This window comes from Micromys minutus (genome assembly GCF_963924665.1).
Source record: "Micromys minutus genome assembly, chromosome: 2".
In the NCBI taxonomy this organism is placed as follows: Eukaryota; Metazoa; Chordata; class Mammalia; order Rodentia; family Muridae; genus Micromys; species Micromys minutus.
Window position 1 is genome coordinate 55,731,963 of NC_137971.1, and position 143,252 is coordinate 55,875,214.

The following is a 143,252-nucleotide window of genomic DNA, read 5'->3' on the forward strand; positions in this document are numbered from 1 at the left end:
CCACCAGGCACAGGGAGGCTTGCAAAGTCTCAGCTCAACATTCAAATTGTGACAACAGAACATGTTCCTACGTATTGCCATAGACAGAAAGGGAAGGATTCACCATCATCAACCTTGGCTAAAAGCTGTGATTGATCATTCAAAATCTTCAGGGACCTGATGAAGACTTGGTATACATTCCAGAACCTTCTGAGCCTGAGACCTTATGGTAGCTTATTTAATTGTCAACTTGAAGGATCTAGAATCACCTAGGAGATAAGCCTCCTGGTATTCCAGTAAGCATTATCTGGATTAAGTTAACCGAGGTAGAAAAACCCTCCCTGAGTGAGGGGGGAACCATCCCATGAGTTGGGATCCTGGGCTAAATAAAGAAGGAGAAAGTGGGATCTGGAAAGATGGCCCAGCAGTTAAGAGCACTGGCTGCTCTTCCAGAGGTCCCAGGTGCAATTCCCAGAACCCACATGGCAGCTCATACTGTCTGTAACTCCTGGTCCAGGGGATTCAACACCCTCACACATGCAGGTAAAACACCAATGTACATAAAATTAAAAAATAAACCATTATTAAAAAGAAAAAGAAAGTGAGCTGAGTACCAGGATTTATGTCCTGCTTCCTGGGGATGCCATGTGACCTCATAACCGTTACCTCTATGATGGATTGTACCTTCAAACAAATGAGCCAAAACAAACCCTTTGAAGTGGAAACTTCTGGTTTCCTTGCAAAGTCAGTTATGTCAAATGATGCTTTGCTAGGTTGAGAAAATGCCTACAACCCTTCCCTTCCTTCAATTGCTTTCCTCGGGTGTTTTGTCACAGCAACAAGACAGATCAAAGAAATAAATACAGGTTGCCTGATAAGGCCATGCATACGTGAAAAATGTGCTGGAATGGCACAGTGTACACAGAGACCATAACCAATCGTGGGTACTCCAAAGATGGACTCCCAGTACTGTTCTTAGGCTTAGAAGTCAGGTGTGCATGTGTCGCTTCTGTGTGCCCTGTGACTACACAGTGCCTGGCCCACAGAGGCCACAGGTGGGTGAACATGCTCCAAGAACATGACCCTCCTTATAGTTCAGGTCTGCCATGAAGCCACCCATTCTGTCCTGGGAAGGCCTAGCCCCTTCTTCCAGGCTTTGGGACTTGGATCCATGTCTCCACATTTAAGAGGCTTAAAAAAGAAATAGACACATCCCACCCAGCCCCTAGGCTCCCAGGTTTCCTACTGTCATTGTACATTTGAGCGGCTGCATCTGGAATGTTTTGGGCTGGCAGGAGCCATCCTCCCACTCTGAGAAATGGACAACACTCCAACATGAGTAAAGGGTCATAACTAACCATTCAAAATGAAACTTTAACTGTCTATATTTTAGGATTTGTAAGTTCTTTGAGTGTAGTTTAAAAAGAATCATATTAATTTGTCATAAAATACCATGTGTAAGACAGAAAACGTTATGTGCCCAGTGGGCTTACCTTCGAGTACCATGTGTCTTTTTGCCATGTTGGCCAACATACTGGGTTCCCATTAGAATAACAATGTGACTTACTACCATCTTTGCAGCCAGATGACTCAGCCACCATTTCCCCTAAATCTAAAGAAAGAACTTCACTGCCCTGTTGGTTAAGGTGACCACATGGTATAAATCAGCTGAGAGAGCACTCGTAAAACAACTAAAGCCACTGAGCTGCAGAGGGCTCCTACAGAAGTCCAAATAGATTGGACCAGAAAAGAAATTCCTCCCATCATATAATAGTCAAAACACCAAATGCACAAAACAAAGAAAGAATACTAAAAGTAGTTAGGGGAAAAGGTCAAGTAACATATAAAGGCAGACCACCAGAATTACACCAAACTTCTCAACAGGGACTATAAAAGCTAGAAGAACCTGGGCAGATGTCATACAGAGAACACAAATGCCAGCCCAGGCTACTATACCCAACAAAACTCTCAATTGCCATAGATAGAGAAACCAAGACATTTCATAACAAAACCAAATTTATACAATATCTTTCTACAAATTCAGCCCTACAAAGGATAATAGATTATGCATGTACGTAAAAAAAGGATAATAGATGAAAAACTCTAATACAGGAAGGAAACTACACCCTAGGAACAGCAAGAAAGCTGTCCACTCTCTCCCTACCTACTCAATATAGTACTGGAAGTATTAGCCAGAGCAATAAGACAAAAAGACATCAAAGAGATAAAAATTGAAAAGAAAGAAGTCAAAATATCACTGTTTGCAGATGACATGATAGTATACTTAAGTAACCCCAAAAATGCCACAAGAGAACTCCTAAACCTGATAAACAACTTCAGTAAAGTAGCTGGATATAAAATTAACTGAAACAAACCAGTAACATTTTCTACTCAAAAGTTAAACAGGCTAAGAAAGAAAATAGTGACTTGACACCCTTCAAAATAGTCACAAATAATATAAAATACTTCAGTGTGATCCTAACCAAGCAAGTGAAAGGTCTGTATGATAAGAACTTCAAGTCTCTGAAGAAAAAAATTGAAGGTCTTAGAAGATGGAAAGATCTCCCCAGCTCATGGATTGGCAGGATTAATATAGTAAAAATGGACATCTTGCCAAAAGGACTCTATAGATTCAATGCAATCTCCATCAAAATTCCAACTCAATTCTTAATAGAGTTAGAAAGAGCAATTTGCAAATTTATTTGGAAAAACAAAACTCAGGGTAATAAAAACTATGCTCAACAATAAAAGAACTTCTGGGGGAATCAACATCCCTGACCTCAAGCTGTATTACAGACCAATTGTAATAAAAACTGCATGGTATTGGTACAAGAATATGCAGGTAGATCAATGGAATAGGATTGAAGGCCCAGAAATGAACCCACACACATATGGTCACTTGATCTTTGACAAAGGAACTAAAAACATTCAATGAAAAAAGAACAGCATTTTCAACAAATGGTGCTGGTTCAACTGGTAGTCAGCATGAAGAAGAATGCAAATCAATTCATTCTTATCTCCTTGTACAAAACTCAAGTTTAAGAGAATCAAAGACCTCTACATAAAACCAGGTACACTGAAACTAATAGAAGAGAAATTGGGGAAGAGTTCAGAACACATAGGCACAGGAGAAATTTTCCTGAACAGAACACCAATGGCTTATGCTCTAAGATCAAGAATTGACAGATGGGACCTCATAAAATTGCAAAGTTTCTGTAAGGCAAAGGACACTGTCAATAGGACAAAACAGCAGCCAACAGATTGGGAAAAGATCTTTACCAATCCTACATCTAATATTCAATATGTACAAAAAAAACCTCAAGTAGTTAGACTTCAAATAATTTATTAATCCTATTAAAATATGGGGTATAGAGCTAAACAAAGAATTCTCAACTGAGGAATACCAAATGGTTGAGAAGCACCTAAAGGAATGTTTAACATCCTTAGTCATGAGGGAAATGCAAATCAAAACAACCCTGAGTTTCCACCTCACACCAGTCAGAATGGCTAAGATCAAAAACTCAGGTGACAGAAGATGCTGGCAAGATGTGGAGAAAGAAGAACACTCCTCCATTGTTGGTGGGATTGCAAGCTGGTACAACCACTCTAGAAATCAGTCTGGCAGTTCCTCAGAAAATTGGACATAGTACTATCTGAGGACCCAGCTATACTACTCCTGGGCATATACTCAAAAGATGCTTCAACATGTAACAAGGACACATGCTCCACAATGTTTATAGCAGCCTTATTTATAATAGCCAGAAGCTGAAAAAAACCCATATGTCCTTCAGAGGAATGGATACAGAAAATGTGGTTACATTTATACAATGGAGTACTATTTAGCTATTAAAAACAATTACTTCATGAAACTTAGACAAATGGATGGAACTCGAAAAGATTATACTGAGTGAGGTAGCCCAATCACAAAAGAACATACATGGTATGCACTCACTGATAAGGGGATATTAACCCAAAATCTGGGAATACCCAAGATACAATTCACAGATCATATGGAGCTCAAGAAGAAGAAAGACCAAAGTGTGGAAGCTTCAGTCCTTCTTAGAAAGGGGAACAAAATACTCACAGGTGGAAATACATGGACAAATAGTGGAGCAGGGACTGAAGAAAAGATCATCCAGAGACTGCCTCACCTGGGATCCATCCCATATGCGCTCACTAAACCCAGTCACTATTGATGATGCCAAGATGTGCTTACTGACAGAAGCCTAATATGGATGCCTCCTCAGAAGCTCTGCCAGAGCCATACTGATACAGAAGAGGATGCTTGAAGGTAACTGTCAGACTAAGCATGGGGACACCAATGGAGGAGCTAGATAAAGGACTCAAGGAGCTGAAGGGGTTTGCAATCCCATGGGAAGAACAACAATATAAACTAACCAAATCCTCCAGAGCTCCCATGGACTAAAACACCAGCCAATGAGTACACATGGAGAGACCCATGACTCCAGTTGTGTATGTAGCGGAGGATGGTATTGTCTGGCATCAGTGTGAGGAGAGGCCTTTGGTCCAGTGAAGGCTCATTTTCCCAATGTGGTGGAATGCCAAGGCACTGAGGTGGGAGTGGGTGGTTGGAAGTGGGAGCATCTTCATGGAAGCAAGGGGATGGGGAAGAAGTATGGGGAGGGGGAAAGGGGATAACATTAGAAATGTAAATACAGATAATATCCAATAAAAATGATAAAAATAATATTCAAATCAGGTATATATTTTTAAAGTGGTTATAAAAGATTAAATACTTGAGTAAAATTGATTACGTTTTCAGTACACCTGCTTGGCAGGAAACCCCCAGGCTCAAGTTGTTCCCTTGAATGAGCACCATTTCACCAGAGTAATCCACATGCTAGCCTCATTATAGGACAAGGATGCATGGGAAATAAGACTCACCTGTCTGTTGCTTCTGACAATCTCCAGACAAGTAAGCCAAACCAGAAAAGAAGGAAGGAAGGAAGGAAGGAAGGAAGGAAGGAAGGAAGGAAGGAAGGAAGGAAGGATAGAAGGATAGAAGGAAAGAAAAAATAAAGGAAGAAAGGACGAAAGGAAGGAAGGAAGAAAGGAAGAATAAAGGAAGGAAAGAAGGAAGGAAGAAAAGAAGGAAGGAAGTAAGGAAGGAAGGAAGGAAGGAAGAAAGGAATAGAACCCTCTTATCTACACAAAAGATGGATTACTCCTCATGTCTCACGTGACAATGACATGAATTCTCTTGTCTACTAGGGTGGAGTCTTGGAGTCTGTACCCACGTCCTAAACTTAGATTGTTCTAGAGTTCTCTAGAGTGTTATGGAGAAGTGTCTGTTAGGGAGAAAGCAGGCCAGTCACTGACTCTGGGAATATTTTTAAATTGGAAATTAAAATTGTTTTGGGGGAGAGGAAGTACAAATTAGAATTAAATTGTTTCTTTATATAGCCCAACAATATAAAATATATTTACTGTATAATCTTGGAATATGAGTATAATAATTTGATGTTAACAAAAAATATGTGTTGTAATGTTTTCAAATACTAGATATAGCCACTTAAGGTAATATTCTCAATTTTTAAAAAGTTTTTACTTTTTTATTTTGGTTTATTGAGTCAGGGTTTCTCTATGTAGCCCTGGCTGTCTTGGAATTTACTCTGTAGACCAGGTTGGCCTCAAACTCAAAGATTCACCTGTCCCTGCCTCCTGGGTTCTGGGATTAAAGGCATTCACCACAACTGCCCAGTATAATCTCAATTTTTAAAATTTCACCTTATCAAATCATTTCTAAGCAGACATTTTATATTACCTGAGATACTCTGGTTTTTGTTCATTAAATGATAGCTGGTATTGTTAATATTAGAAACAAACATACAAAGTACATGGTATGTGAAAGTAAGAAATGTCACTTAGACACTTTCTATTCTGATCTGCTCCTTGGATACTGACTTTAACTGACTTATAGAGCTTCTAGGTGCAAGTTCCTTATCCAGGAGCCTGCTGCCAATGAACAGCTAATACAGTTACCGTATCCTGATACAGAACTCTGCTCCATGGTCCAGCTGGTTGTACAGCTGCATTTAACTCATGTTAACCTTGATGTAAAATGTTTTATCCTGTAACTTTGTCCCTTGATGTTTCCCACAAAGCTGTACAGTTGTTACCTCCTGACTGATGTCCATGGCCCCTCTAAGTGGACTCTCTCTCTGAGGCACTCTACCTGGTCTCCCTCATCAACCATTCGTCTGTCTGATCAAAGTAGTTGTGGAGAGAGCAGCACCCCCAAACCCCAAAAGCAGTTTGGGTGACTTTTGAAAAGGGACTAATGGTCACTGGGCACCCAACTCATCCCTCTTTTGCCACTGTGGACATTGTTCTTGGGACTCAGATCTAAGACAGCTGTGCCAAAGCCTCCTTTGTCACAATTAACCTGTGTGTCTCACCAGCTCAGATCAGCTGGGTGTCCTTCAGAGCCAGCTCAACTCCTTGGCAGCTGCAATACTCTAAGATTAAAAAGGACTCGATGGGGTTGCTGCTAAGGATGGGATTTGTGCCCTCTGTGGACAGCACTGCTTCCAGGCCAACAAATCCTAACTGGTTTGAATTGAGCCCTAAAGACACAGGAACCAGACAAACTTTCCTTCTGGTTCCCTCCCACTCTGGCTCCTCTCCTTGGTCATTTCCCTCATTATCCTCATACCAGTGTTTTGCTCTGTCTCCTACCTGTTTTACTTACTGAACTTCACCCTGTACACCCCCTCAAAAACAAAATGTATCATGAAAGCTTTCCAAATAGCTCTCACCCTACAGCAGCTCCATTTGTTCCAGAGGCTTCTACACAAAGACCTTTCAGATGCTGTGAAAACCTCCAGCTATAAAAGACCTTCATCCATTTCACCTCAGGCCAGATACACTTCTTTACATTAGTTCTCTGTTTCCCCCTGTTCCTCCCTTTGATGCTCTGTAGTGTCTTGATACTTGTGCAAGCTCATTTTGGTGCAGCAGTCCTGCCAATGGGACCAGGGACTGTCACCCTTAATCAGCTCTCTACCACTTCCTCTCACCAGCTCGCTTTGCTTCCCCCACAGCTGCACCTCCCTATCTCTCAACATTCCCAGGAAATCTGTTTTACTCTGTAACCAAATCATCAGCTTTCAGCCCTCTAATAATTAATTTCCAAGTCTCTTCAGGAGTACAGGACCATAATGGCCTGATCCATCATAGCTGATCAAGACTACATGACCAAAACCCACCCCTGCGTCAATGGACACAGGTAGATAGATAGATAGACAGACAGACAGACAGACAGACAGACAGACAGACAGACAGATAGATAGACAGTTGGTTAGATAGACCTGATACACACACACACACACACACACACACACATATTGGAGTTAGGAATGATAGTTTCCTGTTAGAAGACTGGAAGGCTACATATCACATATCCCAGCTTTTCTCTTGGACTACATAAGTCCTTTCAGTCTTTAATAAGAGCTACACCCCATTTTCTTCTGTGACCTCTTGGCCATCACTACAAAAATGCTCCTTGCCATGAATAAACACAGTCCTGCCTAAGGTCAGACTAAGCCTCTTTTTCTGCCTCTGTCTCTCTATAGCTGCTCTTTGATAATCTAACAGCACCCATGGTGTTTCGCCGAGGCAATCGAAACCTTAACTAAAATAGTTCCATATAAATTATTAAAATAATTTGGGCTCAGAATTAGATTAGAATTTCTATCAATTTTTAAAAATATTTCTGCAAGGTTTTTTTTTTTTACACTATGTATTTATTTGAAGTAAAGTTCTCAGGCCTGGCAAGTATAGAATGAAAATATGGACCAACTCTTAAAATAACACTGATGTCCCTGTGTCCAGCAGTATCAAACTTTCTCCAAGACTTAATTATTTATGCAAATATAACCAAGCCCATTTATCTCATTAGTATGCAAATTTGTTTTTTATCTTCAACAAATACTAAACTATATGCATATCAAAGAATGGTCTTAAAATCAATTTCTATGAGATTTTATCATCTGTAAATATTCAATTCACATACACATTTTATAAACCTAAATACAGGAATTCTGCACAAATTATTGGGTAAAAATTAAACCATGAATGGAAGCTCTGTTCTTTGTGATGGACAATGTTAATATCTGCCCCCTGCCCCATATTCTTCCAGGAGGCAGAGGCTCTCCAGTGTCTCTTGCTTAAAGATAGACCCAGACAAGACAGCTGGCTGTCATCACTCACACACACACAGTCAATGTGATGACCCTGGAGAACTGACTACGGGTGCACTGGGAGGCATAGGACATCTTGTTCTCCCAGGAGACTGAAGTGTTGGTTGCAAGGAACATGGTCCCTGAGGTCAGAATCCATATCTTTCTGCCTGACCTAAGAAGGTTATTTGTTCTCTCTGCCTCAGTTTCTCCCATCCCACCCCTGCCACTTCCTGCAGAGACTACACTGGATTCTAGTGATGGACATGATGAACAGGGCTGTGTAGAATGTCTGGTACTCTTCTGAACCAACACCTGGGGCTCAGTGCCTTTAAGAGTCAGAGCTAACACTGGGCCAGCGAGGTCACAAGAGTCTAAGTGACCCTCCCTAGATCATGCAGGGTGACACAGGGAGGCGGGTCAGGACATCTTGCCACTCTTTACATTGATGATTCCTGGGATGCCTTTGGCCCCAGTACCTCCCAGAAGGTAGTTCCCCCTTCTCATCTGCACAGCTCTGGACAAAAAAAAAAAAAAAAAAAATCACAAGTCTAATATGCAAACTCACCATGGAGACAGGGTGGCAACAATTGGTGCCCTGGAGGTGACTGGATTTTAATTGGCTTTCGTGCAAGAGCAGCACAGATTGGATGTGTCTGATGTGGGTGACTTCCGTACAATTAGGCAAATGGTGCTGGACGATGCATTTGACTCCGAGTTTAATTAGCTCTTTTGTGCAATGTGGATAGCTTCATCAGCCTGCAAGGAATATTTCCAGGCAGAAAAAGGCAGCCACCAGTGGGTCATGGGTCTCTTTTCTTCCACTTCCCTAACACCCTCTTCTGACATACAGCTGGACACTCAGAGAGCTCCAATAGCAGGCTGGAGGTCCAAGTCTCAACTGAGGAAAGATACCTATCCCCAGTTCTCCTGTACAACTCTTCTTGGTGCCAGGACCATCCAAACTCAATATGTCAATTAGTTTTTGTCAACCTGACACAAAACAGAACTTGGGAAAATGGAACATCAACTGGGCAACTAATTGCTAATTGATGGAGGGGGACTTTGATGGCATTGGTGGTTTTATAAGACAAGGAAGAGAGACTGAGCTAATGTACTTGCCATGTCCTGCCACACAATGCCCCGTGTCCTGCTACGACATGTCATGTGATCAAAAGGGAGGAAGCAGATGTCAGTTTCACACTTGTCGGGCTCCCCAGCCCCCAGACCATTGAACTGATTATCCTTCTATTCTTGATGAGTCACTCTGTCTTGGCTATTATTCTGTTTCAGCAACAGAGACTAGGACAAGTGCAAGAATGTGCCGTCCACATAAAAAGACCTTGATGGGAAGAAGAAGAGGACAACAATGACGATAAGATGAGGAGGAAAAAAGGTAGGAGGAAAAAGGAAGACTGAGAAAGGGAAGGATGACAATGAGGAAGATAGGAAGGAATAAGGAGATGTGAACAGGAAAAAGAGAAGGAAGAAGAAGAAAAGAGGCAGGGAAGAAGAAAGAATTGAGAGAAGAAGAGAAAAAAGAAAAAATGAAGAGGAGATGAAGGAGGGGAAGAAGGGAGTGAGGGGGAGCAGAGCCTCCAAGGAGGAACCTGTGACAATGGGGCTGGGTGGTGGTTTGAATGGGAATGACCCCATAGAGTCATGTGTTTGAATGCCTGGCCATAGGGAGTGGCACTATTAGGAGGTGTGGCCTTGTGGAGGTGGTTGTGGCCTTGTGGGAGTAAGCCTTGAGATCTCCTAGGCTCAAGCTATGCCCAGTGTAACACACAGTCTCTTTCTAATGTATGTGGTTCGAGATGCAGAATTCTCAGTTCCTTCTCCAGCACTATGTCTGCCTGGATGCTGCTGAGCTCCCTACCATGATGATAATGGACTAAACTTCTAAAACTGTAAGGCAGCCCCAGTTGAATGTTTTCCTTTATGAGAGTTGCCATGGTCATGGTGTCTCTTCACAGCAATACAACAGTGACTAAGACAGGCCTCCTACCCATTAGCACACTGTACTTTGCACACACTTGATTTCATAATGAAGTGGTTTTTAAGCCCTGGGAACACACTAATGAGAAATCTAACTTCAAATCAGCCAGAGATGACCAAAGGAACATTGCATCTGCAAATAACATGAAATCTGTGGCAAAGCATTTACAGACTGAACACACAGTGAACAGGTACACGTTTCTCAGAAAACCTGAGTTCTAGGTATTTTGTTGAAGCTGTGGTGAGTAGGGGGTCTTAGAACTCACTACACAATAGAAAATGGGCTTCTGAAACTTTCCCGGGGTGCCTACTCCCCCCCTCGTGAGGGAGGTGTCTCTCCTGGTGAGTGGCAGGTGGAATTCCCACCTGTGCTGGGAAGCTGGCCTTGAGATGGACGGATGACTACTCCAGGGCCTCCATCTGAAGATCTCTCTTCCCAGTGCCACTTCTTTCTGGCCCCAGCATCTTTTTTTTTAATTGAATATTTTCTTTATTTACATTTCAAATATTATCTCCTTTCCAAGTTCCCCCTCTGGAATCCCCCTATTCCCTCCCCTCTACCCCTGCCTCAGTGAGGGTGCTCCCCCACCCACCCACTCCCTCCCAACTCCCTGCCTTGGCATTCCCCTATATTAGGGCATTAAGCCTTCACAGGACCAAGGGACTCTTCTCCCATTGATGCCCAATAAGGCCATCCTCTGCTACATATGTGGCTGGCCACTCCATATGTACTCTTTGATTGGTGGTTTAGTCCCTGGAGCTCGGGGTGGGGGTGTCTGATTGGTTGAATTATTGTTCTTCCTATGGGGTTGCAAACCCCTTCAGCTCCTTCAGTTCTTTCTCTAACTCCTCCATTGGGGATCCTGTTCTAGGTGCAATGGTTGGCTGCAAGCATCTGCCTCTATGTTTTTCAGGCTCTGGTAGAGCCTCTTAAGAGATAGCTTTATCAGCCTCTTATAAGCATGCATTTCTTGGAGTCTGCAATACTGTCTGGGTTTGGTGACTGTATATGGGATAGATCCCCAGGTGGGGCAGTCTCAGGATGGCCTTTCCTTCAGTCTCCACACACTTTGCCTGCATATTTCTTTTTGTGAGTATTTTGTTCCCCCTTTAAGAAGGACTGAAGCATCCACTCTTTGGTCTTCCTTCTTCTTAATCTTCATGCGGTCTGTGAATTGTATCTTGGGTATTCCCAGCTTTTGGGCTAATATTCACTTATCAGTAAGTGCATACCATGTGTGTTCTCTTATGATTGGGTTACCTCACTCAGTATAACATTTTCGAGTTCCATCTATTTGCCTAAGAGTTTCATGAAGTCATTGTTTTTAATAGCTGAATAGTACTCCATTGTATAAATGTACCACATTTTCTGTATTCATTTCTCTGTTGAAGGACATCTGGATTTTTCCCAGCTTCTGGCTATTATAATTAAGGCTGCTATGAACATAGTGGAACATGTATCCTTGTTATATATTGAAGCATCTTTTGGGTATATTCCCAGGAGTGGTATAGCTGGGTCCTCAGGTAGCACTATGTCCACTTTTCTGAGGAACCACCAGACTATTTTCCAGAGTGGTTGTACCAGCTTGCAATGGAGGAGTTTTCCTCTTTTTTCACATCCTTGCCAGTATCTGCTGTCACCTGAGTTTTTGATCTTAGCCATTCTGACTGGTAGAGTCATAAACACAAGTAGAAGGCATCCTGGCTGGGAGGCACAACATCCTTTTACTCCTTGAACTAACTGTCCATCCTAACAGCTGGGAGTTGAATGACAGCCTAATATCAATTTCTGTTTATTTCTTCTGACTCCCTGGAATTTTCATAATCCTGAAGAGCTCAAGCCATTGAGGTGGGTTTTAAGACAGGTGATCCTAGAATACCCTGCAGATGTCAGAATCCAGAAGCACTTGGAGTATTTTGCATAAGATGACCTGATATTAACATAGACACGTCCTCCTGTTTGCTAAGTCCTCCCTAAGATGATCACTCTATTAAACAGCTGCTGGTCTGTCCAGGGCTATGGCCATTAAGAGTCTACAGTGTTCAGAACTATTTCTTTCCATCTGTGACTACCTGGAGGAACAGGGGAAGGGGCAGTTCTTTTGTCTTATTGTGTAGGATGCAACAGTGTTAAAGGTGGGAAAATCGCAGCCTAGAGTTGCCCATTGACCAGTCTCTGAAGGACATAGTGAAAGATGAGACAGTTCCATGTTGGGGCATGTGGGGCAGAGATGTGTGCTCTCCCATAGCTCTGACCAGAGCCACTAGTCACGTCAGTTAATGCAGAACAGTCATTTCTGCTGTACAGTGCCTGGTACTCCGCAGCAGCATAGTGTTGAGAACAAGCTGAGAGCATTGCCCATTGCCTCCTGGAACGGAGTGAGGCTGAATGGATAGAAACTGTACCCCAGCGGTTGCTGAAAAACTACCCAGGCCTTCCCCTCTCAGCTGTATACCTGCATCCTCTAGGAATCTCCCAGAAACCTCACTGACAGGAAGGAGTGTGTCCTAAGCCCCTGAACATCCCTCAGGCTTCATGGATCAGACGAGAGAGTGGGGGGAGGACTCCTTAGCAACCTAGTTGAGACTAACTTGAGGCCACCACAAGAAGGCTGTGTGTGGCTAATGAAATTCTTTTTGGTGTCTTAAGCTACAAATCCTGCTAATCACAACAGTTCTGCCCTGGGGGTCCTGGACTCATTCTTGATGTGGCATTTGAATAAACATCCCCATAGACTCTTCTTGACCACTTGGTCCTCAGCTGGTGGCCTTGTTTGGGAAGGTTATGGAACCTTTAGGAAGTGAAGCCTTCCTAGAGGAAGTATGTTATTGTGTGTGTTTGGGGAGGGGGATGAGTTGAAGGTTTATAGCTTCACACACAGCCCTCCCCTTCTCTCTCCTTCCTGTCTGTGGATGAAAATGTACCAGCTCCCTGTTCCTACTGCTCTAGAACCAGAAGTCAAAAAAAAAATTTTTTTAAACCTAGGGTTGCTTTTGGTCCTGGTGTTTTATCTCAGCAACAAGAGGGTAACACTTGGGAGTGAGTGCCGTACTTCCTGAGTCTCAGAGGCAGCCTGTTCCATGTCCCAGTACCTCTCCTAGTCCTCATGCTGAGGCCTATATTAAAATAGCCTTAATAAAGCCAACTTTGTTTCATAGTGGCTAGTCATGAAATTCTTTTTGGTGTCTTAAGCTGCAAATCCTGCTTTGACCGGAGTTGAGGTCCTTACCTAGGGGTTCTGTAGGCTGCTGAGGGTGACCACATGAAACTGTTTCTGTCCCTTCAATGCTGATATACTTTGGGAACTTGGTGCCCGCGCCTGGAGTCTGGCACTGTTCTCTGGTTCACCTTAGTCAAATTCGGACTTAAGAGGGCTTGGCGAAGACTTGGGAGTGATTCTCTTGTCTGCTTCGGTCACCTTCAGGGTATAGCATGACACCTCATGGTCCTTCTATCCTGGTGGAAGGGATTAAGGCCACAGAGTGGAGCTCAAGATGGAGCTTAGTTCACAATGTGCTGGCTTAACCTGCACAAAACCTGGGCTCCATGCATAAGCCACCACCGCATAAGCCAGGTATGCTGATACTAACAAAGGTAGAGACAGGAGGATGAGAAGTTCAAAGCCCTCCTGGGATATGTTAGAGTTAGAGATTAGTCTGTGAGAATGGTCTTAAAAGAAAAAAACAATAAAGGTTATGAGGCATTTAGCCTCTAACCCAATGGCTGGATACAATATGCCATGGCTCCAAAGGAACTAGGGACAAGGGTGGGGGCATGGTGGCACTGGACACAGGGCTGGGAATGGTGTCAGACCTGGAGTTAGGACTGTGTCCTGAAGGAGTCGCCTCATTTCCCCCCATTTGTGAAATAACCCTCCCCTGGTGTCTGCTGAAAGCCTTCCCAGCAGGATGGATTCCGATTCCTGGCAGGGTAGACAGAGAGGAATGGTGCTGTATGCTGAGCCCAGGAACTGAACCCGGACACCACAGGGATCCTCTTCTGCTCCCTGCACCTCCTGCCCATTAGCCAGCTTGCTGCAGCATCCCAGGCTCCCCAGGTCCTGTCACCTGCTCCTCTGCTCCACTAGCAGAGAAAGGCATCAGGTCAGACACTGTTGTCCCCCACACCAGGGACAAGAAGCCTAGATGCCTCTTAGAAAGTGGCTCTGGCCCTTTCAGGGTACACTAGCCCGTCCCTGCCCCTTCAGCAGGGACCCACTGTTTCTTTTCCAAGATAACTCGACCTATGGCCAGCATAAATCAAAGTTATCAGGAAAAACAAGAAGTGGCAGGTGACCTAAAGATTCTAGAGGCCCAATGACTGAAGCTCATGATAAGATGTTGCAGACCAGAGCCAAATTATCTTCATCTATTTCCAGTTCCTTCAGAAGCCACCCAATACCCACAATGTCCAACCTTGTGATATTAAACCTTTCAAATGTCCCTCTAGTCAACCCTACACTTCCACCAACCCCGAAGCTAAGAATGCTGTCAGGTAGCATCAGAGCCCCCTAGCAGAGAGTGCCCCATTTTGTTGTAACCCCATTTTGTTGCTACTGTGCAACATCTGCTCTTTCTCCTGAGGTCCTAATGACAAACTGAGACACAATTCTGCCTAAGTTCAATTGGATGTCCTTACAGAGCATACGTAAATGGTTATGTACAGGAGTGTGGGTGCTCCCCTAATGACAGGCCACACCTAGAAAGCTTTTACCCAGCAGGGATAACGGTTTCCCCATACCTGCATAAGTGGAGCACTACCACCTCTAGTCCTCTCCAGCTTATATACTCTGGCAATTGGAGCAGAATCGCATATAAAAGGTGGTAGGAACAGCTGGCTACTCAGATAAGGGTCTCTTGACCCTCTCCACACATCTATGAGGGAGCAAGCAGTCAACCTTCCCAGATGGGATGATCAGATTGGACTCTGGATTCCCTCTGGAGTGTGATCTGTTTGGCTGTTACCTCCAGTCTGAACGCTAAGGTTGGGACAGGAAGGGCTTGTCTCCCAGGCCACCCTCTCTGATCACTTCACCCAGGGACTATGACACTATCAGCTCTTGTGAGTGAACACTACAGAACATTGGACTGTGAGGCAAGTGGCTTCCCTGTGGCTGCTCCTAGACATAGTCCCTGTGTCCATTCCTCAGGCCCTGCCTCCATTTGGGGTCTGGTGCTAGGGGGAAAAGTTGAGGTTGTAAGCTCAGATTCCGGCTAGGTTCTCTATTGTTCCTGCTAATGCAGCCTCAGATGGGGGCTGGCCTGGTCTGTGATTGCTGGCACAGAGCCTAAAGTTCACCATTTCCAGACATAGAATAGCCAGCCTGCATTGTGGACAGATGTTGGGAGGCTGTGCTGGGCAGGACTTCAGCCAGTTATCTTCTGGGTGTGAAGCTATGTTGCCACCCTGAAAGTCCTTCTGAGCCATGGCCTCAGGCTTGAGGTACCTGGCCCTCCTACATGGCCTAGGCACAGCTCTAGCTGAGCCCTGGCTCTGGTCTGGTAGAGAGCATAGACCTGAGGCAGGAGAGGGACAAACACACTTTGCAATTGACCTCTGAGAACAGCATAGTGAACAAAGCAACCTTGGATCACCCCCAGAGCAGCCACCAAGGCCTCAGGGTAGGAAATTGATTTCAACCAAGAAGATAAGGCAATCTCAACAGCCTGAAGCTTGGAGAAGTGTTCTAGAAACCTCTGGGATCCTGTGTGGCTGTTCCTTTCCCATTTGCAGCCGACGGAGGTCAGCTTTGGGTTGATGATGAGATTAGCCATTCTACTGATCTAGAGGACTTGGTCAGAAAGCAGAGAGCAGGGCTGTGTGGGAAACCCCACCAAACAGTTTTTTCCAATCTAGGCAGATTTGAATCTAGGCAGAAGACAATTTGGAGCATGGGATGGTGGGAGCCTCAGGCTGGGGTAGTTCTCAAGATTATCAACAAAGGAAGTAATGGTATGTATGAGCAGGTGAGAACATTCTGAGAAAAGCCATGTCTAGGTGCATGGTGCAGAAATAGCCCTGTCTGACAAAAGCTCTTTAATTGGCCACCGTCTCCTCTATGGTATAGCCATTTTTCACATGGTTTTGGGAGCAAGGGTGAACCTGTCAGTAATTTCGGCTGAATCTAGGGCTGCTCCCATCCAGCTTGTGTGAGGCCCCGAGTGTCAAGTCATCCCACAGCACTGCACATAAATAAATAAGAATGCCACCCAAGCAACAGGTGTAAGGCGGGGTAGTCCTAGCAGGTGGGGACATATGGCTGCTGACTTATCTGTGCCATCAACAGAGTTCTGGGAGTCTCTGACATGAGAGCAGTCCTGTTACCAGGAGCAGCCCTGTGCCAGACTTCGGAATTTGTCATCACAGACGTCGGAGGCTGCCTTCTGTAATGGATTCTCTCCACAGTCATGATCTCTGCCATTGCACTCTGGCCCTCTACAGAGGAAGAAGCTGGCCTGCGGCCCATCATGGGACTAGTTTACAGAGAGGGAACATCTGGGGAAAGACAAGTGGAGCTTTAGGTTGGGGCCCCATTTGGGGTTTTACTGAGAATTTTTCTTTCACCTGATAGCCTAGACTAGTCTGGAACACACTCTGTTGCTCAACTGGCCTGAACATTCAGCAATCCTCCTACCTCAGCCTCCTGTAGCCTTGATCACCACACAGGGCTGTAGGTAGTGAAACAGGTTTCTGTTTTGCTCACATGTACTCAGTTTCTTGTTTTGTTTTGTTGGGTTTTGTGTTTTGTTTTTGTTTGTTTGTTTTGCCTGAGTTTGTCCTATGCAGTACTGGGGTGTGCTTGCACTAGGTACTACTGGGTCCCTGGCCTCATCCAGCCTCCTGGCCCCAGGTTTGCTTGGGAGGTAACTATTGAATTGTTGTTTCTGGGAGGTGAGAAATGTCTAGACAGGGATGCGTGACAGACCAAAGAAAGGAGTCCACCATTTCTAGTTTGGTGAGCTAGCAGGTTGCTTGGATTTACAGGGTCACATGTGAGAGTATACAGGAGTGTCCGTGGCTCAAAGGCACCACCAAAAACCACAGCCCTGGGTGACGACTGGAGCTCTTTGTACACTTTGCAGGCAGCTCCTCCAGAGTGCCCTCTCCCAGAAGTTCTTACTGCTTTTAAAATCTGTGCGAGGCCTGTGGGTCTGGAACATTCTGGGGTCGTGAACCTCACTTCTTCTGTCCAGGAGAAAAGGCTTCAGTCAAGAGCAGCTACCTCCTGGCTGGGTTTGATTCTCTTTGGGAGCTCTGCTGGCTCTGAGTGCGTTCTCAGCCGGCATCTGTGAGAGGCTATTTGCACCTGCCTCAGGGTTTCTAGATGGACCGTTTCTACAGCTGTCGAAAGCAATCGCACAGCCGTGATCCAGAACAGCTCAGTGTCTCAATGGTAAAATCAGAAGTGTCCTCACGTACTCAGTCACCCAGATCCTGGCAGGCAAGAAGTGCAAACACCTACCTGGATCATTATGGGTCATTCCCTTGTTCTGAAGAGTAGAGTAGGTTCACTGTCTCTACCTTAGCCTAGCCCATTATGTACTCTACTGCAGTCAAAGTCATTTTCCAAAAGAAAAGGCATTCACTTAACAAGCTTACTACCACTCTAGCCCCACCCAGAAAATACTGGAGCTTCTGATTGGTCCTAATGCATTGACAGCTTTTCTCATCCTGCCATCAGAACACTGTGACCTGGGAAGCAGTAGGAGAGCCAGACCAGTGAACATAAGGATAGTTTAGGAACCTGAGAGTCCACTTGGCTTGCAGTGTGCATCCACCCCTCTCCTAACTATGCGCCTGGCAACCTGTTAGCAACCCAGGACTCCCACCTGCATCATGCCACGTGTCTACTCACCATAGCAACACCTTAAGGCTTTCTTCTATGTGTGTACCACTGAGAACCTGGAAATGCCTGGCTCAGAGACCTCGACCATAGAGGGCAGATGCCAAGAGGAGTTTTATAGCTATGAGGAAAACTGCATGTAGACCATACACTGCACACAAGGGCTGCCTGCCTTCCAGGCTGGTGACTGACAGAGACTCGGACCATGACCTTCTCATGCACAAACTTTCCTCACGCTCCTTAGAAGCCTCACAGTCTCTGAGCTGCTGTAAATAAAATGCCTCACTGGGTAGTTGTGCCCCAGGGTATTAGGTTAATTGTGGTCATTGTTCACAGCCTCTGCTCCATTTAGGATTTCATAAAATATGTAAACGTTTATTCCAAAAATGGCCTCCTGCTAAGGCTGATCACAGTGTCCAGGGACCAGGTTGCTGAGAAAGCCGTGAGCCGTCTGCTGCTGGCTAAACTGGAGTGGTCTTCTGAGGTGGAGGCCTTCAGTCTTCAGGTGGTTCAAGAGGTGTTTGCAACACACAGCCAGATGCTGGGGCTTCCACAGTGACAGGGAAGCCCTCCAGGGGCCCTTGCTGGGCCAGTCATAGTTTTTTTTAAGGGGTGCATAGCAGGTGGGAAATCTGTCCAGAGAGTAAAATGTTACAGGGGCTGTGAGGAAGCCTCACCCCTATCTGGCCACTAGCAGATGTAGAGATCCCACATTGCCTCACAGCTGCTATCCCAATCTCCCCACTACCTCCTCCCTCCTCCCCAAACCCCCCCATCCCCCCACCCCCACCCCCAGCCTGCTCATGGGCTCCCTTCCTCTGGTTAGTCAGCTCACCCTACCCACAGCAAAGACACAGGAAACAGCCAGGTTCTCCCCTCACAGGGCTTCTCTGAACCCTTTTCCAGAACCCCCACCCACAAAGGAAAACATCTAACTTTTTCTCATCCAGGAAACAGAGATGAGCTGTCCAGTTCACTGATAAACAAGCTTCATCCCTCACTTGGGGCATCCAGGGAGTGCACGGGAAGCTGTGAGGAACAGGTAGCCTGCTAATAACTGAGAGACTTCCAGAAATATCTGAGTCACTAGCACCAGGGACAGAGACTGTGTGTTGGGAAAGGTAGGGAGTTCTTAGCCTGGGAAGGGAGGATGGGATACAGGGGAAGAAGACTGAAGGTCTGGGGAGGAAGGACTAAAAATGTGGGGAGAGAGAACAGAGTACCAGTGAGGGGTCTGGGTGTGGGACCAGGGACTCGGAGGGGATCTGGGTTTGTACAAGGTTCTTAGTAAGTCCCACCGACTCAACCCTGGATCATGCTCATTCAGAGCAAAGAGCTGGGAGCTGTCAGGAATAGTACAGCAGAGGCTCAGAATGTGGTCCCCACATTTGACAGTTAGAAACAATCCCCAGAGCTTCAGTGGGAAGAGTACAAGAGAACAGCAGAGGTCATGAAGCCACCGATCACAGGAGAGGATTCCCTGCCTCCAGGGAGGACCTCCTGCAAATCCACTCCTGCTTCTTCATTTGCACCTCTGACCCAGTCCCAGATGGCTATTTATTTGAGGATTTTTGTTTGCTTTTGCTTTGCTTTGAGATGGGGTCTAACGTATCCCAGGCTGGCCTCAAACTCATTATGTGGCAGGGATGACCTTGACGTTCTGATCCCTCTACTTCTACCTGCTGGATTGCAGGTGTGGGCTACCATACATGGGGTCCTTGGGACTCAGGCTCTCCCCAGATTTCCTGAGGGCTGGTCACTTCTAGAGTGGACACAGCTGCAGGAAGAAGGAAGGCAGACTGACTGGCTCAGACCATCCTTTGCAGCCATTTTCCCAGATGCTCCACCCAGTAGCATCCCTTTGTCAAGGGCTTATCTTGCTGTTCATAGCGGTGCAAGGGGCTATGCACTGCAGAGGCAGTTACTGAGAAATGCAGACTTTTAGCTGAGCTGCAGGCCATCTAAGCCCCAGTGGTCTTTTATTATGGGTAGAAGTGTGTGTGTGTGTGTGTGTGTGTGTGTGTGTGTGTGTGTGTATACCTGTATTAGTCAGGGTTTCTATTCCTTGGAACTTGAGCAAGTCAGGAAGCAGGAGCTGATGCAGAGGCCATGGAGGGATGTTATTTACTGGCTTGCTCCCCTGGCTTGCTCAGCTTTCTTTCTTATAGAACCAGGTCTACCAGCCCAGGGATGGCACCACCCACAATGGGCTGGACCCTACCCCCTTGATCACTAGTTGAGAAGATGCCTTACAGCTGGATCTCATGGAGGCATTTCCTCAACAGAGGCTCCTTTCTCTGTGATAACTCTAGTTTGTGTCAGGTTGACACAAAACCAGCCAGTACAGTACCTATACTTATATTATATTATATTATATTATATTATATTATATTATATTATATTATATTATTTATATTATATTATATTAATCATATCATATCATATTATATTAATTATATTATATTATATTATATGTGTATTTTTTTTCCTGAACCCAGGATATGGTGCCAACCCCCAAACAGTTGCAGCAATTTCTGGGCCCTGGCTAAGTTTCCCCTGCCTTCATGCCCTGTGCCTCTATCTCCCAGACCCCACACCCTGTGCTGCCCTGTGCATACCTTCTGGGAGTTTGCTTGCTCAGTGCTGGCCACTGAGGCTGACAGCTATTAGGAGGCACAGCAGGGCTTACCTCAATCTGAGATTCTAATGCCAGGCTCTTGAGCTTTCCTTTAGGAGGGAAAGGAAGAGCACTGCCCTGCATAAGGCTGAGTTCATGCAGGTGCAATGTTTGTCCATACACTCCCCTTCGAGAATTAACTAGAACTTGCTCCATGGGAATGGAGAAAGCTGAGAGAAAAATGTGCTAAGAAGAGTGTTAGGTCTCACACCAGGACGAATGGCTAACTGAAGTGCCCAGTAACATTTCCATGTGGATGCTGACGGCCAAGTTCTCCCAGCATCCCCCAGTCTCCCCCTATTTAAGGGCCCATCTGGCTGGCACATCCCACCCCTTATTACCCTTAACTCTCTGGCCCAGGTACTAGGCTGAGCTACCTTCTTTCCAGCTTGTCTGGCTCCTATATAATCCAGCCATTTTGGCTGTGCTGGTCTCTTGGCCTAGGCCACCCATCTTGGTCAGTGGCTCCTCCCCCTTCCCCCTTCTTCTCATATGGCCCAGCTAAGGTCATGGGTCACTCTGGACTCTCCCAGATGTCCCTACCTCTGCCTATGCTCTCCTTTTTCTCTGCAATAAACTTTCTTCTCCACCAGACCTAGAAACTGCAATGTCTTTTCCTTTTTCCATTCAAAGAGCAAATGAGAAGGTGGTAGGTGTGGAGGGTTCATTTAGGTTCTAGACTTTTCCATAATGACCTCTCAACCCTCTCTACCAGCACACACCCAAGAGCTGCCCCCAGTAAACCTGCCTTTATACTTTTAATTTGGCTTGAATTGGCTTATTTCACTGGTGGAGAAAAATCTATTAAATTTCCCTTATTTCTGTTTTTAAATAATATATTTTCACTGGGATCTAACTCCTACAGAATGCCAACTGTTCACCTCATTATGAATCAATGTCTTCTCCCCAATCCTCTCAAAACAGTGGCTCTTTTGTTGTCTTTGTTTTGGAATTTGTTTTAACCTTTGGATTTTTAATCCATATAATTCTTGATAGTTTATTGAGAGAAACTACTCCTTGGCCCACATATTCTTGTTTTGTAGTTCAGGAACATGGGCCAATGACTTCTATGGAGCTCAATCAAAACAATTCTTTACATTCTGAAGTCACTTTACATTCTAAAAGGTACCAACCAGCCTTCAAAATCTTTTGTGGAATCATAATTTCTGCAAAACTCTGAACGCACCTCTCTCTTGGTTCTGTCACACAAAACTAATAGGAAGCTCCAGTTCTTAAGGCACAGTGGATGCACCAGCTATAGGAGCACACAGACACTGGCCCAGAAGTCCAAGTGTCTGAGATTTTGGCAACATACTGGAAGTCAAGGTAGTATTCCTCCACACCAACGTCCTCCCAGTTCCAGGAGAAACAGCCCCTTGACTTTGTTTTTCTAAGAGCTGAGGATATAGCTCAATAGGTAGAGTGCTTACCTGGGATGCCATGAACTATCCAAGATGGCACATACCTGTATCCCAACACTTGGGGAGCCGAGGCAAGAGGATTGAGAGCTCAAAGTTATTCCTGGTACTTAGCCTGGGATACGCCAGACCCTGTCTCAACAAGCAAACAATAGGGGCTGGTTTGTGATTCTTTGTAACTATACAGCCTTCCTTACACTCTGTAATTCTCCCCAGAGCCAGACCATCAGGTCTGCCTTCTCTGTTTTCCTTGTACCCTTTCTCCTGGGACTCTCCTTCCCCATGCCCCACCCCACCCCACCCCACCCAACTCCACCCCACCCATAGCTATTTGCTTCGACTGGTTCTTTCTAAGCCTGAGAACTAGGCTGTGTACCCGTTAGAGGAACAAGACCCTGCATGGGACGGTCCCTATTCAGTGTGCAGCCCCTTCAGCTGCCATCAGAGTATCAATTCACCCCTGCCACAACCTTTCCAGTTTACACAGTTTCCATGGGCCCAGCTTTGGCCCAAATAAACATGCTTCTGAATCTCTTCAGAGAGTACTAAGCATCTTGCAACCATCGTTTCCAACCTCCCCCAACCTTGCTGCATACCTGCCACCTGCCTGTGTGTCCCCACTCCACCTTTGCCCAAGTCCCTGCTGCTTTCCCAGGTCTTACTTGGCCCTGCGTTTGGAGTGGTTCCTCCCACCTCTTTCACCCCACCCCCAAGTGGTTTTCCCCATTTCTGCACACTTCCATATGAGTTTAAATTCTTCTCCCTCTGTCAGAATAAGACCCGCCAGAATCCAAATAGCTCCCTCTCAGTTGTCCACCCAAAGCCAGTATTTGATACGTATGGCACACGGGAAGATGGGCATCCTCCTGGGGTGTCCTGGTACATGAGCTTAAGAACCAACCTCCCTTTTCGTGGCTTTATTTGGCTGGTGTTAACTCTATAAACATTCCCAAATAAAGCCAGGTCTCATGGCAAGGAGAAACAGACTTGAGTGACAAACCTGGGGAACCTCCTGGTTCTCAGACATTTATTGCTTGTCTTCAGCAAAAGACTTGCACTTTGTTCTGCGGTGTTATTGAGTAAGTGGTCATAAAGACATTTAATTTCACTTGTTCCGAGCAGAATTTCCCCCTCAAACAGCTCTCTTTCCTTCTCAGTTTTATGGACCTTTGTGTCAAACCAGGACACAACCTTTCCTCCCTCTCTCCGTCCTCCCCATCCCCCCCCCCCCCCCCCCCGCTGAAAGCTAAGTACCTACTATACCAAACAGAGCCAGTCTTCAGGCCTGTACCATCATCCCACCCTGAGCCACGGACAACTACTGCTCTGTCTTTAAAGACAATTTAGCCAGTTCTCTCTCTCTCTCTCTTTCTCTCCAATGAGTTTGAACTACTTAGGAGAAGATCCCAGGCTGGGAATTATTGTCTTAGCTCATGACTTTAAGGGTTTAAAGCTGCATAATCAGCCAGGGACCTTTCTTTATGGCCTACTTCTCAAAGCAGGTGAGAGCTGAGTCCCCAGCCCAGATCACCCATCCAGGGCCAGGGCCTCTGGTATGAGACAGCACACACTTCTACATGCACCGAGTCCAACCATTTCACCTCCATCTGCTCCCCCATATCCTGTGGATCAAGACACTTCAGCAGTCAGTAGAGTCCACAGGCCCAGACTCAGGTAAAGGACACAGGCAGAGACTCAGAAGAAAGGCACTTAATCAACTTAAAAAAAAATCCTTGAATAGGGACTAGAGAGATGGTTTTGTGGTTAAAGAACTGAACAGGTTCAGTTTCTAATACCCACATGGTGACTCCCAACCATCCAGGACTCCACTTCCAAGTGACTTAATGCCTTCTCTGGCATCCGTGGACACCAGATGAGTATATGGTGCACATATATACGTGTAGCAAAACACCTGTACATAGAAAATAAACATGAATCATTTTTAGAAAGAAGGAGGGGGGAAGGAGGGAGGGAAAGGAGGGGAAGAAGGAGAAAAAGAAGGAAGAAAGGAAATGAAGGAAGATTGTTGAATAAAATACAAATAGAGAATTTTATTTTGAACTTACAGGCATGTTGTAAGAACGTGAAATCTCTTATCGCTGTACCATGAAGTTTCTCTCTTGGCCCTAAAATGTCTCATCTCTGTCTTCTGAGGGCTCCCAAGTAATCACCCCAAGATGTTATTTCATAACCAAACAGCAGCCAGTTACTGTGGGCAGCAAATGGTGCTTAGGTAGTCACTGGAGATGTGGCAGGGGGTTAAGGGCTCAGATAGTTTGGCCTGTGTTAGACAGGTTTCTCTGAAGAGCAGAACCAGTAGAATGCACACGTTATAAAGGTTTACTTAGATTGGCTTACATGATCTGCACTGAGGAGTCCGGCAGTGGCCGTCTGTATTAGGGTGTCCGAGAACCTGGTAGCTTTCCAGTCCATGAAGCTGGACTCCTCAAGAGTCTGGTGCTGGTAGCCCAGATCCTCCAAAGAAAGGCAGCATTGTGTTAGTGCTGAAAGACTGAGGAAGCTGGAGGCTATGATTCAGATGATAGCAGCAGGAGAGAAAGATACACTTGCTCAGGAGTACATGATGGTGGCTTAATATCCTGACCTAATATCTCTACTGCTTGTTGGAAGGCATCTGCTCCAAAAGTATGTCTTCTCCATGGTTAAACCTGTCTAAAAACATTCTCATAGATCCACCCAGAGGTGTGTCACCTAGGTGATTCCAGATCCACACCCACCCCACCATGTTGACAGTCAAGTTTCACCACAGCAGTTGCTGCAAGGATGTATGTAGTTCTGGAGGCCTTGGCTGTACTGAGGAATCAAGGGAGCTTGAACAAGGGGGTGATCAGTCCAACCACTGCCCACCACAAGCCTAGGCACATGGATCCCAGCAACAGGGCATTGAGGCTAGACACTCTGTCCTGACACCTGACTCCATGTGACCAGGACCTGGGGACCAGTAGTTTTGCTCCCTGTAGTCAGAGTGCAGTTACCCAGAAAAAGTGGGACAGATGGGGGGGGCTTCCAGGGAGACTCAGACCAAGTCAAGCACACAAGGGAGCTGAGAGACCTCTGTATAGGTTTCAAACCTTATGTCACCTAAAGTTCTGGAGTGCTGACATATGAGAAAGCTTTCTGTATACCAGACATGACTAAAAATTAGGTCCTGAAGGGACCAAGGCAATTATTTCATTGAAGGTCTCTTTCCATAGGTTACATCAAGTTGGCAATACAAACAAATCAGGACTGCCCTCCATGAGGATGCAGCCCAGGTTACCTACTTATGCACCCTCCTAGCCCTGCCTCTTAATGTCTCACAGTGGGAATTTAACCTTCTCTCTGAGTTTCAGAGGGGCCAAGAGATCACAGCCCATATCTGTGTGGACTAAAGATGGATATCAGAGATTCAGGGTTACCCAGAGAGACTCAGGGTTACCCAGCATCTAACCAGTTGCAGCAACAGATCTCAGAATGTACTGAGCTCTACCAGATATCCACTTGCAAGAACTAGAATGCACCTCACCACACATGACATCTTACCCCCAAAATTAATTAAACACAGACTACGGTCCTAAATATGCAAGCTTGACCTGCCAATCTTCTCAGAGCCATGACAAACAGGATGTTTCTTGGACAGAACATACAAAAAGCAAACAGAATTTGGGTTTATTAAAAAATTTTAAATGTCCACTATCCAAAGAATACAAATGGACAGACCCATGGCTCTCACTGCATATGTAGCAGAGGATGGCATTGGGCATCAAAGGGAGGAGAAGCCCTTGGTCCTGACAAGGCTTGATGCCCCAGTATAGGGGAATGTCAAGATGGGGAGGTGGAAGGGGTGGGTGGGTAGAGATGCATCCCTATAGAAGCAGGAGGATGGGAGATGGGATGGGGGATAACATTTGAAATGTAAATAAAATATATCCAATAAATAATTACTAATGACAATTTTTAATGTGAATCTAATGGAAAGGCATCATTAAAGTAAGAAAAGGGGCAGGAGAGATAGTTCAGCAAGTGAGCACTGGCTACTCTTCCAGAGTACTTGAGCTCAGTTCCTAGCATTCACATGGCAGCTCAAAATTATCTATAATTCCAATTTCAGAAGGTCTGACACTCTCTTCTGGCCTCTGTGGGCACTGCACACATCTGGCACATAAACATACATGCAGGCAAACACACAAAGGCATAAAATAAAATATTTTTATTATTAAAGAAAATCAGGCAAGTCACAGACTCAGAGAAAATAGTCATAGGATATGTACCTGACAAGAACCCTCTGTCAGCCCCTATGAAGATCTTCATGACTCTGCATTACAAAGAACCAAGCTGTGATTAATCTTAACTGTTAGCTTGAGAGAGAGAATCTAAGATGAGCTAAAAGACATGTCTCTGGGCAAGTCTGGGAGAGCAGGTCCAGGAAGGATTAACTGAGAAGGAAAGACCCCTGCCCCAGAATGGTTGGCAGTTTCCTGCCTTATCCCAGATAGCTTAGAGATCCCAAAAATTAGGCTTGCTGGCCTTGCATCTCTGCAGGGAGTGTGTTTTCTCACTGACACTGACACTGTCCTCATTAGCATCTAGATTCACTATGAGTTAAAGAACAGTGGCTTCCAGAAATCCTCCATGCCTTCAGCACCAGACTAGGACTGCAGAGGTGTCCAGCCTCCTGACTGAGCAGGTACCAGGTTCTCAGCCTCTTCAGCATGCAGGCAGCCATTGCTGGACTACTTGACCCTGTTGTGTAAATCAGTTTAGGGCACCCTCTTTTATAGCATGTATCTGTTCTATCTGTTCCATTCCTCGAGAGAATCCTGGTACAGGACCCAAGTAATGGTAGGAGGGACACAAGAAAGCACTTTCAAACAACCATGGGCAGCAGGTGACACTTGTTACTACCTCTGAGCATCTTCTGGCTTCTGGTTGGCACCTGCCTTGCTTAGTCAACCTATACCCCCACTCATCCTTTGTCCACGGAATGCCTGGGGCCCTCTCTCTTTTCTGTGCCCCAAGGGTCATCAAGAGCTCTGCCTTCCACCAATAGTGAGACCTTTGGACCATTGTGTACCTGTAACTCAGTCAGTTTGACAATGGGGGAAGAGCCAACTGGAGTCAGTCAGGAACAATTCAGGGGCTTCCTTAAAAACAGAAATGAGAGATAAACTTTCAACCCCCTGCACATGATCTGGGTGGCCAGAGTCCCTGAGCCACCGGTGAGTAGCTTGCTGTGCCCCAGAGTGAGCTATCTGAGAATGAAGGGGACAAAGACAGAAGCAGAGTCAAGAGGGCAGTGAGACAAAGTCCCTAAGATGTTGCTGAGTCTCTGGGTCCAGCCTGAAGTCTGGTGCTAGGTGGTAAAAGGGGCCATCTCTGTGTGTATCTGCCACTTTCTAGAGCCACTCCAAGTAGGGAGGGCACCAACAGATGAAGAAAGGGACCCCATCCAAGTTTATCTTGGTGAGCCAATGAGTTTGAGAGTTATGTAGAATGGTAATGGCAAATCTAAGCAGACACACCAGTGGGGAGTCCCAATAGGAGACTTATGAGCTGCTATGCCATACCACCTACACCCATCAGCAACTTAACATCAGATCATCAAGGGAGGAAGGGGCCTGGTGAGGCTCTCAAGTTGTTCCGAATATTTGTGAGCGCCCTGCACCCATACCCATAAAGGAAATGTAAACACACTCATCTCATGAGAGTCTAGTGTGGGGTGTCACAGCTACTGAGACTCAAGATGGCTGTAGTCACATTCAACCAGAGGAATAGCAACATAACCATGTGCTTTGACTGTGGTTTCGCAGACCTTCCTATTGAGGGACCAAGTTTGTCTTGCATGTACCTTAACCTATTATTTTATCTTTCATCTGTCTGTCAGTTTTCTATCCACCCATCATCTATGTGTCTGCCTTGCTATGCATCTTTATATAAACTTAAGTAACTTATTCAAGGTCAGTGTCCCTGGGAACATATCAAACAAGCAAGGATGCCTTAACTCTGCCAAGGGTGCCATCCCTCCTGGTGCCTGACATATTTTGTCTTCTACCACAAACTTGGATGTTAGACTGACTCTCACTCTGTTTTCCTTCCCAGTGTCTTCTGGAAGCTTCTCCCCATTGGCTGGTGACACATGAGAGTGGACCTCCAAGAGTGACCTACTTTTGCTCTAATTTCGGAACAAGCCATGTTCACCAATTAATCTTGGTGATTGCTGGTGCCTCACCCTCCTCTGCCCTGATGAAGAAGGGCAGCCTGCCCAGCTGGGCATCTTCCAGCCTTACAATCTGCAGCCCTTGCAAAGTGGTGGGGGAAGCAGCATCCTTTATGCTGAAGTACCATAGAAAGACCTGGGACTGAGGTGCTTGAGGCCAGGCCTTTGCCTCCCTCTCAGAGGCAGCCCCCTCATCTTGAACTGGGACAGAAGATTGTTCCCAGGATCCATAGTAGCTAAGAAGCAAGTGAAAGCCATCCCCTTTGAATCTGGAGATGAGGAGAGCCAGAGGTGAATGTCTCCAGGATCAGGGCTGGGCTGTCCAGAGATGCCCATCTATAGAGGCACAGCCTGGGAAGAGCTAACTGGAGGTTCCCAGAGTCACCATGACCACCACCTGTTCTGTGCACATCTTCCAGAATCCCATCTTTCTGGGCCAAACATTCCTTTGGGTCTGGTCCCCAGTGTGCAAACTCTTCAGACTCTTCAAGCACCTGTGTGGCTGGTCAGGGTACTAATGATCCCTGGCTATCTGGGGAAAGCAGGGGCTCTAGGCAGCTTTTCTGTGTGAGGCTCCAAAAATGACTGGCTCACCAGAAAAGCTTCCTTTGGGCACCCAAAAGGTCAACATAGAGGCTACAAAAGTCACTTGGCTATTGTGGATCAGAGCCACATTCTGTAGAAATGCTGGGACAGATGATTAGTGCTGGGTCCTTCTTGCCCCACTTGCTCTCAGAGCCCAGTTGTCCTCCACAGACTCTCCATGCCCTCACCATTACTGCTCTCCTCCCAACCCATAGGGATGTCTGATCTGAAGTGCTACAGTATACTTGGATGGGACCATTTATCTCCAAGTTGGTACCTAGTCTTCATCCACAGAGTAGAGCAAGCCCTCTCTCAAAGAGCCCTGGATAGGGACCCAAAGGTAGTGCTGGGACCTCAACTCACCACTCTTGAGCTTTTGGAAGGAAAACCCCTGTGCCAAACCTAAGGGTCACCCTTCTGCATTGGGCTTATTGGGGAGAAACAGCTATCCCAGTAGTGATCAGAAAGCACAGCTTTCCAGGGTACCTTCCCTGGAGCTGAAAATCCTACACTACCCTTGGGATGTCCTGGGAACTTGAGATCAGGGGTCGTGGAGGAAGAGTGGGGCCTACAGACCATCAGGGAGCCTGCTTGCCCAAGTCTATCTGCAATGATAATGACTGTGGCCCTTTGGGTGTGGTGGGATAAGGTGAAGCTTTGAATACAGCATGTTCTGCCTAGTGTCCCAGTATCATGGCACATTCATTCATCAAGCAGGAATTGACACTGCAGATGTCATCTACATCAGTTTTTCACCATACTAACAATCTTCATAACTTATCCCAAGAGGAGAGGCCATCACTAAAGAGGGGACAGAGTGATAAAATCTTCCATTTTTCCAAATACCATACAATGTCCGGAGCATGTGGATCTTTTTGCTCTTGATGTGATACACACACGCACACACGTGTATACACACACACACACACACACACACACACACACACACACACCTAGTGTAGTGATGAAGCCCAGCATTTGGTAGATAGCTGGCATTCAGAGAAGTCAGACCCTTGGCCCCAGATCATAGAGTCAGAACTAGAGCAAACTGCAGCTGCCGTACCTACGTGACTGGCTATAGCCCCAGCCCTGGTTAGCTTAGACTTTGTAAGGCAGAGGACTTCTCAGGTGTAAGACCTGTTTGCTCAGTTCCTGATGTGGATTAAGAAAGTGGGTTCCCAGTGAGCTATTACTTTGTTGTTAGCATTATGAGGCAACCAAGGTAGTCCATTATCATATCCACGACCGAAGTCATGCACTGGGGGAAAACAGAAGAGCAGCCTGAGTTTGCAGGCAGGGCTAGACCTCCCTTATCAGCTCTAAATGCTGAGTGCATGCCTGATGCCATGCTTATCTATCTGTCTGTCTGTCTGTCTATCCATCCATCCATCCATCCAATCATCTTCTAACAGCTACCATCTATCAATAACTTATTTATCTATCATCTATTATCTACCTGTTCATGTACTATTCATATTCATCTGTCTATTCAGCAATATATCTGTGCTAGTTAGTTTTTGCATACCTGACATAAACGAGAGTCACCTAGGAAGAGGATGTTTGAGTTGAGAAATTGCCTCTATTAGATAAGTCTTTAGGCAAGAACAGGGCCATTTCATTGATTAATGATTGATGTGGGCCCAACTCACTGTGGACAGTTCCATCCCCAGACAGGTGGTCCTGGGATGTTCAAAAAAAGCAGTCTGAGCTAGCCAGTAAGCCACATCCCTCAATGGCCTCTGCTTCAATTCCTGCCTCCAGGTTTCTATCTTGAGTCCCTGCCCTGACTTTTCTTTGTGACAGACTGTGATTGGGATGTATAAGCTACTTAGATCCTTTCCTCTCCATGTTGTCATTAGTCATGGTCTATATCACAGCAATAGAAAGCAAACTAGGACAGCATGTGTCTCAGTCAGGGTTTCTATTCTTGCACAAACATCATGACCAAGAAGAAAGTTGGGGAGGAAAGGGTTTATTCAGCTTACACTTCCACATTGCTGTTCATCACCAGAAGAAGTCAGGATTGAAACCCAAGCAGGTCAGGAAGCAGGAGCTGATGCAGAGGCCATGGAGGAATGTTATTTACTGGCTTGTTCCGCATGCCTTCTTATAGAACCCAGGTCTACCAGCTCAGGGATGCCACCACCCACAATGTGCTAGGCCCTCTCCCTTTGACCACTAGTTGAGAAAATGCCTTACAATTGGATCTCATTTCTCTAACTGAGGCTCCTTTCTCTGTGATAACTCCAGCTTGTGTCAAGTTGACACAATACAGCATATATCCATCTATTTACCTACACATCCATTTCATCATCTACCCATTAATTCATCCATCAATTAGGTCTACTCATCCATCCATCCACCCATCTCTCTATCCACCTACACTATCCATTTATGCATCCATCCATTCATTCATCCATTCATTTATCCATCCATCCATCTACCCATCCACCCATCCATTCATCCATACATCCATTCATCCATACATCCATTCATTCACCTACCACCAATCTATCTTTCTATCCAACCTGTTGGTTCTCAGTTCTATTGAACGCTGTGCCTGTCGATCATTCACCCCTTATGCCTACCCTCAGCTTCTCTGTGTTCTAAGAGGCTTTAAAACAACTGGGCCCTGTTAACAGACCTCCTACAGACAGCCTGGCCTCTACCATACACTCAGCAGCAGTCCCTGCCCTTCTTCTTGGACAAAGTGCAAACATACCACTGCACACACTCTGTTGTATAACTCCAGTCCTGAGCCTTGGAAATAGGTCCTAACTGTTTTCTGCCTGACTGCAAGGGCCTCTCTCACATTCTGGCCTAGACAACATTTCTGCTCCTAGTTTTTTTCTGTGGATAATAGACTAGCTTCCCCCAGCCCCAGAGAACCATAGACCCAAGGCTAGCCAGTCTACCACTGACTGCAACTGGTATTTCCCAGAAAAGGCTTCTATGGTAACTGAAATATATTCACCCTTTGTTAGCAGGTTTAGTTAGGGTTGATGGCTACCAGGAAGAGACATTCTGATATTCTGCTAATGAGAGCTCATACTCACATTGCTGCCTGCAGATTTCCAGTCTCTCTTCCTGTGGGGATGTCTGCAGTTGGTTTTTCTTGTTGGAGGCAGGCTAACGGAAACCAATGTACTGAGGTGAGGTTAGCCTGGGTTGCTAAAGAGATGCTACCAGGCACCCAGCCCCGGAGCTGAGCTGGTAGGCATCAGACATAAAGGACAGATGTATCCAGAGTTTGGGATCCCTTTTTGTAGGCACTTGGGATATTGTGCATTGCAAACAGTAAGGTAAGGACTCAGGCACATTGGAGAGTAAAAGGCAGAAGGAAACGTGCCTTCAGAGATAGCTATTTTCATATGTGTTCTCCTAAAAAGTCCTTTTGTCGGCTGAGCACGGGGCACACAGTTTGATCCCACCACTCCTGTGGCAAAGGTGGGCAGAGGTCTATGATTTCAAAGCCAGCCTCCACTACATAGCAAAGTCAAAACCAGTTTGGAATACATGATACCTTTACTCAAAAAAAAAAAAAAAAAAAAAAAAAAAAAAAGAATAAAAATAAGAACAACAAAACTGTCTTAGTAAGGGTTTTATTACTTTGAAGAGACATCATGACCATGGCAAGTCTTATAAAGGCAAACATTTACTTGGGGCTGGCTTAAAGGTTCAGAGGTTCAGTCTATTATCAGCATGGTAAGAAGCATGGCAGTGTGCAGGGAGACAAGTGCTGGAGAAGCTGAGAGTTCTACAACCTGATCCATAGGCAGCAAAAGGAGACTATGTCACTGGATGTAGTTTGAACATAGAAGACCTAAAGCCTGCCCCCACAGTGACACACTTCCTTCAAGGCCACACCCACTTCAACAAAGCCACACCTATTCCAACAAGGCCACACCTCTGAATAGTGCCATTCCCTGTGGGCCAAGCATTTAAGTACATGAGTCTATATGGCCATACCTATGAGAGAGAGAGAGAGAGAGAGAGAGAGAGAGAGAGAGAGAGAGAGAGTTTCCAAGATGAAAGCAGGAAGACTTCCAGCTTCTAAGAGGCCTGGGTTGGTGTCATGGTAAAACCCTAGACCCTACATCTGTGTGATCCTGAGTGAGTTCCTTACAGTCTCTGGGACTCAGTAGAGATGAGGTATTTACATTATATGTTATAAAAATATTGACATAGATTTTTCTTTTGGAGATAAGGTTTCTCTATGTAGAACTCACCTTTTAGATCAGGCTGGCCTCCAACTCAAGAGATCCATTTGACTCTGCCTCCCAAGAGCTGGGATTAAAGGCATGCACCACCACTGCCTGGCATGACACAGATTTTCAAAGATTTTCATAGATTTCCCACAAGTCCTCAGAACAGCGCCTGGCACAAAAGTGGCTATCACGGAGTGCTGGCTGCTACTTCATATAGGATAAGCTTTTACTTCACAAATAATTGTTAAATAGCTGTCATACGCCATGCACGGTTTTACTTCTCTCTCGTGAAAAGGAACTCAGCACATAGCCCTTCAGATTACACTGCCGTCTCTCTCACCTGGACCCAGCTCACTCGCCTTGGGTCCCGGCATTGGCTTACACATTGTTGCTGATGCACCAGCCATCTCATCTCATCCTAGTCAGAGACTAAAGATAGGGCGAAGGACTAGCAGGGTCCATCTTTCAGGTGAGGCCCTCGGCTTTTTAAATCGAGTTGTCAGGATGGAATTAACATCAAATAAGACACAGACCCATGTGGCTATGATTAGTATAGTCAGGTCCTCCCTCCCTTCTTCCCTCTTTCCTTCCCTTTCTTCCCTCCCTTCTCTCCCTTCTTCCTTTTCTCCCTCCCTCCCTCTCTCCCTCCCACCCCTCCCCTCAGCAAACTCATCTGATTTCTAACTTCATACTCCATACATCCTATTGCTGGTATGCCTAACTCAGGCAGCCTTGTGATTAAGCCCTTGTCTTACTGCTCTGGCGGCTCTGTTCCCCGGGCTCTGAAGCCTTACCCCATCCTTCTGCTTACAACTTCCTGGGCAGAAGCCGCTCAAGCATGTGTTCCTTGCAGCAAGGATTTTTAGGTCATTTTCTCGGTTGAGTTCATTGCCACCCCGGTCATTAGCCAGGCTGGCTCACCAAAGATGATGTATGGGGGTGAAGGCAGAATCCCAGCCATGTGGATTTGGAGTGAATTCGAGCCCCCTCTATACCCTGACCCAGGCAATCTCTACTTTCCCTATACTCAGGCTTTTGAGCCTGCTCCCTGGCTCCTGGCTAGTAGATGAGACCAGTAGAGGCTATGCCTTTCCACCTTCAGGAGCCAGGCTGGTCCGCAGCCCACTCTGTGGGGATGAACCTTCCTATGGCAAAGGACTGAGTGCACTTGATTGGCTGTGTCCCTGGTGATCTTACCCCACTAGATATGAGGCTGGCCTACTTCCTCCCCTAGTCATGACAACCAAGATTATCTGCAGGCACTTCCCACTATTGCCTGGATGGGGGGGCAAAGCCACCTTGGGGAAACAGCTGCTATAAGCTAGTTCAACCTGCATCTCACACTTGAGCACTTGAGAGTTTCTTCCTTACATTGGGCTACCCATCTCCCTCTATCCACAGAAGAAAAAAATAAGAGCTGCCAGCCAAGTGGCTCCCTGGAAACTGCTGACCAGGGCCAGTAGTTGGAAGGATGCCAGAACAACACAAAGGCCAAGCATTGCTGGGGTGGCTGAGAAACCTTGGACAGGGAAGGCTGACCTCACTACAGCCCAGTAAGGGTCCACCAGGAGGAGCCATTGCATGAGTTCTAGCCCTGAGGGGAAAGGTATCCTGGCAATTTGGAGCCAAGGAATGCCAAGAACCTCACACACTGAGAGAAACGGGTACCTCTGCTGCAGGGAATTGGTCAGAAGGCAGGGTTTATAAAGGGTTTCTGGGGGGTGGGGAGTGAAGCTTTCCAGAGTGGCCTGGATTGAAGCGATTATTGTGGCCTGATGTTGGAGCAAATTCAGAGCATGGAGCTGTTCTGATGTTTTTGGAGACCCGTCTGGAGTTGTTGGGTCTTATTTTTTACTATACCAAACTGGTTGACATGAAAGCAACATTCCTTCCTAAGACAAAGACCACCTCTCTACTGTTAGTGAATCTGGTCCTTGCCAATTTTGTAGCATTCTGACGGCCAGTGAGTCTATTTGGATCCACGGGGTAAGGATGGTCTGAGCCACCTGTTCGAGATCCTGGATGAACTTGGAGGAAAACTGATATAGAGCCAGTGAAGTGGTTGGTCCTCTTCTCCAGCGTCTATTCCCAGAGCTTCAAGAAAGGATCAGTCATGGCCCTCTTGTTTGTCATGCTGTGCCACTATAAACTGTGTGACAGAAACCAGCAAGGGTTCTTTTACCAAGTACCACTTCTAATTTTGGGAAAAGAAACACCAGAATACAAGTCCTAGACCATCCAGAGGGTAGGCAGTAGTACACTTGAGCACATAGAGGATTGAGGTATTGTAAACATTCAGACATGAGGGCTGGGTGGTAGTACTCAGGGTCAAGGTCTTATTACAGTCTTTGGAATTCAGTGGCCTGAAAAGTATGTCCCTGAGGAGTTAAGCAGTCTTGGACACCAAAGAGAGGGATGTGGGAGAGATAAGGGGTGGGAGTGATCATCAGCTCAGGACAGTTAATGAGTGGCTAGGTGAGAGTCTAATAGTCCAATGGGCAAGGCAACAGATGGGGCTCATGAGTTTCATCCTGGAGGGACACACAACTAGCATCCTCCAAATTGGCCAGGTAGAGTGATATTCAGTCTCTGATCTGTAATTAGGGCGGCCCAGATTTGTTCCATGTATTTGCAGGACCAATATGGGTAACCTCTTTAAGTTTCCGGCCACTTTTAACATCAATCTTCCTTTTGGACATAGAGAAAACAGGCCCTGGGTAAGCTGTGATGGATAAGAGGGATGAATAAGAGAATTGTAAGATTGGAACTTGCCTTTGGCAGTCTGCTACAATCTCCTGACCCTGTTAGAACAGGCTGTTGGTCAGAGGTGGGGTCTCTTGGATGTTAAACATTAGTATGTAAGAGCTAACCTGGACAGGTGAAGATAGCAAGAAATAGAAAAGAGTAAGTTTAGATAGAAAGATTTCCAGATCATTTGTTAGTACAGTGGCAGAAGTTGCCACCACTGAAACTTGAGCATGCCAGTCTTAGCCACTGAACTTTACAGACCTCAAGCTGTTTGTGGTAACAGAGTGAGGCTTTAGTAAAATCTGAGTCTGTGGAAGAGAAGTGTCACAAAAATGGAGTTTCGATAGCTCCAAGTGGGAGCTGAGAGGCAACAGAAAAGCCCAGGGGGGCATGGAGAAGCTGCGAGATTTCTAAGATGAAATGCAGGGGTACAAGGGACAAGGTCGCAGAGGCCTGGGAGAGCTTAGGGGAGCTACAAGACTTATCAGGCAGCTCCTAAGGGCAGGAGGCAAGGAAACAGGGGGGTTTCATTAGAAGGAGAGGAGCAAATGTCTTAGTAACTGGACACATGGTGGAGGGTTTGGCATTGGCAGCCAAGCCTCTCCTTTGATGCATTCTGTCAGTCCCACCAACTGACTGGCCTGCCAGCCTGAAGGAGGAGCCTCCTGGTCCTGAGCTAAGCCCCTTCCAGTTGGTGAGCTGTGCATTATACTGGGGCCACGGGGGATGTGTACCCTGCCCCAGACCCTCCTTAGCTATCATTCAGCCTGAAGCTACTCTAGAGCATGGTGCTGCCAACGGAGGCAAGCTGGAAGGAGGAAGGGTATATATTCCCTTTCTCCATGATCAGCATGTTTACCTTCTATAGTAAAGATCAGCCAGAAGCCTACAGGTCCCTGAAGGCCCTATCACAGCTGTGGACTCAAGCTCTACAGACTATGCTGGACTCTCTCCCGAGAGGGGAACAACTGGACATTCTGGCCTCGATGGCAGCTTTGAAGCTTCCCCATGGACAGAGAGGGACAGATGGTAAACCTCTGCTCATCCCTCTCCCAGCTCCCAAAGTCACTTAGCTGTGCAGATGCACATGAATACAGATAGCCATGGCAGGAGGTGCTTTGCCTGCCTCCGAAGCCTAAGTGGCTGCAGTTCTGGGAACCCTGCGCCCAAACTCATGGAGGAGTGTGATCCAGGTATATGAACAGCTTTGTCTCTACTTCCAGCACTGTAGAATTGAGTGGACTCCCATTGAGTTCTGGCCCTGAGTGGGAGTGGGTCAGGACTCGGAGAGTGGACTGCAACCCATAAGCTTTAGAATGAGCTGGGCTGTAGTTGGGTGGGAGCCGGACTCCTCTAACAGCAGTAAGACATCAAAAGCTATGGTACAATTCTGGTGTGTCCCTCATTCTCTGTGGGATAATCTCACCATCCTCCCACTCACCAGTGAGGCCACAGGTGAAGTTTAGCTCAGGGCCATGCATGAACCATTACAGCCTGGCTCCACTAGAGCAATCGGCCCTGGGTGCCCTGGCTATGGTACCTGGACTTTTACCTGCAAGTCTTCAGCAAAGAGGAGATGGTCAAGAAAAATCTGTTACATGGGATCTCCGGTGTCTGTGTTGGCTTGTCTTGGAACTGTAATTAGCAATGTTGGGTCTTTGTCATAGTTTGGCATCTGTTGTGATAAAACACCATCATCAAAAGCAACTTTGGGAGAAGAGGCTTACAGGTTATGCTCCATCATTAGGGGAAGTTGAGGCAGGAACCTGGAAGCAGGAACTAAAGCAGGGGACATGGAGAAATGTTGCTTACTTACTCAATCCAAGGTTCACATTAAGCCACTTTTCTCAAATAGCCCAGACCCACCACCCAATCAGGCAGGACACCACTCACTGTGGACCTTTCCATATCAGAAAAAAAAAAAAAAAAAGTTCCATATGTTCCCACAAGCCGAAGTGATGGAGGTAATTCCTCAACTGAAGTGGTGCCAAGTTTAACTACCATAGTTGCCATCCTCAGATCTGCACTCATAGATACCCTTCATGAAGTGAAGGGGCTCTCAACTGACCTCTAACACTGTGGAGGTCACAAAACAGCACCTGTACTGTGAAAATGGTACTTGCTCATCTCCCACTGGCCCCTTACCCCGCCAAATACAAGAGCTGACATCTGGACATGGTTGCTGGTAGTTAAATGTCACAGGAACAGGAACATTATTGACAGTAGGACACTGGCTTTGAAGTCAAGTCTATTACCCTCACTTGTACAGAGAAGCTCAAGGATCAGAAGGCTAATGCCCACTTAGGTTCCTGAAACTGGTGTCATTTGTTGTTTGTTTGTTTGTTTGGTGTGCATGTGTAGGGGGGGAGGGAGGGAGGGAGAGAGAAAGGGACCCAGTTCTTATTTTTTAAGAAAGTGGCTGAGGTAGGCACTTAACACCAACTCTATCCTATTCACGTGCACACTCATCCACATGTATACACATGCATGTGTACACACAAAGCATTTCAAGACAAGAGGGTTGGAGAGATGGCTCAGGGGTTAAGAACACCAGCTGTTCTTCCTGAGGACCCAGGTTCAGTACCCAGCAAGGTGACTCACAACCATCTGTAACTCCAGTTGCAGGGATTTATCACATAATTTTCTGGCCTCAATGGCACTGTACCTCTATGGTGTATAGATATACATCCAGGCAAACACCTGCCAGCTTCCCAGTATCCAGTTCCCAAAGGGAGGCAGCAGAAGCAGGGTATGGAGTCGGTTGCATGGCTAAAATCTGCTTACATCTGGCAATTTAACTTTCTTTAACTTCTTGTTATTCTGTGGCCAAATGCCACTTGCTTCTGGGAATTAAGAAAAAAAGCTTACTTACCTGGGCTCTATTTCTGGCTCAAGGGCCCCTGGCTAGCCAGGCAAGAGGCTCAGAGTTTGTTAACTCTTACTGAGCCAGAGAGGAAATAAAAGGAAGAAAAGGAGGTCAGGCATACAGCTATACACAAACTCTGAATGGGCCGGACCAGCTGTTTCATCAATTTTTACAAGTGCACATGCATATTTATATACATATGCCTACATACATATAGACAGACAGACATATATACATACACATTGGGTGGATGTAGCAGAGCCCCAAAAGCCACACTTTATTCTTCCTGACTTTTTATACCTTCTTAGACAAAAGTTTTTTATGAATTACCTCATAGATAAATGTTACACAAAAGGGGAGTTACAGAAGGATGCTGATATTAAAAATATTGTCTCAGTCTATAAGCTCATTATAAATTCAAAGCAACAGTTTCACATAGCCCTGCTCTAACCTGGTGGACAATTGTGACTCTATTCTTGGACCTGACCTAGAATGAATGTCTTTTTCTTTCACAAATTTGTCCCAAGTGTAATTCTCGGTGCAGTTTATGAAAGCTCCCTATACTCATTGTATAGCCTTTACTTTCTATTCTGTGAGGAGGGGGCACATCCTATTCTTGATTCTAACTTTATTACTACATCCTTCTGGCAAAACAACTAAAACTGTCTCCTTAAACGTTTCCTTAATTTTTATCAAATCAGAAATTCTACCAAGTCATTAATTCATCCAAACGGCATTAATTCATGAATGCTCATCTTCACGTTGCCCTGCAGGTCACCAGTAGGGTGGGCTGATGCCCGGGCATCATTGGGCTATGCATTAATAGTAAGAAAGGCATATCAGCAGTGAGAAGCAGTCCTGGGATGAAGTCTCTGGGCTGTGACTTTCCAGAGTGCACCCATCACAGCCATGCAGAATGGTGAGCCATCTCCAGGAATCTCACTGTCTGCCATAGCCTTTCCTAGATGGCTTCTGTCAACATGCAGGCTTAGAAAATAAAAATAAATAAGTATTTGAAAATAATGTCTGGATGAGTCATAGTAAGGTCAAGTTAATGAATTTATTAAATGTCTAGACAGGTATACAGGAAAAGGATACTGCACACACCCACATGGGTACAGGCTTCTTAAGAGAACGCTGCTTAGGTTTGTTTTTTAAAAAGGCTATTTTATATGCTTCTGAATCTTTCTGAGTTATATTTTTATAAGGATGCAATTTACAAGGTTTAAAGACTAAGCCAAGTTTAATATTTAAGTAAAATTTAAGTTAAGTAAAAATATAAGCACTGACTTTCTTATTTTCCCTGCAGATCCATACATGAGATTGTAAGCATCGAGCTCACGGTCAGAAGTGTTCTGGCTGGAGGCAAGCACGATTCATCTGTTGTTTTGAGCATTCTTGTCTGTTAGCTTGAGGAAAAGGCACATTGTTTTGCAGGCAGTTTTGGCTTGATCAGCTGAGTTCAGTCAGCAGGAAAGGTGGGCCAGATCCCAGCTCGAGGGGCTTCCTCCTTCCTGTATCTATATTACTACCCTGCATCAGCTGGAGGAAAGCAGCTAGCCACCCCGATACCTCCGTGGCAGGCAATGGAACCCACTGCAGGGCTAAAGACAGGGTCACGTGAGAGGTCTCCCTGGTGAGGGTCCCTGGAGTCCCTAGCTGACCTGTGACTTTTCACTATGTCTGCATTTCATAGACCTCTGCTGAGACAAGCTGCTGTCTTCAGAGAAAGGCACAAGATACCAAAGTTGCTGAATTCAACTGTGTTCTTCAAACGCTTAGCTGACCCAAAGAGTTCGAAGAAGGCACTGAATGGCCCAGACACCGCCCTGCTGCCACTATACTCAGGGTCTTGCCGGTCCTCCTGCCTTACCCTTGTTTCCCACCCTCCATCTTACCTCAACCCACCTCCAGGCTGTTGGTGGTATGAAGGCCGCTGAAAGTACAGAGTGCTAGTTAATATTATCAAATTAAGAAGGTCCGGAATACCATAAAGACAAACCTCTAGGCATGTCTGTAGGAAATCTTCTGGATTAGGTTAATTATGTAGAAAGGCCACACTAAATGTGAGCAGCTGGTGTGCTAGACTGAATAGAAAGGAGAAAAATGGGGCTGGAGAGATGGCTCAGTAGTTAAGACTGTTCTTCCGAAGGACCCTGGTTCAATTCCCACTATCCAAATGGAAGCTCACAACTGTTACTCTAAGTCCATGGGATCCAAAGTTCTCTTCCAGCCTCCTCAGGCACAACATGCTCAAACGGTACTTGGCACACATGATGGAACACACCCATTCACATAAAGAATGGTTTTGTCTGTGCCGTGTCATGTGTGTGAACAGACGTGTTTGTTCTTATCTTCCTGGGAAGAATCACACCCCAGATGACTGGACCCATCTCAGTCCTTTCAGGAAACAGGATCTGCAATCTAAAATGGCTCCGTGGAGATGCCATGAAAGGACTTTCTATAAATGTCTGAGCAGCACCTGGGGAAGAAACCAGCACCCGTGCCATAACCATGTTAGCCAGCAGTGGCTGGAGAGCTGGGTCCTCAGACCAACACTTCCTTTACTAAGCTGCATTTTGTCAGGGTGTTTGTTATCTATCAACAGCAGAAACTAGACCACCCAGGGCCCAAAAACAGTGCTGGAGAGCAAGCTGGGGCTGGGATGGGATGGGGCTCAGGTCCAGTCAACTCCTAGCACAGATTCCTTCTTGGAGGCTCTAACCTTGAACATTATCAAGGACAGGCTCTCTCCCAGCCTTGATCCCTCCTCAAATGCCAAACATGAGCTGTGCACTCCTTACTTCCCTCCATCCACCACCAACCACAGACCCCCATTCCAGGCAGGCTAACCACCCAAGGACATGGACAGGCAAGCTGAGAGGTGATCCTTAGTATCCCTGCTATCCCCACCAAAAAGCCTCTGAAACCTCCAACCTTCCAGTCAGGACAGGATGAGATCTAGCAACTAGTATTAGGGTGACATCTACTGGTCAGCTCTAAAATTCAGGGATCTCAGCCCAAACTGGCCACTTGGTTTTATAATCTAGGTTTCTCAAGGGGCAGAACCACTGGGAAGTAAGCTCTTAGGTCCTGGATCCTCCCCTAGAAGCCCTGAATGATGGTTTGGGCCTGGGTGTTTCTACAAGCCCGTAGGAGAGCTGATGCTGCAGGTCTGAGAACCCCAGTGGCACAGAGCCCACTGCTGCAGATATGCAAGTATTTATGGGGAGAACAGCACCAGGCATGGATCAGAACACTTAGAGTTACAGGGTCCTGCGGCTGGGATGTGCTTCTGGGATATGGGGTTCAGTGGGAAGGATGGCTGGTGTATGGTGGCAGTGGCTTTGCCCTGGGGTTGACATCATGGCTATGTCAGACAGATCCCACCAGAGAGGTTTTGGGGGCTTTGGTCTTGAGCTCCATAAAAAGAGGAAGTTTGGAGCACAACCATGGACTCTGTGGACCTGGAACCAGGCAGAACTACTGTGGGGTAGGACTTCTTAAGGGTGGCTCTCACTGGCTGCAATCCCCTCATGGTTTACAGACATGACTTGTGAAGGAGCCAACAGCAAGTGGCTTCCTAACATGAACAATCAAAGTTAAAGGGACCTCTGTGAAGGTCAAAAGGGTGTGTGGTTGTCAAGGTTATAGGACACCTGCCTATCAAGGTTAAGGAGTACCTTGATGTCAAGGTTAAAGGGTGTCTGATGAGCACGCTTTGTTAGTCAGTAGGTATCTGCTTTGTTTATTGTTCAGCCCAGGAGTTCCTTCAATCCCATGGTACATATAGAACAGTGGCCACAATCTCGTCACACATATTTGATTCTCCAAGCCATCAGACTGGCTGGCTTCTGAGTCTGCCTTAGAAGATCCACTAGTCTGATACAGCATCCCCCACCATCCAGAAGCTGCAGGGGTGCCCAGTCTTTTTGCCTGGCCTTCATGACACAGCACAGGGGGACTTAGGCAGACTCAGCCATGCACTGGTCACTGGCACCTAATTTAGAGATGTTCCCCTGTCATAGCAAGCACCTTGTGCTCCCTGCCTTCAGATCCCATGTTGGGTCACTTCACTGTAAGAGTCCCAGGGACTCAGAGAATAAAAATGGAGCGGTTTATTATTTTAACCTTGCAGAGTTGGGTGTCAGTGTGGAATAAAAGTAAGAATGGCTGGCACATTGCTGTTGGCACAAAATGCATGCTTTTAAATTCCTAATTGCACTTCTCTGCCCCTGATCCCTCACTGGCTGAGTTCGTCACAGAGGCACCATCTTTTCACTGTCTAGTCCTGCCCCTTTCCCCAGAGCTCCACCCTGTCCGCTCAAGACACAAGGTTCCCTCCTTTTTGATCTGTGGATTCAGTCTCCTAGCAGACAGCCTGTGACTTTTCAAACCTAGGATGAACTGAGAGCCTAAACAAGCAGCTGCCAGCCAGAGATAACAGGGCCTGCTGGCTATCTGTGGACCTCGGGTAAGCTCTAAACACACCTCGGTTGGAAACTGGACCAAAGGATTCTTTCTTAAGACCCAGGGTTGTCTTCCTGACTATGTGTTAGTCTACATTTCCTGTTTTCAGTCATCAGTGCTCCCACCCACTTATTTGCAGATTTCAGGTCCTTGTGTGGAGCTTTAAATTGACCTTTACAGCCTTGATCCTGTCTACCTTGGCTGTAGTTCCTGCATCTACAGTCAGACCTGATGAAGTTGGCCTCACAGAAAAACCAAATCCCCTGGAAGACTAAGACCCCTTGCGCAAAATGAGATATTAGCACCCTCTCAGCCCCTGGGCCATCTAACTCCCTTCCTTCCTATCCTCTTGGGGTAGGAGTGGAGATTTGTGTGACTTGTGTCTATTAACTGTGATAACCCCCCATGTCCCTGATTGACAGTGAGACCCAGCAGATGATTTCTAAGTTCAGCCATTGGTGTTAGGATGTCTTAGGGTTGTATTGTTGTGAAGAGACACCATGATCAATGCAACTCATAAAGGTAAACATTTAGTTGGGACTGGCTCACAGTTTCAAAGGTTTAGTCCATTGTCATCATGGCAGGAAGCATGGCAGCATCCAGGAAGATATGGTGCTGGAGAAGGAGCTAAGAGTTCTACATCTTTATCCAAAGACAGCCAGGAGGAGACTGTCTTCTGCAGGCACCAGGAGAAGGGTATCATTTGTACTAGGCACAGCCTGAACTAGGAGGAGATATCAAAGCCCACTCCCATAGTGACACACTTCCTTCAATGAGGCCACACCTACTACAAGGCCATACTTCCTAATATTGTCACTCCCCATGGAACATTCAAACACATGAATCTATGGGGGACCAAACCTATTCAAACTGCCATAGAAACCAAGTACAAACAAATCTATATATTAATGCTATTTGGATACTTTAGAAGGAGACTAGGGTTAAATGAGCTTTTAAGGGCGGGACCCCTTGATGGCTTTATAATAGAGGAATTCCTTCCCCACCCCCACACCCTCCACACACAAATAATAGCCTAACAGGAAGCTATCAAGGAACACTCTTAAAATTGTGATAAGGATGCTGATGTCCATCTTTACACTTGCCAGTTTCTGGCAGGGGTGCAGGTAGAGAAGGACTCAATTGTCTGTAATGGGCTGGCCACTGGGAGTTTGACCATGCTCTAGTAACTGTGTGAGTACCCCATGTTTTTCTTTCTTTCTTCTTTTGTGGGGGTAGGGAAGTCACAAAGGTGGAGGAAGGTTGGACATGAGAGGACTGGGAAAGTGAGTGTGATCAAAGTACATGATATAAAATCCCCAAATAATCAATGGCTCCTAATAACAAAAAAGGTCAAGAAAGGAGAGGAGAAAGGAGACTCAACTTCACTGTTACTGTCTCAGCCAGCAACACTCTGCACCATGTTTTAATAAGGTAACATGACCTTCACAGAAGACAGTGTTGTGTTCCTGAATCTGTGAGCTAAATACATTCTTGTACTTTATAAATTACCAAGTATCAGGTATTTTGTTATAGCAACAAAAAATGGTACTAAGAAACTCATAACGAGTGACAATGCTGCACATGATGTTTGCACATGGTCCCAAGTGAGAGTAATGGCTCCTAATTCAGGGCGCAGGCAGCATGGTGACTGGCAAACCACACTTCGTGGTACTGGGTTATTTGTTATGCAGCACAACTGACTTATACCAGTTGTCCAACTATCCAATACACCAGAAGAATCAGTACCTGCTGCACTGGGAAGCTACAGGGAACACAGACACCCGGCAGTCAGCCCTTGTCACACACTTTTACTGTCCTTCAGGAGAAAGGGGGCTTTGCTGTGAGCTTGTTTTGATTATGCCCTGCTCTGGATGGCTGAGGCTCAGCCTGGGCATGGTGATGGGACCTGCAAGCCACCAGTCAGAAGCTTCTTCTACATATGACAGAAGGGCCAATTTCCAAATACTCATGGTTTGTGATCCACATGTCCTTGAACATAGGGAGAGAACACAAGATGGAGGCACCTACCCAGGCACCATACTTGGCATATGGACAAGTAGCCACCTGGAGGGAGGAAAAGACCCACATCAAGAACTACTCTAGGCTAATCAGAAAGCTATTCAGGAAATATGCCTGACAGAATTTGACAATTTCAGTTCATTCCTAGGACCCACATGGTAGAAAATTAACTTTTTAAATTAAAAGGTGTGGGAGCCTTGGTGGTACATGCCTGTGGTTCTAACACTCAGGAGGTAGAGGCTGGATGATCTAGAACAGGCTGGTTACCATACAAGTTCTAGGACAGCCAGAGCTACATAATGAGATCTGTTTCAGAAGACTAGAGAGCTAGGCTCTGGTGTGAGAACCTGAGTTTAGATCTTTAGAACCCATGTATAAAGCTAGACATGCCATTTGTGTTCACACATACACACACATGTTCATGTAAAATACAAAAGGAGCCTACATGCTTGGCTTGACCCCCATAGCTCACCATCCCGATGCTACCTTCTGATCACATGTTCAGTACCCCAGATCTGCCACTGCCCACCCTGCAGGCTGCAGCCCCTTCCCATTCACCAGTCCTCCTGCACCAGATTCTCTCTCTCTCTCTCTCTCTCTCTCTCTCTCTCTCTCTCTCTCTCTCTCTCTCTCCTTCTCCCTCCCTCCCCTTTCTCCCCACCCTTCTGTCACTTTTGCTTATTGGTGAAATTCCTAGACCTTAGCCACTCTAGAACTACTCATGGGTCAACCCCTGAAGGCCCCTGGTTTGGGCCAATACCTTCACACAGAATTCTGGAGAGACCACCTTTACTATCTCGTTCTGTAGCCGGAATCGTAGGCCTGAAAAGGCACCGGTGCCACCAGACAATATGATATAACTGAAAAGAGTCCTCCAGTAGGATTTCTCACAGGACAAGATGCTCTCCTGGGTGAGCATGTGGATCCCTGGGCTGCTTCTCTCTGAGGGAAATGCACAAGAGTGTTTCAGGATCAGTATTTTAGGGAGGCATGCCTCCCAGATTCTGTATAGACCAAAGTGGTACCAGGAATCTTGAGGCCCAGTGAGCTTCAAGTTGGTCACAAGCTTGGCCCACCAGCACCATCACTGACAAGAGTTGACCATGGTGTCTCAAACAAGGTTGGCATCACCTGTTTTGTGAGTGTTTGTAGGGTAATGTCCCAACTCAACCTTGGAAAGCGCCACTAAGTCCCTGCTTTCCCTTGTCAGGTGTTCCATAAGCAAGCAACAGACACCAGCCTTGAATGGTTGGCAGATCATTTAGCTATAGCTCATGTGTCTGGGGGACAATGTATGTAATCAGCACCCCTCACTCCTTGCACAGGGTGACCCTAGGATGGAGAACTAATACAATGGAGTGCCTTGGGTGTGCCTGGCAGAGGGTTCTGCTGACATCAGGAACCTGAGGCTTCCTTCCTCCCTGGGAGCCACCTGGCCTCTGAGGAGTACTTTAATGACTTCTCCACACTAGCATGTGTTCTACCTTCTAAAGCTGCATGGTCTACCATGCTCATAATGCCACATCTTGAAAAACTGAGGCAGGCAGGTTGCCACAGTTTAAGATAAGTCTAGGCTATATAATGAGCTGCAGACTAGCCTGGGCTACAGAGCAAGAACCTATCTCAAAAAACCAAAAGTGGAGAAAGACTTCCTGCTCTGTACTGGACAGCACAGAATAGAGACCTAAGCCCACCAGCCACAGAGAATGTCCACATATGGCACAGATGGCTGGAAGACTTAGATGGCAGGAAATGTTGGCTTTATGTGATTTTCCCTTCCCATGGAGATTTCCCAGTCCACCATGTCCTCTTTGGTGAAACAATGGCTCACTGTGGAGCCCAGACTAACTCTGGCCTCATGGTCATCCTCTTGCTTCTGCATCCCAGCACAGACCACTGTCTGTCTGATCTATTGCTCACTGGTCCAGAGAGAGGGTGACTCTGAGAGCTAGTACTTTCTGCATGAAAGACCTAGAGTCACCATGGAAATAAGCCCTAGGCATGGCTGAGTTTCTAGATTGAGTTAATTCAGAAGGGAAGACCCACCCTGAATAAGGGCAACCCCACGAACTGGGATCCTGGACATGGTATAGAGGAGAAGGAACTGAGCACAAGTGTTCTTCCTGCCTTCAGGTGTGGCCAAGTACCTCGAATTCCTGATAGACAATAACCTTGAACTATCGGTCAAACTTCTTTTTTTAAAGTTTCTTTTGCCAGGATTTTTTTTTCACAGCAATGAGAATTCCAACTAACCCAGGAGTCAACCCAACAGTTATTAAAAACCCTCTGGAGCAGGGCAGTGGTAGCCCACGCCTTTAATCTCAACAGTCAGGAGGCAGAGGCCTGTGGATCTCTGAATTTGAGACCAGCCTGGTCTAAAGATCTAAAGAGTGAGTTGCAGGAAGCCAGGGCTACACAAAGAAACCCTGCCTCAAAAAAACAAAAACCCACAAGAAACAAACAAACAAAAAAACAAAACAACTAACAAACAAAAACAAAAGAAGTAAAAATGATAATGATGATGATAATATAAAAGCTCATTGTTCCATTCAGATGCTTAAAGCTTTCAAAACTGTCTGTGCCTTGTGCTTCTGCCTTAAATGGCCTCATTGTTTCATTCTAAAGTATCCTGTACTGTGGCAGATTTCTAAACAAGGCCCTCCATCCCATCTGTAATTGGACTAAGACTTCCAGGGAGGAGTCAAGGGTCAGCAAAGTAACAGGAGTGTAGGAGGCATCTCAGTGAGCAGCAGCCAGTACCAGGGAAACTTTAGAGCAGGAGAATCCTGGAGCAGAATGCCCCCCCCACAACACTACCACACCTTCCTTCTGACTGTCCTATGCTGAGTGTCCATTGGACCACTGCCTCCTGATGCTGGACTCACCCAGGAGGCTGGTGTTGAAGAGTGCCTCTGAGCACATGAAAGCCTCCTGCCCTAGGATGATTTTCTTGCCATCTGGCAACGTGAATTTCTTCTGGAAGGAGGGTGCTGAAGTTTTTGACATCTCCATGTTGTAGTCCAGGGCCACATAGCAGCATTTGTCCTTCAGGTCTCGGATGTACTCGAGGTCAGCTGCAGGGCAAGGAAGACCAAGAAGCAGGGGTGTGTAGTGAGCAACTCGGTGGAGTGGGCATAGGGAGATAGTCACCATGTCCGTGTAACCCCTTTAGCAGGGTCTTGACCAGGCTACGGCCAGGCTTTAAAAGGACAGGGAGCATGGGGAAGTAACTGCCCTCCACAAGAGGCACAGAGCTGGGTCTCCTCAGCATACCCTAAGATGCAATCCTGCTGTGTATGGTGTTTGTGGGGCCAGGATAATCCAGTTCATGTTTATTACCTGGGTATTCTGGAATGTCCCACGCCTGCGGGTTCTCAGGAGGACTGGCCACAACTGCTGAAGACCCTAGCTTAGAAAACTCTAGCACGTGATGCCTTTTCCTTCCTAGGGTTCTGACAATGGGTTTGAAAGCCAGATGTGCCTTCTGACCAGGCTTTCACATGGTATCTGTTGTCATGGAGCTTTGAATAAAAGGGACTTCCCTGCGCTGCTCACCTGCTGGCCCCACCTGCCCTACACACTGCCAGCTGCCACTTCCACTTGAAAACCACCGTCCTCCTCTATCTCCTCCCCCAACTCATCTCCTTCAGCTCTCCTTCCTCCTCCATCTTCTTCAACTCCTCCAACTCTCCTTTCTCGTTTCCTTCCCTTTCCTTCCTCCACCCCTTTTCTTCCTCCTACTCTCCTTGCTCTTCCTCTCCTTCCCCCGTCTCTCCTCTTCCTTTTACATCAACTGCCCACTTCTCCTCTCCTTCTCCTCCTCTCTACCTCTTCTTTTGAAACAGTGTCTCATGGCCTCCAACACACTTGGAACTGAAGATGTCCTTGAACGCTAATCCTCTTGCCTCCACCTTCACCGCCATGATATGCACGTACTGCTACCCCTGGCCTAACCCAACCTCCTTGCCCATGTCTCTTCCATCCTCCTTCCAAAGCCTGGAGGTTCCTCTGTTCCTTCCTCCCATCTTGGCACTGTCTGTTTCTTTCTTCTCTGTCCCTGGCTTCATGGATTCTGCTGTATTCTAATGTTTCCTCCTTCACCTGTTTAGGGTGTTGGTGAAACAATCCTGGTCACAGCCCACAGCAAACTGTCTCAAAAGAGGTGGATGGCATTCTTGAAGCTGACACTTGAGGTTGTTCTTTAGTCTCCGAATACTCCTATGTACATATGCACTGAAAGTGAAGGATCTTATACACAACCCAGGTTTATGTATCTGAGAATAGTTGTTTCTTACCTATGGTCTCTAACGCATTCCCATTATCTGACAGCAGTTTCATGAGGTACACAGTCAGGTCTTGACCAGCTATGTCTAGCTTGGTGGTTGACAGGTGCAAAGGATAGCCATTAATGATGGGCACGAAGTAGGTCATCCCGTCTCCAGATTCAATCGTTGTTCCTACGTAAGAGGACACTTGGTCATTATGATGTGGATTACACAGCATGCCTTGGTGAGTGTTAGCTCTGTAGGACTGGGTGGTGGAGGGGAAATAACAGAGGGGAAGGGAGAGGGGCCAAGGAGCCAGCTTCTTCCCAAAGGACATGAATTGGAATGAAAACTGACCACCAGCTTTGGATATAAACCAGTAGGTTTTCTAGCTAAGTCAAACATGCAAATTTATCAATAGCTGCCAAAGAGATAAGAGAAGTGCTGGGATGGAGAGATGGCTCAGTGGTTAAGAGTACTGACTGCTCTTCCAGAGGTCCTGAGTTCAATTCCCAGCAACCACATGGTGTCTCACGACCATCTGTAATGAGATCTGATGCTCTCTTCTGGTGTGTCTGAAGATAGCAACAGTGTACCCATATACATAAAATCAATAAATCTTTTTTAAAAAGAAAAAAGAGAGAGAAGAAGTGTTTCCTGTGCTTGGGTGGGCACTGGGACTGTCTGGGCGGTGCCCCTGCACTGGGAAAGCTTGGACATGATAGCAGAGGTATGTGCATCAGTTAGCAAGGGCTCCAGGTTTTCTAGTTCAGAGAGGCTGTGACATGCTAAAGGGTGCCGGGAAAGGGGCCTGCTGCATGTGACACTATAGCTGCTGGGTTGACTGAGGTCTGGATGGTTCTCTCCTTTTCTTTCTGGGCCTAGAGATCAAGAACTACATATTTCAATTAAGCAAAGATAAGTCCAGGGGGCTTCCCATTCCAGCTGTGACAGGAAACAGAGAGTTGGACCCTCTCAGCTGCAACAGCTGAACAGGACAAAGTCTATTTCCAAGACCTTGGCATCATGCACTCATACGCTATGGTCCCTGGAAGATGGGAGAACAGGTAGGCCACTGCCACTCATGACCACAGACACAAAACTTCAAAGTAAAATTTTGGCAAATTGATTTCAACAAAATGGGTTTTAAAAGAAATTAAATGACCTTTGTTCCACAAGTTAATATCAATATTAATTCTTCTTAAAGGAGAAAGAAGCCATATGATTATGCCAATAAATACATGTTCTAGGGTGATATAAACCACCCTGACAGAAGTGGCTCAAGAAAAAAGAGGTTTATTTCAGTTTACAAATCCAGGTAGTAGTCTGCCATAAAGGGGGGTCTGGGGGTTAAGGCAGGAACTTTGAATAGCAGTCAGATCACATCCACAGTCAAAACCAGAGAGAGGGTTGGAGAGATAGTTCAGTAATTAAGAGCACTGATTGCTCTTCCAGAGGTCCTGAGTTCAAATCCCAGCAACTGTGTGATGGCTCACAACTATCTGTAATGAGATCTGATACCCTCTTCTGGTGTGTCTAAAGACAGCTATAGGTACTTATATATAATAAATATATATATACTTATATATAATAAATAAATAAACAAATCTTTAAAAATAAAACAAAAACGAATGCATGCATGCTCGATTACTTGTGCTCAGTCCCCACTCATAGACATCACAGGACCTCCTGCCTAGGGAATGGTACCACCTACAGTGGGCTTGGTCTCCCTATATCAATTAACTTAAGATAACAGTCCCTAAAAGAGTTAACACCCACAGACACATCCACAGGTGAACCTAAAATAGACAACCCTTCACTGAGATTCTCTCTCCAAGTGATTCTATGTGTAGCAAGTTGTCAAACTAACATCACTTTGCATAAATCGAATTTTGACAAATTCCAATATATTTAGTCTTGATTAAAAGATATTCTCAGTAGACAAGAACGCAACAGAACTTACTTGAATTGGCAAAGAAAATATGAAACCCAAAGCTTAACACTGTAAGGCTGAATGACCTAACACTGGAGGAGAGACAGTGATTTGTAACCTCACAACCTCCCCTCAGAACAGCAAGGCCAAGGCAGTCAATAGAAAATAATGGAACAATTAAAAAAACAAACACAAACAAAAAACCCACAGCGAGCATGGAAATAACAAAGTAAATGTTATTTGTCAAAAATATATTCGCCATGGGGCTGGCCAGATGACTTAGGCAGGTTAAGGCACTTGCCACCAAACCTGATGACCTGGGTTCAATTCCTGGAACCTACATAATATTAGGAGAGAATCAACTCCCAAAAGTTGTTCTCTGATCTTTACACTTACACTATAGCACATGCACAATAAATAAATTAATGTAATTTAAGATTGTTAAAGAATATACATTTGCCAGGCAGTGGTGACACACACCTTTAATCCCAGCACTTTAGAGGCAGAGGCAGATCTCTGAGTGTGAGGGCAGCCTTGCTCAACAAACAAGATCCAGAACAGCCAGTGCTACACAGAGGAACCCTGTCCAGAAAATAGAACAAAACAAACAAACAATATATATTTGCCAAGTAATATATCTTATAGAAATCAACAAAAAATGTGTCTAATTGGAGTATTAAGGGTACAACATCAAAGTGAAAAATCAACCGTGCAACAGTGGTGAGCAATCAGAAGAGATGATGAAGGTGGCCAGAGCCCGTAGCACACACTTGAGGATCCGAGTTCAGATCCTCAGCATCCATGTAAATACTGAGGATGGGGACGCAGTCTGTAACCCTGGCTCTGGGTGGTTGGGGATGAAGGACAGAAACAAGTTGGTCCCCAGTATGCATTGGCCAGCCAGTCTGGTCAAAACCTAAAGTTCTGTTCTCAGTGTAGTGGGCCAAGGCAGTGTTGTTTAAAAGTAAAATAAGGCAGAAAGTTATTGAGGAAGACTTCCAGTATCAACCTTTATCCTTCACATGTACAAGTACACAGGCAGGCACACACACACACACACACACACACACACACAGAGAGAGAGAGAGAGAGAGAGAGAGAGAGAGAGAGAGAGAGAGAGAGAGAGAGAAATATGCATGCACTTTTTATCAAAATATGTTAGGCTTTTCATCCTGTGACAATTACTGGAGAGAAATCATTTAAAAGAAGGGAGGAGTTCTGGCTGATAGCCATGAAGGTGACCCCACTGTCGAGAAGCTTAGTGCGTGCACAACAGGAACATGGCCGATAGCAGATGCTCTCATAAATGGTAGACAAGAAACAGAAGAAACAAAAGCAGGGAACAGACAGACTTCTCCTCTGATGTACCCACCAAGGTGTTTTAAATTTGCCTTGATTTGACTTTCTTTGATCTATAAAACTATAATACACATTAGAAGATGGAAGTTGGGATAACATATGTCCCTGACCTTTGTCACTTAAAATGGCTCCATAATAACATAGCGCTTATTTCTTTAAGGTGAGGTGTGTGTGTGTGTGTGTGTGTGTGTGTGTGTGTGTGTGTGTGTGTGTGTGTGTTGGCTTCCCAAAGGGAGCAGTCTGTCTCAGCAGGATAAGGAAGGGAAAGAGTCAGAACAAGAGCCAGGTGTGTGTAAAATATAATTCATTAATGTCTATTTTCAGTAGGGTGTGGTTAGAGCTCACCAGAGGACCACAGATAAGGAAGCTATTGCTCAGTTAATCTTAAATTGAAAAGTTATAGACTGCCAGGTGGCTGAGCCTGAGTGACTGGAAGGGGAGGGGAATCTGGAGCCCCAAGAAGATGAGGAGTTAGGGAGGGACTGTGCTAGAGGACAGGGACAATTTTAACTCCGGAGAACCAGCTTATGGGAAATAGAGGGCAGTGGTGTTTCTGCAGTCGTGGACCATGTGAACTACAGTTTCGGGGCTAGAGCAGTTAAAAGCAGAGAACCGGACAGGGCCTTCACAAATGCTTCTAATTCCAGTACCAGGGGATCCATGCCCCTGGTTTCTGAGGCCAGTGTGCACAGACACACACATACAGAGACATACTTTAAAAAAAAAAACTTAAAAACAAGAACAAAGAGCACAGCTTTGTGCCAGCTTATCACACCAGCTGCTTTGCAATTGCCTCACTGCGTCTTCAGGGCTCTTATTATGAAGCATGGATCACTATGAGCCTTGAAGAGTATTCTTCACTTCTTTCAAATGAGTACCTCAAGCATGTGGGGGGTGTGTGTGTGTGTGTGTGTGTGTGTGTGTGTGTTCACTCACACATCTGTATATATGTGGGGGTCAGAGGATAATCTTCAGGAGTCAGTTTTCTTCTTTCACTATGTGGGTTCTGGGGATTGAACTTGGGTCATTAGGCTTCGCAGCAAGCTCCTTTACCTACTAACCTAAATGGCCATCCCCTTCCTATACTTTTATTTGTTTGTTTGTTTATCTATTTATGTTTAGGGAGAGACTTCATTTGGTGGTGAGTGTCCCCAATCCCAAGAACAAGATAGCATGTCTGGGAAGAATGGAATCCCATAGGGTCACTCACCAGAGGTTCTGCCAGAAGCATAAAGGGAGAGGACCCCTTGATTTGCCAGGTACAGGGCAGGAAAGTTGAAGGTTTCAAATAGGATCTGTGGAGGAAGATTGGCATGCTGGCTGGCCAGGTGGCACACACCACCCCGGTGCTCATGAATACATCTTGTAGCAGGCTGTAGATCCAGGGAGACTAAGCCTAGAGTGGGCAGCATCCATCTCTAGGAGGCTCTGCTGTGACGTTCTAGCTTCGTTCTGTGGCTGTGATAAAGACACTCTGACCAAAGCAGCTTAGGGGAGGAAACTGTTGGTCATGATTCACCAGTGAGGGAAGTTCATGATGAACCACACGTCAGGGCAGCAGGAACCAGGGAGGAACAATGCTTGCTGCCTCACTCAAAGGCTCATATTCAATCTAGCTTTCTGGATTTTATACAACCCAGGACCACTGGTAAGAATGATGCTACCCACCCCCCAGTGGCTGCACCCTCCCATATCCATTAACAATTAAGACAATCTCCCATATACATGCCCATAGGCTAATCTGATAATGGCAATTAATTGACACTTTTTTTTTCAGGTGACTCTAGGCTGTATCAAAATGACAGTTTAATTAGGACACTAGCTCCTTGGCTCCCTCTAGATACTTCTGTAATAGATTGTGGAAAGACTGGTTGGATCAGGATGTAATGGTGAGATCCACTGCCTCTCTCTGGCTGCTGGATAGGTATCAGCACTGTGCAATGGCTTAGTGTTATGATAAGGTCTGAGTTCGAATTATCAGCATGCTTTTGGGTCACTTCCTGTCACTAGGCACAGCAGCCTTACTCCCTAATTAGGGTCTCTTGGACACTCTTCTGGCTTTTGTTTGACTCAGTCAAACTGCTAGTTTGACCAAGTTCTTGCCTTGTACTAGCATTTTGAATACTCCACACATACCGTGTTTAATTCCCCAAATTAACCTGCAAGGCCTACCCACCCAGAAACCAGCTAACTTCCTGAAAGGTTGTGAATTATAGCTCTTGGAAAATAACAAAGCCTTGTGGGGAAACATGGTGGCCTATAAGTTTGTCCTTATAATCCCCTGCAACACATGATCTGAGGCCATTCCAGCTGGGAAATTCCAAGGAGTGGTCCTGAGCAAAGTCCATCTCTTGGTAAGTATGTAATATTTAATAAATGTTTGCTTTAAATTTGCCCCAAAATGCTGGAGTTGGGTGGGTGGCTTTTCTTTCTGTCAAATGGAACGATTGACACTTGTAACAATTATACCAAAGATCACCACTGATTACCTTTGTGTCTGAAGGCGTGGCCCCAGAGAGGGGTGTTTGAACCTTTTTGTAGGAGTCACTTTGCAGTGAGTATACCTGTGTCTATATAAACAAGTGAAACTCACTCAGGGGCTGAGGAGAGCAGCTGGTTGGTCCGAGGAGGAGGAGAAGACTGGAAGGGAAAGCCCCCAGCCACAGGAGCCAATCATCTGCTTTTCTGCTCTTAGACTAAACTTGAACCTTCATCTCTATGTACCTTTGTCCTGCTAGGCTCCACCCAGAGCTGCACCCACGCCCTCTAGCAGGTTGAAGCAGAACTCAGCTATTGAGCCCCTGCCTGCACAGTTCCTTATAGGCCTCCTCCTTGGTGAGCAAACATCCGTGCTCCTTTGTCCAATACAGTTGAGAAGTGTGCCAGACAGCTGAGCTGGGACCATCGTGCCCTCTCTTTTATCCTAATCTAGTTTTCTGAGACCCTCATGGACATTGGATGCTTTTTGAGTGAAGCCAGCCATGCCCTGGCCTCATGACCCTGCTGTGGTCATTTCCATGCTCTGACAGTCTACACTGGGAGTGGGGGGCTGCGTGTCAGCAGCAGGTTTTGGGCTGATTTTATGTGAGCTCATACCTGCTTCGGGACGAGTAGAACCATTTCCAGATCTAAGTGGCCTCTGAAATGTGAAGATCATGCCTTGGCCCTGTGCCTGCATATGGGGGGCTACACACTGCTAGACTGATGGGCCAGCTTGGCCACCTGATTAATTCACTTGCCTCTTTAGGAGAAGCTGAACCTTGGGAGGAGGACTCTGGCAGTTGGGGTGGGGTGCAGCTTCCTGCAGCCACTGCTGCTAGCCTCACTGAAGCCTAAGGCCAACTCTGTCATCTCTGGTGGCAGCACTCACAGATTGGGGTCTACTCTTAAACTCCATCAGTCCACCACCAACTCCATTGTGGCAGGAAGAACCAGGATGAGGCTCAAAGCAGAAACAAGAAACTTTTAAGGACAGCAGAAACCTCCCTCCCTGCCTTGCAAGGGCTGCAGGCCCCATTACCTGAGTCATTTTGGATTTAGCTTCCTTGCTGTTTAACGGTGGCTCTGTTACCAAGATAGGATGCTGCTCAGGGGCAATGTGGAGGGCATGGTAGAAGGAGTAATGCCAAATCTGCAGGAGAGAGAATCGAAAGTGAGCTGTTGGCTGTCCAAGGACATGCTATTATCCACCATCTGTCTATTTATCTAAGTATCTGATACATCTATTAGCCATCTAAATAATCTTTCTGTCTTGTTTACCTTCTAGTCTCTCCTCTCTCTCTCTCTCTCTCTCTCTCTCTCTCTCTCTCTCTCTCTCTGTGTGTGTGTGTGTGTGTGTGTGTGTGTGTGTGTGTGTGTGTGTAAAATGTACCACCTTTCTATACCTGCCACCTGTTTATCTCACTACCTGTTTGTTGTCTATTATGTTTTCTCTTGTCTCTTCTGCATCTGTCTCTGTGTTCATCATCAATCTGTCAATCTACTATCTATCTGTTATCCATTATGTATCAGTTAAGTCTCAAATTTGGGACAAATTGCTGAGGTGCCTATTTAACACATCAAAGTGGACCAGCATCCCTCAGTGCTTGCCTGTTGCAGGGCATGCTATTCTGGATCTGAGGGGGTGACTGCTGAGCATCATGGTTCTTGGGAACTATGAACCCCCAGTCACTGCCATTATAGCCAGCCCTTCTTACCAACCCTCACCACAGACCTTTGCTTCAGGCAAAGCTTCACCCTTTTATCTCTCATAAATCCTGGTATTGGATGAGTCATATCTACTGGAGCACTTTGCCTTGCTTGGGTTCTTTGACCTAGTCCCTAAATAGCCTCAGGATGACCTGGCTCTCCAGCTTGTACCAACTAGTTCTAGTCCTACCTGGGCCCTGACTTGTGACCATTTCCTTGCCCGTGGGAACTGCGTCTTTGTCCATACCCCCAAGTCCTCGGCCTGCCATGGTGGACCTGCACACCCCCTCCCTCCTGCAGGTTCTAATGTCAAAAGCTACTATAACAGTTCTAGTCTCATGAAAGCTAAGTCAATAACCTTATGGATGGTTATATCCTTTAATATATTTAGAAATATATTTGAAGTCATACAAAGAACTGATGCAGTTAATTACAGGATCAAACTTTATTTAGCCTCTCGTTTTATGTTCACAAGGTACAGTTTTGAGCAGATAGTGGAAGACACGTGTAACTCAGATATTCTTAGTAGGTAACTAGCCCTCAACTCCCTTTACAGTGACTGCTCCAGTGATCCACTGCCTGTGTTTCATAGTAAATGATTATATAGGAGAAAATATAAAGTTTATCTAAGGTATGAAGATATAGAACCTTAAGTTATGAGAGAGTATTTTAGGGTCTACAAGGTGTTTTCAGGTTGATAAATGCAAATAAAAGCCTAGATAGTGATAAGGTTACTTAATGTATTTAAAAAAAACAACAAAACAAAAACTGCTTCCAATGTCTTCCCCTCACTAGTGTTATATTAGGACTTTGAAAGTTCAGAGTTCTAACACTGGTCAGAGGAGTCCTGATAAATTATTAGCGTATCTCTGATAAAGCCTTCCACTATACAGTCTGCTATCATGGTTACTAGTTCAAGATTTTAGGTTTCCTTTGGTTGTCTTTTAAATATAGACTTACAGGTGTTTTCCATCATGATAAATTTATATTCATCCGGCCTTCTGGATACAGAGATGAAGACTCTCTTGCCCCTTCTGCTTCCCAGAAGATTTCTGTCTATCCTGAGTCCACCTTAAGGAGTGCTTATGCTTTTAGCAACAACAACAAAAATGTTTACCAAGCCTCTACTATGATACAAATATGGTGTCTACTACCCTTTTCTAAAATATGGGTTTCAGTACAGACTACAATTTAACATGTTTAAAATTTATCTTGTTTTGTAAACTTAAAAAAAAAAGATTCTTGTAAGCTTCAGAAAATCCACTTGGATTCACCTCTCATGGGTCAAATGGATTCCAGATAAGCAACCCTATCAATTGACAGCCGAATTTCCCACCTATGCCTATCCCAGAGGATGGGATTCCTTCCCCTTCCCCTAGTTGTGGGATTACCCTACCCTCAACTACCAAGACCATGAGCCTAAAAGTTTCAAGTGTACACCTAAGAAAAATTGTTTTCTCCTGAACCTACTTAACTTTATCTTTTGCCTCTAATACCACTATGTGCTCCAAAATCCTGCCAAGTCCAAGTTTACTCAAACTCTGTACTACCCACAGGTGCTCTGGTCTACCCTTGTACTTCAGCTGGGCCTGCACTTTCCTAGCCACAGATGGTCCAACAGATCCTGGACAGCAATTAACCAGCCAGCTCTCCCAGGACTTGGCCAGCATCCCAATTTTCTCAGGGTTCCCAAAGATGACATTGTCCCCCGTCAGCAGGAAGTAGCCTGATAGCCTACATCTTTAGCCTCACCATCACTGGTTTCTCCTCTTTATAATAAACAAAAGAGAGGAATGTTGGCAGTCCAGCACCTCCACAGCCAGCCCAAGGGGCCCAGTGACAGCAGGACAAGGCATTACTGACTTCAGAGACACTACACATTTCCATTGTCTTGTTGAATGTCCTGCACATGGGCCACATCCCGTTCTTCCTTCCCCTTCCTCTTTTTTTTCCTCTCCACCCAGAGGCAGCCTCAGTATGCTTCCCCATCTCCCTAATAACCCCCCCATAAGTGAGCTGTCACATGTAACTTTATGGATCCCGATTCACAGATCCAACAGGGTCAAAAGTTCAAGGCCATCTTAAACTAAGTAGAAAGTTGTTGTGCCTGCAGAAAAAATACTCAGATTTCTTGTCACTCTTCTTTAAGGGATTCAGTACCCAGAAATTGGTGTGGTGACAACACTGAGAGTTTGTAGCCTATCTAGAGATAACATGGAATTCGTGAAAGGATTTGGTTGGCATTCTGCAAGTACTGCCATTACACACGGTACTCCAGGGATCTGAATGTCTGAAACAGCCCTGGACAAGACTCCCTAATAGCAAAGGGTGGCTGAACTGTAACCAGCACCTCTGACTCACCATCAAGGAAAGATGCAGTGTGATCTAGCCTCCAATGATTGATCAGGCCTGAAGTTATAGAGTGGGGCTGGCAGGGGTTGATAGAACCAGCACTGTCTAAAGGGTCTCTAGGGTCTTATGGGTGACAGATGCATGCATCAAAATTCGGGGGTGAGGTGGAAATTCAGGTTGGTTTGGGTGTCACAGAAGAAAGCCCAGCAATGATGGAAGTTTGCCACATAATGTGTGCCTACTCAAGACTATTGAGGTGATCTTAGTGAGATTCTGTAACAGGATATTTGATTATTGTATATAGAAAACTTAATTGCTGGCAAAATATACAAGTTTAGATAGTGAGTTTGTCAGATACAGCTATGTGTCCCCTGTGGAGATGCAGGTTGTGTGTACCTTTAAAAGCCTTCATAGATAACAATGCTAATGGAACGTTCCTGCTTATTTTAAGGCAAGTTCATTGGAAGAGGTCTTCCAGTCTTTGCTCTGTGATCTGTCTGAGGCAAAGTTAACTGGATGAACTTGAGCTACCTGACTAAAGGTAAAAATAGCCCCTATTGACTTGGCTTGGAGCCACCCATCACGAAGGTGACAAAGTTCAGCCTGCCAAGAGTAGCTAGAGAGTTCTTTCATAAGCAATTGGACCTTTGATAGGCTCTGTCTCTTGGCTTGGAAGAGCCTTCATGGGAGGAGCTCCAGGTAAAACATATTTTCTCCTTGGGTTTGCAGAAACAACAGAGAAGCATCTGGCAGGATGCAGGTAGAACAGGATTCTAAGAAAGAGAGCTAAGGAGCCCTCCTGGGTTTGAAAGAGGTAGACTAACCAGGTGGAATGACACAGAGAGAAAGAAGTTTCAACAGAGCTAGCAGTTAATGTAGGATCAGGCTCATAAATAGATATTTTGTATATAGTTCAGAAAATAAAGTTGCCTCACTGAACTTGCAGGATTTTACATCAGTTTATGGGTTTCCTGTTTTATTGGTATAAATATTGGGTAATTTAACCAGTTATATATTATAAGCCTCCATCTTTACCTTTCAAATGGAAGAGACCACCTACTACACTGAGAAATGTGAGCCTCAAAAGACAGGGTTGCCAGGGAGGCTAGCTGTTCATTCCTGCTGTAAGGTGATAGCCTCTGAGTCATGATCTTCACTACATAGGCAATGCCTGCTTGTTAATCTGTTGGGTTTAGCCTGTATACTGCAGACATTCCCTCCCAGGAGAGGATGGGCAGGGTTATTGTATCTTGTCAGAGTATACAGCCACTCCTCCCAGCCATCTATACAAGATCATGCCCTAGCTGCATGTTGCCTTCAGGATTCTGGAGAACCTAGGATGGTGGGGCACAGCTCCATGTGATGGTTGTTCTTGCTCGTCAACTTGACTATATCTGGAATTAACTCAAACCCAATAAAGACTGTTCACAACCATAAGAGATTTTTGCTTAGACCATTTAAACTAAGCTCCACTTCTGTTATAGATCTTTTGAGGTGGGATGACCTACCTCTAATCTGGGCCACACGTTTTGCTGGCAGCCTAGATAAAGGACATGGAAGAAGGAAGCTTGCCCTTTGTCTGCTTGTTCTTGCTTTCATTGTCAAGTCCATTCCTTCACTGGCATTAAAGCCTACATCTTCAGGATCCCAGTGTATTCTGAAGACCTGCTGAGACATCCAGCCTCATGAACAACTACTGGATTCTTGAACCTTCTGTTCATAGGCAGCCATTGTTGCCAGACCATAGTCTGTAAGTCTAATAAATTCCATATCTACATATCTATATATCTCTACATATATATAGAGAGAGAGATGTAGAGATGTATATATATATATATATATATATATATATATATATATATATATAGAGAGAGAGAGAGAGAGAGAGAGAGAGAGAGAGAGAGAGATGAGAGAGTATAATGGGGAAGCCATCATCCATGCTGACTGAAGACATTTCAATGCTTTGGGTTCCCCTATGCTCCTTTCAGTAACCCCTCCGCTATGTTGTGTAAGGCAGACCAGTAAACTCATTGGCTCTCACAGGGTGAACTTTTGTGTACCCTTAGAACCTTGAGAATAGGTTGGCATTCACACCTAAGCTGGAGGTGTGAAATGGAGGCCTGTCTCTTCTTCATCTTCTCACTTGGTCATGTTCTGTAGATCTGTGTCCTGATCTTTTCTTAGGCCACAGTCACATGAAGTAGGATCTACTGTAGAAGCCTCATTTTAATTGATTACCTTTTTGTTTTGACTCAGGGCCTAGTAGTCCAGGCTGGCCTCAAACTCTTGACTCTCCTGTTTTTGCCACCATGGAGCTGGGATGGCAAATGAATACCTCCACACAGCTCAGCTTTAATGGCCCTGCTTTGGGCTGGATGACTTGGTGGTTAAGATTGCTGACTGCTCTTGCAGAGGACCAAGATTCTGTTCCCAGTATGAATCACTTGTGACACTGACTGGAGCTTATATTGTAATGGTGTGTCTCTAATCTAACTCTCACTACACTGATAAAAGGAGAAAAGCTGAACCAAAGACACATAGGGAAGATGCTCTGCAGAAATGAGAGCAGAACTAAAGTAATTCTCTACAAGTGATAGAATCTCCCAAAGACTGTCAGCAAGACTTCCAGAAACCAGGGAGCAGCCTGAGGCAGGCTCTACCTCACAGCTCTAAGCAGCATTCCTGTACCAATACCTTGACCTTAAGGGCTATGAGACAACAGATGTCTGAGGTTTAAATCTGCAGTTGTGGAGCTTCATCGTGGCTGCCTCAGGGCTCAGATCCTAAGCAACATGCCCTCAAGTGTGGGTGTCACTGATGGCTGATCAGACCTGGAGGCTAATGACTTCTTATCTCTCATTCCTTCCCAGCTGTGATAGTATAAGAACAACCATATTATCTTATAGACAAGCCATCCTTGTCTTGAGGGTCCCAGAGGCCATGCCACATGACCTGGTGGTATGGGCAGTAAGCAGCAGATGCAGGACTTGAACTATGGTCTCCTGACTTGTACCCCTGAGGCTGTGACTATGGAGGTACTGAGAGCAGCAACAGAGCTAGACCCAAACAGTAGGTCCCTCCTATAGTGTGAGTTTTTGTTTCTTAAAATACCCAGTTATGTTATGTGAATGTTTTTGCTTTAATATCAGGTGCAGGGTAGGAGGCTGCTTCACAGCAGGTGATTATGATTTGCCTCATGCTCTGGTAGGGATGTGGTTTTTGCCTACTGCAGATAGTTTCTGCAAGTGTGTGACATTCCAAATGCTTGGAGCTTTGGAAAGGATATAAGGAGGGGCCAAGATGTGCTCTGATGAGGCTGCTGCTGCTGGTTACTGGTGCTGCAGGCTTGTCAAGTAGTCATGAGCAAAGAGACTAGAAAAAGAAATTGGAGCTATCCTAACTACAAAGATTGGACTTGCCCCCAAGAAACCTATGCCCCTAAACAGCAGAAAGTCATCTAAAGAGGTCGATGCTCCCTTTTCCCCTCTAATTTTTTTTCTCTCCTGTGTAGTGCTGTGAAATTGGAAGGGATTAGGGTGGAATAAGTGTTGGAAGGGTGACAGATATAAGAACTCAACAAATAAAGCAGCACCCCCAAAACACACACACACACACACACACACACACACACACACACACACACACACGAGCACACCATTCCTCAGTGCCAAGACCAGTGGCTGGGGCATAACTGGCTCCTCCCCCCAGAGTTTGTAGTTTACCTTCTCTACATTGTCCCAGTTGGTGATGGCTCCCCGGGAGATGGGGTAATACATGTTCATCTGTGTTCGATTACTCTGGGTCTCAGCTCCAATGAACCAGTCGTTTTCTTCCAACCCCTCAAGCAGGTTCTGGAGAAAACACAGGCAGGATAGGATAGCCCCTGAGAGTGGCAGACTGCTACTGGGCTAGAACTGGGCCCACCCACGATACATGGCTTTCATGTGTGGACATGAGGCAGTGGCCTGAGGCTGCTGGGAACTGGTATCAATCACCAGCCTGAGCATGGGGGAGGTTCTCCAACCATGTCCACTTTCAGCAGTAGTTACCATCAATTGTCTTCAAGGTCCAGAGCTGCTGAGGGTCACTGTGAGGACATTCAGGTTGCAGGTGTAGAAATGGAAGCCAACAGAGAAAAACTATCAGAGCAAGGGCATAAGGTCACATCCTACACTCTTGTTCTGGAAAGCTTGCTGGAAAAGGGCCTGCAGCATGAGCTGGATCCTGGGTTTCAGGTGGATTGAACTTTCCATGATGTAAGAGGGGCTGAGCTTCTACCTCACTCCAACAAAGCAAACAAACAAATGAAAACCAGACATTAGGATCAGATTTAGCAGGGCTGGCTGGATAAGAAAGGGTAGGGAGCTCAGAAAGGACAAAGACTGAAGAGCCATCAGGCTGTGCCCATGTCTGAGCACAGAAAGAAGGAATCGGGGAAAGTGGGTGCACCATTCTACACGGAAAGCTGACTTAATGAGAGCACGGAGGAACCCCTGCATCACACTCACCCAGAGATCTGGCTCTCAGGGATAATCTAATGCTTAGGTGGAAGGAATGTGTGTGAGGTAGTGGTGCAATAGGGAAGAGGGACAAGGAGGTTGGGGGCAGGATGCAAGTGTGGCAGGACAGTCACAGGGCTGGACGGTGCTGCATGGGTGCATGGTACCATCTGTTATCATGCAGCCATGTAGTGGAACTATGGGGCAGTGGCACACAGTACATGGTGTAATGATACCTTGCTACAGGGGAGAAGCACAGCAATGTAGGGCTCCACAGGTGCACAGGGCCATGGGGCAGCCATGAGGCAGAACCATGTTGTGTCATTGTAGTGTCATGATGGGGTGTGGCACATGGAGCATAGTGCAGTGCTTCCTTGCTGCAGTAGAGCATCGCAGTGGTACTGCAGGCATGCTGCAGTAGGCTTGTGTTCAAGGCAGTCAGCCCTGATGGTTCACAGCCATCTTGCTCTTTCTATAGCTTTGGCCTTGCTGCTCACCTCCTCAAGCTTCCATCCCCTCTCTGTCGAGTGGGAATGCTTTTCTCAGTTCCCTGTGGACCCCATGTACTACTGGGAACATGTGGAGTGAGGCCTGACAGACAGACAGACCAGGGGGACACGGCATTGTCAATGCTGTGCCTCCTCGGATGCTTTTCAGAGTGCAGTTGTGTGATGTGGGGGTCAGGTATGAATCCTGATAAAACCCAGCTTTGAAGCCACCTTTTACTGTCCTAGTGGCTGGTGGGCCAGGATTGCAATGGAAAGTATGACTTTGTCCTTATCCAGCCTCTCCATCCCCTCCAAATACCCTACTGCCTTCACTGACAGTCACCAGCCCTGGGTAGAGATCAGCATCACGGGGCTTAGAGTACAGCTGAGTCTCTCCCCTGAAGAAGAAAAGGAAGCAGACTATCTTAACATAGGAATCACTCCTACTGCCCAGGGCTAGGGCAAGACTAACAGGAAATATGGTTCATGGAAGGCAAGCTTGAAGAAGAGGGAGGAGACAGGCTGGGTAGAAAATCTGTTTGTGGTCTTCATGGCGAATTGACTTCCGATGCTATGATCCTCTGCTTCATTCCACACAACCAGCCATGAGCTCCGCTCGCCCCCTACATTGCTCTTTGCACAGTGCTCCCTCTTAGCCATGGTTCTACAGACATCATCTGCCATGACTGTCTGCCACACTCACACAGCCCCTCTCTCCATGACTGTACATGGACATATGGTTTATAACTCACATGCTACATAGATCTGAGTAAGAATGTGTGCCAGGCACCTAATGGGGTTCTCTGGACACACCCACAAATGAGAGGCTCTATGGTACTGTTAATGTGTGCTTCCTTCCCCTCCCTGTTGGGCTATAGGATGACTTCAGGTACAACCCACATTAAAACCTTATGCTACAGAGCGCCTCTGAATTCAGAGGAGGCTGGCTGCTATGATAAAGAATGACAGAGAAGGCGGGACTCACTATGTGGAGGGGCACTGCCCAAAGCTCCAGTTGAAACCCAGGTGGTATTGCTAGAGGGAGAGGTACTAGAGACAGAGAAACTGCACTAAGAGCCTACAACCAGGATGGAAACTGCCTGCTCATGCCCTCTAGTCTGTCCCTAAGGCCACCTATTTGAGTTATCTGATGGAGCAGTCAGTATGGAAGCCAGAGCATTTGGGAGCTATGACAGTCACAGCAACCAGATCAGCACAGGAGGCTGGAGGATGAAGCCAGGGGGCTACTCACGGTATGTTTCATTTTCCCAAGGATGGTGGGGAAGACAGCCAGAGGGACCTGAGTTCCTGCAAAGCCCACCTTACTGAATCCAGAGCCATAGTCACAGATGAGGGGGGTTTTGTCCATTGTGCTGTGGTAATCTGGACACACCTGCGGAAAGAGACCACTTCATCCTTATCTCAGTGGGTACCATGCCAGAAGCAACATGGGCTCTGTGTGTCTAGAGCAAGGTTGGCCTGAGCAAGACCCACTCTGCAGGTGCTGTTAGGAACGGAGAGCTTTAAACAGCTCTGTGCACGCAGGCATCCTGCAGACCATGCCTGAGCTTCTCCTGGGCTATGGCTTTGTGCCTCTGCCTGCTTCAGATGCTCCCTCCAAAACAAGTGGAGCGTTTACTACAGAAAGCTGTATTTGGAGTGCTTATGCCATGAATCAGTCACAAGAAAACCACTCCTGTCTGGGTGTGAACCTTATGATGGGTCTGCCAGGTTTGCCAGAGTTTCAACACTAAATAACCTCTTCCTCAGGGAGCTGTAGTAAGAGGCCTACCTGTGGGGCCTGATTTCTCTCTTTCGAGCCTTAGACCATGCTGTTATGCCTGCCCATGCATGTCCTTAACTTACCCACATCAATCCACCTCAGTGTCCCGTCTGAGCCCACACCTGAGAACTTTGTTGTTTGTTATGTCACTCCCTTCTGGAGATCCTGCCACAATGCATTAACTGTCATCCCGTTTGCCCCCTTGTATATATAGCATTTGCGCTTCACCATGTAGACACAGAACACCTTAGAGACCCTGGGTTCTTCTCAAAGATACAGCAGTAAATCAGAGTAGAGGGTAACTGGCACTTTCTGGGTTCTCCAACGCTTTTTGCTGGTGGGGATCCTGCCTCTGGGATGACAGTTGACAACTGAATTAAGAACAGACACAATGTTACCCAGCTCTTCCTTCCATGAGCAATTTTCCCCTAGTGTGTGGTGCCTTGTGATTGTATTGCATTGTCTCAGTACAAGATGTAGGTCTTACTCTGTAGCCCAGGCTAGACTCAGATTAATAGCAATCCCGATTCAGCAGCTTCCTACGATTACAGATGCTGGGATTACAGATGTGAACCACTATATCTGAGTAGAATGCTTTTCCAAATTCACATGCATGCCTTCGAAGCCCCTGGTCTCAACAAGGCCCTATCTGCCCCTTTCAGAGCACAGAGGAAGAGGGTTATCATCATCTTCCAGGCACTGAGAGTTTTCTGAAAGAAAGACTAAAACATCTGTTCCCACATAGCATCACCAGCTGATTCTGTCCCACACATGGTCTCACCTTTTCATGGTGAAATGAAGTTCCCAGGGGCGAAAAAGCCACATTTGTGTTTGAGACTGCACAAGGCTGACTTACTATGGCGCTCACCTTTCCTAATGCTTCTTTTAATACAGTTCCTCATGATATGGTGACCCCCAGCCATAAAGTTATTTTGCTGCTACTTCATAACTGTAATTTTTCTACTGTTATGAATCATAATATAAAATCTGATAAGCAGGATTCTGCTATGTGGTCCCTGTTTGGTTGAGACCCCTGGGGTTGAGAAGTGCTTGACTAGAACATCATGATTGTGGAGATTTGGAATGTTGCAGACCCAGAATCAAGTTATCTTAGGCTATTGTGAGTTCCATAAATAGCCATTAATGTCTGGCTTAACCCTGTGACTCTGCACTGAAGGAAACCTTTGGGAACATATTAACTTAGCAGAAAACATCCACTAACCCAAAAGCAAGAATGTTCCCAGAGAGCATCCAAGGTCCAGAGCAGAGATTTTCCTATGCCCCTACTGGTGGAGCTGGTAGATTGAACAATCTGGCCCTTCCAGAAGTTGCCCCTCTGCTGGCAGGACAAACCAGTGAAAATCCAAGACTGTCAGCCTTGAAGGAAGCTTGATTTGGTTTCTGGTCATTCATTTAAAACAAATGTTTGTGGCTCAGCATAGAGACTCATGCCTTTAATAGCAGCTCTGAGTAGGCAGAGGCAGGAGGATCTCTCTGAATTGAAGCACAGCCTGTGCTACACAGTGAGTTCCAGGTTATTCAGGACTACATAGAGAGAAGCATCCAAAATACACACACGCACCACCACCACCAACAACAACAACAATCAAACCACCCAAAACTGTGTAACTCCTGTTTCTAGTCAGGAAGATTTTTGCATATGTCACAAGCTGCTCATGGGAGTCATGGAGCTTTTTGCTTTCAGATAATAAACCAGGGCAGAGAGAAGAAACAAGTCCTGGCTCTCTCTTCACCTAGACAGAAATCTTTCCTCACAACAGGGTGAGGCAAGCAGACAGCACAAAACCAATGGCTGTTACTCACAAGAAACCAGAAGCTCACCAATCTCACCTGGCTCAGGGTTCTGGAAACAACAGGGTGGGAGGCTGTAGTCTCTCCTCAATGTTTGCGTGCTCCCTGGTGACAGTCTGGGCATCTGTGGCCCATCCCAAGTGTGTTTATTCAGGATCAGTAGACCTTGCTTGAACATGTCCCTTTTCTCATTAAAAAAAAAAAGAATCCAAGAGACTTAAGTCAAGCAGCAGGACCACCCAGGCTGAACCTGAGAGCCAGAAACAATGAAGTGCACTCTCAAAGCCCAACCTGTACTCCATCAGGGAGAGGGCCCCCTCCCTTGAACCAAATCATGAAGTTGGTGGAAAATGGAACTTACTGGTGTCTCTGAGGAAGGCCACAGTACTCCTCCTCTCCCTCCCCCTCTGCAAGGTGTTGTGGGCCCCTCTGGGTACTGCAGTTTTTCCCTGCTACTGGGACATTTGGACATTGTGATGCAGCTGTGACTTCAGAGCCTCACCCAGGCTATCAGCCCTTGCTTGAAATGATCTTGTAAGAGAAGCTTCTGGGTTTTACACTGGTTCCTCACTGTCCTGTCCCTAGGCTCACTCTTGTTGGAATTATATGTCCCTCTAGATGTCTGTCCTTCTATGGGACCTCAGGGAGAACCAGGACCTCCATCTGGAACAATAAGGAATCCAAAAATCAAAGAGACCTGGACTCCTGTAGAGTCACTGCCCTCAACCTTGGGCCCTGGGCTGGTGATCCAGGGCATGATGGGAAATCAAAAGGGATAATCTATATACAGGGATAAAAAAGGAACTTAGGGCCCAGGCAGGACCAAAGCAATGTCAGGGAAAGACCCTGGTACGATGTGGAAGAACATTTCAGTACCTCCTCTGGAACCACAAACAAACACCATTCCAGAAGGGAGTGGCCAGGCAGTATAGCTCAGTGCTTGCCTAGCATGCTGAGGCCCTGGGTTTCATCAATACAGACCCTCATTTCAGTACTTGGAAGGTAGGAGCTATATAGCAAGTTGGAGGCCAGCCTGGGCTATTAAGTCTCACAAAGAAAGTAAAAAAGAAATGGGAATTGGGACTTGAAACTAACCGGGCTTCCTTGGAGGACCTTCAGTATTATCTTGTTGAGTCAGGACAGGGACTCTACAAGTCCCAAGAGACAACACCTGCAACTTGGATTGTGTCCAAGGTTATGGTTGAAAGAGACACATAGCCAGGACCAGAGTAGACACAGTATCTAACTGTGGGTAGATATACACAGAAGCCAAGTGTGATGGTTTGCATAAGAATGGTCCCCATTGGCCCACAGGGAGTGGCACTTAGGGGTGTGGCCTTACTGGAACACGTATGGCCTTGCTGGAGGAAGTCTTGCACTTGGTTTCACATGCTCAAGTCAAGCCCACAGCCACTGTCTTCCTGCTGCCATTGGATCAGGATGTAGATCTCTCAGTTACTTCTCCAGACTCATGCTGCCAGGCTTCCCACCATGATGACAATGCACTAAACCTCTGACCTCCAATTAAACACTGTCCTTTATAAGAGTTGTTGTGGTCCTCAATATTTTTCATAGCAATAAAAACCCTAATACACCAAAGGCAGGAAACCAGATGGGACCAGATGAAAGGCTTTCCAACAGAACTTTCTAGACTGTGGCTCATGAGTCATAAAGACATTGCCAGAAGAATGGCTTATCTCTCACTTCCCTGTGCCTTTGATTCACCTTCCAATGTAGCAAGCCAAACCCACCAACTTACCATGTATCACACTGTCTCTGCAGTGTGGGAGTCCAGAAGCACCAGCATAGGTGGCCCAAGCCTGAGCCGCCATGTGGGGGCTATGAAAGGTACCCCTTTGCCACAGGGACAGGGACCCTGCTTCTAAGGCAGCTCATGTTTGGTACACAGAGGTGACTATGGACGGGAAGCCTCTGCCCAGCATGACGAGGGTCTTCAGGATAAGATGGTGGCTCCCCACAAACCACATGGGCCCAGAGATCACAAGGTAAAGTAATTCGACCTCCATGGACACCTGGAAGATGGGCTCCACTTGGTGTTATTACAGCCTATTGGTTACACAGGTTAGTGTTCTGTGTGGAGAGTCCTTCTCACAGGAATGTCTGCGGGTAGCCTCAACATGCCATCTTGGAGGCTGTGGCAGAAAAGCCCAGAGCAAGGAGAGTTAGAAAGGCTCACTGAGGAGAGACTTGCCAACAGGGCCAGAGTTCCTTCCAGGAACTGCAGCCTGGTGACCTTTTACTGGGATCAGGGGCTCTCAGTTACTCCAAGTTCCTGGCTCCTGGCTTCTTACCCCAACCCCTGGGAAAGTTCTCAGCCAGAGGTGCTGGAGCCAAGGAGCATGATTGCAAAATAGAACTGTGGCAAGAACAAGGGAGTTGGAGGGCATTGTGCATAGCTTATCTCCGTCCCTAAATGTGTCATCTGTGACCTCTGGCTCACACCTGGCTGCCCGCCAGTTTGCCTGGGAAGGCATTACTCACACCAAAACAAGGAGCAAGAAATATCTCTGCTAACTAACTCCTATGGTTTGTGGAGGAGGCCGAGGGGGAACCAAGCGATTGCCATCCCTAAGTGTGTGTGTGTGTGTGTGTGTGTGTGTGTGCGCGCGCGCGTGCGTGTGTGATAGAGAACCTCAGGCACTGGTTATCCTTCCACCTTGTTTGCCACAGCATTTCCTGCTGTCTGGTTCACATGCCGCTGGCTCCCCTTTTGACAGTACTCTGAGCTTACAGATGCTAGGATCGGATCTGGCTTTTTATGGATCAGGACTTGGATCCTTAAGCTTGCATAGAAAGCACATTACCAACTAAGCCACCTCCCTAGCCCTCAAATGCAATTCTTTTTAAAAAAATATTTTAAACCAGGGCCTGAAGAAACAACTCAGCAGTTAAGAGCACTGACCCCTCTTTCAGTAGGCTGGGGTTCAGTTCCCAAAACCCACATGGCAGCTCACAACCATCTGCAACTCAAGTTTCAGGAGATCCATTTTCCTCTTCTGGTCTCTGGGCACCAGTATAGACGCACTTACATATAGATTGGCAAAACACTCATACACATTTAAAAAAAAACAACTTTAAAAAATAGTTTCAATCCAAAAGCCAGGCAAACATGGGGGCATATGATTCCGGGCCACAGATTCTCGGCCAATGCTGACTACATGGGAAACTTTACCTAAAAACAGAACAAAAGCACAAAACTAAACTAAAAAAAGGGAAAACAGTGTATTAACAATGATGGTTTCCATGCTGTGGGACAGAGCTGGGAACAATGGCCCTGTGTTTGAGTGTTACATGTACTCTGCCCCATGTCCCTTGCAGTGGGGCTGGAATGAAGACATGGTGCACCTTTAAACCTGGTCTCAGCCCCCTCATCCCCTAGACTCATTTGGCTCAACCACTCATGTTGTCATAGAGGGTACGTATAACCAGGGGCCCTCGCAGGGTCACGGGTGTGTTACACTGACTGTGAAGTTGTGCTCTAAGAGTGTCTTGGCTCTGTCACTAGCTAGAACCAACAGGGTAGATCCTGTTTTTATCTCCAGGGACACAGGACAAGTGACTCTTCCAGCTACTCTGAAGGTGTCGTTTCCAGCACTCAATCCCAGTCTGTCTGTCAGGGTGGCTCTACCCAGACCACAGTTCAGCTGGCCCCAGTTTGGAAGGGCCATAAAAAGCCTGGGTTGAAGCTGCTCGGAGAACTGCAGAGCGTGGCTGGCAGAGACTGACATACTCTATCGTACTGGACTCTGTAACCTACTCATCTTTACCCCAGAGAGGGAAGAATAGGCTTCATTTGCTGGTGGCAGAACAGTTAGGCCCACAGCTGGCAGAGAGCAGGGAGCAGCAGCCCAGCAGTCACTGAGCACCAGGTATGAGCGCACCATGAACCAAACCCTGAGGAGGCTCCCAGGCTAAACAAACTACAACCATAGCCAATTGGCAAATGCTACTAACACGGGAAACTCCTACTACGCATTTAAATGTCTTCCTGCTGCAAAGCAGGAAGACCAGAATGCTGACTTTTATAACACACGAATGAGGGTGCTAAGGTCAGGAGAGGGTCACCTACTTAAGCCTATATATCTTTCAGGAGGCAGAGGCACATGTGGATAGTGGAACCTGGTGTCTAAGGCTCCTCCACCACACCCAGCCTCTTTCAAAGGACTTTGTTCGAGGGAGGACTAAGGGTGCCGACTGAAACCCTCTGTTCAATGTTCAACTAGCTCTAACTGGAAGCAGACCAGTTGTGCCCTGGCTGTGGGCACCGCTCACCTTTCAATCACCTCTACTTCCCCAGAAACAAGAAAAGTCCAGGCCCAGCTGTGTGGCTTCCTATCACTGGCAAACGGAATGGACTTCTCAACCCCAACAGCTGAGTTCTCAGTTGACAGGGAAATTATAGAGGGTTGTGTACAGTTCACTCCAATGCTCGGTCAGAAGTTTTGATAGTGCCCTAGGCATTGGCTCTAATACTTCCTGGGGTTCCAACCTACATCATAGCCCAGCCCTCACTCCCACACCAACCCCCATCCCTGGTACTGGTCATGCCCATTCAGGAGACAGCACAATGTGACTCATTTAACAAGACAGATTTAATACAAAGAACTAACTGCTTGCAAGGCTGAGATGAGCCTATCTAATGTTACAGAATACCCTGAGTTTTTTGGTTTTTTGGGGGGGGGCAGTGTCCCTAATGAGAATGGGCTTCTCCCCCAACGCTGGGTCTCCTGTTGGGGAAGGTGTGGCTGAGGCATTCTGGGTTGTCTCTCAACCAAGTCTGTCCACCTCTGAGCCAAGTCTCAGGGGTAAACAAGAAGCACCTTCGGAAGAGGGCAGGTGGATGAGCTGCTAGGTGGGTACTCCTGAAGTCCTGGGAACCCTATCTCATTTGTCAGAACAACTTTATCAAGTTAGCCAGGGACTGTGCAGTGGGCAGAGCCGCCTGGATATTCCAGTCCACTGTTTGGAAAAAAGAACCTAAACAAAAATCCTTCAATGGCTCCTGAACCCTCTGCTGATCAATCAACACTGCACATGCTACAGACAAAAACAGGGCCCGGCTCACCACTGCAGGTGGGAGTGAAGGTGACATTGCCAAACTTTTTAGATCCTACATTGTCTTCAGTTTACCAGGATGGCCCAATCCTGGGAGACATCTGGTAAGCCTAAGCTATCTAGTCAGCATAGACGGTGGGCTTCCAACAGACAGACGTGAAAGGGCCAAGGTCCTCTGCCCTCAGGATTCTGAGCAAAGAGAAAAAGTTATTCTGCTGGGGTAACAGTGTGAACTCAGCTCTCCCCCTGCCACCAGTCAGACCCCGTGGGGCACTAGGTCCTCCATTCTCCAGATGAGCAAACTGAGGATCAAACTGCAGGAGAAAGCTAGACGCTGGCCCCCCGTGCACCAACTCCACACACTCAATGATGCCTCTTTATGCTTCCCAGGATGACCCTCAGAAGATTCCTGGCAGCAGGCGGTAGGGCACAGCGGCTGTGTAGCGCTCCCAATCACGGCCATACTTGTTGGCACAGCGGTGCTCATCACGGAGGCAGCGGTGGGTGAGCAGGATAGTCATATAGATGATGTAGAAGTAGGGGAGGAGGTGGCCACCGCCACAAGCCAGGCAGTAGGCGAGGCTGCCCATCAGGTCACCAGTATAGTTGAAGTGGCGGGCCACACCCCAGAAGCCTGAAACCAACAGCTTGCTGTGGTGCTTCAGCCCATCGGCTGACGTGTAGGAGCACTCAATAGCCTTGGGCTTCTTGCCCCAGATGAGGCAGCGCCCATCTGTCCTACGGAACAGGTCTTTCTGATGGTTGGTCATTCGGAAGATATAGTAACCCGCCAGACCAAGCAGCAGGATGCCCAAGGCGTTGGGAGTGGAGAGCTGCACAGGGTGGTACACCAAGTATAGGCCCTGTGAGGAGAGAGGATGAGGGAAAAAAGATGAAGGGTGGCCCCATCACAGAGCAGGGTAAGCCTCAGTGTGGGCTAAGAAGTGTAGACCCTGCCCCAGATTTGTCCCAGCAGCTTCCTTCTCTGTTAAGTAAGATATAAGGGGCATAAAGGCACACATCTGCAATCCCAGCACTCTGGGAATTTTGTTTTTTGTTCTGAGATAGTCTCATACAGCCCAAGCTGACGTTGAACTTAACTATGCAGCTGTGGGGGACTAGACTCTTGACCCTCCTGCTTCAACCTCCCAAGAACTGGGATTACATGTGTCTGCCACCCAGGCCCAGCAGCAAGTTTTAAAAAAATTACTTCCAGTGCATGTTTGGTTTAACCTGTGGACTCCTTAAAACAAAGGCCACTGTATCCTGAGGCCGAAACAAGGCCTGCTAGAGAGACCGACCCGTGAAAGTATGGTTTCTATTGTCAGTTCACACTCTAGCTCTACAGATACAGTGAAGTGGCCCATGAGCCTTTGCCCAGTTGGTACAGAAATCCAACCATGTGAGCTGCTTATTGCTGGTGAGGACCTACAGTGTGAGTCTGGGGCTGACACCTGTCCAATCCCTGACTCTCCGCCCTCCTCTCTGCTGAGAACAACTGCTTTCCCAACACCCTTGCATAGGTAGCCAGACCACTTCCACAAGCCATGTCCCCATTAGCTACTTGACCAGCCAATAGAGACCCATCTTACTGACTCTCCCCTGGGGAGGCCAACAGCCTTCTGAGCTCCTTCCAGCTACTCCGGGCAGCAGCAGGGGCTGATGAGCAGGCCCACTACTACAACGGTGCCAACACGTCCAAGTGAGTGGGAATAAAGACATATAGCCCAGCTCAAGTCACTGCTGGCCATGCTGATGGCTCCATCCTGCCTTAGTTATTTGGGGGAATGGGTCCCTGACCACAGGGATTATTACGGACACACACTGGCACCATCCCAGGTCCTCCCAGAACAACTACAGGTAGCTATATGAATCAGCCTAAGATGGTGTGAAAACCATTCCACACAATCTGCTGTTCAATTTCAATACAGTTCTCAGCCACCCTCTGAGCTTTCTGTTGGATAACTTTGCCCAGCCATGGCCATGTGTGAATTAGGAAAGATAAGGGCAAGCTAGTTGGTAGGCAAGGTGTGTTAAATGCACTTTCCACTTTTGGTACTTTCAGTGTAGGATGGGTGGAGTGGGAACCAAATCCCATACTGGGTCAAATCTATCTGTGATACAGGGAGCTTTCCCCTCTTGGGAAAGGATACTGGCCCAGTGAACCCCAAGACTAATACCTTGGCAAGCTCACATGTGTATCTGCTCAAGGTCAGTCTGGAGCACCTGAAGACCACACAGCCAATGCCCCCAAAGATGGTAACACCATGTCCCTTCCCGCTGATCCTCCTTACCTGCAGTGTGTAGAGGTAGGGCAGCCACACGCAATCTCCCCAGCCCAGGTACCACCCAAAGTGGTCATGGCAGATGTCAATGGTCTTCAGGTACCAGGTTTCATTCCAGAAAAAGTCTAACACATAGATGGCCTACAAGACAGAGACAACACTGTTACCATCACGGCCCCATGCAAGGGAGAAATGGGGACCAGGCAGTAGGGATATTGGTAAGTAACTTGATTAAGATATTGTGGGGCTGGGAACACTAGTGTGGTGAAGGAGCCACTGTTATCACCAGGAAGAGCTCCTAGCAATAGCTCCCACAGGTGACATGAGATGTGGCGCTCAGAGCAGAGGGGGCTCGGGATGGAGGAGCTCAGGGATTGTCCCTGGGAACTGGAGCTGAGTACCACGGTAGACACCAACATAGACATCCTTATGGTGAATGTTCAGGCGTTGGCCCCTATCAGCTGCCCATCAGAACCATGACACACACAATGTGTCCAAGGACACTGAGGTCCATTCACAGAGACAGACACAAGCAAAGACCTCGTTTGTCACTTCCCACCTCAAGGGAGCCTACTTGGGGCCATAAGCTGTGACTACAGCTAGGACACACAGACAGCCTCTATGCTCATCACTAGGATGCAAAGTGTGTTAGTCACAGTTGTAAAAGTATCAATGCTCACCCCTGTCTGAGGCAGTCCTTTATAAAGGGAAAGTGGCACATCACACAGGCATGCTGGGATTTGCCTATAGCATGTACACACAGTCCCAGCTTCCTGAATCTTGTCTGTGTCAGAAAGCTGGCCTAAGGAGCCCAGACCCCAGTGCTCTCTATTCATATCTATGCCCCAGCACAGAAGGAGCTTTATGGAGGACCACAGAGAAGATCCCTCCCAAAGGCCATATTCACCCACTCCTCAAGTCCATAGGTCTGCAGGACCAGAGCTGGTGAAAGGCAGGAACTTATTCCATCCAGTCCTCTGTCTGCAGTCTGGCTCCACCCAGCACACGGTCAGTCTATGTGTGGCCTCAGAGCTGTGCCTGTGGCTTCCCCATCTGCAGTCACTCTCCCCTGGCACCCTGCAGCCCTGCTGGACACACCAGACCCTGGCCACACCCCAGCACCACTGGGCATTTTTTTCCCACATTGTTTTTTTTCTTTTCTTTCCCCTTTCTTTTCTTTTACAGATATGTGTGTGTAGCATATATGCGGACACATATATGTGGACACATATATGTGGGTGTGTAAACAAATATCTGTGCATGTAGAGGCCACAGTTTGGAAGTCTCCTACTTTATTCATCAAGGGAAGGTCTCTCTGTCAAACCCAGAGCTTGCTGATATGTTTAGTCTCGCTGGTCAGCCTGCTCCAGGGATCCCCTGCTTCTGCCTTTTGAGGCTGGAGTTACACAGGTTCTGGGGACCTGAACTCTGGCCTTCATGCTCTCAGAGCAAGCCCTTTAGCCTAGAACCCCCTCCCTAGTCTACTGCTGTTCTTAAAATAGGTTCTCACCCTGCAGTCCAGGCTACTCTCAAACTCAATATGTAGCCCCCAGCCAGCAGTCTAACAATCCTGCTGCAGCCTGAGTGATAACTGCCTTTAACCAAAGGATGAAAATCTCCAAAAGGGTCCCCATGTTGGTTCTGCCTGGCCACAAGCTTCCTAGTTCTCGCTGTTCAGGACAGAGGACCTTCCTCAGGGTTTCAACCTCTCCCACTATGAGGACTACACAGGTCATACCTTGAGCCCACAGCATGCCTGCCATTTCTATTCTAAAGCTGGTAAACAAAAGCCCATGTACTCTCAGATGCCATCTGAGGGCAGCACCTAAGGGAGTCGTCCTTGAACCAGACCAGACTGCATGGTGTCCCTTTGGGGGCTAGCATAATGGTGTTTTCAGCATGTACTCACTGTGACCTGGAAGGGACAGCTCTGAACAGGATGACATGCTGGGAACTCTCCCAGTGTCCAACAGGTGTGGTGCCCCACCCACCCTGGCTGCAAGCACACCAAGTTACCTGCAAGACATTGACCAAAATCATAGAGTTGGTCACTTGGCCATAAAGCTCCTGCTGCTTGGCAGCAAAGGACAGGTTGATAAGAGTCCAGGCCACAATCCCTGGGCGTCCATTGAAGAACAGCTTGAAGTCAAACCACTTTCCGATTCGGGGGTTGAACTCAATTCCCATCATGTAGTTGTAGAAGAAATTGCCTGTGAATTTGCTGAAAAACATAAGACAGAAGACACATTACAATTTTGCTTTAGATTTATTTTGGTCTGAGTGTCTTATCTGCATGCTTTTCTGTGCACCATGTGGGTACAGGACCTTCAGAGGTCAGAAGAAGGAATTGGATTCCCTGGATCTGGAGTTACAGACAGTTTCAAGCTGCTACCTGAGTGTTAGGTACTGAACCCAGGTCCTCTGCAAGAGCAGCCAGTGTTCTTAACCAATGAGCCAAATCCCCTGCTCTCCAAAGACACAGTTTATCAACAAGCATATCTTGCCACACGTAGCTCATCCTGCCTTGTAGACACCAATGTTTAGGTGCTGGCAATTCAAAGAGGTAGCAGCTGAGACCTTACAGTGTCCATGCAGGGGAGAGCATGGCAGCCCTACCCTCAGACCCATATCTGCATTCATTGTCCTTCAGAGTACACTGTGCTCATGCTCAGCAGAGACACAGAACACAGGGGCACTTGGATTACATGGCAAATGTCCTGTGCTCACAACCTAAGCCCCATGTTTCTACCTGTTCCACAAGTTCACTGACCAAGTTTACAGTCTTGGTCACCTGCCCCACAGCAAACCCTTCATCTGAGACTAGGGGAAAGAATCAGCTGAAATAACTAGGGTGAAGACCCTTCCTAGGTATAGTCTACTGTGCATGCACAGGGATTATTGCTAGCTGGAACAACAGGTTCTCATGCCTAGTTCCCATAGTCAGGCTAAGTAGAAAGAGACAAACATTACATCTATAAAAGCAGCAACGGCTCTGGGAGCCATAAAAGGCAGCAGGGCAAGTAAACTGCAGAGCAGGGTAACACAAGCCATCCAACCTCTTATTTGAGGCTCACTGCCCAAAGCCAACCGTTAAGGGAGAGATGTTCTGCTTTCATCTGCATTCCCAGACAAAGTTAAGAACTCCAGAAGAACTGACCAATTGTTTGTTTGTGGGTGGATGGATGGATGAACAGGTGGATGGGTTAGTAAATAGGCCGAGAGATAGGTGTATGTGGAGAGGGAATAGATGATTAGGTAGACGGTGAGTGGCTGTGTGGGTGGAGAGATGAATGAGTAGATGGATGTGAGAAAAAAAAAGTAGATGGGTGTGTGGATGGTAGATGGACAGATAAGTGGGTGGGCAGATGGGTGAGTAAGTAAGTAAGTAGGTGGGTGGATGGGTGGGTGAATGGGTGGGTGGGTGGAAGAGTAGCTGAGTGAATGGAATCGACTGATTTCTATGAAAATGCTGTGAGCAAGCAGGCGCTCTCCTAGGAAGCAGCTACGGTAAAGCTGCTGAGATAACAAGAGTCTTTCTAAGGCTCTTTCATAAGAAATAATCCAAAAAAGAAGCAATGATCTACCTCCTCCTCAGCCAGAAGTTGTCCTTCCAGTTTAACTGCCCCTATGGCAGCCTTGGCTAGCAGTTCTTCTTAAAGTGAGAAAATCTAGGCATCCAAAAAGCTGACCCCAGATCTCACTTCTCAACTTTCTTTGCCAGGCCTTGGGTAAAAGCATCCACCATCCATTCTAGGCTTGCCCAGACACTAAGGAACTTACCAGTCTTCGGCGCTGGTGGGGAACAGGTAGCCCTTGATCATTGCAAACGTGGATACGGCATAGCCGAGGATGTTGGCACACCATAGTAACGGGATCCAGTTGTCAAAGATGATGGTGGGGGAGAACCAGGATAGGAAGTAAGCATTCACAAACCAGAGGAAGTGGGTGATGAGCCAAGCTTGCAGCCCGTTCACCTCATACTTGTTTACAACCCCTGCAGAGAGACAGACAGAGTGCTCTCGTTAGATCACCTGGCTGTGTACCCGCCTCACACCTATCTGCTCCTTGGCCTCTGTTGCTGTAGACCTCTGTTACTGTAGACTTCTTAGAAAGAGGGGAATCTTCTGGTGCATACCCAGGCTTAAAGGCTAGCAGCACCCTTCACACTGGGAGGCTGTGGCTGCTCTGGGTTGCTTCTCTCTCTTGTTATCCAGCCTAACTTGAGGATAGGACTATGAGGTGTGAACAAGGTCAATCACGCGGCAGGTAAGACAAAGCCAACCCTATGTTCTCCCAGGCTCCAATTGTGTTTACTGCAGTGACTCTCTGCGAGCTCTCTACCAGAGACACTGGTGGGATTCCAACCCATGTTATTCACAGTGTGAAGCCAGGGTCTGCCCACTGCCGTGACTACATTCCCTAGTGAGAAAGATGCTGTGTCTACAACAGCATGGATGTCCTCCAGAACCTTGAGGCCGGGTGGAAAGTGCACAAACTAAATTGGTTCTTATCTGGGATACAGTGTGGCAGAGCCACTCCAGGAGCCAGAGACACAGACTGGCCAGGGCAAATCACCTACCAACTCAGAGGCAAAGTTTACCTGCTGGAGTTATGGCACCTTCTTGGACACCTCCCACATAACCTGGCAGAAATCTGTGGCAGAAGTCAGGAAGCCAGGAGTAAAGCAGCACCTGAAATAAAATTTTAGGTAGAAAGACTGGCAGCCTGCAGGGGCTAGCTGTGTGATTTGACCTGGCCTGGTTGTACTGGACAGACACGAGCATGACTACTGTTATTCTAGAGCTTAGCACTCTGAGAGCTAGGCAGGCTTCCCAGGACACATGGGAATCCAACCCCCTTTCACAGCCATTTAAAAACATTAAGATGGGCGCAGGAGAGATGGCTCAGCAGTTAAGAGACCTGGCTCCTCTTCCAGAGGACTCAGGTTCAGTTCCCAGCACCCACAGGGCAGCTCACCACTGTCTGTAACTCCAGTTCCAGGAGTCCTGACACCTTCACACAGATACATGTACAGGCAAAACACCAATGTATGTAAAATAAAAATCAATAATTTCTAAAAAGCCTGCTTTGCAAAATCATAAAATACTAATGAAAGTATTGATTGTGATCCACATCCCATGAAACTCACCCCTTCAACATTACAGCTCAGAGGCTCACAAGGCCAGGCAACTACCATCACAATCTAATTCTAGGACACTTGTGATGGTTTATATATGCTCAGCCCAGGGAGTGGCACTATTAGAAGGTGTGGCCCTGTTGGAGTAGGTGTGTCACTGTGGGTATGGGCTTTAAGACCCTCATCCTAGCTGCCTGGAAGTCAGTATTCTGTTAACAGCCTTCACATAAAGACATAGAACTCTCAGCTCCTCCTGCACCATGCCTACCTGGATCCTGCCATGCTCCCGCCTTGATAATAGATTGAACCTCTGAACCTGTAAGCCAGCCCCAATGAAATGTTGTCCTTATAAGACTTGCCTTGGTCATAGTGTCTGTTCACAGCAGTAAAACCCTAACTAAGGTAACACTACCAAAGGGAACCCTAGGGTGAATGAGAGAAAGCTGTTAAAAAGCAACTGCTAGTCATCCAGAGGTCATGGGTTAGATTCCCAGTACCAGCACCCACGTAGAGGCTCACACCTATCTATAATTCCAGTTCCAGGAGATCCTATTTTTGGCCTCCATTAGGCACTGTAAACACACAGCCTACATATATGTGTGTAGAAAAAATATCCACATGCATAAAATAAATATATCTTTAAAAAATTACTTTTTAAGTGGTGGCAGTGCATGGCTTTAATCTCAGCACTTGGGAACCAAAGGAAGGCAGATCTCTGAGTTCAAGGCCTGTTTGGTCTACAGATTAAGTTCTAGGACACCCAGGGCTACACAGAGAAGCCCTGTCTCAAACCCTGCCCCCAAATACTTTTTGTTATTTAAAAAGGGGAACTCTGCTCCCACCGTCAACTGTTTCTCATCTTCTCCCGAAGTCCCTGGGAGTTGCCAGTCTTTCCATTATGTGAATGTGATCTAGACATTTCACATACATACAGTCGCTTGGCATCTTCCACTTGGCAGCTGTTTCCAACACTGGCCCAAAGGGTAGTCTGTATCAGAGGCCCATCCTTTCTACAGTCCAGAAGCATTCTATTTATGGACAGACCATGTATTATTTATGCAGTCCTCTACTGGACAGCTGGGGTGTTTCATGCTATCCTTCTCACCCAGAGGATGGAAGTAATGAAAAGGAGGGAGACCCTAAAGTAAAGCTTGGGTCCTAGGAGAGATGAGTCTTAAAGCAAGATTATGCCTGGGGAAAAAGGGGGTGACCTGATTCCCATGTGGTTCCCTAACCTGTCCTAGGTGTAGAGTTACATCTGTGTCCAACATCCAACCTATGAAGGCTGCTCCTGCCTAGTGACTCCTAGTTATCATGTCAGAGAGGTTGCATCACAGACAAAGATACTCACCACCAGGACTATCTGGCAACCCGTGGAAGCAATAGAGTCTAAGACAACACCTCCCAAAAGCTACTGTGAAAGGTTACAGCTGTGTGAAGGGACTCTTTCAGGCACCCTATGCCCTCCCACTGGCAGCCTTGTTCACTGCACAGTAGGGCACACTGCTGAGGTACAGCCAGGTGCCAGGGAAACCACGAAGGATACAGTGTGACACACAGGTGCTTCCAGCTCTGTGTATCTGCTTCTAGGTAACTGTTGCATCCTGACAACCTGAGCATCATTCTGGGTCAGAAGTCTGCCTCCCAGACAAGACCCTGGCAGTAGAATCCCTACTCCATTCACTGCACCCCAGCCCCAAGGCAGTGGACTCACCTGGAAGCTCACCCACAAGGCATACAGTTGGGCAGCTTTAGCTGTCACAGGCGGTGTCTTGGCCCAGATGTCTGCCAGACTAGCATGGCCTGTCGCTACGTCCAACATGGGTGCAGTCAGCGAGCAGCTGTACTGGTCGCATGCCATGATGAAGTAGTATACAATGAACGGTGCAAAGAGCAGCAGGAAAATGACGCTGACCAGGGAGAACCAGTCCACTTCCCTGAGAGAAGGACAGAGGGTGGTTACCAGGAGGCTCTTGTTCTCAAGCACCACAAGGGAGAAAAATGTCCCATCCCTTGGGCCCCATGGAGACTCTGAAATTCCCTTTTGTCCATCAAACCCCATGGTGGGATGCCTAAGACACTCTTCCATCCCTCTGAGACTCTCTTCTGTCCCTGGAGAACCTCCGGAGTCTCATGCCCTCCAATTCCCTTGGGCCACATGGGGTCACCAAGATAATACTCTTGGCCTCTCTCCTTCACACCAGTGAGAACCTGGTGGGAAAGGATTCAGCTCAGAAATCCCTCCAGCCAAGGCAGGTCACTCTTGCTGCTTCTGTGGCAGCACCAGAAGGTGTCCTATCTGTGACCACCACAAAAAAAAAAAAAAAAAAAAAAAAAAAAAAAGCCCAGAGACCAGTACATGAGATGAATGCAGAGGGTCTCTTCCCAACCCTTAGGGCTAGGCCCCATCCTCTTAATACACTTCTTAACAAAGTTCTTCATGTGTTAAAGACACTTAACACGCAAAATTGTTCAATGGCAGAAAGAGCATCATGATACCAACCCAGCTTTCCTGGGTTAGTGGCAGGACTCAAGATGACCCTTCGGCCATCTGAAAAATTCCTGGCAGGGTAAGACAGAGGAAATCCCCACACCTGCCTTCAGGTAATATGTTGCATTAAAAACATAGGCACACAGGCACATAGGCACATAGGCATGCTGCAAATAGGTTACTTTCATGTAATGAGTGTGGGGTTCTTATAATCCTCTCCCTAAGATATATCAGGATATAGACACACACATATCTCAATGTGTGTGTGTGTGTGTGTGTGTGTGTGTGTGCCTCGCATGCACACGTGTCAGAAATGAAATTATTTTCATCCCCAAGCACTTCAGACAAGGGACAGCTTACCCAAAATGGTTTCTAGACTCTTCTTTCCAATTCTGTATTTTGTGGAATGGGAAATGGCTTACCTTTCATTTGTCTTTATAAAATAATACGTTTTTTTCTAGGTCCATAACATTCCTGAGGTCGACCCTTGAGAGTCGGCTTCACCCTCTTGCTAGTAAAACAGGCAAGCTCCTTACCAGGCACGGCCCCATTGTCCTTGAGATTCAGCCTTGCCATTGGGACTCTTGGCTTTGTGAGTGTTGTGCTGGGATTTCGAAGCCATCAGGACCTGAGGGAAGGAAAAGAGACTTAGATTCTCCTAGAAAGCTAGACCCCACCAGGACTCAAGTGCTGACTAGAGCAGGCAACCTTTGTAGTTTTCTCAGTACCTGATCACCCACACCAGGTTCTGGGAGAAGAAAAGAGGGTCCTTAGGTACTTGCTGAGCCTGCTCTTCTTCCCACCTAATCCCCCACCTCACTTATTAATACCTTTCCCAGTCATGGCAAATGCAGGCACTAGCTCTGCTTGCCACATCCCTGATTCTCCCGAGCCCAGGATCTTCACCATCTTCCAATATGGCTTTCAGCTTTCCAGGTAGGAAGCACCACTTCCTCTGTTCAGAGCATGTTTACAGATGTCTCTGTAATGGGTCCCCTTCTCAGTAGACGGTGACCAGTGAATGGCCGTGGCTTCCCTCTAGGGTAACCTGTTCCTTTAACTTGGAATAACTGCTCACTGCACAGGCGTGTTCTGTTTGTGCACTCACATGCACTGTCCATCTCCCTCCAGTAGAAGGCAGCATCCTACTCATCCCCCCCCCCACCAGGGCCTTGGGGAGAGGGGGACACATGTCATAGATAAGGTCTCCAGGTGCCTCCCCAGCCCAGTAATTCCCCTCCCCCTCCTCTAGCTTGTAAAAATTTTAAATGTTGGGGGTTTAAAACGGTATCTTAAAAGCCCTCAGAGGGCGAGTGGAGAAGGCTCAGCTAAGTATTTACTATGCAAGCATGAGCCCATATTTAAAAACCAGCCAGGCTCAGCAGCACAGCCCTTGTAATCCCAGTGCTAGAAAGGAAAGAGCAGCCCAGAGGTTCTCTGGCAGGCAGTCTAGCCAAATCAGCCAGCCGAGAGTTTAGCAATCGATGCTGTCTCAAGAGCTAAGGTAGAGAGCAAGTAAGGAGGACACCCAATGTTCATACATGCATACACACACGCACCCACACACGATCAGTGAAATGGCTTCAGAGCCCAGCTGGCAGAATGGTTCAGCAGTTTAGGATGCCTGCCACAGAATCTGATGGCCCGAGTCTGACCCTCAGGACTGCGTGGCAGAGGAAAAGGAACTCTCAAAGGTTTTCTTCCAGCCTCCATTCATACACGCCACTGCACACGTTCGCCCACCCACATAAGCATATATACCGCACACGTACACACAGATACACAAAGGATGGAAAGGGAACATGGGAGAGATCTGCCTTGAAGGTCTTTGTTCTCCAGCAATCCTAGCCTCAGAGCCTGTGCTGCTTGGATAGATACATCAACCTGCTTTTGACAGCCCCATCCTAACTCCTGAACCCCACACTGCTGGAAACAATCACACTGCTTCTTGCCCATCAGCGTACAGTGTACTTGGTGTATGGCCCCATTTACAGTCCCACACAACTACTGAAGGTTCATTTATCTCCCCGATCTCTAGTGCCTACACTAATCACAGTAAACCCAGAGCCACGTGCCCACGTGCCTTCCAGGAGTCTCAACAGAGGTGACTGGCATTCTCCTAGCCCTGACTCACAGATAAACCCCAAAGATATAAAGCTTGGCACCAACATTACTTTCTGATAGTCAACCATGCTAGAAAATGATGCAAGGCCATGTGGAAAGACTCTCAGACATAAACACCGGAGGTACTAAAGAACGCTGTCCAGGGCACATGCCACTTTCTTAACTTTTTTTTTTTTTTCCTTTGAGTCAGGGACTTACTCTACAGTCTAGACTGGCCTGGAACTCACAGAAATCTTTCTGTGTCACCCTCCCAATGACTGAGATGACAAGTGTGACCCACCACACCTAGAAATAACATGCATCATCTACAGTAAAACAGTAAAAAGACCAAGACTGGCAAGATGGCTCAGTAGGGAAAGATGCCTGTTGCTGAGGCAGACAACCTGAGTTCCCATGTGGTGGAGGAAGAGAAGCAACTCTTTTGGGTTGTCTTCAGATCTCTATGCTCTAGGGCATAACTCCCCCTCTAAAAACAATAAAGAAAATGTGATTAAAATCAAAGAAGTAGGGCTTAGTTGGTAGAGTTGGCAGAGCCTAGTGTGTACCAAGGTGTGGTAGTACTGTAATCCCAGATCCTGAAGGCAGGAGGTCAGGAGTTCAAGACCATTCAAAACTACACTGAAAGTTCAAGGCCAGCTTGGTCTACATGTGACTCTGAAAAAATACAAAAGTAACTATTTTAAATGTATGTGGAGGTCCTGTAACTGGTCATATCTCCATCACAGGCACCAGATTCTATGGAAAGATATAAATGTGTGGGGGCAGGGCAGAGGGGATCCACCTTCACTCCAGGGCCTCACTCAACAGCTGACATGTGACTAACTGGTACACTGTTTCCTTCTTGTGGGGGTTCTTTTATTGAAATTTTTTGTTTTATCTTATGTGCATGGGGTTTTGTCTACATGTATGTCTGTGCACCACTCACGGGGGGGGGGGGGGGTGGAGGGGGGCCGGCAGAAGAAAATGTCCGATCCTCTGGAACTGAAGAGTTACAGATAGTTGTGAGCCACCATATAGGTGCTGGGTAAACGCAGGCCCTCTGGGAGAGCAGCCAGGGTTTTTTGCCACCAGCTATCTCTCCAACCTATTCTTCAGTTTTTAAAATGGTGCCTCACTTCCATTGCCCATTGCTATGAGCAACACACTTTGACCTCTGGGTCACAGGTTTCACAATAGAATGACGCTGTCTTTCTCCAAAGTGGCTCTCAAAATGTCCAAAATGACTTCTCAAAATGTTCAGAAGTCCCCCAAGGTCTGATCAGTCCTTCTCCATATGCTGAGTAACACCCTGCCACAGTGGCCACAAAAACACCAAAGTCACCCAGGAAGCTGAAATGTCAAGGTGAACGGCAGATAAGGATCCCCATTGTATGTGTCAAGGTCATTACTGACATCAATTAAGGGACAGACTCGGAGATTGGGGTACACATTCAACAGAGTCCATCTAGGGGTGACTGAGCCATGTCAGCAAGAGCCTGAAGGGCTATCCTGGGGTAAGTAAATGAAAGTTTCCAGAGGCTCAGAGCAGGCCTGACAGATAGCAACAGATTTTCCTGGGATGCTGACAGCTGCACCAGCACATAAAAAAACATTCTGGCACTCCTGGTGCTATCTGTCACTCACCCTGGAGCTGGCACATTTCCATGCTAGAAGCCACTGAGATGCCAAAAACAGTGTAGATCAGAGAATGACCTAGATTAGGAACCAGTTTCCATTTGAATGCAAGAGAATCGGAGACCTATTGAGTGCCCCATGGCACATAAATCTATGTCCCCAAAGATCTGTGGTGGTCATTTTTATAAAGGACAGATGACAAAGGTTCACTGGTGCCCCATATGCTAAATGAAACCAATGGACCAGGCATGGTGGTACCCTCATCATTAATACCTGAGAGGCAGAGACAGACAGATCTTTGTGAGTTTGAGGCCCAACTGGTCTACACAGTGAGTTCCAGGTCAGCAGAGAGAAAAAAAAAAGTGAGAACCTGTTTTAAGAAAAGGAAGGTAAAGAAAAGGAAGAGGAAATAACATGACTCAGGTCAAGAAAGCTGAAGGCTTGTTCAGTTGACCAGACAAAGCCAAAGGCAAGAGACAGGTCAAGGGACATATTATGCCACCATTGGCAGCATGGCCACACAGCAACTGGAAAAATGCCCTAAGGAGGTGGGATGATTTCAGTGACAATTCACAGAAAACAAAAAGTGCTCCACCATGAACCTAATGGCTGTAGATTCAGGGAGAGTGGTTGTGTGGGGCACCAAGGCCTGAGAAGCAAATACCCTATAATGGAAGCTGCTGCAGCCAGGATGGTTGGTTCTAAAAGCAGGTCAACTGTGGCCTTGAGGGGTGACACCCAGCACAGAGGATGATGACAAGCCCTTCCCTCTACATGAGCATGTGGTCTTGAATTTGCTGTGTAGTCAAGACAACCTTTAATTTCTAACACTTCTGGTTTCATCTCCTATATACTGGGTTATATGTATGTTTCAGCTTTTGTTATTTATTTATTTATTTTTATTTACCCATCCTATGGAAGGGAGTATGTATGGAGGTCAGGAGACAGCTACTAAATCAGCAGGAAGCACAAAGCCAGAACATGGCAAACCTAAACAAGCCTTTTTGGTATTTCTCATAGTTTCTATAGGTAAGAAGTTTGGTGGGTATGTGTCATGGGAGTAGACTCTCCTCCCACAGACCCATGTGAGCTGCCTTAGCCTAGCTTATGAGTGGCCTTGAGGCAGTGAGAAACAACACAGGCAGTGCTGGAGAAAGGCAAGCCTTCCAGATCTCTCCTTGGAATAGGTATGAGACATCACCAAACCCTAGTGGCCACAGCTCAGTCAGGTGGCCAGCCCACGAGAAGAATAAATAATGTTCACAGATGAGACATGCTCACAGATGAGATACTGAGAAAGAAGGCAGAGCAACCTGGTGACTGCTTGAAAGGCCTAAGAGACAAAGCTGGGCCTGGTGCTCTTCTTTGGCATACTGGGAGGCTGTGCAGTAATAACAGAACTAACTTGGCATATCAGATTCCAAGAATCTTCCACATAGATAAGCATCTATGTCGCTGGAATATTCCAGAAGCAGGTTGAAAATCCTGGAAATGGGTGCACATCCACCTACATGTACCAATGGGAATTTATCCTGGGAAATACTTGGGGCTGTGGCAACAGGCAGACGCAAGAACCTCCTGCAGTGTTCTGTATAGACATGTCAACTTTTGTCACACCCATTGACAATCACAAGAGAAATCAGATGCTCTGGCACCCAGTGCTGGAAAGAGGAGGCTCTGCTGATGTCAGCAGGGATAAGCCCTTCCCCCTGTATTACGGAAGCACCTGGAAGACTAGAGGTTCCACATCTCCGGAAGCGTTACAAACTGTGGCATGTTGGGGGTTCCTTGCTTTTTCCAGCAGAGGAGCTTCTGTAATTAAGTGGCATGTGGGAGCTCAGTGGGCCCCACAGGTCAGAGAGGCTGGCTTCTGGAATTACAAAAGGCTGGTGAGCTCTGCACAGGAGATCCTTGGATGCTCTGAACACAGAACTTTGGTCTGACCTGTCTTGAAAGCTTGGGGTCCCTGTGGACGAACAGCAACTCCTGAAGCCCCCAGAAATGAACCCCAGTGAAGGATGAAATGAACTGAGATTTAGATGGATCTCTGGTTTTAATCAAAGCTACAAGATCTCTGCTTTTCAGAAGTTCCAAAATATACGTCAGATATGAAACAAAAAAAAAAAAAAAAGTTTTCCATCCCAGGCCTCATTATCCTTCCAGATTGTTCTACAAATTCTCACATGTATTGTCCCTTCTTTCTGTTTATGTTGTTTTGGTTTTTGTTTTGTCTGGTTTTGTTTTACCAAATTCTTGGGCAGTAGGGCTTTACCATACACTGCAAGGTGCACCTCTTTCTGGCATGCAGCATGCAGACCCTCTACGCCCATCAACTACTTTGGGTTTGTTTGTTTGTTTGTTTGTTTTGTTTTGTTTTAAAGAGCAATTTCAAAAATTCAAACTGAGTATTTGAAGTAGCTCAAAAATTAAAGATGTTCTGTCGTTTGAATTTTTCCTCTGAAAACCATCCTGATTTTTAGGGACATAGAGGACTCTGCACAAACTGGGGAGGCCAAGTATGCCTAGAGCTTCCCACGATCCTCATGCTGGTGGGTAATCCATCTATCTCCTGAGACTACATAGAATCATTCAAATCCAGTGAAGAGATTCTCCAGGCTGTATATGCCCTGGGATAGGAGGGTGGGCCAAGGGGTGAGTCTATACTTGTCCCTCTATATCTGAGCATTCGAAGGTCCCCCAGGGAACTGGACCCTTATCCCACAGCAGATGGCTGCCTCTCCTGCCCACAGGCCCCAGCTAAGCTAAGCAAAGTAAAGTCCACCTCCGTACCTGATCACAGGTGCACCTGACCATCTGGGCAAAGCATCTCCCTTCCAACCCGGCATTCAGGTCCCCTCCCTCAGCATACATCTCCCCAAACCAGAGCACACAGCTCCCTTTCCTGTGCACAGGCCTCTAAATCGGCACATCAGTTTGCCAACCTACCCAAAACCGGAGCTAACGCTCATACCCTCATCTACATACACATCCCCCCCCCACCTCCGCCCAATCTCACAAACTGCCTCCTTCCTGAATACTCACTCTCTTCTTTTGTATGTACCGCCCACGCTTCTGCACTCTCCACACTTCCCTCTCCCACGCCTGTGTGCACCGTCCTTCTGCACTATGGCCTGGTCCGTGCACACAAATCCTTACCTTCGTGCGGGGTCCAGACGGTAAATCCACGCTCTTCAGCAGCGCCAAGCCTAAAGAGTATGCCTAAAGCTCCGCCTCCCAGGTGACGTGAGGTCACAGACTACCAATCAGAAGTGGAGTTCGAGAACCGCGCCCTGTGATTGGTGAAGGCAGTGAGCTGACTCAGAGCCCACCGGGCCCGCCAGTCGGCAGCGACAGGCTTGAGATTGACAGCAGGGCCGGCCCCGCCCCGCCCACGCCCCTGGGGTCTCGGGTCCGATTCAGCTTGGTGGGAGGAAGGATGCTAACGTGGATTCAGCTGCGCAGGCTCCCAGCCTGTCCCTCCCGTACCTCAGTTTACCCTGTTGCAGAGTTCCTACCTGAAGGAGAACATCTCGTGCACGGAACAGCAGATACTGCCGAGACCGCAAGACAAGACCAGACCAATCCCGCAAGGAAGAAGCAGTTAGCAGATTGTGAATGTAGCCGAGGCTCTAGCCGGACAGCCAAACGGATCCCCTGGTGGGCAGGACTCAGTCACACCTCCGTGCCCCTAAGGATATTTAGGGGAAGCCCAGGGGCATTCTTTCCAGCTGAAGATAGTTTCACTCTCTTTTCATCGCTTTCTTCCCTGCCACCTGACATTCGTTAGTTACAGTTGCCCTCTCCTGGGGAGTCTCCTCTGCAGCCACAATGAAACAAACTGGTAATGGAAGTGACTTCAGCACTGTTAGCTACTGTTCATGTGCTGCTGCCTCGGCTGCCCAACAATGTTCTTTATTGCCCTTTCCCTCCCCCCCCCCAAATCCCGGGATGCAGTCAGGGTACACATTTGAATAGAATAATAGGTTATGCAGAATATACAGTCGGGACTGGAGAGATGGCTCAGCAGTTAAAAGAGTACTGGCTGCTCCTCAGGTGACCAGGGTTCAAGCCCCAGCACCCACATGATTGCTCAGCCATCAGTATTTCCATTTCCAAGGCATCCAGCGTTCTTGACATGTATGTATGCATGCATATATACATACATACATACATACATACATACATACATACATACATAGTTACTCCCTGGAACTGGAGTTATGAGTTGGCACGTGGCTGCTAGGAATCAAACCTAGATCTTCAAGATAAGTCAGTGCTCTTAATTCCTGAGTCATCTCTTCTGCTCCCATCTTTCTCTTGATCAATAAATAAATAGGCAGGGTGTTATTAAGACTGGTAAATACAATGTTTCCAAACAACCTTTGACCCTTGTGACTTTAGCATTCATTAATGACACTTAGGGCATCGCCTACTTCTTGGTAGGAACAATTGACCTGATTTCAGCATTCCTCCAAACTTATTAAACTATTACTTATTAGCTGAAAGTCTTTTATCAAAAATTCAGCTCTTTAATTTTTGAAAAATGTTTTTAAAATTTCTGCTAGGCAGTGGTGGCACACATCTTCAATCCCAGCACTCAGGAGGCAAAGACAGGCAGACCTCTGTGAGTTCCAGGCCAGCCTGATCTACAGAGCAAGTTATAGTAGAGACAAAGTTACACAGAGAAACTCTGTCTGATAAACCAGGTAAAAACTATTATTATAGTGCTGTGGTTCTCAACCTTCTTCATGCTGTGACCCTTCAATGCAGTTCCTCATATTGTAGTGACCCCAACCATAAAATGATCTGATTGCTACTTAATAACTGTAATTTTGCTACTATTATGAATGGTAATGTGAATGTATGATGTGTAAAATATCTGAAGTGCATCCTCAGAGAGGTTGCAGCCCACAGGTTGAGAATCATTGCTATAGAGTATGTGTTCATTGTGTGTGGGGTATGGGGTGGGGGTGGATGGGTGGACATGTGCACACGCTGTGAGCCACGTGTGGTTGTCAGGGAACAACTTTTTGTAGTTGGTTTCTCTCCCTATCTTTATGTAAGTTCTGGGACTTGAACCCAGGTAGCCAGGTTGACATTGCAAGCCCATTACCTGCTTCCCATCTTGCTAATCCAAACCATTAACTTGCTTTTATCGGGAAGGACAAGTGGTTGTTTGTTTGTTTGTTTGTTTCTGTTACTAACCCATATATGAGCAGTGTAATCCTTTCAAGTCATGTGTGGGAGGGAGGTATGTGGGGGGGGGGTTTGTAGGCATGAGGGGGTGGATGTGGGGTGTGTGTGACTTGATGCCTGTATGTGCTTATGTGTAGAGACCAGAGGTGTCCTCCTCTCTCTCCATCCTGTCCTTTGAGACAGGGTCTCTTATTGAAGCTGAAGTGCATCAGTTGGCCAGATGCCTATTTCTTTTTGAGTAATACGTTTTAGCCTTCTTTGAGAGCAGCACCAAACTAGGTTCTCATCGTCTGCCACACAATGTACCAATCACTGAAAGGCGTTTTGCAAGGTAGCTGAGGGTGGAGATGGGCAGCCGAATCCTCGATCTACCCCTGGAGTGTAGGATTTAGAGATCTTTCTCGAGTAGGGCACAGGGCAATGAGAGCCATGGGGAATGGGCAGAGGTGAAGTGGCTTGTGGTCTGTTTATGCATTAATAAAGCACGATTTTATAAAGGCCTGTGTTCAGAATGGCTGTTTGCTTGAGCTGAGGTTGGGGTTTTCAGGCTCCTAATAGCAAAAGGTCACCCATTGGTCGCCCAGATAGGCCAGTCAAGAGGTGGTATGCATGTGTATACCTGTGTGTGTAGGCTGGAATGCAACCATGGACTTCATTCCCCAGCACCTGTGGAGTTTTGCTTTGTTTTATGATGAGCTCTTACCAGCATGGACCTTGTGCCAAGTAGGTTAGGCTGGCAGGCTAGAAGAACCCAGGGATCTGTGGTCTCTGCCTCCCCACTGCTAAGATTATGAGCAGTTGTCAGCAGGCCAGCTTTTTTTTTTTTTTTTTTAAACTTCTTCTAGGGATCAAACTCATGTCTCCCTGCCTGCAAGACAAGCACTCAACCAACTGAACTAACTTCCTAGTCCAAGAGCCTGGTAGTTTTGATAAAAACAAACAAACAAACAAACAAACTGCCTTGAAGTCTCTAAAATGTCATGGAGCAGTCCCTGTCCTCATATCTCTGTGGCAGAGCTAGTGGATACAACTAAGCAGCCGGACCTCCAGGATCAGCCACATTTAAAGTCCTCTCCAAGCAAGTCCAGCAGAGGGATCACGGGGCTGGGGAAATGGGGGGGGGGGGGTAGAGAAGTGAGAAGAACAAAAGCCTTGTAAGTGTTGCAGCTTGGAACCCTTCCTCAAAGGAAGTGTTGCTGCTGCTCTGAGGAGGAGAATTTCCCCAGTGGGGACATTACAGCTCTGAACACTTCCCCTGTGGAGGCGTTCCAGCTCTGAGGAGAAAAGGCATCCTGGCAGTGGAGAGTCAAGGAATACCACAAAGTCACACCGCACAATTTCACACAAGATTCTTTTGGAAAGATACTAGTGATTCGATGCCTCTGCTGGGGCAAAAGGTAGCAGGGAACTGTGCAGGAGACAGGCCTATATAAGGTTTCTTAGGGGAGGAGTTTTCCAGGGTAGAGACTTCCAGCCAAGCCCTGGGGATTGGTGGCATTCTGTGCTCAGCGACTGATAGGATTTTGTGTCAGGTATTGATGGTGGTTTGATGGTGGGTTTTTTTTTTTTTTTTTTTTTTTGTTTTGTTTTCTTTTTTTTTTGCTCAGGGATTGGTGGAGTTTCGTAGGTTTTCGAACCCTGAAGAGGGCTCTGATCTTTTCTCCTACAGGTTCAGTTTGCCTGAGTCCAGGCTAGTAAAATTAGTTGCTTGGTGGTTTTTAAAGTGGGGGACTGTCCTCCCACAGAGACAGATATTCCTTAAGAGTGTTTCCCAGGCCCCTGAGAGTTGCTTCTATGCTGCCAAATGTTAGTGTGTGCAGTCACAGTAAAAAGTCCAAGTTCACTTCTGGGTTTTGAAATCCCTAGTACCTAAACTCAAACACCCACCAATCCATGAGCTTGAAGTCCCACCAATTGTTGGGCTTTCCCCAAGCTTAAGACTTGAAATCCCACCAACCTCCCACCTTGGAAATCTCCACCCTGAAAAACCCCCATAAAGCCTGCCTCCCACTCAGTTTTCTGCTGCCTTTAGGTTGAGCAGAGGCAGCCACCCTCTTGTGTCTTTCCTAATAGAGCTCTTGTGTGAGGTTCCCGATGCAGTGTGATTTGTGGTATTTTATTCCTTAGCTTCCTAGTGCCAGGGAAACTCCCTCAGAGCTGCAACACTTACACTGGGGAAACCTTGCCCTCAGAGCTGTGTCACACACCGGCCCGGCCCTTCCTCTGACAGGTGTCTAGCAGAAGCTGTAGCCCATCTATCAAGGTTCATTCTAAGAATTTCTTTCCTGGCACAGCCTGAAGGGTCTGGATGGGCTTTTCCTCTGGGTCTGAGGAAAAATGACTGAGGAGGGACCAGACCTAGAGAAGTTTGTGTATACCGTGATTGGGGTTACCCAACACAGGAGGGACAGGAACCAGAAAGGGCTCCGGTTGATACACAAGGAATCCAGAGTGCTGTAAGCCAAAGAAGCAGCACACACGCACACGGTGTGCAGACACAAGAGCTTTGTCAACTTGACACAAACTAACTGAACACACCTGGGAAGTGGAAACTTTAACTGAAGAATCGCTTCCTTCAGACTGGCCTGTGCATGTCTGTGGAGCATTTTCATAACTGATGATTGACGTGGAAGAGCTTGGCCCTGGCTAGTGGTTCAGAGTGCTGTAAAAAAAGCAGGCTGAGCAAGCCTTAAAGCAAGCCGGTGAGCAGAGATCCTCTTTGATAAGGTGAAGTGAGCCCTTTCCTCCCCAGATGCTTTTGGCCACATGTTTATCACAGCGACAGAAAGCGAACCTGGCACCACCTTTGGTGGCAGAGAACAAGCCTTTCAGGACGTAGCAAGGGCAAAGGAAATGATCGCGGCGGGAGGTGGGGGAGGGAAGAGGACTAGTGTGGGCGTGGCTCTGCGCTCTGACCTTAGGCAATAGCGGGACGAGACAACCTGCGCAGGCGCTCCTTGGGACCCTACTTTAAAGGGTGCTTTGTTCAGGCGTTCTGCGCAGGGGGGCGGGATCTCCCGGAAGGGCGCGCTGTGCGAAAGTGAGAAGGGGTGTGGCTGTGGAGGGCGAAAGGACAGGGCTTCCGGGTTAGACAGGCATTGCGCCGGCGCAGTTGTGTGTAGGGGGGGTGTGCGTGCAGAAGCTGGGCTTTGACGACAGAGGGGCGGGCCTATGGCGATCTGAGGGGAGGGGCCTTTAGGAAACTACGCAACGCAGGCGTGGACCGGACAGTCGGGCTAGTAGCCTCCGTGGGGTCTCCGTTCCTACACCATCCCAGCCTAGAACCTGCAACCAGGATGGGCCGGAAAGTGACCGTGGCCACCTGTGCACTCAATCAGTGGGCCCTGGACTTTGAGGGCAATTTCCAGAGGATTTTAAAGAGTGAGTCTTGGGGTGGCGGGAGACAGGAAGAAATCAAAGTCCACAATGAGTAGGATATGGCAGTCAAGGCCGGCTTTGCCCAGGAGAGACTCAGCGCTGGGCATAGGAACAAATAAAAGGATAATGCCTGGTGAGCTTTCAGGGTGACTTCCCAATTTGGGGGACATGTGAGGAAGCTAGGCAAGAGTGGAGATAGACGTGCCCTGCCAGCAGACACTGCCCTCAGCCATCCTCTAGGATCTGGTGGATCTCTAAGGTTCCCTGGGGCAGAGCTGAACATTCTTGGAACTGTTTCCGCGAGATCTGAGTGTTTGCAAAGACTAGAGATCTGTGTTCTAGGGTTCCTGAGGCTATTTCTCATAGATGAGCGTAGGAAGAAGACATACTGAACCCAGAAGGCAGGTAAAGAGCGAGGCCTCAGCTCAAAGAAGGGTGTTGCCGTTGAATATCTGTTTTATTGACATTCAGGTCAGTTCATCATTGACCACAGAAGATAGAGCTGGGGCTACTCTGTGCTGAGCTGCAGACTCCCCACTTTGGGTTGTCCGTGCTGAGCTGCCTCTGCAGGAAGGCTGAATAGAAAAACAAACAAACAAACAAAGAAAAAACAAACAAAAAAAAACAAGCAAGAAAACCCAAATGCAGTATTTGCATGTACATATGCACACCATTGCATGCACGTGGAGGTCAGAGGACAGCTTGCAGACGTCAAGTTGTCTTCTTCCACCATGTGGTTCTAAGTGAGCAGTTCTCAACCTGTGAGTCACAACCCCTTCGAAGGTCAAATGACTTTTTGGTCACAAATCCTGCATCTCAGATATTGACATTATGGTTTGTAACAGCAAAATTAGTTGGGGACGGGAGTGTCACCACAACATGAGGAACTGTACTGAAGGGTCACAGTATTAGAATGGTTGAGAACCACTGGTCTAAGTGAACTCAGACTGTCAGACTTACCAACAAACAAGTGACTTTACCTACTGAGACATCTGGCTAGTCCAGGCATTTTTATTTTTTTAAAGTGTATATTGACCTGCTTTTGTTATCAGAGTATATGTCTTCGGGGTCCAGGTGGGCTGCCTGGCCTGCATGTTGGCAGCAGCTCTCAACCTGGTGTGGCTGCTAGATGCGGACACTATCCCATCCCTTCACATCCTGTCTACAGCTTTTTTTTTTTATAGCCAATTTGGGTGTCTGCTTATTGATTACCCACCAAGGTGTGACTTACCCTCCTCAATGCTAAGGTGGCCCTACCCTCCCTGTTTCTGATTTCCTGCACATGGGTAGAGGTGTCTGCTGTCCTCTGCTGTTAACAGAATGGGCTACAGAGGGTTAGAGCCTGGCTTTGGCTGTATCTACTACAGCAGCCTGCTTTTTCTACCTTAAAATGTATTCTAGCTGCTGAATTCTTTCTCCTTCCCTCTCTCTCCGGATAGGTATTCAGATTGCCAAAGGCAAAGGTGCGAGATACAGGCTTGGACCGGAACTAGAAATATGGTATGACTAAGCACACCAGCATCCTGCCCCTGGGAGAGAAGGTAGTGGAACAACAGATGGGAAGAAATGGGGCAGTACGGAGAGCAAAAGAATGCATTTAGGATGGCAGCAACTTGAGAGTGGGCCTAGTTCAGGGAAGGTGGGGGAGGCTGGATAGCTCTAGGCTTCCAGGTGGCCAAATAGGGGAATAGGGTTGAATTTAAAGCCAGGCTGCTTCACCTTCCCTGATGCTGACGTTTCAGTGTCCCTCCAATATTCCTCTGTCCCAGGGTAATGGTGCTGAGAGGCAGACATGGGGGAGTGTATTAAATCTCCATGAGTGGTATCTTGTATAAAGCCCCAGGAAGCCTGCTTGTCTCCCCAACATTAGTCCACGTGCAAGGTGGCCTCTTTGCAACTGAGCTTAGCCAAAACGCTGAGAAATGATAAAGGTACCTATTTGAAACAGGGAACAGCCTGTAGCAGACATTCATTCTACAGACAGCTTGATTTTGTAGTTCCATCCCCAGAGCTGTGTGCGGTGGGCCCCTGTGGCATTTAACATGGTGGGTCTGTGGACTGACACACCTCCCCAGCTTTTCATTTTCTTTTCTAACTAAAAAAATGTTTAGATTTATGTATTTGATGTGTATGGACGTTTTGCTTACACATCTTTCTTCATCACCGGTGCCCACAAAGGCCCAGAAGAACATGTTGGATGCCCTGAAAACTGGTGTTATGGACAGCTATGAGACAGATAGTTGTGAGCCACCATGTGGGTGCTGCAGTTGGACCCAGGTCCTCTGCAAGAGCAACTGAGCCATCCCTCCAGTTTCTTTAAATGTTTTTATATTGCATTTATCTGTGTACTTGCACATTTTCTCTCTCTCTTCCTTCTCCCCCCCCCCCCCCCCATTGTGGTACAGTCTGGGAGAGCAAATCTGAACCATTAGGCTTGGTGGCAAGTGCCTTGACTCAGTAAACCATCTCGCTAAGTCCATGTTTTGTTTTGGTTTTGGTTTTTTTTTCATTTTCCTCTCTGTCCATGAAGAGGTTTCCTTCTGCAGTCTCAGCATCTTTAATGGTCTCTCCCTGGTGCCCTTTCTGTGAGAATAGAACAATGCCTTGACACCGTCTGCTGTCTTGCTGGGCCACCGTCTCGTGTGTCTCTCACCAGCTGCAGCTCCTCTCTGGTTTGGGGGTACCTACCAGCTGTCCACTAGGCTCTGCTAGTTCCCTGTCTGCCACGGGTTCCAGAATGTTCTCTTTTGTCCTCCTCCCTCCTGTGCTCTCATGCAGTAGTTCACAACATGTGGGTCACGACTGCTCTGGGGCTCTGTTTTAGGTATTTACATTATGGTTCGCAGTAATAGCAAAATTGCAAGTAAGAAGTAGCAACGGAATAATCTTGTAATTGGGGGTCACCACATCATGAGGAACTGTATTAAGGGTCACAGCATTGAGAAGGTTGAGAGCCACTGCTCTGTTGTGTGGACATAAGGGAAGCAGACACACACATACCTCCCACTCTCATGTTAGTCCCAGGGCATCTTCTTTATCCTCCTGGATCCACCTGCTTCACTAGTCTGATGTCTTTCCATAGAATCCCGACTCTAGCAAAGGCTCGGTCTCCCATACCATCCAAGAGCATCTGTGCCCCTCATTGGAATTATTCCTAATTGCTCAACTTGGTATCCCTGGGCCCCTTCGTGCCCCTCACTGGCCTGCTCCCTCTCTCTTCAGTGGCTATGGATGCTGGGATCATTATCACGAATCGGACACTCTCCTGCATTCGCTCCAAGTTCTGGCTGCTCTTCTGGACTCTCCAGTCACTCAGGACATCATCTGTGATGTGGGGATGTAAGTGCCAGCGCGAAGGTGCGGAAGGGGAAGCTCAGAAAAGGCGAGTGCAAGGGTGTCCTGCACCCAACACTCCCTTCATTCCGGGTGTGGAGTCCTAGTGAGACACCAAAACCCTGATGTTGAATGTGGGTTTTGTTTGGCCCTGTGGCCACTTAACCTCCCCAAGGCAGGAGCTCTTGGAAGCCGATTTTGAGTTCTGCCATGAACACACTGTGCACAAACACGAGCTGTATGTGCATCCTGCCACTCGTTTTTCTACATGCTGAGTTTTGGGACAGCTGCATTCATCTGCTGCCACCACACCCAATCAGAGACTTTCCTACCCTAATACATCCTCCCAAAGATCACGCAGGGGCACCCCGCCCTTCATCTGTCAACAACCCCTAGCCCTAGCTGGGGGTTATTGTTTGGTTTGGTTCAGGATTTTGCTTTTGAAATTTTCAAATTTTTGTTGTTAAATTTCTTTATTTTGTGTGTTGCTGTGCATACTTGCATGCCACAGCATGCATGTGGAAATCACAGAATAACCTGTTAGAACCAGTTTTCTCCTTCCCCCATGTGAGTCCTTGGGGATGGAACTCAGGTGGGCTGACTTGGCAGCAAGTTCCTTGCCCCTCTGAGGGGAACAGGCAAGCCATGAAGTGTCAAGTGACATGGGTTCCTCAAGTCTGGGGCCATCTAGCTCACTGGCCTAGAACCTTCTAGTGTGTGTCTGGCCATGCTTTGCATAGTGCCCCCTGTCAGTAGGCCTCGCAAGAACAGCACAGGCTGAACACTATGGTTCCTCTTCTTCAGCCCCTGATTTGTTCTTATCACCCAAGGAGTTCAGCATTTTCCTATCCGGTGGCTGTTGTGTACTGTTATGAAATTAGCTGGATTGGAAGCTCTGTAGACAACTGTCTTATTTGGTTGGTGAGTTCTTTGTTTGTGAAAGGCCGACAGCCTGTCCCCACATGAAGAAAACCTTCCTTCGTGTACTGCCTGCTATTTATTTCCCTTCCTGGTTAAAGTTGAAAATGTGCCCCTCTGTTCGTGATCTGTGGTGTCTGTTTTTGTTTGAAGGGTTTCTGTTAGTTAGAAGACCTTTGTTATTTTTTTTTTTTTTTTTTGGTTGTTTTCGTTGTTGTTTGGTTTGGTTCAGTTCATTATTTTTGTTTTTATGTATTTTCTAGTTTCTTGTGAAATGTCTTTATTTTATATGTTGTTGTGCATGCTTACATACCACAGCATGCATGTGGAAATCAAAGAATAGCCTGTTAAGAGTCAGTTCTCTCCTTCTACCACATGAGTCCTTGGGGATGAAACTCAGGTGGCTGGCTTAACAGAGTCTTATATAACCCAGGTTAGCCTTGGTTCTTATGTAGCTGAGTTTGACATCAAGCATCTGGTCCTCCTGCCTCCACCTCCAGAGTGCGGGGATGAAACCCTTGCTTTTCGTAAATCATCTGTGTGCACTGTGTACTCTGCACACTATTGCCCAGTCCAAAATACACCAGTCCCATTCTGTTGTGCTTCACTTGGCTTGAGAGAGAACTAGAAGCCTCAGTGACATCAGTTGCTCGTGGTGGCCATACAGGAACCATGACTAGGCCTAAGGGCTATTGACAGATGAAGGGCAGGGGAGCCTCTGGCTAGATGAGGAGGTGACAGAGGCCAGCAGTGATTGAAGCAGTCACCCTAAGCTCTGGGACATCCAAGGAGACTTGTTTCAGAACACTTTTAGTTTAATATGAAAGCTAAAAAAGAGTGTTGATTGGTTTTCCAAGGATCTAAGGAAGCATCATACCAATACAAAGCATCCAGGAGCTGTGTGTGTGTGTGTGTGTGTGTGTGTGTGTGTTCTGAGCTTTAATGAAGGGCTGGCCGTGCAAGTCTGAGGATCCCAGTTAGATCTCCAGGACCTATGTAAAAAGCCACGTGCATCAGGATGGTTTGGAAACCATAGTGCTGAGAGGTGGAATAGAGAAATCACTGAGTCAGGGTCTGTGAGCTCCAGGCTCAGTGAGAGAACCTGCCTCAAAAAATAAAGCAGTGCAGCTTGAGAGATGGGTTAGTGGTTAGAGCATATTCTGTAAATTCTAGTTCAGGTCCCAGTACTGTTACATCCACCTGATAACTTCAGCTCCAGGGCATCTGACACCTCTTGCCTCATACATATACACATGCATACAGATGCGGGCACGTAAATGCACTGACAAATATGCATTCATACCCACATATTTGTGCACATACATGCATACACACAAAATTAAAAGTATAGGCTAATCTTGACAAACTTAAGATGGAGCTGAATAGGAAGACCTCTAATGTTGTCCTGTGGGGGACCTCTGATGTTGACCTCTGCTATCCACATGTGTGTGTGGGTGTGCACCTGTGTATACACACTAAAAGAACACATGACCCTGTAGTTAGTGCCATTGCCTCTGCTTGCTGTGCTCATGTGACAAGACAGACAACCATCCTTCCTCCTTTCTATAGGCCTATAATGCACCGGAATGTTCGCTACAACTGCAGAGTCATCTTTCTCAACAGGTAGGTGAGGGTAGTTAGCATGCCTCTGCCTGGCCCTTGTCGGGGAGACCTTGTAGGGTGCCTCTTAGCACAGCATACTGGTCCAGCAATTCCTATGACTCTTCCTCTCTGGGACTCAGCCAGCCTCACTCAGGCTAGACGAGGAGACTCAAGGTTGGGTTTGTTTGGGTTGTTTATCCTTCCCACCAGGATAATAGAAAAGGTGAGGATAGTCTCCTTGCCATGCCCCCCCCCCCCCAAACCACTCTCTACACACCAGCCTACAGCAAAGTTCACATGTTGGGTGGATGGAGCTGTGGAATATTTCTTCCCCCACCCCAAACAGAAAGCTTAAGCCGAGAGAAGGAAGGAAGGAAGGAAAGAAAAAAGAAAGGACAAAAGAAAAGAAAGAGATTTGCTCAGAGCCCTGGTCTTGAACCAGCTCAGTAGTCTTACCTTATCCTATGGACAAACTTTGTGACAGTAGCCTGCTTGTCCCAGGCATTCAGTGTAAACAGTTCTTTTCCACTTGCTATAGGAAGATCCTGCTCATCAGACCCAAGATGGCCTTGGCCAACGAAGGCAACTACCGGGAACTGCGCTGGTTCACCCCCTGGACCAGGAGCCGGTGAGTGGCAGGCTCTTCAGCACACACTAAGTGTTCACTAAATGTCCTCAGCACATGCAGCCTCAGTTGGGAGGTGAGCCACAGAGCACTGGGGACTGGAAAGGTGGGGAGGACTGTTCCTGTCATTCAGACATGGTCAATGGCATGCTGTCAAAACCAGAAGAAACCATAAAACCTCCGTCAGCGGTCAGTGGTCACTGGTCACTCTTAAGTGCATTGACAGTGTGTCTCAAATTGTTCTTTACAGCAAAACTCTCAGCATAGTCCATTTGACCTTTGGGAGCAGGTCATTCTTTATTGGGTTTGGGGGACTGTCCTGTGCAGTAAGTATATGGTGGTAAGAGGTACCTCAACCTCTGAGTAGAGTTTATTAACCAAAATTACCCCTAAAATGGGTAGGCATGGTTGTGCACACCCTTCCTCCTGGTGCTTAGTATTACCCTTGGTTACATGAGACTCCAGACTTTATTAAATGTTTCCTAGGGGCAAGATGCCCCCATTTGGGAAGCCCTGCTCTGTGTTTTAAGTTACTGTCTTAGTCAGTGTTCTATTACTGTGAAGAGACACCATCACTATGGTAATTTGTTAAAATTGGAGCTTGCTTCCAGTTTCAGAAAGTGAGTCCAGTGTCATCGTGGCTGGGAGCACGGCAGCACACAGGTAGACATGATGCTGGAGAACGAGTTGATGGCTCTACATCCAGATCCACAGGCAGCAGGAAGAGAGAGCCCCTTCGGCCTAGCTTGGGCTTTGTAATCTCAAAGCCCATTCTCCACATCCTCCCACACACACCCCCCCCCCCACACACACTTCCTCCAACAATGCCACACCTCCTAATCTTCTCAAATAGTGCCACTCCCTAAGCATTCAAATATATAAACCTACAAGGACCATTCTTATTCAAATCACCACAAGGCCACACTTCCTAATAGTGCCACTTCCTGGGTCAGGCATAAAGAAATCATCATATCCTACTCCCTGACCCCATAAGCTTGTTCAAACACTTGAGTCTGTGGGGACCACATCAAGCCATAGCATATTGCAAAATAGATTTAGGCCAACTTCAAAAGCCCAATAGTCTGTAACAGTCTTAACAATGTTAAAAGTTCAAAGTTTCTCCTGAGATTCATCCAATTGCTTAACTGTAATCCCTTACAAAATAAAAATTAGAAAAGCAGATCACATACCTCCAACATCACAGGATATACATTACTATTCCAAAACTTCATAGTTAGGAAATACTGGACCAAAGCAAGACCAAAATCCAGCTGGGCAAACTCTAGACTCTGCATCTCCGTGTCTGACGTCAAAGAGCTCTTCAGATCTCAAACTCCTTACATCTTTGTTGGCTGCAACAAACTTCTCCTCCTTATTAGCAGCTTTCCTTGGCAGGTATCCCATGGCTCTGGCATCACTAACATCTTGGGACCTCCAAGACAGTTTCCGTTTTACACCTGTTTACAATGTCTGGGGTCTACATATGACCTTCTAAGGTCCTCCAAAGAGCTTAGGTCACTTCTCCAGCTCTTCCTTCTGTAGCACTCCAGGGTCTAGTTGACTCCACTGCAGTGCTGCTGCTGTTCTTACTGTTCTTGATACTGGCATCTCCAAAACGATGACATCTTCTGCTTCAATTAGGCTTCACCGATAGCCTCTTATAGGCTCTCTTCGTGGTGCCAAGCCTCAACTCCTTTGCATGACCCCTTCAATCCTGGGCCATCAACTGCAACTGAGGCTGCATCTTTATCAGTGGTCTGCCCTGCCCTCTAACAGTGTCAAGGTTCTGCTGATCTCCATGCTCCATCCATTCATGCCTTCAAAATCAGTACTACCTGGGTGATTCTTACGTTACCAAGTCCAGCTGTACAACCTTGGCTGTTTCTGAAACACAGATGCTTTTGAGCTCTCAGGAAACACTTCCCGGATTCACCTCAGTGATGCTGGTCTCTTCTTAATCATCACTAATTTTTTAACTCCAGCTAACCAGCATCAGAATCCTTTGAAACCTCTAGCGCCAGTAGGCCTCCACAGTTCAGATCACTCTCAGCAACAGTGTCTTCTGTGTTCCTACTAGGATGGTTCATTAAGCCCCACTTAAAGCATTCAACTGCTTTTCAAAGTCCCAAGATCCACATTCCTCCAAACAAAAGCAAGGTCAGGCCTATCATAGCAATACCCCAGTCCCCGGTACCAACTTCTGTTCCAGGGTTTTCATTGCTGTAAAGAGACACCATGACCAAGGCAAGTCTTATAAAGGACAGCATTCATTTGGGGCTGGCTTATAGGTTCAGAGTTTTTGTCCATTATCATCATGGCAGGAAGTGTAGCAGCATCCAGGCAGACATAATGCTAAAGAAGGAGCTGAGAGTTCTTCATCTTGATCAGAAGGCAACGAGAAGACTGGCTTCTCAGGCAGCTAGGAGGAAGCTTTCTTTGTCCACTCCCACAGTGACACACTTCCTCCAACAGAGCTACATCTCCTAATAGTGCCACTTCCTAGACCAAGCAAAATTCAAACCACCACAGAAAGCAAACAGAAAAGTCTGTGTTCATTGTCTAAGCAGTGTGCTTGGAGTGACCTGTCTGAAGTTAAAAGTGTCAGCTTTTTATTTTATATGTTTTTCTAATTAAGTTCACTGGCATAGATCTTTGAGACTCCCTAGACCAAAGATGTGTGTGGCAAACATACTCTGCCTGTCAAAGGTGGTGAGCTGTGACTCTATTGTATCATTGGTATGGTGGGTGTGGTCATGTCTGTGAGTGAACACAAGACTTTTCCTGGTTGGGAATATCACCTGATTTCTCCCTTGGAATGGTGATCTCAGTTCTGTCCCTCCAACCCCCAGTCTCAGAAAACACTGAGAGGCAGAGATACTTCTGTATGGATGAGGCTGTCATAGGCCTCTGTGTGGGAGGCTGGCTGTGCATCTGAAGGCCTGTGCCTGTGCTGTGGTTCCTGTTTCCCAGGACCCCCTATCTATGGGCCAGTAAACCATGCCAGGAAGCTTGGTAACATAGAGCGGGTCTGAGTTCCCAGGAAACTCAGTACACACTTGAGATGATAGGGGGCTTCCTGCTCCTTGCTAGATTTCTGGCATGGAACATGTGCCATACTTCCCACTTAAGGACACGTGACCTGTGGTCACATAGGTGCAGAGTTCTCTATGCTAATGAGGTACCTAGAGGCCCTGAGGGTTTAGCCAATAAGCGTTCCTTTCTAGACATTACTCCCTGCAAAAGGTATTTAACCTTGGGTCCACCCTGAGAAGTCTGTAGGCATCCATTTTCCATGATAAACAACCAATAAACGGTTTGGAACCAAGGACTGTCTCTCATCTACCACTGCCTTGAGGAGCATGGAGAAGCTCTTTGCCTACAGAACTATAGCTTAGTTCTCTTGTAGAGGGCTCTCTGCATTCCCAGCCAAAACTGCTGCCAAGAGAAGGACATTTACCTCCATCCCCACCCTCAGGGCTAGTCCTCAGCTTGCCAACCTCTTCTGTTCTCTGCTCTTTAGTGACTCTGAGCAGCGCCTGGATGTCCAAGGGTCTGAGGACCACAAAGGTCCCAGCCTTGTTGCAGTTGGGGCTTTCCTGACTGCTCTCCAGCTTGAGCTTTCTCACATCTAAGACTGTGTTTTCCCACCCCCTGAGCATCGGACAGCCACAGTGTGGGAGAAGCACAGTCAAGCGCTTCCTGTGTTTCACCTCCCCAGTGGCTGTACCCAGCGGCAGGGCAGAACTCAGACCCACACATCTCAGCTCTGCCATGCTTTGATTCTTTCCTTTCAGACAAACTGAGGAGTATGTCCTCCCTCGGATGTTACAGGATCTGACAAAGCAGGTGCATCCTCCCCGGGGCTTCCTGAGGGTGGGACAAAGAGGAGCTCTCTGGTAGAGTCAGAGCATAGCTGGGCAGGTGGGAAGCAGAGTGGAACTTCCCTGGTGAGTGTTGGAGGTCTGATTACAAGCCAGGCTGCAGGAGTTGGGCCTGAGAGGGGGTAGACTCTGATTCAGGGACAGTTCTAAGAAACCACAGACAACCAGCTGGTGGTGGGCATAACTCTGAGCTTTGTCCCTCTTCCTGCGCTGTGGGCCTGGGATTGTGGCTCTTCTTGCAGCCTTGGTGAATGGTGACATTGTTGGTGGCAGGGGACGGAGTGGAGGAAAGGGCCTGTTGTAGCCATAGTAAGGCTGTGTGGCCTGTAGTCAAGAGTGGGGAAATGGGAGAGCCTGGGATCAGAAGTAGTGTTATGCTGGGGTGGGGCACACCCTCCATGAGGAAGGAAAGCCTTAGGGAGAGCCTGGAATAGTGTGGCGGCCTTCAGGAAATCAGACCAGTGTGTAGCACAGTAGGTGGTACTGGGATCTAAAGTGGTCTTTTCTTTTTCCACTGCAGAAAACTGTGCCCTTTGGAGATGTGGTACTGGCCACCCAGGACACCTGTGTTGGGAGTGAGATCTGTGAGGAACTCTGGACACCACGAAGGTCAGCCGTCTCTTTGCCATCCATTTCCCACCCTGAGTTAGCCAGTGGGAGGACCCAAGGCTTGCAGCCTCCTGAAGTCATGTCCTTAACCATGGAGGGTCAGGTCCCTCCAGATAGATAGCTAAGGGGCTACAGGAGCCTGTCAGTCACTCCACCTGACTCTCCACAGTCCCCACATTGACATGGGCCTGGATGGTGTGGAGATCATCACTAATGCCTCGGGCAGCCACCATGTGCTACGCAAAGCCCATTCCAGAGTGGATCTGGTAACCATGGCCACCTCCAAGGTAGGCATTGGGCAGGGTGGGTAGAGCATGGTCATAAATTAGAAGTTTATCAGGAAGCCCCCAGGAGTAATGGCACCTGGGGCAGGGCTCAGCCACTTCTGGTACATACTTAAGGCTGTGGTTGCAAGCTGTATTCCATTGCCAGTCCCTCCCAGACTCCTCTTCCTGTTATCACCTGGTCCTAACTGCCATCATTCAAAGCAGATTCTGTTGATACTGCTGCAACAGGGAACCAGGGTGTGCTCATGTCCGTGGTTGTTATGGACACACATACCCACTTGCATGTACCTGCCACTGACCTTGGACAGAGTGGAGCATTACTGTTAATCCTTGGTGCAGATAAACATGTCCCAGGTTGAAGATGGGCATAGGTGGGTGATAACATCCAGCCCTCACAGAGGTCACCCAAGGTCACCAGTCCTTCTGGTGGCCTCAAAGCTCAATGCTGTACCATCATACTTCTCTAGCTGCAGTGGCACTGTCAGATAGGGTCAGCAGCACGGCACTAAGAGCTGAGGGAAAGTGAAAGTGGATATTCTATGGGATGCCTGATACTTGATGTCATGTGACACAATTCTTGAGAAGACCCAACATAGGTCTACTAACCCCAGATAGGGAACCAAGAGACCAAAGTAACAATACTGCCAAAGTTCAGCATGGTAAACCAATGAGTTCATTAGAATTACCCAGCAGTGTAGATGAGGAGTTACAGAAAGGAGCAGGGATGAATCAAAGGCAGCTGCATCACCAAAATTCATCAATAGCTCATTAAAGCTAGAATCCTGGAGTTCTCTTCACAACTTGCAGACAGTTTGACAGGTCAGAAAATTTCTTCCAGGCAGCTTAGCTGGTCTGAGAGCCTCTTAGCAGTCATAACTGTTCATGTTACCATGTAGAAGAAGGGCCTTGTTCATCTGGTGAGTTTTAGGAACTTCCTGAGACTTGTAATTTATTGACTTCCTGATGTTTTAATTCTAAGGAAATTGTAATACATCTGGCAAGACCACATGAATTGGAGCCATGGGACTTTGTGTCCCTTCCTGTATCTACCATCTCTGTCAGAGTCTGGATGCCAATGGCAACTTGGGACCAGGTTTAGAATGGCAGTCTGGTTCATCTAGGTATCCTTTAAAATGCTAGTGGCAGTTTTAGGTTATATCAATCATTGACAACTGTACTGTCACCTGTATTTCTTCTAGAATGGTGGCATCTACCTGCTAGCCAACCAGAAGGGCTGTGATGGTGACCGGCTCTACTATGATGGCTGTGCCATGATTGCTATGAACGGGAGCATCTTTGCCCAGGGCACCCAGTTCTCATTGGATGACGTGGTAAGGAGCCAAGCATGGGATTGGGGAGCCCATGTGTATAGCTCCCTCTCCCCTAAATGTGAGGAGAGATTCCCCTTAGGACATGTTTTGGCTGAACATAGAACAGCAGAAAATATTCATGCTAAATATGGCTGTAAAAGTTGCTTTTATTCTCCTGATAGAATTGTCATCTTAGTACCTCCATCTGCCAACCTAGGCCTAGTCCTGAAAGCATCTAGCCTCTGGAGAACCAAACTGAATAAAAAGAAGAAAGGAAGCTGAGCACCAGCGTTTATCTCTGTGCTTCCTGGCTATGGATACATTATGACCAGCTGCCTCACTCTCCTGCTTCCAGGCCTTGTCACCATGATAGACTGCACATTCAAACCATGGGCCAAAGTAAACCCTTCCAGTCTAAGCCCTATCCTCCCTGCATCAGTAACTTTCCTAATTAGTGTGACAAAACACACGGCAGATATTCTTTGGGGGTGGGGAAGGGAGAGAGAGAGAAAGAGAGAGAGAGACATGGTGAAGACAGAATGAGCCAGAGAATGAGGAGCCAGAAGATCAGAAGACATGGACAGAGTTAGTTTGAGGTCAAGTAGAGTAATTCAGGAGAAGCCCAGAGAAACCAAATGGAATCACCTTGGAGAGGAGTTTGAGCCAGAATGACTGAATTGAATCAGCCAGCCAGAGTTCAGAAAGAACTAGAAAGGGTGAGCTTACTCAGCAGTAAGTCTCAGAGGCTGAAAACATTCTAGGCTGGTGCCAACCACACTCAGAGCACATCTTTCTACCTCAGTAAACCCAATCTAGAGACTCCCTCTGAGACACGACTAGAGATTTGGTTCCGTGGTGATTGTAAATAGTATTGAGTTGACAAGCAGTATTAACCATCACACTCCACTTGGACCTTGAGTGTTGGGAAGCACAGAGACCTCTTACCTGCCATGGGATGGGGTTTTCTAAGCCTATGAGGCCGGCCAGGCAAGGGACAGAGTGGAAGTATTACCACAGTTCTTGAGCAGATGGGCCGGAAGGCAGAGGACAGCCATGCACAAACCTTACTAATCCACTTCAGGGGACACGCAATCTTTAGGGGCTGGTGATCTGTATATTCAATGCCTGGAAGATGCAGGTATTGGCTTCCATGTTGCTCTCCATGTTGTCCCCTCCCCCATCTTCCTCTGCTCATAGGATGGCTGCAGTGGCTCCAGCCATCCCATCTATAAATGACTATGTTCAGAGTTGGAAAAGGAGCCATTGCTTTCTGTGTGTCTGTCGAGTAAAAAAGAAACACCTCTACCCTAAGTTACTGACAGATTTGTGTCTCCTGCTATAACTGATAAGGTGTTGGGAAATATATAAATGTAGTCCAGGTGCTGGTGACAGCCGACCGATGCAGCTGAAGAAAGTTCTGGTCACAGCAGTATCCATGTCAAGCAGCTCCCACAATCACTGTAACTCTAGTACTAGGAGGATGCCCTCTTCTGGGCTCTACAGGAACTGCATTCACATGCACATACACACAAGTACACACATATTTGTCAATAAAAATTAAATACTTGCTGGAGAGATGGCTGAGTGGTTAAGAGCATTGACTGCTCTTCCAGAGGTCTGAGTTCAATTCCCAGCAACCACATGATGGCTTACAACCATCTGTAATGGAATCCAATGTCTTCTTCTGGTGTGTCTGAAGACAGCTACAGTGCCCTCAAATACATAAAATGAATAAATAAATCTTCACAAAAAATAAAATACTTTTCCTTTTAAAGAGGAAAAGGTTCAGGAGGGCAGTAGTGCCATTCACCCTGCTGGGAGCTTAGCCTCCGTCATAAAAAGCTTGACCCATGCACATGAGACAGCAATCCTTTGCTTTCTCTCTGTTTTCCCACCCAGGAGGTTCTCACTGCCACGCTGGACCTGGAAGATGTCAGGAGCTACAGGGCAGAAATCTCATCTCGGAACCTAGAGGTAAGCACCCTGGGAGACACCAGCTCAGACAAGCCTTGCAGTTGGCCTGGTATGCTGTGGGCTTGGCCAAGCCCATGGGGCAAGCATGTGGAACCATGCAGAGGCATGTCAGTTTGTTCCCTTCCCCTGATCCCTAGCCACCACTGGTCTGCTTTCTGCCTGTAACACTGGGAACATCTTCAGAGATAGTGCTACACCACATCTGCTGTTGTATGCCTGGCTCCTCTCACTAAGTAGAGCATCCTTGGAGTCCACCATGTGGAAGCATAATGGGGCTCAGCTCTTTTTCAGGCAGGGTACAGTGGGATTCTACTTAGTGGCTATACTACTGGGTGCCTACCCACTCCTCCAGGGTTTTAAGTGAGCATAAGTTTCTTTTTCCTGGGTGTGTCCTGGGAGTAAATCCTCTGCTTCACACTCAGCCCTCACATTCAGGCTATTGAGGAGGACTGCTCTCCAGAGTGGCTGCTCCCCGCCCCCCATTCCCACTGTTCAGGAAAAGCTCAGTAACTTCTCCGCCTTTGCAAGCACTTGTCAGCGCCTGTCAACTTTGCTCAGTCCTTCCCACTTCCCCATGGGCTTGTCTGTTTCTCCGATGGCTGCTGGAGTCCTTTGTCTCACCTGTGAAGGCTCCAAACTGCAGCTGTCGCTGTGTCCCAATGTCTCCCCTAACAGGCAACCAGGGTGAGCCCATACCCTCAGGTGACTGTGGACTTTGCCCTTTCGGTCAGTGAAGACTTGCTGGAACCGGTGTCAGAGCCTGTGGAGTGGACATACCACAGGCCTGAGGAGGAGATAAGGTGGGTGCCCACCCTCAGGGCCTAGATCCTGTTACTGTGTGGACACCAAGGTTTGTCAGGTTTGGGGGACTGCAAGAATTCCGAAAGTCTGACTAGGGTGGGTGTTATGCTTCATTGGCGTTAGAGTTTCAGTGGCTTCTACATAGTGAATTCAAGGACAGCCAGAAGTACATAGTGAGACTTGTCTGAAAAAAAAATGCTATGGCTGATGAGACCAGGTTCTTCTCAGGGTAAACTCCCTGTACTATGATCTTAACCTCTGAGGCACTATCCCAAACCTCAGTGTCCCAATTCTACATGAGGTATCCCTGGGGAGTTTCGCCAGACTTGTTTCAGAGCTAAAATACCAAAGTTGACATGAAGTGCTTATAGCAGGTAACCTGACAAGAGCCCAAGCCCAGGGTTGTATCTCTGCACTGCCTTCTGGGGGCTCCATGCAGTGCACCAGGCTCAGTGCTCCAGACTCAATGCTGTCATTTCCTGCAGCCTCGGACCTGCCTGCTGGCTCTGGGACTTCCTTCGACGGAGCAAACAGGTAGGTTGTTTTTTTTCTCCATGTGTTCTGCTAGTTATTGTGTGAGTCCAGGGTGGGTTAATGATGTTTTTCTTTGGGGGAAACGTATGTGAACTGGTCAGAGACCAGATGAATGAAGGTTGCTTTGAAACTGGTGGTGTGGGAGCCATCAAGAGATGGAGGAACTGCCACGTCTCCTGATGTGTGCTCATCTTAGGATCAGAAAGATAGCCTGGGACCCAGAACAGTGTATCCTGTCCTTTAGGAAACTTCTGTCAGTCACATGCCATTTGTCCACCCCTGGAATGGCACTGAATCCTGTGCTCCCGTAGGGCTCTAGGACTCACAGGGTTGTGCTTGGGTGAGGACTAAGTGGAGCACCGCCTACCTGCAGCTCAGCTCACACAGTACTTGGTTGGCCCCTTCCAGGCGGGGTTTTTCCTGCCTCTGAGTGGCGGCGTGGACAGTGCAGCCAGTGCCTGCATCATCTACTCCATGTGCTGCCTGGTCTGTGAGGCCGTGAAGAGCGGAAGTAGGTGACCTGACGTCCATTGATCTGAGGAAGGTGTCAGGTTCAGAACCAGGGACAACAGGATAAACCCAGGTCGTGGGCACCGTGGGTGAGGGAGGTTTTGTTGCTGAGAATAGATATCATCTGCCCCACTTAAGTCCCAACCCAGGCCAGCAATAGCAGTTAGATGATGTGGCCTTGTCTGCCTGCCACTGTCTGTCAACAGTGCAGCCCTAAGGGTGGACACAGGTTTTGGGGTCTGGAAACAGCAACCTTACTCCTCCATGGGGGCAGTGGTACTGAGAATAATCTGAGCAGCACAGAAGCAGGTTAGCCCGGCACAAAACACAGTTAGCCCTGTGCAGAGCACTGAGTTAACACAGATAGCTCTGTGGGAACAGGGGCCAGTGTGCAGGTTCCTGGGAGAGGGACTTGCTCTTTTTTTAGGACTATGTACAAGGGACCTTGGGAGATGGACTGTGGGAGGTGGATTGTGACCTTAACATCAGACCAGGGGTAGCTGGGTGGGATCTAGAGATGGACTAAAGTTAACATGGGGGAGCCTAGGATCAGACCAGGGTACCTAGAACCTGTAGAAGCCCCATGGAGATAGAGGCTAGCCCTTGGAAGATGTTGCCTAGCTGCATGGGCACTTGGGAGGGAGGCTAAGACTCTGTGCAGATAGTGGTTCTCATCCCACCTCCGTGGCTCCAGATCAGCAAGTGCTGACAGACGTCCAAAACCTGGTGGACGAGAGCAGCTACACCCCCCGGGATCCCCGGGAGCTCTGCGGACGGCTGCTCACCACTTGTTACATGGCCAGCGAGAACTCCTCCCAGGAGACCCACAGCAGGGCCACGAAACTGGCTCAGCTGATTGGAAGGTAGGACTCCATTGCCATGGCAAAGGTCAGAGCTGTGTCTGCAGTGTCTTCATGTGCATCTGGTAGCTGAATGAAATGTTGCTGTGGGTTGGGTCAGAATTGAAGTAAACAGTACAGCTGAGCCCCAGACTATACAGTTCACAGGTATACGCCACACATACATGTGCATGTTATGCATAAACATGCATCACCTAGCCTTGCCCCTAGGTGCAGATGCAGGTCATAGATTCCTAACAGAAAAACCATAGAGCTGGGACATATAGCCTGTGTGGGGAAGATGAAGGAGACTTTTCCAAGAAGTGTGATTGCCTCATCCAGAATGTTCTGTTCTACCTCCTGTCACACGGCCAAAAGCCTCCCACCAGCATTTCTGTTCTTGGGCTTATGCCCAAAGGAGTTACAAGTCCAAACAGTTCCCTCTATGGGATGCACCCGGTTGTCAGCCCGCCATAGTAACGAAAGGAGGGAATGATCCAGGCGCCCATTGACGGATAAATGGCTAAACAAAATGCCATCAATGCACACTGTGGAGTATTGCTCTGAGGTAAAAAGGCTTGGAGTGCCTTTGCAGCATAAGTGACCCTTGGAACTATGCTGGGGAAACCACAGCAGGTGTCAAAAGGCCATGGCACAACTCCACTTCCGTGAGTTACCCAGCTGGGCATGTCCCTAGCAGATCTGTTAGTCCCGACAGTGGACTGCCGATTGTCAAGGTGGGGCAGGTAGGAATAGAGAGTGGCAGATACTCAGCAGGATTTCTTTCTGGGGTGGAATGTTCTAGAAGTAGAAGGCAAGAAGTAATGGTTTTACAGTGTTGTGACTGTGCTGACCAATGGTTGAGTCTCATGCTGTTGGATGGTATTAGAGGACCAAAGAGAGGGCTAGTAGGTAAAGGCGCTTGCCACCAAGCCTGATGACTGAATTCAATCCCTAGGACCCACATGCTGTAAGGAGAGAACCCACTGAATTCAATCCCTAGGGTCCTAACACATGCTGTAAGGAAAGAACCCACTCCCAAAAGTTCTCTGACATGCCACATGACCTGACATGACACATGCCATGGAATGTGTGTCCCCTGCAATACATGTGATAAGAAAATGTTTTTACTTTATTTTTTAATTATATATGTAGTATAGGTATGTACATGTGAGAGAGAGTATATTGAATTCCTAAGACTGGAGTTACAGGTGATTATGAGCCCCCATGTAGGTGCTGGGAATCAAATCCAGGTCCTTTGGAAAAGTAGTCAGCAGTCTTGATTAATGAGCCATCTCTCCAGCCCCAAGGGAATTTGTTTGTTTGTTTGTTTGAGACAGGTCTTACTGTGGAGCTCCTGCTGACCTGGAGCTAGCTCTCAGTAATCCACCTGCCTCTTTCTCCCCAAGTGATGAGATTAAAGGCATGCACCACTACACCCAGGCCCAAGAAATGTTTTTGAAAGGTAGTTAAGAGCATGTGTTAGCACACCTGCTGACCCCGCTCCTCCTTGTTCTTCCAGCTACCACATCAGTCTGAGCATCGACACTGCTGTGAAGGCTGTCTTGGGTATCTTCAGCCTGGTGACTGGGAAGTTCCCTCGGTTCTCAGTACACGGAGGGAGCAGCAGGGAGAACCTGGCCTTGCAGAATGTTCAGGTAGGCATTTGAGCTTGACTCTGGTCCTCACAAAGATGTGAAGGGCAAGGTCATGGAAGACAGGAGCCTGGAGATGAGATGGGCAGTGCAGGACGAACCTTCTGCAAGTCTACTAGAGACACAGCCGTGCTTTGGGTTACAGGTCTGTGAATGCTCATGCACGGCAAAGTGTGTGTGGGAGTATGTGCCCATCTGAGCCTTGCAGAGGCTGTGTGCCAGAGCATGACCACACACGGTGTATGTGGGGACCTGTGCATTTCATTGAAGCGTAGCATGGCTGGCCTGCCCCACCTCTGGGCTGCCTTGGTTAGCCTACATGCCATGTGTCAACAAGAAGAGAAAAGGTTTCCAGGACTTGTCTTTTGGGGTGTCGGCATGGCATCTCTGTTTGCCCCGTGTGCATGGCCACCTCTCCAGTGGTAAATGGTGTGGAGGGTACTCCTGAATATCTTCCTGGCCACCATTACTCAGTGCTGGCCTCCCATCACTCTTGGTGCTACCCTACTGTGGATGGGTGTGGGGGAGCCTGGGGGCATCTCTCCACACAGCTCAGCCAGCCGCAGCCGCAGCCGCAGCGCAGCTTGATTCAACCTGTTTGTGTTCTAGCTTGGTTGCTGCTGTGCCGGGACTACATTGTAGTGTAGCTGCTTCCTGGGTCTTAGCACAGGATAACTTCCTTTTGCCCTCACCCAGGCTCGGATTAGGATGGTCCTTGCCTACCTGTTTGCTCAGCTGAGCCTGTGGTCTCGGGGTGCTCGAGGAAGTCTTCTTGTGCTTGGATCTGCCAATGTGGATGAGAGGTGCGTGTGGCTGGGATGGACTTGGGCACCCTAAGTCTCTAGATGGAAGTTTGGTCCTTTCAAGACAGTCTCCCAGTAATATCAGGATATCCAGAATGCACAGCAAGATACTTCAATCTTTTCCCAGCCCAGCTCACGAACTCCTCCAGCTCAGGTTGCTTCTGTCTCTGGTCTACCTCCAGCTCCTGTCAGCCATGCTAGGACCCTCCTCTTCCTTTCCTGTTCCATTCATCAAAGGTCCTATCATTGCAAACAGTTTTCCAAACAAGATGGCTGTTTTTCTATGTGAACGGAAGACAGAGCCCCTTGTTCTTTGCTTAAAACATATCCGGTGGTTCTCTTGTTTCCAGGTACAATCCATCCAGCCTCTGACCCAGCAGTGGACACTGGTAGATCCCCTTTTCAGGCTCGGTTTCCCCACTTCCCTTGGGTGAACCACCACACCTCCTAACTGTACCCACATTGGGAATTTTAAAACTTCATGTATTCGTCTTTTTGCCTGTCTAGTCATGAGCTGAGTCACCTGTCTGTCCGTGCATTACTCTGACCACCCATCCATCTGCCTACCCATACATATACCTCCATCCACCCATCTATCCATACACACACACACACACACACACACACACACACACACACATATCTTCCTGCCTCTGAGAACTGGGATTATAGGATTGTGTCACCACACCTAACAGGTTGTGTGTGTGTGTGTGTGTGTGTGTGTGTGTGTGTGTGTGTGTGTGTCCAGCATGTGCCATGGCATGCTTGTAGAGGTCAGAGGACAACTTCCTGTGTCAGTCCTCATCTTCTACCTTGTGTGAGGTGGGCTGTCATTGTTCACTGATGTGTACTCCAGGCTAGCTGCCGTCCAAGGTTCTGGGAATTCTGTTTCCATAGGAGTGCTGGGATCACAGATGGGTACCGTTGTGCCCAGCTTTATGTGGGTGCTGGGTATCTGAACTCAGGTCCTTGTGCTTCCTTAGGTAATGCTTTACCTACAGGGCCATTCCCCAGAGCCCAAGACTGTTCTTTTCTTCTCAGGGAAGGCTGGGAAAGAGCCACCAGTCAGGGTGGGGTTTAGAGGAGGAGGCCGTAGCATGATGGGGTTGCCATCCCTCTGCCGTGGCACCCAGCTTTGGTTTTGTTTTTTGGCCAAAGATGATTTTTTTCCCCCAAGAGATGGTGCCAAGAGGAGCAAGTGACTCAGGAGCTTGGAGAGAATGATGAGCCACACAGAGGATGATGGGTACTACCTGTGGCATCTTGGGCCCAATAAGTTCCATGAGTGTTTTTGATGACTTGGGACTTGGTATAGAGTTGTTCTGGGGCTGTGGCCTCTACTGCAAACAGACTGGAAGCAGCGTCAGGTAGGACAGAGCAGCCTGGCACTGTTTGCCACGCCTACTCCCAGTGATGTTCTGAGAAACATCCAGTTCTACATGCTGCTGGCAGGTGGTGTAAAGGGTCACCTCCTGCTCACTCAGTATTTGGGGTACAGGTAAACCCAGGCTGTCAGGTATCTTATGATGATACCTGCCAGAAATCTCAACTCCCAGAAGAAATGCAGGGCTTCAGCACAACCCATGTAATTTGTAGACATGACTTGGGCCCAGGAACCTCCATCAGGGAGGGACCGGGGAGCCCATGATCCTGCGTTTCCAACATTAGCCAAGCTGCCTTCTGAACGAGGGCTGTTGTCCCAAGCCTGTGGGTGACTCATAGGTGAGTGAGGGTGAGGTGGGTGTGTTCTTGCTAACTGAAGGCCAGGGCGAGTCCAGAACAATGGCCCTGAGCACTATAGGCTGCCATGGCTGTTGGTTGGTGTCACCTGAATGGGAGGTAAAGGAACAAAGCCAGAGTCCCACCAGGGTCCATGAGGCATGACAAGGAGATCAGCATGTGTTATGGGCCCTGATGAGGGCCTTGATGTGTCTCTGCTGGTGGCAGTCTGAGTCTCACCACAGTTATGCTATCCCTCTGTCCTACCTGAAGACCTGAAGACACTGACCTGAGGCTAGTAGATTCATCTCTATTTGCCAGTTTATCTTGGAGTCACTAGGTCCGCAAAAACTCCTATGTGGCTGGGAGATGGGGTGGTCTCACCAGGTAACAGTGGCCTAGGACAGAGCTGTGGCAGTGGGTGAGTTGGGAGGTATGTAAGCTCTGAGTTGTTTGTTCTCAAGGTCACAGCAGGGTAGCTGCTCCAAGCCCTCAAAGTGCTGAGGCTGCTGCTGGTCCTCCCCCAAGCCTCTGAAGGATCTCTCCTTACCACCAACCTCATCCTCCCTGAATTCCTTCAACCATCAGCATCTCAATGGCACCCTGTGGCCTTGGCTCTCTAATTCTTACTCTCTTTGAGGAGGCCTGTGGTTGCTTCTGAAGCTCACCCTGTAATCCATCTCTGTCTGGAGTTATTTTAGCTTTTGGGACCTTTATTGGCATGTGAGGTCTCAGATCTAACGTAGTAGATCAGAGCTTTATACCAGGCTGAGTGTACACTTGTGTGAGGTCCTGTCTTCCCTTCTGAGGCCTCTGTCCATTGGCTGCACCTAGTTCACCCTGGCCTTCTAGATAAGCTGTTTCAAGTGGACTGATTATGGTACCCAAGTTTTCTGAGCCAAAACAGGTGCACACCCAGTGTGTGCAATATAACTGTAATGGCTTCCTCTAGGATCTGGGCTGTGCTGGGCTCCAGACTTTAAGGGAAGAAGGGAACCCTTGGCTAGCACTGGTATGCCCTATAGCCCTCAATACCCCAGGAACCATGAGGACACTGTCCTTTCTCCTTGACAGTCTCCTCGGCTACCTGACCAAGTATGACTGCTCCAGTGCAGACATCAACCCCATAGGTGGCATCAGCAAGACGGACCTGAGAGCCTTTGTCCAGTTCTGCGCAGAGCGCTTCCAGCTTCCTGTTCTGCAGACGTGAGTGCTCCTGCCAGTGTCCCTGTGACTCCTGAGCCACCAGGGCCATGCTTGCCCTACTTAGCCACCCTTCTTAGCTCCCTGTGCCCTGTCCTTCCACTTCTGTTCCTGCACCCACAGTTCTAAGTGTCTTAGCTGACACTTCTTCCAAGACTGGCTCTTCTGCTGTCCCAAGGCAGGGAGACTGTGCTGGTACCTGACAGGCCTGATCTTCTGGGTTCCTGGTGAGGACATCACAGCCTATCAGCCTGTAGGGCCACTGCAGCATTGCTCCTGGTACCAGGAAAAGTCTGTGTCCTTGCTCCACTCACAGACTGGCTTGGCCACAGAAGACCTCCAGTATTATGTGGAGATCTCTCTGCTTGTCAAAGAGAGTTTGTTCCTGGAATCTCATAGGCACTGACGAGGGATCCTCCCAAGTGTCCTGCAGTGTATCAGACTACCCCATCATACTTGCCCTGCTACATCTTCTGACCCCAACATCCCTGCAGTGGAGGGTCCCTGCCCTGTACTCATCAGCTCTTACTGCCCTTGGTTCATTGTCCTCTGGGTCATAAAGACCCAGGACCATGAGTGAGCCTTGCTAGTCATGGCCATCCCAACTGCAGTTTGGGTGAGATGTCCTGCCAGAGCTCATGAGCACATTAGCAGCCCTGGTGACCGACTCGGCATGTCTCCCTGCAGCATCCTGTCAGCACCGGCCACTGCAGAGCTGGAGCCCTTAGCCGATGGGCAGGTGTCTCAGGTGGATGAGGTAATAATGGTAGATATGTCTCCCCTTCTCACTGGGTCCTTCTGCCAAAAGGAGACCTTCCTGCCCCAGGCCCCTGGCTCAGTCGGGCTGACAGAATCACTGACCTCAGACACTCTGACTTAGCTTTCTCACTGTGGTTAGGGCTGAGGAAAGGGGAGAGAAGATGAGGACAGCAAGCTAGCACTCCAGGTTCCTCACAGCAGGGTCTCTACCTCCAGTAACCTTGGAGTAGAGTCAGCCACCTCCCATGCCTTGCAGGGTTTTTAGTCATCCTCCAAACCTGTGTTTCCTGTCACCCGGTAAGTTCTGAGATCCCTGATTGGGCACTGATTTCTGGCCCAGTGGAGCCTCACCTCCCTGGATCTTTGGTTCCCAGCTGCAGAGGCTGTGAGCACCCTCCTGGCATCACCCCACTGCATTTTGAACATACTTCTGTCCTCACAGGAAGACATGGGGATGACGTACACAGAACTCTCCGTCTTCGGCAGGCTCCGGAAGGTCGCCAAGGCAGGGCCCTACAGCATGTTCTGCAAACTGCTCAACATGTGGAAAGACTGCTGTACACCAAGACAGGTGAAGCCACATGTGACATCAGGCTGAGCCAACAGGGCGTGACTCCAAAATGATAAGCTCATTTCACACCCAATAACAGTTTTTACCTTTCATCTTTATTAGCTTAGGGATTCTTGGCTGCTAAGTTAACCAAGTATGGGCCAGCCATGCAGGTATGCTGGTGCATTACAGAGGCTTCAGAATACAGTAGGTCTCTTTCGGACAGAAGACTTCCTGGGCACATAAACCCACCTGGAGGCCTCCTGGAGCACAGCTCTGGGCTGGCCTGCCTCCACGGTCCTGTAGCTCAGCCAGTGCCAGCCGAGCTGATGCATCTCCATGCTGCTGTCAGGAAAAGCCAGGGGCAGGGCTGGCACCTGCTGGCCACTTATTTTCCCCATAAGCAGGGCTGTCAGCCTTGAGGCTTTCCTGCCTTTCTAACCAGAAACCCGTGTTTGCCCACCAGGTGGCTGAGAAGGTGAAGCGATTTTTCTCAAAGTACTCCATAAACAGACACAAGATGACAACCCTCACGCCAGCTTACCATGCTGAAAACTACAGTCCTGACGACAACAGGTTTGACCTGAGACCCTTTCTATACAACACGAGGTGGCCCTGGCAGTTCCACTGCATTGACAACCAGGTAGGCACAGCCAGAGAGCTTTGTGTGTGGTGCCTGGGAGAACATACAGGGGCTTCCTTTGAGGAGAAAAACTTTTTAAAATACAAAATGGCATGGCATGGATTGTTTTATTTTATATGCATGTATGTATACACACACAGATATACATATATAGTTTTGGTTTGCTTTGGTCTGGTGTTTGAGACGGGGTTTCTCTGTGTGACAATCCATGCTGTCCTGGAACTTGTTTTGTAGACTAGAAGGGTCTTGAACTCACAGAGATCTGCCTATGTTTGCTTCCTGAGTGCTGGGATTAAAGGAATGCACAACCACAGACGTACATATTTTTGAGACAGGTTCTTTCTATGTAGCCCTATAGAACTTGCTGTGTAAACCGTGCAGGGCTCAAACTTACAGAGACCCCCCCCCCCCCACACACACACCTCTGCCTCCAGAGTACTAGGGTTAAAAGTGCCACGACATTAATTAAAGCAGACTTAGTTCCTTCCCTCCCTCCCTTTCTTAAGACCACAGTAAAAACACCCAACGGTGGCAACTTAAACACAGCTCCTTCCCAGCCAGGCTCTGCTCTGCTGAAGAGAGACAGCTGCTCAGCACAGCTGCACCCAAGGGACCAGAAGAAACTGGCAGGAACTTTGGCTGTAGCAAGGATCCCTGAGTAGCTGGCATGCACTTCAAGGGTGCAAGGTGTACTTCCCACCTCCTTGCTGTTAGGTGGAAGTCATTGTGGTCTGGTCTTCATGACTGAGCTGGGGTCAGCACTTCTGACATTCAGGGGAAAAGGCAGGGTTACTGACAGATGGTTCCCCACCCCTGAGAGACTCATCGTGTCCCTTTGGTCAGTAATGCCCTAGCCAAAGAAGGCTGGCATGGTGCTAGTAAACCCTCCAGGCTTCTCCTTGTAAAGGAATGTCTCTGTATCCAGCTGACTTTGGTAACAACCCCTGAAGCCACCCCCAGGAACCCAGAAGACTCAGTGGAAGTCAGTAGGAGGAAGAATGGCCACTGGGAAGCAGGTGGAGGCCACTGGGAAACTGAGAGACATAGGTCAGGATGTTATGTCTTGTGTCCCACTGGCTGGGCAAGACTGCACCCTGTGTAGCTGATGTAGCATGCTTTGTCTTTGCATCCTGCTGTCACTGAGTCATAAGAATGGAACACGTTAGCCACCCAGGGCAGGGTGGGAGCTGCATCGGCTCTGTTTAATTTGCTGTTGCTCTTGGTAACTGTTGTGTGCACCTATGTATATAGATATGCACCTGTGAGGAAAATGACCATGGAGGCTGGAGACACTGGATCTCCTGGAGCTGGGGTTACAAAAGCTTGGCATCAGTACTGGGAACTGAACTCAGGTCCCCCGGAAGAGCAGCAAGTGCTCTCATCTACTAAGTTATCTCTCTAACACTAAGCTCTGGCTTCTTCAGTAGCAATAAGGACTTGGCCACTCTACCTACCATGACGACCCAATTGGCAGCAGTTTCCATAGATCAGCAAGGGGTTTTGATGCTGTGTGACTTCACAGTGGGCAGAAATAGAAGCACCTGGAATCCCACCATCCACAGTGGTCACCAGGCACTCTCCCGTGCCACGCCTTCCCCCTGTGCCGTCTATATATTATCCCTGGGTGGTTCGTAGCCTTCATGGGCTCGGTGGGTAGTTTCAGCAGCTGGCTCTTTGGAGGGTGATGCAGACAATACTGAAGGGCTTCTCTCTCCAGGTTCTACAGCTCGAGAGGAGAGCATCGCAGACCCTGGAAGAGCAGAACCTGGAGCACATTGAAGATCCATCACCTATATGGAAACAGCTCCTCCCCAGGGACACCTAATATGAAATCATCAGTGGCCCCTGACACAGCCCACCTGAAGCCAGGTTTTGTTTACATTTCAAGGAAGAGATTTCTTCTAATGACATAAAAAATACAAACAAAAAAGTTCTTTTTAAGATATATTTTATTCTTTTATAAATATGGTCTCTGACCTACCTATATGTCTGTGTACCACATGCATGCCTGGTACCCACAGAGGCCAGAAGAGAGCATTAGATCCTCTAGGACTAGAGCTAAAGATGGTTGTGAACAACCGTGTTGGTGCTGGGAATTGGGCCCAGATTCTCTGTGAAAGCAGCTAGATTCTCTGTGAAAGCAGCTAGTGTGGCTTCATAGGAATGAGTATAGGCAAAAAAAAAAAACAAAAAAAACAAAAAAACAAAAAAAAAAACATGCACATAAGAATAGAACTAATACAATTCTAAGACAAAATATGTTTATTTATGTGTACATACATGTGTGTGTGTGTGTGTGTGTGTGTGTGTGTGTGTGTGTGTGTGTGTATGCCCACAGAGGCCAAAAAAGGACATGAGATCATCTGCAGCTACAGATACAGGCAGTTGTGAGCCACCTGCTATGGGTACTGGGAACCGAACTCCAGTCCTCTGAAAGTAACAAGCATTCTTAACCACTGAGCATAAAGTGTGCCGACACACTGCTCAGCCACAGTGCTTTCTGGTGTGAGTATGGCCATCATGGGCTAGAGGATGCCCCATTGTGGGGTCGGGCCTGTGTAGCAGAACTGTGATGTAGGTTCTGACTAAGGAGGGGCATCTTAAGCCGGAAACACATGAGAGGCCATCCCACTCCATCCACACCTGCGGGAACCTGGATGTTCTGTTGAGTTTGCTCATGTGAGTGGGAGCCAGCTATCCTTACCCTTACCTTATCCCGTGGGAACCTGCCTGGTCTGGAAGCAGTGCTGATGTGGGATGGCATCTGGTCTCTTCCTCTGTCCAGAGGGCCTTCCAGGTCTCTTCCTGCATCTGTCCCTCTGTCCACACGCAGCCGCATCTTCTGCCTGGCTCACAGGCTTATATTTTTCCTGCTATTCAAGTGTAGAGTAGGGGCTACTTGCTATATCAGAAACAAAGATGAACATATTTGTGTCTATTCTGCAATGTCAGAGTTCATTGAATAACAGTATATTCACAAGGTATAGATAGCTTTTCAGTGGCAACAGTGTGCCAGACAATCCCGCTTTCCTTGATAACATGGCCAAGGCAAACAGTTTCTTTTATTCCAATCTTAATTACTAATATTAACTATCAGAATATACATAACACATCACAAAGCAGTGTGTGTGTGTGTGTGTGTGTGTGTGTGTGTGTGTGTGTGTGTTTAGGTTAGTAACCACAGAGGGTTGACAAGGAATTCCCAAGATATCAAAGAAGTCAAAGCTAGAAAAACAATAGAAGGTGTAGGAGTCTTTATTGATAAAGATAACAAAACAGAAGCTGGGGTCACCGTGGCAACCACTGCAGGTGAAAGGCAGGATTGGATCTAGGCAAAAGAACCAGCAGGGATAAACAGACCACATTTTAAGCAGGATACATGCAGTGGAGAACTAAGCCAAGCTGAAGCCCCTGGTGAGTCCGGAGTTCTCTGCCTGTCGGTCCCTGATGGGCACACACTGGTTGTCAGGTGACAATGGATGCACCTACCCCAGAGGTCCTTAGTGTAATGTTTTTTTAATTAAGATTTTCCTCTGTGTGTGTGTGTGCGTGTGTGTGTGTGTGTGTGTCTGTGTGTGTGTATGTATGTAATGTATGTATTACACTCTGTGCAGGCACGGGTGGCTGCCAAGATCAAATGAGGATGTTGGAGGTCCTGGAACCAGGGAATCATGTAATCATAAGCAGTCTGATGTGATTACTAGGAATTGAACTTGGGTCCTCTGTAAGAGCAGTAAGCACTTAATTGCTGCTTCATCTTTCGACCTCCCTACTGTGACTTTTTAATCACCAATGTCCAACAGGGGAAGCTGTGCTCCCATCACTTAGGTGGAAGGACCCTGGGGAGTCTGTCACAGTCTCTCCTGGCAGACAGGCTGAAGTTAGGGGAGGTTTGCTTCAGAGGTAACAGGTCCTTGGCTGTGGGAACATGGAGGGCAGAAGAGGAAGCTAGGGAGGAACTGAGCCCTTTTCTGGACTCAGGGCCTTTCCTTTATTTCTCAGGCAGATCCCACTAACCAGGATGGAAGAGGCAGGCAGGAATATGGCATAGATTTCCTGCTAGGATGAGGCTTAAATGCTCAGCCTAGACAGACACTATCCCTCTTGTAGAAGCAGAAGAGGGCAGGTGAGGCTTTGCGAACCTGAGGGGAGGGTTATGGAATAAGACAGGAAGCTGAGGGCAAGACTGTAAACCCATCTATGTCCACCTCCAGCACAGAGGTTAAGGGAGTCTTAGTCAGATACCTTTACTTCCGTGCTCTACTCTACCTTGGCATGCTGCCCAGCTCTAGACACCATTGTCACTGGCCTGCAGCCACTAGTCCCTGAGCTGAGTCCTGCCCAGCTGTGTAGGGGCAGGGCCCTCTTGTGGCAGGTCTTGAACTGTACGTGGGATCACATGTAGGTTGGCTCGGGGGGGGTTTTGTGTGTGTCTCTTCGGCTTAGGGTCCTTCAACCTCTTCTGTGGCCCACTGGTCGTTTCTGATATTTTCCCTCCTCTGTTTCCTGGAAATTCTCATTTGGCTTGCGTAGTAGGCTGGGCTTTCCTCTGGTTTCTCGGTAGGTTTATAGCTTTGTCAGACACTGCATAAATTGGCCTGAATCCTTTACCTCATCTTAAGTCTCATGTGCTTCTGGAGGGGCAGTAGAGGAAGAGATGAAGGTCAGGGATACAGGGCTAGAGACAGGAGTCATTCCCAGCAGCATTGGGATGTCAAGGCAGTGATGGACAGTGGGCCAGGGGAGGTGAAGCATGGGGCCATGTGTATGATAAACCCAGCTGTGACTTGTGTGATATCCAGGAAAAGAGCCTGAGTGCAGTGAGGTCCTCTGTAGCAAGAGGGTCGGTCATCTTAAGACAAATTTAAAAGCTGAAGACCTGGCATAGAGCCAGAGTGAATCCCTGTGTTAAATGATGTTGAATGTGTTTTCTCTAGCGAGGGATAGAGGGGAAAGATCAGTACTACAGCGTGTTGAGATGCCCTAAGGCTCAGCTATAGAGGTGTCCTGGGACACGAGAATTCAAATGCAACCCCTGAAGGCTGGAAAGAAGGCTCAGAAGTTCCTGCAGAAGACTCCAGTTCCCTGCACCCTTGCAAGGTGTCTCATAATCACCTGTAATTCTAGCCTCAGTAGCTTCTACATCCTCTTCTCGCCAGACTCAGATATACGCATAATTAATACGTTTTAAAGACAGGGTCTTAATTTTGTGGTTCTGCAACTAACTCAGTATGTAGACTAGGCTGGCCTCAAACTCACAAAGATCTACCTGCTGCTGCCTTTTAAGTGGTGGGTTAAAGACACTGTCTGGCTTAGATATAATTTTTTAAAATATATTTACATATGAAAAATCTACTAAAAGTCCTCGCCACCAAGCTTGGCCCCCTGAGTTCAATATTTGTGTCCTATATAGTAGAAAAAGAGAGCTGACTCCCAAGAATTATCCCCTGATCTCCAGGTACAAAGGCACAAGCCTATATATACAAAAATAAATAAATGTAAAAATAAAAATTGGGTTGGAGAGATGGTCCAATGGTTAAAATTGTATTTAGCCACTTGTAAAAGAGCTGGCTACTCTTCCAGAGGTCAGGGTTCAATTCAAAGCACATACATGGTGGGTCACAACATCTGTAGCTTTAGCCCCAGGGGACCTGATGTCCTTTTCTAGCCTCCAAGGGTATTGTATGCAGGCAGACACAGGGTACACAGACATGTGTACAAGTGAGACACCTATACACATAAGCAATAACAACAAAAACCTCCTTCTGTGTGATAGTGCCTGTAGTAGGTATTTCTGGTTGTCAACTTGACTATATCTGGAATGAACCACAATCTAGAATTGGGAGGCCCACTTTTGATCTTGATCTTAAGGCTTAGGGGCTATGAATTTTAGGAAACTAAGACAAGGAGATCACTGAGCTCAAGGTCATCTGGGACTAGCAAGTCCCAGAGCCAAGTGTGATGGCACACACCTTTAATCTGGGACACACAGTTAGAGACCCTCTCTCTCCTTCTCTCTCTCTCTCTCTCTCTCTCTCTCTCTCTCTCTCTCTCTCTCTCTCTCTCTCTCTCTCTCTCTCTCTCTCTCTCTCTCTCGGCCTGCCTGTTTTCTGGGACTCTGCCTGCTTGCCTTGTGGGACTTCACAGCCGCTGCTGGCCATTGTTAAGGGATTGGACTACAGACTGTAAGTCACTAATAAATACCTCGATAAATAGAGACTATTCGGTTCTGTGACTCTAGAGAACCCTGACTAATGCAGTGCCCTAAGGGAAGGAAGACACATTTCACTGCCATACCCTGCACTAACACATGGGACCTTTTCATTTTAGGAAGCTTGCTATAGTTCCAGCTTCATGCTGAAGTTTTGTGCTACCTTCTGAACTCTGGGAGCAGCCATCCCTGGGCCATGAGTTGCTTGGGATTTCCCCCACGTTAAGAGGAACAGAACCACGTACTTCAAAAGACACTTGTTTATATCAGGAACTTCCTCATATCTGTCACAACATATTCAGTACAGGATCTTCCAGAAGTACAGGGAGGCCACCCCAGTATTTGGGAGAAGGTTCCAAAATGTTTCACACGAACATTTTAAAAACATTTCACGTGCAACAAATTCTTACTTCCTGTTTATGGCAGATTACAGGCATGTGACATCTGAGGTCACAGCCATGAACCATCCCTCCCATTTTCTTTGGCATGCTGGAACAAGATAGGGCAGGGAAAACCAAAGCAAGCTACACACACAGAATTCACAAATGCTACATCCCCGAATCCACAGGGGACAAGGGTTCTCTAAAGCAGGAAACCTGCCACACTGTGCCTCTTGTGGGTCTAAACTACCCACTCCAGAAACTGTCATGGAGGGAATGCTGTCTCAAGCCAGTCACCTCCTGAAAGCAACCTGAAACAAGGGTTTGAAAGATAATGGTTGCCTAAAAGACCATCCTAGGATGCAGAACTGAGAGACCAAAAGGATCAAACCAAGGTGGTCACTCAAGGGAGAGTTGCCCAGTCAGTCATGCCAGTAGGAGATTGAACCTGAGTCTATCCAGAACCTTCTGAGAAGCCTCTGAACCATCCACAAGAAGATAATTACAAATCTTTACTAATTGACCCAGTCACCCATTGCTTTGGGGCCCATAGGTGCGCTGACCTCACAATTCCAGGCTGCTTAATGATTGTCTGGTGCCTCTGCCTTCCCACAGTGCACCTTAGCCTGGACACATGAAGTATACAGTCACCGGTGGCACAGAGTGATTCCAGATTCATCTCTGTTCATGGAATCAGTAGTGGAGTCAAGAAAGGCAGGAAGTGATTGATGAAAGAGACGTTTATAGTCTGTGTTAAAAACTCACATTCATGAGCTGGAGGCGGCTCAGTTCAATTCTTAGCATCCACAATGAGTAGCTCACAATCCTCGGGTCATGGAAATAGATGACACCTCAGTGCCACCTATCACCCCACAGAGCAAGGCTGCCTTGTAAAACAGTCCCTGGTCTGACACAAATGTTCATTGCAGTGGTAGTTGGAATAAGAAATGTCCTCCTCTGTAGATTCCTGAATTTGAACACTTGGTCCCCTGTTGGCACTGCTGTTTGGAGGAGGTTGTAGAATCTTTAGGAGGTAGAGCCTTGCTGGAGGTGCATCACTGGAGGTGGTCTGGGAGGATTACAGCCTTGCCCCAGATCCTGATCTGTCCCCTGGGGTGTTTGTGTGTGTGTGTGTGTGTGTGTGTGTGTGTGTAACATGCATGTATATATATCTATGTACCACATATTCATGGTGCCCTCACAGGCCAGATAAGAAGTCAGATCCTCTGAAACTGGCAGCCAGTGCTCTTACCCCCTGAGCCATCTCTCCAAACAGACTTATCTTCTCTTTCTCTACTTTTGGCTGTGGTGTTTTACCAGAGTAACAGGAAAATACATAAACAAGGCAGAGGGAAAAGTTCACTGTAAAGGTCTGTGAGGGAAGACAGAGCCTGAGAGTCCCCCAAGGACATGCCTAATTCAAGGCTCCAATTTCTTTTCCATAAAGACACCTCCAGATCTTTTGAGAAGCTGGTACTACTGTCTCTAGGTGTCCTCATGGGCTGAGAGGCCGTAGACCTTCACCTTAGACCTACAGAGTTCCCAGGCAAGGCGGCTTCTAATGAGAAAGTTGACACTACACATTGATTTAGATTTTTCAAAACCTACTTTAATAAGGGTTCTTATTAATGAATTCTTCCAACCTCCCTTGTGACCCACCTCCTACCAGAGGTAGTGGAAAAGGAAAGTTAATAGGAAACAGGATTGTGGACCTGTTTAGGAATAGTTCTTTGGGGCAATTCCAGTCTTTGCTGTCAGCAATCCAGTCCACTAGCAAACACCAACACAAATCAGCAACTGCAGTCTAGTCCACTTGGCAGCTACCACTCACGAATCAGCAATGGCATATCATGAGAAGTTTTTTGGCAAGTTTCTCTCTTTGAAGTCAAGACAAGTGAAGATCAGCAACTAGATGCAAGGTGAACCAACACCAGAGCCTCCTCCATGTCCTCTCACGTGTCTGCTCCAGCAAAACATCATCTGATATAACCGAGTTTTCAGAGGAACCAGAAATTATCAGTTCAACTACATTATCCAGGTCTGATCTACACACAGACCAGTGTAGCTGCAACCACACTACAGAACACAGAAGACCATCTGCAGGTACAGCCAACATCAATTAATAAAGTCTTTCTTAAAAGTTCTAGAAAGTGGAGCTGCATGACAAGAACTCCAGCTGTTTCTAAACACCTGGAGGATCTGTACATTCTTCTTCACCCACTAAGTGTGAGACTTGAACTCTAGGTGTTTGGTTGTCCTTGGAGATAATATAAAGAGCAGTCAATGCCAGAGTGTCCATTTTATAGATGAGAACATCAAGGCTCCAAAGCCTCCGTAGGACAGATGAAGCCCAGAAAAGAACCACATGCCACATTCCATCCCCCTCCTGCATCACAGCCTCTGCCTTCCTGAACTAGGGCTTACTCAAATGCCCAAAACCCTACTCCTGGCTACTGCTACTACCACCTCTTACGCTAGAGTGCTTCGCCACACAGAGGGCCCCAGAACACCACTCATTCATGCTTGCTCACCCGTTTGCTCACTCGGCCCTTACTCATTCACTCTTGCTCACTCACTCAGTCACATAAAGCCTCTTCTCTATCCCGGGCTTGAGATCAAAGGCACCTCCCCAGACAACGACCCCCTCTGCTGCACACAGCCTTCCAGCCTTTCATTCCTTCCCTCTCTACCTATGTCACATCCCTCCTGAGTGTGGTGGACTCAGCTCTCCCTGAATCTTCCTTGAGCAATCCCATCCTGTGTCCTACCGGTTCTGAAAAGACTGCAAGGATCCCACCCCAATCTCTGGTCCCATCTGAGACAGACCTGAATGCACCAGGCCAGACTTGAAGAGTTGTATCCATGGTGTATATCTACAGTGCTCCCCAACCCCGACCCCTTTCCCTTCCTTGAACCTCTCAGTTCCACACTCCCCATCCCTGTTGTTCGGGCTAAGCTCAAATCTTATAAGAACCTCTAACTTGGGGCTTTTCAGAACACTAGGCAGAAGCTAATAGTTACTGGTTTTCACTTCCAGAGAATGCTGGAACCAGAAAGGGTGATCCTCCAAGTGAGAGCCTTAGGTGGAATAAATAGTTGAGCTTCCAGGCCTGGCCTTGCTGCCCTCATCTGCCCTAAGCCAGCCACATCTCTTCTCTCACTAGCTCAGCTGAAATTTATCTTCTGGCTCCAGAGCCACTAGACCCCACACCAAAAGACCCCCCTTTCCCCACCAGCCTTGGTGGTAGCCCTCCCCCTCTATTTCCCCGAGGTCAACTGCCCCTTCTCAGTTTTCCTTAAGCAAAGGCAGGCCCATAAATATTCAAATCCCAGGACATGTGTCCACCCTGGCCTACCCACTTATGTCCTGAGATCATGGGGCTGTTCTAGCAATGCAGACTTCTCAGGAACAAGATGTCACCATAACATCATTGCTGGAACAGCCAGCATTCCCAGAAAGCCCTGTAAGACTGGTCCAGCCCAAGGCCTGCAAGCATCACTGGAAAGCTTTCAGTCTGTGTTGCCTGGATAACACTTTCACCGCCTAATCCATCCAGCTCCATGCTTGTGTGAATAACTGTGCTTCTCCTGAGACCGGTGGAGGTCTTGATTATTTCTCAACCGCCTTCTTATCTTGCAGGTTGGAAAAGTACAGCCAAACCCCAGCTCTTGTTTCCAGGGTTGCATCTTTTACAAACTAGCTCCCTGCCAATCTGACCCTGGTCTCAGTGTCCAACCTCTCAGTACCTGAAGAGCCAGCCACAGAGCGGCTAGTAGGCAGCAGTAATGGAGGATGTGGGTCGGAAGTTATCTGTGTTCATAATGTGTATGACCAGCGTAGATATCAGAGCACTACTCCCTTTAAAAATGGATGGAATTTATTTCTAAAGAGTTGCAAAGTTGGGGCTGGAGAGATGGCTCAGCTGTTAAGAGCACTGACTGCTCTTCCAGAGGTCCTGAGTTCAATTCCCAGCAACCACATGGCAGCTCACAACCATCTGTAATGGGATATGATGCCCTCTTCTGGTGTGTCTGAAGGCAGCTACAATGTACTCACATACATAAGAGAAAGAAAGAATGAGTTGTAAAGTTAAAATCACCCCCCCTTTTCTGTGTACACGTGCTCAAGTTCCTGCATGTACACATGTCCATGTACATGTGTGTGTACAGGGTGTGATGAACAGAAGATAATATTAAATGTCTCCCACAGTTGCTCTCCATTTTATTTGAGAGACAGTTTCTCACTGAACTTTGAGCTCAATGATTAGCTGGACTGGCCATCTATCAAGCCCTAGACCTGCCTCTGCCTCCGAGCACTCCTCCTTCCTCAGTGGTTACAGTCCACAAACTGAGCTCAGGCCTGCACAGCAAGCATTTACAGGCAGAGACATCTCCCCAGTCCAGATGACTCATTTTTTAACTGCCTCATGGACCAGTGGACTTACCAGTACATCATTGTGGATGGAGAATTATTTGTGTTCAGTTAGAATCCCAATTTCTAGCTGGGTGGTGGTGGCACACACCTTTAATCTCAGCATTCAGGAGGCAGAGGCGGGCAGATCTCTGAGTTCGAGGCCAGCCTGGTCTATAGTGAGTTCCAGGATGTAGGGCTTCACAGAGAAACCCGGTCTTAGTAAATCAGTAAAGAAAAGAGATACCAGTCTCTTTGGTTGAGAACACTTCCCATTGTCATTTGCAGCTTTGAAGCAGTCAGACCATGTCCTCAGCCCTGTCACATGGGTCTGCACACAGCTTGTGTTGGTTGTCTCCCGCAGCCTCTGGATATCTGGCCTCCAAAGGGAGCTGCCTCTTGGCCAGTAAACACAGCAGAAGGACATATAGTTGAGTGGTAGTGCACTTGCCTAGCAAGTGCAAGGCCCAGGGTCCAGCCCCAGCACGGCAAGGGAACGTCTCTTAGAGAGAGACATGGTGAAACATTTCTGAAACGCCAGGTCTGGGAGGCAGAAGCAGGAACATCAATATGTGTTCAGTGCCCACTCAAAGGACATGGCAATTGTCAGAGCTGGATAACAAGTCTGTTTCAAAGAGACACGGGAGAGGCATCCCATCTTGGTAACTTGTATTTTTGTTTTCGAAGTTAATCTACATAAAGTTCTTCAATTCTATCAATCTTCCAATTATACTATTTTTATTTTAATAAAATTTTTAAAAATTTCTGGTCCATTTTCTGGGGTTTTAAAGTTACCTTTCGGTCTTCACAGCTTCCTGAGGTTTCCTTCCTGGGGTTCTCCTGGAGAGCTCCTGTAATGCCTCCTCCCAGGCGCTAGCTGGAGACCTATTCTGGAGGAGGCTGGGAGCCATGCCCCACCCAGTGCATTCTCTTGGGATCTCTGCCCTGCACTGCCTGGTGCCAATGTCCTCAACATCACTACTGAGTTTCTGCTTTCTATGATGGGCCAGTGATTCTGGCTGGTACGTCTCCCGTATACCTGGTAACGTAAGCCACTGTTGGTTCCAGACCCCATGCCGTGCTCTCTGCAGAACTCACGGCTGTCACAGGACACTCTCACACTCAATGCCTTTTGCTTTACCCACAGTTCATCGTGACTGTTCTTCTGACTAGCCCTGAGGCCACACACAGCACAGACTGCTGGCATTTCTCGTACCAGTTGCAAGAACCCTGTCACTCTGGTCAAAGCCAACAGCACCGCCAGACCCAGCGAAATGGCATGTTTGTGTGGGACTCCTAGGACAATTCCAACACTAACAGGGATAGTCAAGAGGCAAGAGCTGAATGTCTCTGAAAAACACAAACTGGAAAGGGAACCCTAAGACAGTGCAAAAGTAGGGCCTGCAGGAAGTTACCTTCAAACTACAGGAGGTAGCAGCTTCTAGAATCTTCCAACCCATCCCCCACCCCACTCCCCATCCCCAGCCTGGGACTCAAAGGAGCTGCTGTTGTTAGCATTCATTCGAAGCCTTGAGGCTACACAGTCACACCTCAGGCTTTTAAGGAGGGCAGCCAGCCAGCTAGTAGCTGGTATCTCTCAAATGTCAGACAAGGAGTGGTTTTTCAAGTTTTACAAAGACTACAACCTGGAACCAACTACTACCACCAGGCTGGGAGAATTGCTGAGCAATTTGGACAGTAACGAGAGCCAAAGCAAAAGAAACAGAAGGTTCAAAACACAAGGTGGGGCTATGATCAAGCTCAAGTAGCAGTGCTTGCCTAACATGACCAAAGTCCTGGTTCTACCCCAGAACCACATAAGCAAGGTGTTTGTAATTTCAGTACTTGGGAGATGCAGTCAGGATGATCAGATTTCTTGGCCACATAAAGAGTTCAAGACCAATCTGGGCTAAAATAGACTTTCATACAAACAAAACAGAAGATGTACACACCCAAGACTGGATAGGACCCTTTTCTTCTTCTGCCCTGCACCTCTCTAGCGCCCCCTGCTGACACAACCTCTCAGGGACTGGCTAGCCAAGCCAGCTGCAGCTTGCAGTGATGTACAGAATTCCAGCACCAGATAAGGCAGGTGGGAATGGAACCTGGAGATATCCCAACAGGTGGCGCCCTTGGGACTCAGCTGCCAACAGTCATTAGACACCATGATTTCCTGGATGTGACTGCCACCTTGTAATCATGAAGGGAAGTGCCAGAACTTTAGGCTTGCAGCCCAGACTTCTTAAAGGAAGAAATCACTGTCACCATCAGAAACTGTTCCAGGTTGGCTCCACAAATGACAGGAACACAGGCATCGTTGCCATGGGAACCATTTGCAACTTGATAAATTGTGTGTTCCTCTTGGGGCTCCCCCATATATCTAAAGTTTTCCCACCAAACTAAGGTAAGAAATAAAGTTGCTAGCCTGCACTTTTCGAGATCCTGAGCTAAAATATTTTCTCATTAAACACCGCTGTGACTCATGGTTTTTAAGATGATCAGAGAGAACTGAATTCTCAGGATTCACCCTTACGAAACTGTCTCTTGTCCCCCTCTCATCCGGAGACTATACACACACCAGTCATCGTCCTCTGCCTCAGCTACAACCTGGACTCCCACTACCCTGCTGCCTGGAATTGCCAGCAGCCTCCACACTCCACTCATTAGAGACCGAGGGTCTCTAAGGCCTGGCACATGATGGCTCCTCTGTTTCATCAGTAGACATAAGTGGTCTCTAAAGGGCCCCTGGGTGTCTGAGTCTAGACAAGAGAGCCTGTGAGGTCATTGCTGGGTGTGTCTGAGCTTCCCTGACTCTCCTGGTTTTCTCTGAGTACCAGGCTTGCCAGGAAGACTACAGGAAGGGGCTGGTTATCTTCTGCTATCCACACCTGAGCAGAAGCTGAACCTAGCTTGCAAACGAAGTCCCTAGAGAGGCTGTTTCCTGACCAGCCCTGTCCCCTCCAACACCATGTGACACTGAGGAGCCAGCCTGCTGACGCGGAGTCTGAGCGCCTGCCTGCAGCTCAGCAGCTCCGGCAGCAGCTGGAGCCTCCGCCTGGCCAGGAATTTCCTGACTAGTTCCTCCAAGATCCAGGGTGGAGCAGGGAATCGCAGAAGGGTGAGCAACCGCGGGATACTGGTCAGAGCTCTGGGCGGCCCAGGAGCTGGATGTCTTCTGGGTGATGGGGGTGCGGCTGCTGGGAGAGTGGGGGAGGAGCAGCTGGCCTGTCTTCCATCCTCTGACTTGGGCTGTGCCATCTGGCTGGCAGGCAGCTCTGGGCCACTCCAGAAGAGAAGCTGAGTTAGACAGCACTTTCTCCCCACCTGTGGTGAGGCTCCTGTCCCATCAGCCCCCTGTGTACCACTGTGTCCCCGGAGGGAGAGGAGGATAGGTCTTACTCCATGGAAGGAGCAGGAGATCCAGGAGACAGCTGTCCGAGCACTGGTCCTCAATCCTCACTGTCCCCAACAAGAGCAAAGCCAGGGCAGGGCATGCCTGATGCTAACCTACAGAAGGCAGAGCCACGCCTAGGTCCTACTCCAACCTCCTGTGTTTCCAAGGGGAAGATGGACATTTCTCCTCCATTGTCTTCCTTCTCCCTGCTTCCACTGACAGAGCTCCTTCTCACTACCCAGCCCTGAGACCCCCCAACCTCCAGCTGGGCAGGTGACCCCCACACAGCCCCCACACAGCGGTCTAGTGGGAAAGGGACACTGGCCAGCCCGGGCTAAGCCTTGCCCTGTCTGCAACCCCTATATGGTTGCTGTTGTTATCATTTCCTGGTGTGGTTATGGCTCCCATGCTCAGCCTGCCACCCCTTCCCCTCCCCTCCTCTTCCTCTCCCTGCCCACCTCACTTCCCATGTGCTCTCCTTGTCCATGCTTTCTAGGCTTTCCCTGGGGTATGCAGGACTGTGTTCTCCCTAGTCCTTGTTTCTAACTGGCACTGAGGCCCTTGGTATCAGAGGTAAGTGAGGAAGCCAGGCCGGAAAAAGGAGAGGGAGGGTGGTTGCAGCACCTCAAGGCTGGGAAGACCACCCAATCCTTCAGAGCCAGAGCCTCCATGAGATTCTGGCGACAGCTCAGTGCATGGGTGTGTGGAAGTGAGTGGTTGAGAGGTTCTTGTGTCAGGGGTCTCACCTCTGAGTGTTCCCTTTGATGCCAACCCCTCCAAGGCTTCCTAGGTGTGGAAATACTGGCTCACCCCACCAGTAAGAACAGAAATGCCTGGGGCCGCGGTTAGTGTTTTCCCCTGTGGAGTGTTGCTCAGGGGTCACTCAGCTGGTTAATCTGGATGATCTGAGAGAACCCAGCACCACCAGTTAGACTCCAGTCAAACCACCACACTCCCCTATAGTCTTATTGACTGCCCCTCAGTGCCTTGGGAGCTAGGAGAGAACACAAAGCCAGGAATGGAGCCCTTAATCTCCATGTAGGAAGTGACATCCCCACTATCCAAAGGAGATCAGAGGACCAGCCAAACTGAGGCAGGAAGTAGGCTCCAGCCAGTCTCGGGGGAGAAAAAGGCCCCGTCCTATCTCTCCAAAGCACAAGGAAAAACTGAAGACAGTGATGGGGACAGATGACCACAGGTGCTGGGGACAAGACAGGGGACCCCAGTTGATGGGTGGGACAGGGAACCATGTTGGTAGGATGTGGGTGGCCTTTTAAAGTCTGGGTCTCTTCGTGAGGTAAGAAGTTTAGCTGCCTCAATGGCACTGCCCAGCAGTGTGAAGTCAGGATTGTACCAGATCTTCAGCTCCACCCTCCAGCATCAGTGAGCCATTGCCTCAGGCAAAGAAGGCAGGAGGTGCTTAGCATCGCCTTCAAACAACTCCCTCAAGGAAGGAAAGGGACACATGAGTGGCCTCCCTGGTCCCTAGAAGGTTGGAGTACTGTCTGGCTGTGTGCACATGGTAAAGGAGAGAGATGGCGAGGCCTACCTTGCCTTTAAGGTATGGTGGCCAGCCAGAAGGTCCAGAGCCCAGTGGCAATACACCTTATGGGTCGTTTCAGAAAGGCCAGAAAGGCCTAGAAGATTTGAGAGCTTTTTATGCTGATGGCAAACACAAGAGGGCCTCCAGAGTCATCCCTCCAGGTCCTGTGTCCCCTGTACAAAGGGGATCCCTCTTTCTCCCCCCATGTTCCAGATCATCCAGGCCCTCCAGGGAAAACACAGAGCATGCAGGATGAGTAAGGGCTCTTTGAATGACAGACAGAAACCTTTCTGTGTCACGCCTTGAAGAGGGAGGTGAGGTAAGGTGACGAGACAGAACTGAGAGGTGTGCACCTCCTCCAGGGGCTGTCACCTACTATTCCCAAGCCTGGGTACTCAGAAGTGGGCAGGGGCAGGCTCAGGCTCCTGAGCCAATATCATTATGGTTGCAGGGGTGTTCGGAGAGAGAAACGCAACACCGATTTCCACAGGCACCAGCCACGATGTCACTGAGAGTGCACACGTATTCTCCCAGCACCCAGGGAGACATGGCGTTCAACCTGACCATCCTGTCCCTCACTGAGCTCCTCAGCCTGGGCGGGCTGCTGGGCAACGGGGTGGCCCTCTGGCTGCTCAACCAGAATGTCTACAGGAACCCCTTCTCCATCTATCTCTTGGATGTGGCCTGTGCTGACCTCATTTTCCTCTGCTGCCACATGGTGGCCATCATCCCTGAGCTGCTGCAGGACCAGCTGAACTTCCCTGAATTCGTACAGATCAGCCTGATCATGCTGCGGTTCTTCTGCTACATTGTGGGCCTGAGCCTCCTGGCGGCCATCAGCACGGAGCAATGCCTGGCCACTCTCTTCCCCGCCTGGTACCTGTGCCGCCGCCCACGCTACCTGACCACCTGCGTGTGTGCATTCATCTGGGTGCTCTGCCTGCTACTGGACCTGCTGCTGAGTGGCGCCTGCACCCAGTTCTTTGGAGCACCCAGCTACCACCTATGTGGGATGCTGTGGTTAGTGGTGGCAGTTCTCCTGGCTGCCCTGTGCTGCACCATGTGTGTGACCAGCTTGCTCCTGCTGCTGCGGATGGAACGTGGTCCAGAGAGGCACCAGCCCCGGGGTTTCCCCACCCTGGTCCTGCTGGCCATCCTGCTCTTCCTCTTCTGCGGCCTGCCCTTTGGCATCTTCTGGCTGTCCAAGAACCTGTCCTGGCACACACCCCTCTACTTCTATCATTTCAGCTTCTTCATGGCCAGTGTGCACAGTGCAGCCAAGCCTGCCATCTACTTTGTCTTGGGCAGCACACCTGGCCAGAGGTTTCAGGAACCCCTCCGGCTGGTGCTCCAGCGGGCACTGGGGGATGAGGCTGAGCTGGGGACTGTGAGAGAGGCTTCCCAAGGGGGACTTGTGGACATGACAGTCTAAGACCAATGGGTCACAACTGCAGCTCCAGCCCAGGGGGGGCCTGGGAAGCTGCCCGATGTAGGTAAAGCTGGGGCCAGAGCTCCATCAGTAAGACCCTGGAGGGACATCTTTGCTGATGACCCAGTGATGTGTCCCCTGGGAGGATTCTGGGAACGGACAGATGGAGAACAATGTTTCCGTGGAGGGCCTGGGGCTGTGCATGTTAGGCAGAGCTCCAGGACTGCCTCCTGACAGTGGTTTCCACAGCCACCCTTCCCCCTGCCTCCATGGCTACAGTGAGGAGATGGAGCAGGTATGAGACAGGCTAATCGTGGTGGTGGGCAACTGTCCCTTTGCCGCTAGCATCCTCTTACCTAGAGTGTGCGGTGACTTTTCTTGGTGCCCCACGCTCCTTCCTTTAGTGAGACATAAATGGCACTGAAACTGGACATTGGGTTAGGTATGGGGAAGTAAGTGGCTTGACCTAGAGCAGAGGGCATCCTCCTGACCCCACACCACAGCCGGAGAACAAAGCTGGCACAGGCCCGCCATTCCAGCTGCTGGAGAGACCATGGCAGGATTATAACCCCTGACTGGGCTATATCTGTTACTAGTTTCAGGGGATCTGTCTCCCTCTTTTAGCTTCTGCAAGCATTGCATGCATGAGGTATACATACATACATACATACATACATACATACATACATACACATACTACACACACACACACATACACACACTGAAAATAGAGTTCAAGGTCAGCTTAAGCTTTAGAAGACCCATCTCAGGAAACAAAGCACTGAGGGAAATGTATAGAGGAGAGAGAGAGACCACAGGAGGATGTAAACCTCACGCAATGCTTCAGAAAAGCTAGTGGTCTGAATCTCAAAGTGAGGTTCTCTGCATGGGCAGCAAGCCCCCTCCCAACTCTGTCCACATCCAAAGCACCTCTACCTAGCAGGACAGAGCCCAGGGCTTCAGCACCTGGATACTTTCCACCTCAACCTCTGTCCTGGACAGGACCTACCCACCTAGCAGGGGTTCTCTGAGGAAGCAGCCTGGCTGCAGGCCTCCACAGGTGCCTGAGCTTCTGCCTAGTGGGGAACACAGAGATGGATGGGAGACCCCCCACAACCCAGGCACACGTGGCCGAGAACCAGGGCTGGGAGCCCACCAACCCTGAAAGGGTTTGCCATCCATGTGTCGGCCACACCGACTCAGCCCTGACCTTTCTGCCTCCTCATTGAATACAGTCAGTTGACTTACACAACCGCAGTGTTCGGAGCTGCGTCCAGCAAGTCCCAAGAGGATTTTATTGCATCATCGATATTCCAGGCCCACATTTATGACATGCTGGTCTCCTTTGACATCTGTGTGGGTGTGATTCTGACTTGGACCAGGCCCACAGATGGAGGGACATTTGGTCCCTGTTGTGACTAAACTTGTTCCTGAGTCTAGACATGGACAGAAGAACCCTGCCTGGCCTCCCGGAATTGGCAACTCGCTTCCCGACCCCACTCAGGTTGTGTTGGGATGCATCCTGTGGTATGGTGCCTTCATCTCAAATACACTGGCAAGTCTAAATGCAGGGACCCCAGGAGACAAGGAGCTTGGGGTGCTGGTCCTCCTCTTCCAAAGCACTCCTTTGCATCCCCATGAGGGCTTTTCCTCCTCCATCTGGAGCTTAGGAGCCAGTGTGGCCGTCTGTCTGCCTCCAGGACAGGATTCAAACTTCAGTTCCTCGGTTTGGGGAACTGAGAGCATAAAAAGAAACGGCCTGTCCACAAGTCCAGTTTTGGCCTCCGGACACCCACTTCTCCCTGAGGGAAAGTCCATGCCAACCTTACAGGTGTCTACCCAAGTGGGCATTAGCCCAGAGTCTCTGAGGCTCAGAGAACTCTGTGTCTGCTTAAAACAACCCAGAACATGGCAGACCCGCTACTCTTAGCTTTAGCTGTCAACTCAGTATAGTCCAGAGTTATCTGAGGGAACTCTTTTGGTCAGGTTGGTCTGTGTGCATTGTCTTGATTGCTAACACACGTGGGAGAGATCACTCCACTGTGAGCAGAAACACCCATAGACACATGGTGCTGGGTTATATAAAAAGCTAGCTAACCACGAGCCCAGGGGCAAGTCAGTAAGTGGCTTTCCTCCATGCTTCTTGCCTCTGCTACTGCTTGAGTTTCTGCCCTGACTGCTCTCGGTGATGGACAGCGACCTGGAAGTGTAAGCCAAATAAAGCTTTACCTCAAGTTATTTTTTGTCATGGTGTTTGTCACAGCAACAGAAAGCAAACTAGCACATACATTGTCTGTCTTGTTGGGCCAAGGCTGGATGGAATGTCATAACCTACCCAGGTGCCTATGTCTCCCACCTCTTTAGACCCCTTAGCCACCCTGGGGTATGGTCAGATCAGGGGTCGTCAGGATACATCCTTCCTCCCAGATGGGTTTGGGACACCTTAAAATTCTTTTCCACTGGACTTCACGCATAGAAGACTCTTTTCAAAGATCTTCAAATACATATGCATCTTTCTTTGAGATCACCATGGAAACAGCTCACTCCACCACTTCCATGGCGCATGTGTGCATGTGTGTGTGTGTGTGTGTGTGTGTGTGTGTGTGTGTGTCCCAGTGGCCTGAACTGGTTGGTTATTCTCTAAACTCAGGTCTGACTGCTCAGTCTTCTTCCTGCTGCCCTAGAGACCATCCTGTCTTTGCAGCCAGCCCCATCCTGACCACATCTCCCCTTCTGTTCTCGGAGCAACAAAGGTCCCACAAAGGATCCCCAGCCATCTTGAACACCACGTCTACCTAATGTGACCTCAAAGCCAGATTCTGCAACCTACCCTTCCTGGTAAAGCCAGACCTTGAAAGGCCCAGAGTCTGGCTCACCCACCTCAGAATATGGGGACACAGGAGCTTCTCTGGAGTATAGATTTCTCAGAAACAGGACTTTGTTGTGGTGTTATCACTGGGTCAGCCAGACATTCTTGGGGGCCACTGTAAGCCTGGTCCCTCCCATGGCCCACAGGGAGCATGAAGGAGCCCAGCCTATGTTGCTAAGAACATAGACTGGGCAGAGATAGCAGCCTAGTGGCCAGTGGCCTGAAACAACACCAGACTGACCACTCCACCCTGTTACATGCTAATAAAAAACAATGTTTCTCCCAAGGCTTAACTCATGTCTCACTTGTCTCTTTGTCATAAAGGTCAGAAAGTGCTTTCAAGTCCCAGCCTTACCCTGGCCTCACCTGCTATGCATTTCAGCTCCTTACTGCCCTGACCCAAGGCATTCTTGGGTGCCTGCATGGCCATCTTCAGAGATGCGATGTGAGCACCTGAGGTGATGGGGTCTCGTTGGCTTTTATGCTTCCATACCACTCAACAGGTGGTCATGAAGACACACCAGGCCTAGTTCTTTTAATGAGTCTGTGTTAAAATTTGGGGTCTATTAATGACATCTTCAGTTGTGGAGTCTATTTTACACAAAGCTAAGGATCACACAGTGACAGGTGTGATGTCACATAACCTTCGTGGGATTCTAGAGATGAGAGGACCAAACAGGAGCTACAGCCCAGGGGATTGTGCTCCTGGTGGTAAGAAGCAGGCCACTCTCAGTATGCCAAGCTGGCCCTCAGCCCAGGAGGAAAAAACAGAAAAACCTCAGCCTCAGCCACCCCTCCTTAGGAATTTAGCACCCCCTGAATCCCAGGTCCTGTTCTGTTTTTAGGTTGTCCTGGTATCTGGCATCTCTCTAATGCTGAAAGATGCCCCTTTCAGAGCAAGTTAACTCCTAGAGACTTATGTGCTGGTTTATGGTTCCAACTACAGGCCTGGATGCAGAGCCCACACCTCTCCTTTATAGGGTTCTTATCCTTCTGTGTCACCTCTGCCTTGAGCTTCCAGGGCAGGAGCCAACCATCCAGGGACAGCCTTGCACCCAAGGCCCTGACATTCTCCACCTGGCCCATCAAAGCACTATCTCTTGCCTGTATATCTTCTGCCCCCTGATTCATTGCAGTGGGTCAAAGTTGGAGCCAAAGCTTCAGTTTCTAGGGTTCCAAAATATCATGGAGGCATCAGACCCCCATGTGTTGTGTGCATTGGCCAGAGACAGAAATGGCCCAGAGATGACAACCAACACAAGCTTATGGGATAAAATCTGGAGGTGCTTGCACTAGGTGCTTGCACCAGGACAGTAGCAGGCTACTGGAATAGAATAAGGTATCACAGGGCTGCCTTTGATCCAACACACACACACACACACACACACACACACACACACACAGACACACAGACACACACAGACACATAGACACAGACACACACACAGACACACAGAGACACAGACACAGACAGACAGACAGACAGACACACACACACACACACACACACACACACAGACACATAGACACAGACACACACACAGACACACAGAGACACAGACACAGACAGACAGACAGACAGACAGACACACACACACACACACACACACACACACAGACACATAGACACAGACACACAGACAGACACACAGAGACACAGACACAGACACACAGACACACAGACACACAGACACACAGACACACAGAGACTTTGCATTTGAAAGTCAAGTACAAGATCTGGAGAGATGCTCAGGGGTTAAGAGCACTGATTGCTCTTCCAGAGGACCCCGGTTTGATTTCTAGAATCCCCACGGCAGCTCAAAACCATCTGTAACTCCAGTTCCAGAGGATCTACTTTCTTCTGGGCCGTCAGGGAACCAGGTACACATGTGGTAACAGACAAATACACAAGCAAACATATGCAAAATAAAGTTTTGGGGTTTTTGTTGGGTTTTTTTTTTTTTTTTTTTTTTTTGTTTTTTTTTTTGTTTTTTTTTTAAGAAACAAAGCCAAATACACTGAGGGCAGAGCTGTTCATGTGAGATCAGTCCAATAAGTTGGGAAAGCAGAGTCAGAGAGGTCAGGCCACTCTCTCAAGGTCACAGAGACAGGAAAGGTTAGGCTACCAGCCACTTCCTGGCCTGTGCAGGGAAAGTCCAGATTCATGTGCACCTCTGGGGCACCCTGGAGAGCACCAGAGTCTACACCTGTGCAGCAGTCAGGAGGTGTGGTCCAGGCCTTGCTGGACACAGAGCATCTCCAGGCTGAACCAAAGTATAGGATCCAACTGGTCTGGCTGTGATGTCTGCAGACCCTCACTTCTAACAACCCTCCAACAAACTGTGTGCCTTGTGGTATCTTCCTTTCTCCTTTTTTGGGGAGGGGGGTTGGGGATGGGATGGGTCTCATGGCATCACAGGCAGGTCCTTAGACAAAAAGTTAGAGAACCAGCAAAATGGTTGTGATAGTTTGAATATGCTTGACCCAGGAAGTGGCAATATAAGGTGTGGCCTTGTTGGAGGAAGTGTGTCATTGTGGGTGTAGGCTTTAAGACCCTCTCTCTCCTTCCTACAGGCCTCTTCTCTTTCCCCTACCCTCACTCTCTCCCTCTACTCCACTCGCACCTCCCCTTCCAATGCCCCCAAATAAACTCTATTCTATACTACACCCATCCTATGGCTGGTACCTCAGGGCATGGCCAGTAGAACTATGATGCGGGTCCCGTACCAGTTGGGTGGTAGACTTAGGTACCCTGTTCCCAGCATCCTCATATGTCAGTCTGGGAGACACTGAGGGCAGAGTCATTGCTATTTGCCTCTATGTTGTTTAGACGTTTAAGATGTGGGTGCAGACTCAGATCCTCCAATGGACAAGAGAATCCATGTTGCTGGCATGTGACACAGGAGGGGTAATTAATTCATCTTTAAATAGATAAAAAGGCCTACGCAGCTAAAACTTGTCAGGACCAGAGACAGAAGCAGCGGACATCAGGCAGGCCTTATTTCTCCTGAATACTTATCCTGTAAAGAGGAGTGTGATTTACTGTCAGAGGTTGTGTTCTAGCCAAAGCTAAGGATACTCCTGAGCTTTGGAATATCCCGCCACACAAGCGTATTGCAAATTTAAACCATTTACTCAATCATTTAACTTTTCATTATCATTTCAGAGATACATCTGGTTTTGATCATTACCTTACATTAAATCAACTTGGTTTCCTTTGAACTTGTTTTGAGTAGCTTGCTTTAGACTT

General features: G+C 47.7%; 4 protein-coding genes across 8 annotated transcripts; 2 read left to right on the forward strand and 2 right to left on the reverse strand.

Moving 5' to 3' along the window:
• Nucleotides 1-45,131: 45,131 nt before the first annotated feature.
• On the reverse strand, nt 45,132-65,683 carry LOC308416218 (actin-2-like; the record flags this gene model as incomplete). 2 transcript variants are annotated; one of them, XM_080911127.1, is made up of 8 exons in its annotated part: nt 45,132-45,275; nt 45,991-46,172; nt 48,116-48,304; nt 49,526-49,687; nt 53,998-54,082; nt 56,308-56,418; nt 63,050-63,178; nt 65,567-65,683. In XM_080911127.1, 8 exons carry the CDS (start codon nt 65,681-65,683, stop codon nt 45,132-45,134), a joined length of 1,119 nt encoding a protein of 372 aa, XP_080767253.1. The 2 variants fall into 2 exon arrangements, with proteins under 2 accessions (XP_080767253.1, XP_080767254.1); XM_080911128.1 differs by lacking the exon at nt 53,998-54,082 and adding an exon at nt 55,884-55,959.
• Nucleotides 65,684-72,552: 6,869 nt separating this feature from the next.
• Nucleotides 72,553-94,835, reverse strand: DHCR7 (7-dehydrocholesterol reductase). Of its 2 annotated transcripts, none has more exons than XM_080913151.1 (8): nt 94,749-94,835; nt 83,435-83,526; nt 82,122-82,344; nt 79,871-79,961; nt 79,051-79,264; nt 77,287-77,491; nt 75,280-75,411; nt 72,553-73,848 (listed from the first exon to the last, which is right to left on the reverse strand). In XM_080913151.1, the coding sequence occupies exons 2-8, from the start codon at nt 83,518-83,520 to the stop codon at nt 73,384-73,386; spliced, it is 1,416 nt and encodes a 471-aa protein (XP_080769277.1). In that variant the 5' UTR covers nt 83,521-83,526; nt 94,749-94,835; the 3' UTR covers nt 72,553-73,383. The 2 variants fall into 2 exon arrangements, with proteins under 2 accessions (XP_080769277.1, XP_080769276.1); XM_080913150.1 differs by lacking the exon at nt 94,749-94,835 and adding an exon at nt 89,793-89,868.
• Nucleotides 94,836-95,072: 237 nt separating this feature from the next.
• Nucleotides 95,073-121,637, forward strand: NADSYN1 (NAD synthetase 1). 2 transcript variants are annotated; one of them, XM_080911484.1, is made up of 21 exons: nt 95,073-95,213; nt 96,650-96,710; nt 98,433-98,549; nt 101,031-101,084; nt 101,602-101,691; nt 105,483-105,534; nt 106,090-106,178; nt 106,348-106,465; nt 107,665-107,796; nt 109,675-109,749; nt 110,425-110,549; nt 111,036-111,084; nt 111,493-111,595; nt 112,289-112,457; nt 113,956-114,091; nt 114,785-114,891; nt 117,685-117,816; nt 118,501-118,570; nt 119,015-119,143; nt 119,589-119,765; nt 121,483-121,637. In XM_080911484.1, the coding sequence occupies exons 1-21, from the start codon at nt 95,129-95,131 to the stop codon at nt 121,588-121,590; spliced, it is 2,178 nt and encodes a 725-aa protein (XP_080767610.1). In that variant the 5' UTR covers nt 95,073-95,128; the 3' UTR covers nt 121,591-121,637. The 2 variants fall into 2 exon arrangements, with proteins under 2 accessions (XP_080767610.1, XP_080767611.1); XM_080911485.1 differs by lacking the exons at nt 95,073-95,213; nt 96,650-96,710 and adding an exon at nt 99,374-99,464 and having other exon boundaries at nt 98,432-98,549.
• Nucleotides 121,638-133,788: 12,151 nt separating this feature from the next.
• Nucleotides 133,789-137,136, forward strand: MRGPRE (MAS related GPR family member E; the record flags this gene model as incomplete). 2 transcript variants are annotated; one of them, XM_080913333.1, is made up of 2 exons in its annotated part: nt 133,789-133,885; nt 136,156-137,136. In XM_080913333.1, exon 2 carries the CDS (start codon nt 136,207-136,209, stop codon nt 137,134-137,136), a length of 930 nt encoding a protein of 309 aa, XP_080769459.1. In that variant the 5' UTR covers nt 133,789-133,885; nt 136,156-136,206. The 2 variants fall into 2 exon arrangements, with proteins under 2 accessions (XP_080769459.1, XP_080769458.1); XM_080913332.1 differs by lacking the exon at nt 133,789-133,885 and adding an exon at nt 135,956-136,023.
• Nucleotides 137,137-143,252: the final 6,116 nt, after the last annotated feature.

Coding starts and splice junctions, on each gene's coding strand:
- DHCR7 (XM_080913151.1), bottom strand. CDS start 83,520: ATGGCTTCGAAATCCCAGCACAACACTCACAAAGCCAAGAGTCCCAAT. Junction 79,962..82,121: donor CCTTGTGGGTGAGCTTCCAG/GTGAGTCCACTG, acceptor ATTTTATTTCAG/GTGCTGCTTTACTCCTGGCT. Junction 77,492..79,050: donor CCCACCAGCGCCGAAGACTG/GTAAGTTCCTTA, acceptor TATGTTTTTCAG/CAAATTCACAGGCAATTTCT.
- NADSYN1 (XM_080911484.1), top strand. CDS start 95,129: ATGGGCCGGAAAGTGACCGTGGCCACCTGTGCACTCAATCAGTGGGCC. Junction 114,892..117,684: donor TCTGCCAATGTGGATGAGAG/GTGCGTGTGGCT, acceptor TCTCCTTGACAG/TCTCCTCGGCTACCTGACCA. Junction 119,144..119,588: donor ACTGCTGTACACCAAGACAG/GTGAAGCCACAT, acceptor TTTGCCCACCAG/GTGGCTGAGAAGGTGAAGCG.